This window comes from Chiroxiphia lanceolata, chromosome 2 (genome assembly GCF_009829145.1).
Source record: "Chiroxiphia lanceolata isolate bChiLan1 chromosome 2, bChiLan1.pri, whole genome shotgun sequence".
NCBI lineage: Eukaryota > Metazoa > Chordata > Aves > Passeriformes > Pipridae > Chiroxiphia > Chiroxiphia lanceolata.
In genome coordinates, this window is record NC_045638.1 from 5,035,076 (window position 1) to 5,164,110 (window position 129,035).

The 129,035-nt window shown below is 44.5% G+C and overlaps 3 protein-coding genes and 1 long non-coding RNA gene across 18 annotated transcripts in view; 2 read left to right on the top strand and 2 right to left on the bottom strand.

The window, feature by feature from the left end:
* RSPH1 (radial spoke head component 1) overlaps positions 1 to 6,301 on the bottom strand; it is a 7,062-nt gene extending 761 nt beyond the window's left edge. Inside the window, exons 1-8 of the mRNA XM_032678216.1 lie at positions 6,167 to 6,301; positions 5,800 to 5,913; positions 5,581 to 5,686; positions 4,311 to 4,401; positions 3,907 to 4,042; positions 3,532 to 3,603; positions 1,714 to 1,891; positions 1,174 to 1,314 (exon numbers count right to left, since the gene is read on the bottom strand). Coding sequence (XP_032534107.1) covers positions 1,174 to 1,314; positions 1,714 to 1,891; positions 3,532 to 3,603; positions 3,907 to 4,042; positions 4,311 to 4,401; positions 5,581 to 5,686; positions 5,800 to 5,913; positions 6,167 to 6,226 — 898 coding nt within the window. The 5' untranslated portion in view covers positions 6,227 to 6,301. The remainder of the gene's footprint in view (positions 1 to 1,173; positions 1,315 to 1,713; positions 1,892 to 3,531; positions 3,604 to 3,906; positions 4,043 to 4,310; positions 4,402 to 5,580; positions 5,687 to 5,799; positions 5,914 to 6,166) is intronic.
* A 9,760-nt stretch (positions 6,302 to 16,061) lies between these two features.
* On the top strand, positions 16,062 to 55,338 carry SLC37A1 (solute carrier family 37 member 1). Of its 11 annotated transcripts, none has more exons than XM_032678181.1 (22): positions 16,062 to 16,170; positions 16,802 to 16,895; positions 17,234 to 17,315; positions 19,793 to 20,064; positions 21,746 to 21,827; positions 22,659 to 22,785; positions 24,639 to 24,717; positions 25,548 to 25,683; positions 27,238 to 27,314; positions 29,156 to 29,322; positions 30,292 to 30,329; positions 36,338 to 36,421; positions 40,138 to 40,272; positions 41,878 to 41,968; positions 44,681 to 44,743; positions 46,326 to 46,411; positions 47,054 to 47,102; positions 47,908 to 47,981; positions 48,870 to 48,948; positions 49,732 to 49,829; positions 52,083 to 52,135; positions 52,781 to 55,338. In XM_032678181.1, exons 4-22 carry the CDS (start codon positions 20,009 to 20,011, stop codon positions 52,794 to 52,796), a joined length of 1,590 nt encoding a protein of 529 aa, XP_032534072.1. In that variant the 5' UTR covers positions 16,062 to 16,170; positions 16,802 to 16,895; positions 17,234 to 17,315; positions 19,793 to 20,008; the 3' UTR covers positions 52,797 to 55,338. The 11 variants fall into 11 exon arrangements, with proteins under 11 accessions (XP_032534072.1, XP_032534077.1, XP_032534067.1 ...); XM_032678186.1 differs by having other exon boundaries at positions 19,798 to 20,064; XM_032678176.1 differs by lacking the exon at positions 17,234 to 17,315.
* Positions 55,339 to 61,430: 6,092 nt separating this feature from the next.
* Positions 61,431 to 69,526, bottom strand: LOC116782111. The gene is made up of 3 exons (XR_004355124.1): positions 69,506 to 69,526; positions 68,461 to 68,640; positions 61,431 to 67,693 (listed from the first exon to the last, which is right to left on the bottom strand). It is a non-coding gene; the product is annotated as an uncharacterized LOC116782111 (long non-coding RNA).
* PDE9A (phosphodiesterase 9A) lies at positions 68,437 to 118,259 on the top strand. Of its 5 annotated transcripts, XM_032678188.1 has the most exons (18): positions 68,437 to 68,505; positions 81,383 to 81,453; positions 83,081 to 83,158; positions 84,010 to 84,053; positions 91,604 to 91,658; positions 92,497 to 92,567; positions 96,666 to 96,750; positions 101,045 to 101,126; positions 103,398 to 103,472; positions 106,457 to 106,543; positions 109,614 to 109,718; positions 110,751 to 110,833; positions 111,706 to 111,862; positions 113,018 to 113,131; positions 113,754 to 113,858; positions 115,414 to 115,542; positions 115,792 to 115,887; positions 117,327 to 118,259. In XM_032678188.1, exons 1-18 carry the CDS (start codon positions 68,437 to 68,439, stop codon positions 117,375 to 117,377), a joined length of 1,557 nt encoding a protein of 518 aa, XP_032534079.1. In that variant the 3' UTR covers positions 117,378 to 118,259. The 5 variants fall into 5 exon arrangements, with proteins under 5 accessions (XP_032534079.1, XP_032534081.1, XP_032534080.1 ...); XM_032678190.1 differs by lacking the exons at positions 68,437 to 68,505; positions 81,383 to 81,453; positions 83,081 to 83,158; positions 84,010 to 84,053 and adding exons at positions 89,495 to 89,759; positions 89,834 to 89,958; XM_032678189.1 differs by lacking the exons at positions 68,437 to 68,505; positions 81,383 to 81,453; positions 83,081 to 83,158; positions 84,010 to 84,053 and adding an exon at positions 89,495 to 89,958.
* The last annotated feature ends 10,776 nt before the right edge of the window (positions 118,260 to 129,035 follow it).

The following is a 129,035-nucleotide window of genomic DNA, read 5'->3' on the forward strand; positions in this document are numbered from 1 at the left end:
ACAGATACCTGGGTTCATTTGTTCTTAAAAAGAGTCCCTACAAAAACCAGTGGAGAAACCAGAACTGCTTTGTTGTGGTAGGCTAGAAAAAATTCATTAGAATCAAGCTCAGTGCAAATGGTTCTTTGAGCTCAACGGTCTTTGAGACAAACCAGGCTCAGTGCATCTTGCCAAATCCAAAGCACAGCTATGCAGGAAAACTGCTGAGATTTCTGCTGGATCTGATCCAATCCCAGGGATCCTGTAAGATGTCAGTCCCACACACCAGGTCAGCCAGCTGGTTGCTCTGCCCTGAAGCAGGAGAGCACCTTCAGAGATGAACACTGAATGCAAATAAACTATAAAAACTGCAAGAGCTGACCTAAATGTTCTGTGTACACCCCCAGGCATTCTCAAATGGTTCAACAGACTTTCTGACCCCCATGGACAGTGCTTTGCTTTGGTTTATTGTAAAAGGGACTGATTACAAATGGATAAAATTATCTGATGTTTTCAGACATCATAACATTTACATGCAAGCTTGTAAACTTTAACACTTAATAAAATAAAATCAACACAATTGGGTGGAGGCCTACAAGCTAAATATGATTAAACACAGAAGCATCTTTTTGCTGCTTCTTAGTAACTGTGTATTTAAAACAGGCTTCTGAACGGCCTGGAAGAAAACCTGACCTTCTGAATTTTTAGGAGAAACAAATCAACCAGAGAGACTGACCAAACCCTAATATATACCAATACCTAAAATTTGTTTCTTCAGAGTTATTTTGACTGCTTTTTAGCTTCGCTTGAGAGAATAATAATACAGAGTTTCAGTCATGAGAGAAAAGTGGAGTCCTCAAAACTTCCCAAACTTCACAGTCTGATATCATCTCTCTCGTTTTTGCATAAAACCCCCCCAGTTTGGAAATGTAATCTCCTACAAATTCAGCTCTGCAAGTGATGTCAACTGTACATGCATAGATAATGCTGCACAGAAGTGTCACTTTTAATTTGTGCTGTGGCAGTAAATGATCCTGACTACTCATAGTTTACCTCTCTATAGAACTGTCCCTCTTATCAAAGGCAGAGATTCCCGTGGTCTCTCAGCAGCAGCAGGAGTTCACCTGATTGACCTGCATCATTTCAAACCCTGACTGCTAATTAAACAACGAGCACACGTGCCCCAGTCCTCACCTTGATCCTCCCGAACTTCGTTTGCTTCCTCCTCTCTTCTTCCCTCACCTTCCTCTCCTGCATCCCCTGCTGGGCTCAAACCTTCACTGGGTTCATGAGCAGAGGGCTCAACAGCCCCACCCTCAGCAGACTCCTCAGTGACTGAAACATGAGAAATTAGAAATACCAAAGAAAACTAATGGTACACATTTGCACTCAGCCTTTGCTTTCACGCAGCAGCTACAAACTCCAACTGAAGGCTGCAGTTGTTACTCACATCAGAAATCCCACACAATCTTCTCTAAGGGTTTGTGATCAAGCTGGTATGGTATAGACTAAAATGACTCACAGTTGTATCTCATTATGCTACGTCAGATGAAACAGATCTATACATATTGTGCAGTTTAGGAACAGACTTGGCAGTTCCAAACATCCAATACATGGAAAATCATAGGAAAGACAAACCAAAACAAAGCAAAACACAAAAACCTTAACACCACCACTTGATATTAAACCCGAAAAACCAGAGCACAGAGTTTCCAGACATCCAGCAGAACAAACCTGCAACTGGTGGCATTTCCTCCTCTCCAGTTTCTGCTGCCTCGAGGGAGGCTTCTCTGGGAGACGAGGGCTTTTCATCCTTGGGAGTCCAGGGTGTTAATCTGGTAATTTCTATTGCTTTCCATGTTGGTTCAACAGGTAACGGGACTTCCTCCTCTTCTTCTTCTTCTCCTTTTTCCTAGAAGAGAATTCAAGAAATCCAGTATCTCATCCTATGGATATTAGGGGAGTAACTAAGGTGATGGTTTTGTGTATTAAAACCTCTGTAATTGGGTTGAAAATGGCAACACCTTTTAAAGTAATTTTTACAGGTGGAGGAACTTCAGCAGCCACAAATCTTGGACAAGAACCACACTTAGAACCTTGATGAAGTCAGTTGACCATTACTAATGACTGACACTTCACAGTTTGCTTTCTTTAAGGCAAAATTTTGTCTCTCCCTTAAACAGAATGGGTGGGAGGGGCCTGTTAACTATGGCTCCTCCTCAGTGCCTGCAAAGGAGACCTGGTGCTCTGCCTGGTAGATGCTGCCCTGTCTCACACAGGAACAGAAACAAAAAACAGCTGTTTCTGCCTCAATCTTTGTCTAGGGAAGCCCTCTGAAAGAATCTAGGAAGCAATAAAGTACTGCACAAAAGCTTATGGGTTTGAAATTCGAAGATAATTTTTTTTAATTCAAAAAATCATGTTTGATTTTATCCAAATATGAAAAGTCTTATAATGGAATCATTATCTGTATTCCCACCTAATTTCTTTGAATTTTTTTTTAAATCCACTTTGGTTTGCAACTACTTCAACTAAAGCAAAGGGGCAAAATTTAATCTTACTTTAGTGGCAGCACTGTCCCTTGCTTTACACATCTAATCCAACAATTCCCAACTGAACTGAGAATACCACATACACATCCTTTTGGGTACTCCTGTGAATCTGATACTTAATTTGGGGATCTCTTGCTTTTAGCCAAAGAAGGCAAAACAGTCTCCAAGCTTCGCAAATCTCTATCACTATTGACAGGAGTTTGATAATTATTATTTTATCCTTAAGAAATAATTGCTGAATCGGAGAATTTTCAAAGAGTGTGTAAGGGAAACTAATGTGTCAGCCAACAGAGGGAGCAAACTCTAAACTAAAATGGGGCATATTATCTTGAAAACAAAACAGTAATATTAAGACATATTTCTTATTTCTATAGCTATTTTGAACCATATTAATCAGAAATGTTTCAAAACATTCATGCATGAAGGAGAAGGAAAAACAGGCCCTTATCCCAGCTGCTCCCTACAATTATTAGAAGCTGTGGATATTATGCTCCTGACAGGACCAGGACAACAATACTTCAAAAACATGAATCTGCTGGAAATTACCATTTGTATGCATAGCACCAAGCAGCTCAGAAATACAAGGAGAAATATTTTCCCCTGTTTTCTGGTTTTCAGAACAAAGTGTAATGTACACAGGCTAAATGTACAGACAGACACATCTACATTATTCTGTGGTTTGAGCCTTCAAATGTTTTGGGAAGGTCCTGATTCTCCTAAACTTTAAGAATAAATGATTCATGTCTGCAAGCACTGCAAAATCACACCTTGTACTTGTCAAAGCTTTCACAGTAGAGAAGGCAAAGGAAAAAGCAAAATGAAAAACCTCAGTTCTTAAGAATGCACAAGTTTCCACCGTTCTTTGGCTGGTAAGACCTACTTCAACATCAGTGTCTACAGGGCATTTTATAGATTACTCAAGAACAGATTTGATTTACTGAGTTCCCTAATATTCAGAGAATATCAGAGAAACATTAATTTGAAGCATTGTCTCTTTTACCTGCTCCAATTGTATGTATTCACCGTGCTGTTCACATCCAAAATCAAAGATGTATTTACCACGACCTAAAGGCTGCATAAAGATACAAAAACATCAGCAGAACTAAACAGTTCATTCTAGGCACAGAAATGTATAATAACCTTTACTACAAAATCCACACAACAGTCAACAGCATTATAGCTTGGGAGCAAAGTTGCAGAGAAACTTGGCATTGTGTCCTACAGATTAATTCAGTTTTATGTGTTACACGTATGGCACAGGAAATAACACAGAAGATCAGGAGCCTGGCTTCTTATTTTTAAGTGGAAACAGATCATACTAAGGCAATTCTATGTGAACTGTTCACATGAATAGGTAGTTTTGCTGCACACTTACCTTTCCGTTGAAAAACCTGCCTATAAACCTATGGTTTAGGTGGATAATTTCAGCTGGTCCTTCCTGGATTCCATTTACCCAACGACCAACATACTTAGATCCTGAGTCTTTATAGACATATATACCTTGCCCATGCCTACAGAGAAAAACATAATTTTGCTTTATATCACTGCATACTAAGAATTAAGGATTGCTATTGTTTTTAAGGTATGAAGTTGTTATTTTTAAGGTATTAGAACTGTATTAATTAAGCAGCTGAAATTACTCAAGATGGACTAAATTGCAAGGTCGCCCCTGGACTTGATTTGCTGCAGTCAGACGTGGTTTGAAAATAATCTTTGCTTTTTAATGCCATTGGGTGACTTGAAAAGCACAGAGAATGAAATTCTAAGAATGAAACAAACCTCTTGTGGTTAAACCACTCTCCAGTGTAGGTGTCTCCATTTGCATACATATATTCTCCATGGCCCTGTCTCTGGTCGTCCACCCAGTCTCCTTTGGTGACAAGAGGACACAAACAGTGTGAGATGTGGTTTATTTCCTGCTGTGATATAGTGGTCAGTTGGTAAAGTCATCATACAATTACTAGAGAAGGAAAAGAAAGCTATGACACCACTGTGGTTCCTTACTATTCCTTACGCCCCCCCTTACTCTAAACCCTTCCTCTTTTCTCATCAGTCTGTCACATATATTCATGCTGCTGCCTGACCTCCATTCCCCTTTGTCCATCATGGTCTGTCTCCATTATCACTCTCTATTATCATTATGAACACAGGAGGCCATGTAACAACCTGCCCCTACATTTAACTGGGTAATGCAGTGCAATTGCAGTAGACAATGTGACATTTCCACACAAATTTAAAGGGTAATTACTTTAATTTGACTCATTTGCTGAAGTTGTCCTGTCAGACAGGGGGCACATACACTCAAAAGGATGCTAGACTGTGTGTCTTAATTATTCTTCTATTCAAATTTAATATTATTAAATAAAAAAAAGTAAAAATCAGAGCTGCATACGCTCATGCAAGGCAAGATTGGGCTGCTCTTTTTGCTCTCAGCTTCTAGCTCTCATAAGAGGAATATTTTTTTTTGTCTAGCTTAGAAAAAAAGGGGGGAAATACTGTCTCTTGAACCTTAACTGATATTCAGAGTTTCTCAGGTACACTCCTGCAAGCAAGAAAACAGTCTGACTTTAAACTACTTCAAACTTCAGAGACATCCCAATCCCTGAGTAAAGGCTCTAATAAACAGAATATTTTTTAAGGATGGATCTAATAGAGTCCTAAAATACTTTATACTGAACACATCTGTGGTTCAAATTATCACCCAGGAATAAGGAACTATGCTCTCTGCTATGAGGACTGCACTTACTTGCAAAAGACACTTAATATTTCTCAGGACTTGGAACACCCCACTTCACAGGAGGATGTGAAAAGAATAAACCACTAATAAATGTCATACTTATCACAATAATATATCCTAAATCCCCATAAATAAACCCCAAACTTCTCAGAGCCATTACTAAAGAAGGAATGAAAGGAACACATCTTGTAGCAAATACACCATCTTAAAGCAAGACATTCTCCAATTCACTATCTCTACGCATTTAGGCGAGGAGGGGTGAATGTGTCCTTGTGGTAACAGAAATCCTTGCAACTGTGCTCAGTGTTTTACCTGAATATTTTGATCCATCTGGATAAAAAAAGATACCCTTGCCATGCTTTTTGTTTTGAAGGTAGTTTCCAGTGTAGAGAGCACCGCTCTTAAACCTGTAGGTCCCCTGGAACACAATTGGCACAGACAAAACACTTGTCAGCGCTCACTCTTGTTTCAGTCCCGTGCCCAAACTCACACCACGGGGGAACGCAGCCACAACCAGTGCCGGTGTCTTACTCGGCCGCTCCTCAAACCACGCTCGTATTCCCCCTCGTACGTGTCTCCGTTGGGCAGCCGAGCTTTCCCATAGCCGTGCCGCTCCCCTTCGGCGTTGCGATCGCCGTCGTACTCCTGCTCAGACGCGGGAAGAGAATGGGTGAGAGGGCTGGACCGGACTGAGTCCGACAGAGGGAAACAGGCGTGTGAGGAAAGCTGCCCCAGCCCGGCTCAGGATGCGGTGCCGCGGCAGCGCTGCGGGCGCGGCCCGCCCGGCCCCTTTGCCGCCGCTGTTCCCTTTCCCGCAGCCCCGGCCCGCGGCGCTGGAGCCGCTCCCGCCCGCTTTCCCCCCGGCCCCGGCCCCGGCCCCGGCCCCGTCCCGGCGGACCCCCACGCCGGCCTCGCCCTCCCCGGCCTCGTCCTGCTCCTCGGAGCCCAGGTCCGACATGGCCGCGAGTCGCCGTCGCTGTGACAACCGGAGCCACCCGCGGGGCCGAGCGCGGCCGGGCCGCCCCTCACGGCCGGGCCGCGCCTGGAGACCCCGGAGCCCGGCCGGGGGACTGGGTCTAGTCTAGGGAAAAAAAGATACCACTGAGAGGGGATCTCATCCATACATTTAAATACCCCTAAGGGGATGGCGCCAGGCTCTTCTCGGTGGTGCCCAGCGACAGCACGAGGAGCAATGGCCATAAACTAAAACACAAGAAGCCCCTCCTCAACACGAGGGAGAACGTTAGGAATGGTCTTATTATGCAGGAAATTCTCTGTATTCTGACTTTTTTCGAAGCCCCTTCACTCAGTCGGCCTCGGCAGTGACCTACATAACTCCCGTGGACAAGTTCAGCCACCTCAGACAGTGAAGAGCCTCCCATACTAATATAATCACAGATAAATCAGTGCAGGCAGGGAAGAGAAGGGCTCTCCTTCCTCAAAAGACCAAGAAGAATGAAAGGAAGAAGCTCATGAGGAAAAGAAGAGAGTACAGTACATCACAGCCTCCCCCCCCCCCCCCCCCCCCCCCCCCCAGTCCATATTAATCGGCAATAATACCCCGAATGGAAAAGATTTTATTTGTATTTTATGTCACATTTTTTATGTTTTATTTGTGAGCTGCGGTATTCAAAAGTAATCACTCTTTAAAGAGATTTGATTTGCCTCAATGCAAGGTAGTGCTTTCTGACTCTTGGCAGAGGAAAACGCCCTGAAACTCTGCCTTTGCGAAGGGAGCTGATGAGTACTGCATTCCAGCTCCTGCCTGCCTCCTGCAGATGTTGAGGACAGGTTGTCTTGCTGAATGCAAGTTGTGTTTCACTCCTCTGCAAAGCAGCAGCTTCACAGAGCTTGCTAGAGCATGGCAGGACTCGGGGCGGGCCAGTGATACAGGAGTCAGGCAAATCACCTCACTGTCCCTTTGCACAGTAATTTAATGGCTGAGGTTTCCCAGGAGGAGCCAGGCGAGGATTTGTGTGGTGAAAAGCAGCAAGGCATCCAGGCACTGGGCAGAGGAGGTGACATTTCTGAGGCAGGCAGCAAAAGGAGTGGCAAGTGGTAGGAAAACAGGTGGAGGTCACCTTACACCCTGGGTCAAAGTTTTACCACACAAACCAGAAGAAAAACAGGGTCATCTCTATACAAAGATACACCATGTTCAGGTAAGTTTCTTTGTTTTCATAGGTAGAAATCAAAATAGTCAGTATTTAGATAATAAATAAATAATAATAAAGTGTCACTTCTATGGCACATGTGTCTTTTTGTTTTCAGTTGGGCAAAGATGAAAAAGGAGGAGACTATTGCTAAATACCTCCGTGTTCGTAGGAACCACGTGGGCTTCCATGTCACTAACTTGAGAACACTTTCCATTTGAAACAGTTAAGAACACTGAAATTAAACTTTGTCAGCTGGCAGGGCATTAAGAAGCCATACATTTATTAACTCAAAACTGTATGGTCGTTTCTCCTTCCTGCACATTCCCAGCACTTGACTAGGGAAGCATAATTTACATAATGCTGCACTGTTAATAAGCAACTGCAGAATGTGCAAATTAATGCCCTGACTGCTCTTAATGCAGTTCTGACTGCAGAACTGACATGAGTGCACACTATCTGAAGCATTATCTGTGCAGTTTCTTCTTTCTTACTCTTGATCATGCCTTTGTTTCTTCTTGCACCTAAGGTTGGCTACATTCTTTTCTCTACTATGAGGAGATGTCTCTAATTATAAAACTGGTCACTTGGTCTGTGAGTGGCATATTCATTCTAAGCAGACACTGAGGCTCAGGGTTATAAGGGAAAATATGTTTGGAATGCATGTGGAGGTGCTCCCTGTTAAACTCAATGATAAAAATAACCAGACATGTCTTTTGGCCTCTAAGGTGACGTAGCCCAGGGGACAGCTGTGACACAAACAGGAGGCAGGGACAAGCCACCAGAGTCACTCCCCTGGACAATCACTAATAATGATCATTAACTGCTCTTGCTTATTGTTTCAGAACTCCAAAGGAGGAAAAGGGCCTGAAGGAGCAATAGCTCAATTTTCTTGGGAAACAGCCAAGAACTATTTCTTTATAAAAGTAAAGCTGCTCAGCCCCCAGAAGTGGCACACAGCACAAATGTCTGTATGTCAGGATCACGTAATCTTATTTAAATGAGGGAGGCATCACTTTAAAGTTTTCTAGAAACTGTCTTGTGAGGACAACTACAGCTTATAAGGATACATATAATTAATGTCAAGAAGGATTGATTTTGTAGTTTCTGGTCTTCCAGTTGCATTTGGGTGTGTTGGAGTGTCACATTAAAGTTAAGCTTCAAGTATGTGACTACTGAAAGGAGGGCTGCTTTCTTACTGCTTTTTTACTTCCTTACTTTCCTGTTTTTTCCTTTTCTGCCAAAGGACCAGCATAATACTATGAACGTTTTTAAGGTCCTGCTGATCTTGTATATAAATTTCATTTATCCAAAGTCCTGAGAGTGTAAGTGTTTGTACTGGAAAGACAGTGACGTAGGGAAGTTGGGCACAAGACCCCATAAGGTGCCTCCTGCGGGAAACGACAGCCCTGGATGTCTTTTTATCCTGCCTTGCAGGTCCTCACTCTCAACAGAACCAAAGAGCTCTGTAGGGAGGAGTGGCCAAAAAGCATTTTTAAGGCCAGTTATGCTCCTGGCTCTTCTCGGACTTTACCCTGTGTCAGGAGGGGGGAGATTTTCAGCAGTGCAGAGGTTTTGCAGGGAAGGTGCTGCTGTGCCAGGCCTGGGCTCGGGGCTCCTTCCAGCACTGGCCAAGCTCTGAAAACACACATTGCACAGTGAACATTGGAAACGACAGGACTACTTGTTCACCCCTACATTGCAATCAGTGTCTCTCTTCCAAGGGGTGATAAAAATACAGCAGGGTGCACACATGACCTCTAATGTGGTGAAGGCAGTGTGCTGCTTAATTCACACTTAGTGCATTTTGGAATTCCTGCCTCCAGGAGCTGGCTGCTCTCTGCCCCTTTCCTACCACACATCCTTCTTCCAGGGGCAATGCCTCTGGGAACCAGCTTTTCTCCACCCAGCCTGCAATGTGGCTCTAGGGAGCCACCTTTTCAAATTCTGCCATCAAAATTAATAGGAAGAGTGGAGATAATTTGTCTGATTCACAGGTTGGTTTCCTCACTTCACATATTATTTGATTGCTACTGACAGAGCTGGTTGCTCTGTGAGGGCCAGTCCTTGGCACTCAAGTCAGCTGGAGTTTAGCTCTGGGCTAAATTAGAGATGCAAATGAGCTTTCATTGCTTGTGGTAGGGCAGACCTGGGCAGGATTACGTCTTTTGACAGGACTTTAAAGAACAGAAATCTGTAGGTAAATATTTTGCTATCTCTTTCTCCTTATAACAGCTAAAACCACAGTCGAGTAATGCGTGGTCAGTATCAGATACTTGCAAAGTGTAAACAGGAGCTGTCAGGAAAATCTTAATGAAGTCAGCTTTCTTCCTCCTGAAACTTAAATATAAAACAGGTTGTTTTCATCAGCCTTTTGGAGGAAAACTGTGGGATAAGAGAATTAAAATAATATCCAAAGGGCAGTCCTTGTTTGGGAACCCATATTCCAGGTCTTTTTAATATTCTGCGATAAATACTATCAGACACACTTAAAATATTTTCTTAGAATAAGGGAGAAAACAGTGGACAAAGTGGAATTTACTGTCACTAACTTCCATATATTGGGTTTTTTCCCTCCAATTCAGATTTAAGCAAGATTCTTAAATGTCAAAATCCTTTGCAAAATGGGAACTTCTCTCCACATGGCTCTTTTTAAGCTCTTTACAGGCAAAATGAAATATGCTTATTCTGTATAAAGACAGCCTCTTTTTGTGCTAATAACCAGCCGGAAAAACAAGTAAATGACCTTTCAAGCGACTCAGTTTGCAAGTGCCTCCTCCAAGTACAGTTAACATTGGGATATCCTGAAGGCAGGATCGTTCAAAAAGCAAAGGTTGTGTGAAAGCCATTCTTGACATAGGGATAAAACTTTTTGGTATCTTGGTGAAATAAGACCTTTCAGTTTCCTCCTGCAGAATATCCAAGGGAAAGTGTCCTCCTGTATTTGTATCCTGCCTCCCAATTCTCTGACCTCACTGCTCAGTTTGAAGGACAGACTGCATTCCATTCTTCAGACATCTGGAAAAACTGTCAAGTTTCTCCTTTTACCTGAGGGGTTTCCCCTTCCACTAAAGTGCAATAGGGACATATACAGGTCACTCTGATTCCATTTAGGAAATTGTTGCTAATGTCTTTTATCAAGATTTCTATGACAATCAGAATCAATACTGCTACCGAAAAAGCAGTTGGCATTCATGAGATAAAATAATATCTTATGGCCAGTATAAGAATAAAGTAGCATTAATATTAAATTTTTCTCTACTTTTCTCTGGAAGTTGTTTCATTAAATAACCAACCACCCAAATCTAAGCTTCTTTATTCAGGCATAGCTTGTAAGGACATAAAGTTTAAGCAGCCCAATCCTCCACTTGAAGTCCTAATCTGGTAATTCAGAATGAATTCAATAGAGAATAATGAAATGACTGAGATAGATGGGACTACTTTGGTGCCTCCTCATTCCTGTCAGCTCAAATACCTTTGTACTTCATCTCCTTATTCCTGACTTGCAAGGCAATTGCTGTAGTGTAAGCTCTCTGTTCTTGTCTGCTTTCTATTTTACCATAGTATTTGTAACTGTTCTGGTATTTGATTTCTATTAAAATATGCTTCAGTCCTCCCTTCTCATATAACTACCCTCCAGTGATCAAGTCTGCAAGTAAGGAGAAAGGAAATCTGGCAGTGGCCTACCTGCCTATTTCACCCTGTTTACTCCTCAGCAATGGTTTCTGCAGACATATCTTGCACTTCCACTCCATTCTCCAAGAAAATTAAGACTAGAAATTAAGGGCAAAGTAACAAGAAACTATCCCGTTTCCTGCTGGAAGCAGAATTAGATTCTTCAAGATAAGTTCCTCAAAATAGAATTGTATTTTGTGATGAAAGATGCTCTACGTATCGTTTCACAGATTCCAGTGATGGCTTGGTTGTTATTTTGGTTTTGTTTCTGTTTTTGCTGTTTGTTTGCTTGCTTGTTTTTTAAATTCTGCATTCTCAGAACATTCTTTTCATTTTTCTTTGAGTCTCTATTTTATTTTGGGTCTCTAGCCAAGGAACCTCCATCCTCACTACAGGGGCCACTGATTCCAGAAGCCAAAGGTCACGTGAAGCAGCTCTGTCCAGGGCTCCCTCCAGCAAATCCTACCCCAACAGACACCACTGCTGCTATAACCACTTCTTTTACAGATCTCTCCTTAGACAGCATGAGGTGATTTAACAGTCAGACTCTCCAGCCCTCTGGAAAGCCTTGGGGAGAGTCAGAGCAGCACACTGCCAGCACCACTGACCTCATTTTTCTGAATGGAACCGGAGACAGAAAGGCAGCTCACAAGGTTCAAATAAATGCCATCATTCCTAAATGTCTCCTGCAGTCAGAGCAATATCTATCTTTATGTAGGCAGCCTGGAGGCAGTTTTACTGCCCCTCCCTCTCCATGTTCCACATGCTTTATGTTTCTTTTCTTCATAAGTAGCCCTTAGTACTCAGGTACAGTCTTGCTCTGTCTGTGGAAAAGCCTGTGCTGGCCCAGTGCTCTTGTTCACTGGTCTCTTTTCCTAAAGCTTCTGCCTGGTGATTCTCACTGGATTTCTGTCAAGCTGCATGCAAAGAAAGAACCAGTCTGGAAACTCTGGAGACATATTAGTGTGGCACTGTGCCAGCACTAAAATTTATCATAATGGGCAGGACACAGTGTGCTAAATCAGCTAGAGAGCTTCCAACACAGCTGGATTACCTCCAACCCCTCCTAAGTGTGGCCACAGCAGGGCTATAACCATCTACATACAGGCATAGCCATTTTTTGGCTCTTTTGGATATTTTTATTTTTTTCTGTCTGCCAAAGCTCGATGGCAGGTTATATTTGGATTGCACCCAGTGTTGATGTGAATTGCTTATACAATATCCCAGCTGCTCTGTTGGGAAAACAAAGCATGTAAAACTAATAAAGGCAAATAAAAGCAGTGATTACATCAGTCCTAGGAATCCTGCTACTTGTGGGGAATAAAGTCTAAGTAAATATCAATTTTTATATAGTAAGATACTATTTAACAACCCATTATCATGTAAATAAGGTATGAGTTTCTCTGATCCCCTAAGACAAAGATACTGCTCTGTGGCCAAACAGATTAGCCTTTTCCATCTGTGCAATTATGAATCATAAAAGATACTTGTGCAATTTACTGGAAAGGAAATAAATATATGAATCAGCTAAAGGATGCAATAGTCTGCATCCAGATCTCTGCTCAGCCAGCATCACCTATTCAGCAAGGAAAGACTATGGTGACACCCACTGTGCCACCACTGCAAAGTGCTCTGCTACATCAGCTCTTGAGGAGTTAAAGCACCACTCGTGGAAGTAAAATTTAACTGTCAACCAGGAAATGAGATTATCTCCTCTGAGAGAAGCACCATCAGAAGCATCCATCAGCACCTGCCAACTCACACATCTTTATTTCTGTTTGGTTTTGCAGACAAGAGCTTGTACTTTTCTATTTCCTCTCATATGAACGTTGCCAGAGGCTTAAAAAGTCAAACTGCTGCCACACTTTCTACCTAATTTACTGGACTGTATCCTTCATTTGTGTTTCCTTCTGGAAAGTAACTGGTAAAGTGTCCTTTCTGGGTTTTATGCTGTGAGGCTCTAGATTACACACGTTATTTTAAAACTTGTGTTTCTGTTTTTTTATCCATGTACTTTTGGCTGTAGATCTCCTTTTATCTCTGCCTGACCTCTGGCCCTCCTCTGATGCTCTACACCAGCAGGCTGTTGTGCAACCAGCAGCACCAGCTCCTGCTGCTCCCTCTCTCTGTATTCCTACTTATTTGATGCTTCTGGCAGTTGTAGCTGCTGGTGACCCACACTGGCACAGCAGAGAGCGCAGCTGTGCCAAGTGTGGCAGCCAGCAGGTTTCAGTGATGCTAAAGGAATGGGTTGCAGGGAACCTTTATTTGAAAAGGAGATGCAGTTTCCACTTTTAAGTATGAAAAATATCAGGGTTTCTGTGGCTGTTTGGCTCATGCTTTTTGCAAGCTGCTTGTAACTGAGAATAGGAAGATATTCAAACGAGGTTAAATTCTTTCAGGAATTTAAAAAGGGCCAAGGCGACAGCAATTTAAAAAACATGAGGATTCCACATGATGATGAATAGTTGCTGTGATAATCTGAGATGGCTAACCCATGTATACAAATGCACTCTGATGGGTCTGACCTTTTCTGCTGTAAAGAGACAACTTTTCATTTTTTTTGGTGTGTATGTGTGTGTTAATCAGAATAAACCACGTCTGTGCCTTACGGTGCAAAAGTGCAGCCACATGACTCATGCAAATCACAGTTCTTGGAGGAGCATCCCCTGACTAGTTTTGTCTCTGCTAATTGGTTGTTACAGCAAAAATGACAAGTATCATTTGTCATTACACAGACACTCTGGCTGTAACTACCCCATCTATATTGGATTTTAGCATGTGCTTTTCCACCCCAGAGAACAGTTGCCCTGTCAGTAAGGCAAGGACATTTCCACGATAGGCCTGCTCAGAAAAAATAAAGCAGCTTGAAGTATTTCCTTCTCCACTTCATGCACCATCATAGAGGGGACAGTAGATGTGGAGAGCTAAAGGAGCCCCGGGACATGCCTGTTTATCTCCATCTTCAGGTGTTCAGAGTCTGCTAAACTTAGCCCTATGTCCATTTTTGACAATAGGCTGAGCTGGTGAGGGTTTGGGGCGGATGATTTTTCTTTTGGATTGGCATGGGACTGTATTGTTAAAAAAGCAACCATGCACTGTCCTTTCCCTGAGACACTGAATGAAACTGTGGTTTGTTTTATACTGCAGGATGTTTGGTAAAAGCTGTGCTAATTTGAGACCTTTTGATAGTGAGTAGAGGCTTTTGCTTTTATCTGAGAAACAAAATCATCTCCTCAGAGGACTGATGATAATCAATAGCACTGCATTAGCTTTCCAAATAGGTAATTTGTAGCACTTGGGGAGATGATGTGAAGGCTTTTTTTTTTTTTTTAACCTCTGATTCTCTGCTTACAAATCGCAGCAAGAAGGATGGAATCAACATCTGCCACCAGCAAGCTTTAAAGCAGTGGGTTGTGCAGCATCAACCTGCATCTGCAGTGGGTGCAACTCTGGGACTCTGGTTCTGCAAATGTTAAAATAAGGGTGAAGGCCTCATTTGCTGACTCAGGGGGAAATGAAGGAAAGATGCCACTGTGATTGTGGAGCAAAGCTGAGCATGTGTCTGAGTGTTTGTCATGTGGGGCCTAGGTAACATCACACTGGGAGTCAAAGAGTTTCTTTTATTGGTATTTCCAGCACAGGCAGTGCAAGAGGAGAGGGAAAATTCAGAACAAAATTGAACACTTCAGTGAGTGCCATAGGCAGGGGGTACTTTACAGGGGACAAACAGTTATACAGATAAATTTAAACCTGCGTGAAGTAACTGTTAGCAGCTATTCAATCTTGGGTGAAAGAAACAGCATAGGGTTTTCTGCACTGGGGAGGTTGTCATGATGAAGAAATGCACGAGCAGCTGGAAGCGTGCATTTATATAAATAACTGAGCTTTGAAATACATACGGTTGCTGAAATGCACTGCAGGATCAGGAAACCAGATAACAACTAAAATAAATATATTATTTCTTTTTTAAAGAAGCACCACTGAATTTTTCCTTCGGATTTCTGGTGACCTGGTGTGTGATTTGTTAACATTTGCCGTTTGGCACCAGAAATACCTTTGTGTTATGTCTGGCAGGCAACCGACAGTGCTGCAGTGAGACACCTGTGCACACCTACCCAGGCCGGGGGGCTGCCTGCCTGGGATCCTACTGGCGACGCCGGGCAGCACAGGGGGATCAGGACACCACTCTGGAGCACATGGAGTGGGAGAGGCTGGCAGGGTGACAGGTGGGTCAGTGGGAATGGTGGTCACAAGGGAGCAGCTTTTCCTGCCCAGCAAGTTGGGGGTGAGCTGGAGCCTTGTGGGAGGCAAGGGGCAGCGGTTCCCAGAATGGGTCAGGTTGGAAGGGACCATAGTGGGTCATCTGGTCCAGCCTCCCTGCTCAAGCCGGGTCACCCCAGAGCACATGGCACAGGATTGTGTCCAGATGGTTCTGGAATATCTCCAGTGAGGGAGACTCCACACCCTTTCTGGGCAACCTGTTCCAGTGCTTGGTCACTGCACAAGAAAGTTCTTCCTCACATTCAGGTGGAACTTCCTGAGCATCAGTTTGTGCCCATTGTCTCTTGTCCTGTTGTTTGGCATCACCACGAGGAGCCTGGTCTATCCTCTTAGCACCCTCCCTTTAGGTATTTATACACATTGAGGAGGTCCCCTCTCAGCCGTCTCTGCTAGAGGCTGAGCAGGCCCAGCTCCCTCAACCTTTATTTGTAAGAGAGATGCTCCAGTCCCTTCATCATCCTCACACCTTCCTCTGAACCCACTCCGGGAGCTCCATGTCTGAGGAGCCCAGAACTGTTCACAGCACCCCCGATGCGCCTCACTACCGCTGAGTAGAGGGTCAGGACGACCCGCGGGACCTGCTATTCCTCATGCAAAGGGTTCCCCCCGCAGGCTCCTCCTTCTCCTCCTCCTCCTCGGTGCGGCGGGGAGGAGGGGCCGAGCCCGCCCGGTCCCGCCGCGCAGCTCCGGCGGCGGGCGGCGATCCGCAGCCGCGCCCGGCCCGGCACAGCCCGGCTCGGCGGGACACGGGGACTCAGGAAGCTGCCGGTGCCGGGATCGGCATTGCCGGGTAGGCTCGGCGGGCGGGGGCCGGCCGTGCACCTGCCGTGCCCGCGGCGGGGGCGGAGCGGGGGCGGCTCCGGGGCCGCGGGGCCGCTCGGGAGCGGCGGGACCGGCCGGGGGTGCGCGGGGAGCGCTCGGGCACCGGGCGGGGGGTGCCCGGCCCCGGCTCTCCGCCCCTGTGCGCTGCCGAGAGCTGCCCGTGGGTTGGGCTCGGCTCCCACTCTTGGTCTTGGCGCTGCCCTTGGCCCCCGGGGCGGCTCCTGGGGTGGTCGGTCCTGCGGGTCCCGGGGCCCCGACCCACGATGTGCTCACCGGGGCTGTGCCCCGCTGTGGCTGAGCCAGGATGAACCGGGGTTTTTTGTGTGTTAAATAGAAGGAGCGTGGCCATTTAATGCCCCAGGGTGGTGGGTTTGGCAGGCTCTGGCTCAGGTGCGGGCGTTAAGCGCGACGTGCATTTGACCTGCGTGTGTGCGAGGGCGTTTTGAGCCCTTGAGGACACCCCCAGGAGGGTTTGGTTACCCGCTGTTTGCAGACACTGAATTAATCTCTGCCCTCTGGGGAGCTGTGCGTGGCCAGGCACGACCTTCCTTCCCTCTGCCTGTCCAGCACAGCTGATCCCGGGTTTGCCGTGTTTGCAGAGGGAAAGGCCGGTCACCGATGACTGTTTTCCCGAAACAGGGAGGAATGTTTCAGCCAGTGGGAAGCCTGAAGGAGCAATACCAATTTTGGAAGGTAAATATGGTTTCAAACTAAGTGCCAGAATATCGCTTTATAGGTTGCAGTACAGCAAGGAGGAAGTGAAGTGTTTGTTTGGCTGAAATAGTTGCAGAAAATGAAAGAACGTAAAGCCGGTTTCAGTGATTAAATTCGAGATTGTCCTTGAACTCCATTAGTAAACCGGAAATACAAAGGACGTATTGGCAAACTAACAGTTATGTGTTGTACCCTATTAATGTAATTTCTGAAGTATAGCTTGGCTTTTAAAATGTAGTTTAATCTACGGCAGGATGTGATCTTTATAACCTGTTTTCACAAGTTTTATTGCCACAAATTCCTTTGCTTTTGTGGAGGACGTTCTATTTGTTTATTAAAAAGCACATGAACATCAGAGGAACTTACGGGTATGTGGAGACAGAGATAAGTTGTTGACAAGTAATTGAGAACTCAGCTGTTTCTGTTTGCAGTACATAAAATATAATCAACCCCTGTCAAATAGAGTTCGAGTGCAGTCCTCTCTGTGCTGCTTATAGTCCAGTCATTGCTGGGCAGTGACTGGGATCTGGGTGATGGGATTTACTGTTGGGAGGTGGTGCGAGTACCATCTGTGCAGCAGGTGCATAGATGTGCAACCTTGTGTGACCACTTAGTAATGAAACCTTTTGTAAGATCTGTGAAGTCTTTTCCTGCTTAGGCTAAAGCTGCTAAATAGTAGCTTGTTAAATAATTGCTTTGCTATGATGATAATTGCCTTGTCCCATTATATTTTAAAAGAACCATTTAAGGAGATGTTTGACCTCGGGTTTTTGTTCTCAGCTGGCTTCTCAGTTTTTTTCCTAGTAGTTATTTCTGTCACCTTGCTTAGTGTGGTCAGTTAAATAATAATTTTGGTGTCTGGGGATAACTGTGAGAGAGAAATGGGGTTTGGGATCACCCTGAAATAGGTTTGTTGCTGCTGGAAGAAAAATTGCCTCCAGCTGGGGGCTGCTTGTGCCGACCTATTTTTCTTCTTACCTTTCTTCTGCTACTGGAGCTATCAACCAAACACATATTACTGACAAGTTGTTGTTTTGAAATTGAGTTCCTCTGACCTAACTAGCCAGCTGTGGTTGGAAGGGGCAGTCCCACCTTCAGTCCCTGCCTTTATGCTCCCGCTGCGTTGGATTAATCCTAAGTAGCAGTTTTATGACTATAGAATGAATTAATATTCTCTGTTGGATCAGCTGCATTTCAGGGCAGGTTTTCTGATGAATCAGCCACCTGAACCGTGGCTGTACAACTGCAAGGTCTGACACAGAGGGAAGCAGGGACCTGCATTTGGGAGTGGAAGAGGGGAGGAGGATGTAGGGTTGCACTTTCCTTAACCTCTGCAACCTCAAAGAGGAGGTGGGAAACCCATGTTGGGTTGGAATGATTACGGGGTTTAATTAATTGCACAACTGATTCAGAGCTGGGGAGGTGTGTGGGGGGGTGAAACATGCCAAACGAGATTAGCAAGTCAGCTCACTTCGAGGGAGGGAGGTGTCAATCTGAACCAGGATACTGGAAAAAATAAAGCTATGGCAAAAATGTGTTAGCATAAAGGAGCAGACCCCTAATTTTCTGTTGGGATACTCTGTTTGGAAAGAGGTGGGTTTTCCTCCATTCCTGGGGAGAAAGTCAATGTGGGTAGTGAAGCTTTCAAGTTGCTGGCTTGGACACAGCAGATCCTGGTTGGTGTTGGCATTCATCTGGTTGAAGGATTAGTTTTGATTTCTGTAATAAGATGGGGCAATGAAGATGATCTCATGTTAAGACCAACCCTTGGTCTTGGGCAGGTCTGTTTACTTGCTTGGCAGGTGTGTTTTCTTTTGTTTACCAGGAGAGCTGATCCTGTGTCCTACCAACTTCCCATCAGTGGCTTTTGCTGTCATTAAACCCACTAGCAGGGCTACCAGGAGGGTGGTAGGGGTTATGCTGCAGGCCCTGGTGTGTTAGCTTGACATCCTGCTGGGGTGGCTCTGCTGTGAGCACACAGGGAGGGTTTTCATGCGTGAGTTGCAGTCACACCTTTTGCCTACAGTGCCTTTTGTCATTGCCCTCAACAGTTGGCTGACGTGCTGCCAACTAACAGTGCAGCTGCTCTCTGGTGCAGTACCTGCAGTAAAGATATTGTGCATTTTTTTTTTTTTCTGTTGAGGGACTTCAGCCCACGTTTGAACAAACGGGAGGAACTCTGAAACTTTAAACCAAACTGAATTGATGCTGCCACAGTCTCTCTCTCCCCTGCCTGTTATGGACACGTGAGATCCTGCCTTCTCCCCTTGTGCTGATGCAGGGAGCTCAGGTGGTGAAAAAACTTGTTTATTTTCTTTTCCAAGTTTTCTGACGCTGCGGTGCTTTGTGCAGCACTGCCACTGGGACAGGGAAATGGGGTGGAAGAGGGAGTGCTGGTCTAGTCTTGCTGGCAGCATTGTTCAGCAGCACCCACTCTCAAGCTGGAGGAGTCTCTATTCCGAGCTGGAAACACTACAGCCATTTTTGAACTAATTGCAAGCTCATGAATGTTTCTGATGTGCTTAAACAGATCTTTGTGGGCTGGGGAATTGTCTGCTTGTAGCCACTCTGGGACAAAAGCGGAGTGTTTTGATGTCAGCTGGCTTTGGATCAAGTTCTGTGTGCATCTTCCCTTTGTGTCTCCGCTGCTTTGTACTATGCCCAGTTCTCAAAATGCATTATAAATTATGAAATTCAGAAAAGGCTGCATTTTTATATCAGCTTAAAAATTCTCCATTACATTTTTGATGGCTGGAAGGTTAGTTATGGTAATTACTTGCCTCTGAAGTAGATAATTGCTGATTCAAATGTTATGGTTAGAAAATATTACAGATCCTCCATCAGACTGTTTACTTATCAGCTTCTCTTATCTGAAGGTCAGCAATTAACAAAGGCAGAGTGAAGGATTTGCCACGTCGAGACTGAAGGTGTAAGAATAAAAACCTACAGGGAGATCAGCTCAGCAGCAGATATTCCACATTTTTTACCTGCCATCCCACGGCTTCGAGGGGATCTTTGTTACACATTCAGAAGGACAGAAAACACAAGTACATAATTGTGTCACCTAAAATTTGGTACCAGCCGTAGTGTAGATGGCTCAGCTTCCTCCTGGGATTCGTTTCATCACTTCATTTTCACGAGATCAGTGGTAAGTCCTGAAGTATGGTGGTGATCTTTGTGGACAGTGTGAATTTGTATCTGGGAAGATCACACTGTTCTATTTTTGCTTTTTCATTGCTTAATATATATAGGAAGAAAATATTGCCAGTTGTATAATAAATAATGATGACATTTAAAAAGTAAGGTGCTTTGTTGGGAAACCCAAACAAACCCTTACTAACCTTTTGTCCTTTTCTTTGCAAGGTATTTAAATAATAAATTTCAGATTTTTATTTTTAAGCTCTTAGGTAGGAAGAGTGGCTCAAGGTAAGCTCTCTTTTCTTAACCATAAGTGTATTTTCTCCTCAATAATTTGATGTTTAATACAGACTTGTACAATTACAGTTTTAGTTCTTGCTACTGTAATATTAAAAACAAAAGCAAACCCAAAAATAAACCAAACAAAACCCCCCAAACCAAACAAAACCCCCCAAACCAAACAAAACCCCCCAAACCAAACAAAACCCCCCAAACCAAACAAAACCCCCCAAACCAAACAAAACCCCCCAAACCAAACAAAACCCCCAAACAAACAACAACAAAAAAACACAAAAAAAAACAAAACCAACACAAAACCCCCCAACAAAACCGAACCAAAATCAAATCCTCTTTGCTCAAGAAAACTAATTCTGGAAGTTTTGTGCATCAGTTCATGTGCCTTCTGAGATAGAAGACTGAGTCAGTTGTGTGTGGAAAAAAAAATAACAAATGAAAGACCAAGCACTTTCCATCTGAGCAATTTTATCATGTGTTTTCTCTAATATAGCAGCAGGAACAAAGCAATTTCAGGTTTATTCCTTGTGAGGAATAAATGTGTGTTTTCAGTGAAAACTGTGTTTTCAGTTGTGAGAGTGAGTAATTCAGCTTGTGGGATAACTCTTCTAGTGTCTCTGTGAATATACCAGAACTATAAAACAAGGCCTTGATTATATAAAAGTTTGTAAGGCAAAAAATTATTGGAAAACGTTAATTAAAAAATCAGAGACCATAGTAGTCTGTGTGATATCAGATATTTGTATTTATATATGTACTTTTATTTACTGATGTTGATTTTAAGATAAAGGCCAGAAGGAACCAGTAAATACAGTTGGACTCTGCGTATTGTTAAAAGCACAATTCCACAAAGTACTCTCCTTAAACAACTGAAACTGCAGGTAGAGCAGAGAATAGATCAGCTTATTGACTTTGTTTAATGCTTGCAGTGACAGGGATTTTGGGATGTCCTTTTAATTCAGCTGAACTGCAGAGAAAGACCCGAAGATGCCAGTGAGGCACAAAGGAGAATTCCTTCCCAATCCCAAACCTGCTTAATTATGTTCATGTACTCCAATACACTCTGTCTGTCCATCTCTGGAAACAGCTTGTTTCTATTGTTACAGAGGAGGGCAAAAGTAAAGCAGAATCCTAAAAGCGGTAAGAAAACAAGGAAGTAATAACCCACAATATCCAAACTGCCAACTCAGAGAGCCATCACTTATGTCCTAATCATACCAGAAAACCCGGTGAGACAGTGAGGTGTGAAATCTGATTATCAGTATGTTTAATGTTGAACTGACATTTAATAGCCCCCAAAGGAAGGTTGCAAACAAGGCAGATGTTTTTGTGTAACTTGCTGCTGAAAGGAGATCTAAATAAAATAGTTTTCAAATACTTTTTATTTTATATTGTAGGTATAGAGCCTTCATTTTCTCTCTCACATTCCTGCTGTATGCCAGCTTCCACTTATCAAGGAAACCTATTAGTATAGTTAAGGTAAGCAGGGTTCTGTCCTTGTTTAAACATCCTTCTGCTCCTCAAACACAGAAGTCATTGTCTTTTTAGTATTTCCAATTGTGAAAGGCAGTGTTAAACTTTAACTTGAAGTGGCTTCAATATGAAAAACTGATAAAGCCAGTGCACAGTGACATTTGCTTGATAAACTGCAGTGAGACCACGCCTAGAATATTGCATGTATGTCTGGTTTTTGGGGTTAGAACTTGACACAGCTATGCCTACACTTAATTCATGTGACTTAATCTAATTATAGGTATTTGAGAGATTTGCAGTTATTTTTGAGAAAAGTTGCTCATAACTGATGAGTTGAGCATGATAATATTGCCTTGGCATTTACAAGGTGTTCCAAGTACTGTTGAACATCATAGTTGTCTGTACACTTGGGACTCTGTTTCTGGTGAAGCTGGTGGCAAAATATTCTATAATTCAAAGTTTGTTAGTTTATTCTTCGGCCTGTAAAACTTGCCAAACTCAAATCAAATCCCCTAGTGCTGTCTTGTGTATAAGTGATGAGTAACAATGGGCAAAGTACCTGATGTTACTGCAGAATTTCAAAGCTGTTCACTATCAGAAACACCAGTTCACTACAGAATGTTTGTTCTAACCATGTGATTAACTATTTCATTTCGTGGTGGCTTCACTCACCAAAATGCCAAGCAATTAATAATGGCTAACAGTGTTCCTGATTTTGTAGGGTTTGACGCAGGTTCACGTCGGTCCGGGTTTGTTGAGTTTGTTGTCATATGGGAATTAACAGTCCCCAGCTCACAAGTGAGTTTTTTCCATTTTCAAATGTCCTTTCTGTTTCAGGGAGAGCTGCATAAGCACTGTGCTGCTTCACATGAAGTTGAACTCGACTCCTACAAAGAATATGCTGCCCAGATTCAGCCTCTCAAAAAGCCATTTAACGCCTCTCAGTGTGGTTGGGAGCCGTTTGGTAAGGGTTGGGATTTTTTTTTTTTGGTTTTCTGGTTTTCCCAATAATGAGCTCATATTCATAATTAGGTTATGTGCTTCTTGCTATTTCTTCACATATGGAGGTATTGAGGAGATGTGCGTGGAAGGGGTGTTTTGTTTTCCACGTTCTAATTGATTTCTCCAAAGAAAGTTAAGTTGTGACCTACCTTATGATGTCTCTCCTGCTCAAAGTCACTTAAACAGGTGACATTATTTTACTTGTTACAGCTACGAGATGGGGTCAGTAGAGCAGTTTTCAGTCAGAAAATGAGATTTGTCTTTAGCATGTCTATTGAGGAAAAAAGGGTGAAGAATGAAATAAATCATTATTATTTTCTACTCATTTAATTCAAGGTCCAGCAACCCTTTAAATTAATTTACTTGGTGTTTATCGAAATCAGAACTTTTCAGAGTCCTTATCTGCTGGAAGAAATATCTTTCTCTCCATTTTAATGAAGAAAAAGAGGAGACTTTATATCAGAATAGACTTGACAACTTCCTGAATAGTTTATGGACATGGCCTTTCACTTAAATAGAAAACTAATATTTGCCTACTGAACAATTACATTTTAATTTAATTGTATTTGAATTTCAGGGAAACTTTGAACCATTCCTTGATGCTTTTATTACTACCAGGAACATCAGTGAAGTAGAATAGTCCATTCTGTCAGTGTGCCAGTGCACTCCAGTCTATGTAGCCATCCATTCTAATTAGTCCTTAATTAGCAATTAAAAAAAAAAAAAAAAGGTGCTACTCTGTTCAAAGATAATTAAAGATCTGAGCTCTGGGTTTTCTGTGGACAAAATCCAGTGTATTAACTGCCTGTTGCAAGGTCTGCTGAAATTATTTAGTCCCACTGGATGGGATTTAGTTAAACTTGGCTGGTGTTTGTTGTCCCTGGACTGAGGGGAGGCTGAGTTTGCGTGTCTGAAACACTGGTTGGCTTTGCTAGTGGAGACTTCTGAGCTCCAGTGTCCTCCTTTTCCATGAACACATGGGTTACTGCCAAGCTGCCCCTTTGGGATGGCACTCTAGACTTGGGTTTTTGGCTGTTTTTTTCAGGCAGTACAGCTGGGAAAGCTGGGAGTGACACTGAAAGAAGGAATGCTTCAGTATCTGTGACTTCATGCTCGAAGTCAATGGCAATTGTGGCTCCTTGCAAATAAATACACAAACTGTCTTTCTTGGTATGAGCTCAGGTCTCCTGAGAGTAGACTTGGCATTTCCATCTGGGTGGAGGCCCTTCTGCTCCCTCCATCCTGTCTGCAAGTCCCATTTTGGTGTGATTATGCTTGTTTGCTGTACAGAGCAGAACCCTGTTTGTTGGGTTTTTTTAAGCAAAACTGTGCCCTGTGAATAGTTGGAAAATGAAATGCAAAAGGCTTTAACAATTAAAAAAAAAAATATTAAACTGGTTCTTTAAAAGCCTCTGTGATGATGGAATTTTTTTAGCCATTTTGACTGTTAGGATCTCACACATTTGCAACTCATCTTCCCACTTTTAATCAAGTCACAGTTGGGATTTTCTCTTGTCTAAGGACATACAAGGGCACCTTATTAATAGCTGGTATTTCTTCTCTTCCAAAATGCTGTTTTGAATAAGGTAGAGTTAAGCATGGTCCTACCAATATTTTTGTTATATATTACAGCCATTTATTTTTATGTTTTCATTAAATAAAACGTTTTGCAAAATGTGTGCTTAAGCGTAAAAGCGCCTATTGAAAATTAAATGCCAGTGCATGTTCACTAACATTTTTCTTCTTATATGTAAAAATGGTTGGAAATTAATTAGTACATTTAAACTGATAATTTGTTTTGAAAATTATTCTTAGATAAGAACAACTACAAACAGTTACTGGGAGCGCTGGATTACTCGTTTTTGTGTGCGTATGCAGTTGGAATGTATTTAAGGTAAATACACTCTCTTGGAAACCTGCTTTATTGCTGACTGTTAATTTATGAGGCTGCACAACTTCTGAGATATTGTGATTCCTTATGGGAAAAGTTTCTGGTGAAGAGAGTGAGAAACTGATTGCTGAGGGGGGAACAAAACCCACATCATCCTGAGTCCCAGTGGTATCATGTCTGTTGATCTATAGAAAGCTGCTTCTTACCTGCATCCATCATGACTGCCTTGTGCAGGAATGCTTTCCAACTTGGCCTGTCTTTGCTTCATGTGGAACACAAAGGAATATACACTGGAATATATGTCCTCAATCAGTCTCCAACTTGTAAACTAAACTGGTTGTCCTGGCTTTCTCTAGAGTGAGAGGATGGAAGCAGACACCTCCTAAAAATAATACCAAAACCATCCTACAGTGTGCAATATTAACTGCTGTTTGGAGATGTTTCTTTTTATTAAAACCAGAACCTTCGTGATTAGAATTATTAGCAAGGGAGACAAGTCTCACTTTAAAAGGCTGGAGACATGTCCTGCCTTACCTGTCTTTTGGAAAATGACTCTGTAAGTAAAATGTGCTCTAGATGAGTATCTGCCTGAAAGATGGTTGTACAGGTGTCAGAACTTAGCAATTAATGAACATGAAATGTTTGTTGGGGTTTTTTTCCCTGTCAAGCGCTAAAAATTGCTCCTTTGCTGCTGTGAAGGCAAACAGCAGTTACCAGTAAAGTTCTCCTCAGTCAGAATTAAACAACGTAAAATATTCTTTGTTTGTGAAGGCTGGGGGTATGATCTCACTTTTAATTATGGCCTTTCTCTTTATTTCCTTCCCCATTCCAAGTGGACTGATAGGAGAGCGGCTGCCGATCCGGTACTATCTGACGGGTGGGATGCTCGCCAGTGGGCTCTTCACTGCCATGTTTGGATTGGGTTATTTCTATAACGTACATAATCTGTGGTTTTACATCATGGCCCAGGTAGGCACGATGTTATTTAGGCACTGCAGAGTTTCTGTGGTGCTGTTCAGTGGTGTGTTGGGTGTTTCTGAGCTACACGCAGTGATTAGTGGTTGGATGGGAGGGTGTAGATGTTGGAACACACTGTCAGTGATGACAGGCAGAACTGACAGAGTGGATAGCCCCAGGTTTTATTTTTGAAAAATGTTTTTCTAGTGAAAGAAACCTTTGAAAACAAATTAGTGTGTTTCACCCTGTGTCAAATCAGTGATCAAATCTTTGCAAGCTTAAATGTGGGCGAGTTTTAAAACAAGCCTATTTACTTTTGTCAGTCTGCCAAGACCTGAGTGACTCATCCTGGCCTTCTCTGCGGGAAAATTACATTTATACTGCTAATGATGAACAGTCTCCCACACTGGTGTGGCTTATGTAACGAGATTCATTGTGTGAGATTTTTTCAGAGCACTAATCAGGTGTCACAAGAATATTTGCTGTTGACCTGAAATGGACTTTAGGTCAGGAGCAGGACATGGTCAGCACTTGAGCCATTTTGGGCAGGTCTGCACCTTGGCACTGCTACTTCCTTGTTGCAGTAGGATTCTCTCCTCTGGCACCTTTGTATGGCATTGAGCAGCATGGCATGCACAGGTACTAACTTGGGCACAGCAAACTTGTGTAACCATGTCACCAATTAATCTGTTTAACCCTGTCCCTGCCCCAACCCTCTTGGATCAGGTGGTTTCCAGGGCATGAGCTGGCTCCTTTAGGGTTAAGCTGACTGTCTCTAGCAGTGCTGCCCTGTGGGATGTGGTCAGTGAGTCCTGGAATACCAAGGGTCGTCTGGCACCACCAGCCTACTTGTTTTTTGTGGGGTAGAGTGAGGTGATTTTGTTGCATGTTCAAATGCCCACTGTACAGTTACTGAGAATAAGGTGTAATTCTAGAGAGAGTAATTCTAGAGTAGGATTAGAGATAGTTAAAATTATAATCTGTGCAATGTGGAGGCTGAACTAGTTCCTACTTCAGCCTGAAATAGTAAGCTAAATTCCTCCTCTCAGTTTATTTACAGGTGTCTATTAAGCATTTTTAAGTGAATGTTCAAAGTTAGCCACTCTCTCCTAAAGCTTTCTTTTTTTTCCACTTTGATTGCAAACACACTTTGCCATATGCTCAGATTGAGATAAGCATTAGAGGTGGACTCAGTCAGTGATCCTTGTGGGTCCCTTCCGACTCAGAATATTCTGTGAAATTTTCTGTGTTGCTGTTTGAGTGTGGAGAATTCACTTCTCAGTGCAATGTGACTTTTGGTGAGCATTGTGATTGAATGACAACAGTCTGTGATTTAAATCATAAAATAATTGTGGGGATGTAAGTACAGGGAAGAATCTCTGCGAAACGTCGTAACTTGGTTACTCTTGGGGAAAAAATATCACTTTCAAACCTCCCTGCTTAATTTCTAAATTCAGAGCATTTGTGAGGGCTTCCTTTTCCCAGTGCAGCACTCGGCAGGGGTTGTGTAGGAACCTGACTTATTATAAGGTGTGTTTATTTATTATAATTTTTATATACTTTCAGATAGCAAATGGGTTGGTGCAAACTACTGGCTGGCCGAGTGTCGTTACATGTATTGGCAACTGGTTTGGAAAAGGAAGGTAAATCATATGTTATCCAGACTTTTGGAAGTACAGATCAATACATTCTGGGCTGTAATACAGCCCATTTCAATATCTTTTTCTGTTTCTGCGTTTTTTGGGGACGAAAAAGCAGTTAAGTAGAACTTTGAGAGGAGCTTCCTTTGTTACACTGATTAGTTTGTATATGGGTTTGAAATGTTCTCCCTCATGTCAAACCAGTGTTCTCTGGTAGCTCTTTAGTCTGACACTTAGTTTTTCAGCTGAAATATTTCAGAACTGAATTAGAATAATCCTTGCAAATATTAACAGTCTAAAACTACTTTTAGTACAGGCTGTTGTTATGCCGTTTTAATGTGGACTTTCCCATGTTTTCATTTGTGTTTCCAAACAGTTGTCAGGGTGTAACTGTAAAAAGTATCTGTCTAATATCCTTTTTTCTAACTCACATAAAATTAAAAATTCAATTTAAAAAGGAAAATACGTATGACAGCTGATTTACTTTTCTTTTTGTCACTTTTCTTTAAATCATCTATTTGGGTTTTTTATCTTAATCCTGCACAGAGGTCACTTGTAATGTTTATTTTGTCATACCACCATACAGTAGTTTTCCATAAATTTTACAAGAACTGCATGGTAAATCCACTGGCTCTGATAATGGTTGGTGGATGTAGCACATAATAATGCTACTGTAGTACCATCCTTTGTAGATAAATACCATAAAAGAGCATTATGGTCTATCAGTTCCAGAGAAGGATATACAACAGTTAAATATATGCTTTCTATATAAAATCACAGCATAGTTGTGAAAATGTAGGTTCAGGCTGGTTTTCTGTGGTCCCTGCAGCCTTTTAGGTGAATGTTACAAAATGGAGAGAATAGCTGTCATACAGTACTGAACAAAATTGATGAGTCTGCAAAATAAATACATTTATTCAGGTTTTCTTTGCACAAAAGCAAGAGCCTTTTCTTTTAGGAGGCCACAGAGTGGACTGGTGGGTAGGGCTCTTGTTTGAATGTCAGTGTTCTGGTTCTTGTTCTCCTTTTTCCACAAATTTCATGAAAATGTGGGCTGACCTGTTGGATCTTTAGCCCAAGGAAAAGACTGGGCTTTGTTCAAGTTAGGTTGCTCCACGTAAACTGCTGAGGATAAGGCAGTTTTCCCATGTGGAGGAACAAGGAGGGGAAAAAAAAAAACACCCTGCTGTCACCCTCTCATGACTTCAGTAGGATTTTTGTGGTTTACATTAGCTGAGCTGGAGCTAATCTGGGATTTCCAGGCAGACAGCAGCCTGATGTGTGTGTTAGCCAAGCTTGCACAGGTGTCATCTTCTGCTAGTGCCCAACAAGTCCAGAATGTGACCAGAAAATACTGAATTTGCTCCACATATCCTGTACAGGTTGTTTTCTTCTGCATGATAAGTCTGCTGTGTCCTGAAAGCATCAGATTATCAGGGCAACGTGTTTGCAGGAGGATTTTCATTCCCAAAAGCATCAGACTTCGTGTCCACATGCTACACAACATCTGTATACTTGTTTTAATCAAAAAAACTCTATCTAGAAACATGCAAGCCCTGATGGTGTCTTTAAATGCCATTAAACGCAGGATGAATTCTGTGATGCACAGAGAAGTATTTTACAACACTTTTATTAATATTTAGGTGCCTTGAAATTGCCAGATGGAGACTGTAGCGTAAAGAAACGATCAGTTAAAGAACCATAAGATTGCAAATATTGAAATATTTCAGTAACAGCACAGATGAACAGCTATTTTTGATACACTTCTCTCAATCCAGTAATTCTTGTAATAAGAAAAGTTTGTGGGTTGTTGTTTGGTTTTGGTTGTTTTTTTTTTAATGCAGGAGAGGTTTGATCATGGGAATCTGGAATTCACACACTTCAGTGGGAAATATCTTGGGATCCTTAATTGCTGCTTACTGGGTGTCCACGTGCTGGGGTCTCTCCTTCGTGGTGCCCGGAGTCATCGTTGCTGTGATGGGGATTGTTTGCTTCCTGTTTCTCATTGAACGTGAGTGCTTTGGAGGGACAGAACCATGGGGGGGCTCTCGTTATGGGTGAGGAACACCAGCTGCTTAAGAGTAATTTAGGTTGGAAAAGACCACTGAGATCAAGTCCAGCTTTTGATCAATCACCGCCTTGTCAGCCGGACCAGAGCACTGAGTGGCATGTCCAGTTGTTCCTTGAATACCTCCAGGGATGAGGACTCCACCACCTCCATGGGCAGCCCCTTCTGATGCCTGACAACCCATTCCATAAAGAAATTCTCCCTGATGTCCAGCCTGACCCTCTCATGGCACAGCTTGAGGCCGTTTAGGCCATTTCTTCTCATCCTGTCCCTTGTTCCCCAGGAGCAGAGCCTGACCCCCTCCCTGGTTTCACCCTCCTGTCAGGAGGTTGCAGAGAGCAAGAGGGTCCCCCCTGAGCCTCCTTTTCTCCAGGCTGAGCTCCCCCACCTCCCTCATCTGCTCCTCATGGCTTATTCTCCAGACCCTTCCCCAGCTCTGTTGCCCAGGATGACTCCAGCACACTTCAGAATTGAGTCCACCACCCTGTTATTAGTTCCCAGTCTTGATAAATTGTTCAAGTGTATCTTAGCAGAACGTCCTACCTGGCTGCAGTGTATGTTCTGTGCTACCATTCAACCCCTGCCATCCATCTTCTGTGGTGTGAAATACAGAAGTCAGCTGGTAGAGCAGGTTGTGACACTTTGAATTAGAATTTAAAGAGGAATGCCCCATCTTGGCCCTATGAAGACTCAGAGATATGAATGTTTATTTTACTATAACTCTCCTATCTCAGCAAGTAGAGAGAGTTCTGCAGAGATAACTAGAATTCTGTAAAGAGGGGGACTGCCAAAATAGCCCTTGTTATTTGTACTGTTGGTTTATTGTCAGTAAATTACACTGTTTGGAAGCGTTTTAAGAGATCTTTGTTAGGCTTCTTTTCACTGTTAACTATATGTGGTGTTGTATTTCAGATCCTAAGGATGTAAGTTGCTCCTGCACACCATCCAGTGTAAGTGAATGCTTTTTCTCTTTTGATTTTTGCCTCCTAATACACGTTTATTAGGATAGTTCTGGAAATCAGTCCATGTGGCCCTGTTGTGCCAGGCTGTTATAACTGATCCTGTTCTTGAGGGAATGATTTGTCTGTGCTTCACTGATAAACTAGGACCTTATTTTCTCTCAAAGCAAATGAATCAAGAGGTGAATTAATTTGTTTTAAATAAAGTTTTGGGATAGATGATCTTACAACAGTAAAACAGGAAAAACTGTTAATCTCTTTTTTTTTTTTCTTGAGTTTTCTTATTTTCCTCCAGTCTTCCTGGGCATCTTCATGGCATTTTGTTCCATCTCCTGCTGTTGCCTCCCTTGCTTAGGTATGGCATAGTGAGATTGCTACCAACTGTATCCTGGGAAGGGTCTCACTGGGACCCCTGTATGAGGCTTTGCAGAAAGAGCAAACAGCCCTTCTGCTGACACAGGGTCAAGGAAGCATGTGTCTGTGGGCTTGGGATGGGTGGTGGGATGTTCCCTTGGATAGAGGAAGGGACAGTTAGGAGCACATGGGTAGGGAAAAGCAAGGGATGGATATAAAGCTGAATTGAAGAGATTGGAGCAGTCAGTCAATTTGTGACAATGAGTTTAGCCGTGATATAATGTAGCATTTATTTGTCTAAAACTCAAATCAGTGAAGAAATGTGAAAGAAAAGCAGAGAGAAAAAATCTGTGCTAAGTTGTATGAATCATATGACAAATGGATGCTTTAGTTTTTGTGGCATCCCAGAATAATTTAGATTGAATCAGGACCTCTGAACATTGTAGAAGCCTACAAGAAGGATGGAAGAGAGACTATTTACAAGAGCGTGTAGTAACAGAACAAGGAGGAATGGTTTTAAACTGGAAGAGAGTAGATTTAGATTAGATATTGGGAAGAAATTCTTCCCTATGAGGGTGGTGAGGCTCTGGCACAGGGTGCCCAGAGAAGCTGTGGCTGCCCCATCCTTGGAAGTGTTCAAGACCAAGTTGGATGGGGCTCTGAGCGACCTGGTCTAGTGGAAGGTGTCCCTGCCCATGGCAGGGGGTTGGAACTGGATGATCTTTGTTCCCTTCCAACCCAGGCCATTCAGTGATTCTGTGGTTCTATCCTCTGCTCACAGCAGGTCTAAATTTGACATAGGATCAAATTGCTTAGGACTGGCCTGCGAAAATTTTAAATCCTCAAGGATGATGATGCTGTTTATATGTAGATGTTTGGGAGTTTTTAGAATGCATTGATCTCATGCTTCACTGGCTCAAGGGGACCTTGCTATTTATTGTATGAGAGCTTATACTTCAGGGGCTTAAATTTTGTCAAGGATGGGAACTTCACTAGGTTGTAAATACACTGTCACACGCAAGTTGTGTAACACATGTTGCTGTATCACAGGGGAAGATGTGACTCTCCTGACACAGTGGTTTGAAAGTCCACATCAGAGATTGACCTCTTAAGAAGTTGTTGAAACAGGATTGAAATGTGTGTGTGCAAATGTCTTAAGCTTTTTTTGGGTTGCTGAAGGTTGTATGTGTATTTTTGTGTGCCATTGTGGCAGCAAAACTCGTAAGTATTTAAATTGTTTCTAAAAGGAAAACTTTCTCTTCCAAGTGCCTTCTATAAGGTGGTTCAAACACTAAAAGTAGGTTGGAAGTGGTTAAGCTCTGTTACCAAGATATTTGCTCAGTGCTTTTGAAACAAAAGTTCACAGGATGTTTTATGTGCTCAAAATTAAGTATTCTAGGAAGTCGTGTCAATGGCAAAAAGATGTGCCTTGGAAATATTTAATTAAAATGAGAAGATGATTGTTTCCTTTCTTGCCTCACGTAGCTGTGACCCAAGAAGAGGGAGGCAGTCGAAATAGAATGAGAGAAGAATAAAAAACAAGGAAAGGGAACAGAAAAGAGAGCATTAGGAAGACCAGCTGTGCATAACTTCTCATAACAGAATATCATTCATAGCCAAGTTTTGTTTAGGAGTGTATTTAGAGGTTCATCTTGTTTCGTGTTCCCTAAGGCTCTGGTATGTGTTTGTCTCTACTGTAACCACAACCTAGAGCAGCTCTTGCCCCAGCCTTCTTTGCCTTTGGCTTCCAGGAACCTGTGGGCAATCTGGTCTGCCATGTTTTCAGCTGTTTCCTTGGAAGAACAGTAGGGGTGATTGGCAGGGAAGGTCATAGGGTTTCCTAGGTTTGAGGGCAAATCAGGGCTATTGGGGGAAATGTCGGAGGGGAGGTCCCAAGGGAATCCCAGATGGAAATTATCTGTACATGTGAACTATACCTTTTATTTGCAAGTCTCACAAGTAGGTTGTACAGGGATGATTGCTGGTTTTTTACCACCCCCCTCCAATATTTCCAGATAGATTTTTTTTTTTTTAATTTTTTTTACATTTTAAATGCTCTTAATGCTCTTGAATAGTAACTGAAGGTAATATTTTTGGTCTGTTATCTCTTCTTTACCGGATAATGGTTTTTTTCCTCCTCATATGAAGTACTCCTGATAAATCTTCTGAATACTTTCAGTGGTCTGGGGAACTCCTGTTCTTAGTTTGTTACTGTGAGATAAGGTGGGATCACAGTGCGTTCTCTATTTTTCATTTAATTCTCTTTCATTTCTCAGAGGTAACTTTTGTCAAGTATGAGAGTATTTTAAGTGACTCTCATTGCCTCCTGTTAGGAGGGTCTCTTTTTTTTCCTTAGCTTTTATGTAGTTCAGGAGCACTTAGAGGCTCATGTTTACAGAATTCGCTGTTAAGCCTCATGGAAGCAAATGTTTGTCATTTGTTTCAAATACACTTTCACTGGAAAGCACAACTAAAGAGCTCTGCACAATATATTGCTCATGTGTCTCAAGGAGCTGGTATGGAAAATTTTGACATTGAATATCTGTTTGCCGTGATATTTCTAACAAAAAAATTAGCATTTTAGGAGCTTTTCCCCCCTTCTATTCACCACGTTTTCCCTCAGTCCCAGAAAAGGACTGGCATTTGGCCTCATCTTCTTTAGGGCACCTGCAGGATCCCTGCTCCAGGAACAGTCTTATTGCGTGGGATGCATTTGACCTCCAGTTTTCCTGGAAACCTTGCCCTCCAGAGCTAAAGGCATCGCTTCTTCCTTCCCTGTTCCCATTTCACATCTGGAAATCTTGTGGGAGGTTTATAAAAATACTTCCCCACCCGCCTTGGACCCTTTTCAGATTAAGGTTCACCACTGTCTTGGGAAACTGTATCCTGTTTGAACTGCTCAAATACTTCTCTTTGGACCTGTGTGGTCTGCAAGGATTCCACATCCTTAGTGAATGGATTTAAGCTCACGGCTTCTGTTCACTGCAGGAGGGTGGTTTTAGAAATTAGGGAAATTAATAAGGTCAGAGTAGAAGTTCACGATCTCCTCCAAATGCAGGTGTGCTAATGACAGTGTCTGACTGTAAAGAAAACTGATTGCTAACTGAAGGAAGGTTCATGTAGTAAAAGACTGTGTTAATCCTGGGAACAGACTATTTCAGCTGTGTTGTACAAGGGTTGGAATTTGTCAGGCATAAAATGCTTGCTGACCTTTTTTTGCTTGGTCATTTCAGTGTCAACCTGAACAACGGTTGTGTTTTTGCAAATGGTTAGAAATCTTTTTTGAGACACTAAAGAAACATTCACACTTGTTGTTCTCATCAGGCTGTAGTAGGTAATTTTGGACAGATGCCTTGGTTAGGTGCAGGCAGCTCTGCTGGCTGGTGCTAAAAACCAAACCTCACTGTGGAAGAATGAGGCCAGTTAAATTTAAGCACCACTAAAATAAATGCTCAGCTTGAGGGGAGGACTTTAGTGTAGATTTATATTAAGATCCAGAGGTCAGGTTCCTCTCTGTGTGATATCACTATCCTGGATGAATTTGGTCTGCTGTTTATTTGCAGCATGATCATGAGCCCAGTATTTCTACCGAGTTTGTAGTGGTGAGTAATCTAATTTCATTGAGTTGTCCAAAATCACAGAAGGCAAGGCAGGCACAGAGCCCTGAATGTGTGGTTCTTATTCTTTATCCACTGGTTTCCTGGGCTGTACTTCATTTGCTTGTATTCATCTTGGCTCTGATTTATCAATCTGAAATTTGTTTCCAAGTAAACACTTGAGTGCAATGAAGGGCTTTTAAATCCCCACATTGGAGGCTTAATCTTTGACTTTCTGAACAGCTGTAGCTGTGACAAATGAAAGTGAGAAGCCAGTGTGATTTATTCAGCATTGGTGCACTTCCATCATGAAAGTTAAAGAGGAGGTTTAACAGCATTTGGGTAATGTGGTGATTTAGAACTGGTTTTATTGCTTCTCATTTTCTCCCTGGAGCTTTTTTTTCCCCTCATAGTTACATCCTCTTCATTCAGACCTGTCTTAATGCTCTAGGAACTTCCTTTATCTTGACTTTGTGTTCCCAGGAAACTTAGCTCTCTTAAGCTCCTGTTGCAAAGTGCTTGTGCACTTAAGAATTACCATGCTGCAATTTTTACTTTCTGAAAAGGAGAAATAAGTCCAAGTATTAAATGTGCAGCCTCTCAGTCTAGTCCTTTTCCCCAGACGTTTTCTCCTTACCACAGTAAATCTTACTTTTTGACAGTCAAATGAAAAAGCCATTCATTCTCCCTGTGTTGAGCTGCTGATTAAAGATGTAGATGACTTGTCTCTAGATAATGGGTTTTCTTCCCTGTGGATCATTGTAGATCACATTTTTGACAAGAGCCAGATTTTTCTGTAAGATAAAATTTAAAAATCTGTCTTATCAGACCCTTAGGGGCTTGAGTGTTGTTGGTTTATTTTGAGGAATTTGTGACCAAGACTGCTGGTGCCTCAGCTCTGTATTGAGCAGCAGAAATACTTCGGTTTATCCTCAAAAATTTTTTGCCTTCTTAGAAGAATTTGAGTGATGAATGGCAGTTTGCCTAAGGAGTACTGCATTACATATCCTTGTATTTTTGTTGGGGAAGAATAACCCAGTGATTAAATTGGAATTAGAATGTTCAGGGAGGATCTGCATTCTTTTTTCATTCGTGGTGGTGAGCTCAAGGGGTTGGGGTGCGTTATTTGGGGCAGAGTTCGTGGCAGGTTTTATTGTTTTATTTTGGTTTTTTTGGTTGGGTTTTTTTACTGTGGCATCAAGTGTGTGATTAGACACTTAAAAAATCATCTCACACCTGAGGAGTGCACAATGCTTCTTTTGGACTTAGCAATAGGTTGTCCATACCTGGCTGCAAATCTGCTTTAAAGCTGTATGTTTAATTGAGCAGACAAACCTTAATGTCCCTGGTAAACCTTCTTAGACCAAAGATCACAGAATTGTTTTCCATGGAGTGCAGTTTTGTTGTGAACTGTTACACTAATTCACTTGTTGATAAATAAGTGTATAAAGCAGGTCCCTCTAGTACCTAAAATGTAGCTTTATTGTCTTGATTTTTCTGCTGGATGTGCTGGAGCTGCTCAGGCTCTTCATTAACACTCCTGTCCACAAGTCCATTTCTGGGTTAAAAGAATATAGTGCCGCAGAATATAATTTATAGGGATAAACTTTAATCTTAAAGGGATAGGAAAGTGAAGAGCCAAGGTTTTCCTGAAACAAATCTACTCCTGTGGTTGCTGCTGGGATCATCTGCTTATGAGAAAAAAACTGTTTGTAATGTAAGTTCAGTAGAGGAAAAAAGCAGCCAAAGATGTTAAGAATGGCATGACTGTGCTCTGAAGTCAGTGTACTGCTTCTATCTAAAACCAGCATGAAATTAGCCTCCAGATAAATTTGTGATTGCATTTTATGTACGTTGCCATAGGTTGTGTACGTTGCTTAAGAACTTTGAGAACTCAAAATGCACAGTCATTGAATTAAAGATGTTCCCTTTGGGGTTATGTTTATGTTACGATGCACAAAAACTTGTTGCAGAGAAATGGTTGACACTAATGTCGTCTTTCAAAAAACAAGCAACAGAAGTATGGAGTTGTTTTGGTTTGTTTTTCAGAGTTTTAAAACCTTCCTGAATGGTACATCTCGGTGCAGAATCCAGATACCAACCTTAAATGCTAAGGAAAATGGCAAACCTCAGGTAAAATATAACATACTGTTGTAAAATAGCATAGAAGGCTTCCTAAGGCTCATGTGGAACATTTACAGTAGATTTACTGTTGGTGAAGATTGCTCCTCCTTTTATGATGCTGAAATCTCCTTCCATCTTCATACACAAATGTAATTTCAGACGAGGGAACTAAGCATTACCTGACATAAATACTGCTCATTTCCTGACATAAATGCTACTGACAGAGCTGAATGAGATGGCATGCTCACTCAGTTGGTCTTTTCTTGTAATCTTGACACAATTCCAGCAAGGCACTGAAAAATACTTCAGATATAGCCCACTTGAAATATTTAAACTGTGTGTATCCTGTTTGTCCCATCCTTGCAGTCTCACTTCTTTCCCTTTTGAATGCAACAGCTTTATGTACTTCCAAGATTATACATGGAGATGGATATTTCTGAAAATGAACAATTATTCAGAAAAATTTTGCTCAAAACTTGCAACCTTAAGTGCTGGTAATTCTCAGCAGACACTGAATTTTGGACTTGTCGGTTGATGAGCAAAAAGATACTTTATCTTGTGGTGGACATTAACTGAAAATTTCCATTTGAAATTTTGTATTCAGTACACTTGGTGTATTGTATCCTGAGAGGAAAACTTTTTTTTTTTTCCCCCCAACTTCTTTCAGACTTTTCCAGGAAAATAGAAGCTTCCTGTTCCATTCATCCTTTGCCCATAGAATAATAATGAGTATTCACAGGGTACAATAATCAGTGCTGGTAAAAAGGTTTTGAAATTTTTGCTGAGGCAATACTTCACTCATCATTTTGATCAGTCCAGCTTCAACTCCCTCTGTACTGAGTTTTTCATTTTCATTTTGAGCTGCTTAAGAACAGTCTCCAGCCCAGAAACCATTTGTCAGGATTATTTCCCAACCAGCTGGAAGATAAGGGGAGATATAAGAATATCAGCAGGTGACTATAGTTTAGTTCTGTCATCATGACTTAGAATCATGGTTGAGAATGGTTTGGGTTGGAAGGGACCTTAAAGATGATCTCATTCCAAACCCCTGCCATGGGCAGGGACACCTTCCACTAACCCAGGTTGCTCAGAGCCCCATCCAGCCTTGCCTTGGACACTTCCAGGGATGGGGCAGCCACAGCTTCTCTGAGCAACCTCTTCTAGTGCCTCACCACTCTCACAGGGGAGAATTTCTTCTGCAAATTCCCACTTACTGGCAGCCTTGGCAATGTTCTCCCCCCATCCTCTCTCCACCCTGCCAGCTGGGTTATGCGCTTGTAATGCGGAGTCTTAACGAGGTTTAAAAAGAAATGAATAAAAGAATTAAAAATCCTTGTTCGTCACTCTTTGGGACTTCCTGATTTTCTGCCAGTGACAGAAGAACATCTTTTTCCTGTCAAAAGCAGAGCTGAACATCTTTCCTTTTCACAGTGGTTGTGTTGCAGTTGTGTGGAGCTGATTCTCACAGTCAGCTTTTGAGCCTGTACAAACAGCAGATGTTTTGCATTTATGAGTTGGTCTCCAAGCACACTAGAATGGCAGCTTTTACTGGGTTTTTATTGACCTCTGCAATTACTGTAAAAAGAAAGCAAATACTCAGGATCTGCAGTGATTGAAAGCAGAATGTGTTTTTGGCTGCGTGACCTGAATACCTCTGTGCATTCATTGCTGCTTATGTTAGGTTGGCCTCTTAAAAATTACACAAAATTGAGGGATAATGAATCCTTCCCCAGAGATCAAAAGTGTGCCATATGCCTAATCATGCTCTATGACAAGCTGGCAAGGCTGTACAATGTTAACTCTGCCAAGCACAAACTGCTGGTTTTATTTATCATTTAGTTATTTGCAGCATAAAAATCCTATATGGTCGACAGAAGTTTCCAGCATGAGTTAAATAAGTTTTTTTGGACTTTAGTCACTTCTGCTTCAATATTTAACCCACTCTTTCAAAATAGATTTAGAACTACTTGTCTGAGAAATGAGCAGCATTGCCTCAGACAATGCTGGCTAAGTTTGCTGTGCAGATTGTGCAAGGGATAATCACTTAGACACTTACCTGGAAGTGTCTTCCAGTGAATCCAGGGGGAGCTTCACTGCCCAAGCTCTTCTGTTTGTCCTCTCTCTCTCTCTCTCTCTCTCTCTCAGTCTTACATTTTTTAAGTGTTAATAGCTGATGGTTTGAATTGCTAAATCCAAAATTCAGTTGCTAAATGACTACGTTAAAATAGTTCAAGTTTTGAGGTTGCTCCAGTAATTCAGAAGTTAAATACTGATGATGATGATGGAGTGACTCATGTGCCATGAACAGTTTACAGTGCCATGTCAAAGCTCCCTAGATGTTTTTGCTGTCTTCCACTTAATACTTCATCAGGGTACAGGGTCTCCTGTATATCCTGTATCCCTATCTACAAATCATGTAGAGAATTTTGGATGCTGCATGGTGGCTTCTAAAATTATGCTAAGTGTCTGGGCTGAGGTGTGCAGATGGTTCCTTAGTACCTTCTCCTAAATGATATTCTTTAAAAATGGAACTTATTTAGAAACACAGAGTGTAAAATAGCAGAATTGAATTTTTCCAACACTTTTTTTTCTCCTTTCTTTCTCCCTCAACTTGCCAAATGTTAACCAGAAAGTTTTAACCTTTGTAATAAATACTGGAAATCAAATGGCCTATTATTTTATCCTTCCTAACCAGCAGTCAGAGATACATTTGAGGCTTAATTCTTTGCTGAGGCTTTATTCAAATGCTGAAGAATTAGGAGGAAGAAGACAGTATGTAGAATACATAGCTAGGAAAAGTGCACAGCCAGGTAAAGCTTCTCAGTGAGCAGGTGAAAGTGAGGATAGCTACATCCCATCCTTTTTCTGAGTTGGAAAAGAGGTACTGAGGGCTATTTATACCTGAAATTTCTTTTTCCTGTAAGATGTAAATTTTCAGTTCTATTCTGAGTTTGTTTCAGTGAGGTGGATGGATAAAAATAACATATACCCTCATGGCTACAGTGGGATGGCTTCTTCTTGTTGAGTGGTAACTTGCTCCACAAGTATTCTTAGCAGCCAGTGGAATTCTTGAGGTAAAATTCTTTCTAGTGCTAAAAAAGGACTCAGAATTCACAACTTAGGTAATGCTGGTACATTCCAGGCTTTTATAATTTGGGAATTGCAATGCTCAAATGAAACAGAGGTGAAAAAATAAGCGATTTCTTAACATAAAACACTCAGTTTCCATAATTCAATTTGAAAGATGGCTTGTATTTAAATAGATGAATAAGATGGTGTTGCAGAGTCTGAAAAATGGGCTTAATATTTGCACAGAAAGAAGATAATACATGCTTTATACGGAAATGTGTTGTAGTATTCAGTAGATTGTCAGCTTTTATTAGACCACATTTATGTGGTGGGGTAAGGGACGCCTGGAAACTGTTTTATTCCACCAAATGTACTCTAATATGTGAAATTGTTCCACAATAGAAGAGAAACATGACTCCATAATAGAGTGTATGCACTCAAACATAAACAACTAGAATTATTTCACCTGATATTCTGTATATACTCTCTTTGTATCTACTCTGCATATTGAAATCAAGGTATTTTTAAAAGCTGTAACTTTCCGTGATAAAATATATACTTGTTTTTTAAAATTATTTTGGAATTACTTGATTTCTTTGTACACATATTCTGATTCTTTGTTCTTTTCTCTCTCACGTGGTTGCTGGGGGAAACAGCAGGATCCAGAGATGCAGCACTTACTTACTGACAGTGAAAACTGCAGCGTGTCCCTGAACTCCAGCACTGTGGTCAGCGGGGAAGGAAGACATGGGACATCAGCAATCAGCTTCCTTGGGGCCTTGAGAATACCTGTGAGTACTTGGCTGTTCCTCTGAGAATTAAGTTTTGCCTCAGAATTCATGTTTCTGTGAAGATCTGGATGAAGTGGTAGAGGACATATTAACTTTGCATCACGGTCTTGGAATGCTGAGGGCTTTGGGCTTGTCTAGTTTGGAGGAAAGGAGGCTGAGAGGCAAACTCATTGCTCCCTACAGCTTCCTGAGGAGGGAGGTGGAGAGGGAGGTGCTGATCTCTCTCTGTTAGTGTTTGGCATTTGGACAATGCCTTTATTAATGTGCTTTAACTTCTGTCAGCCCTGAAGTGGTCAGGCAGTTGGACTTGATGGCTGCTGTAGGTCAACTGAAATAGTCTGTTCCATTCTAAAGTCTCTTCTAAAAGTTTACTGGGCTGTCTTAATGACATGTGGGCGCTAAGGATGGAATAACAGACTGAATCTATAAGCACTTCTTGTCAGAACTTCCTTCCATGGCTTCCCTTTTTACATTCTTCAGCATTGTTTTTAAAAGCTTCAGTTTTATAATCTCTTGTGCGAGAAGTTTCAAACAGCCCAAACATTTGGGCTGCTGGTAAAGGAAAAGAAGTTTTCTTTAGGTCAGAACTTGTCATACTTGATTGTCCTCTCAGACAGAAGCCTAAAAGCTTCAGTGGGATGCAGAAAAATTAATAATTGGAAATTAATTTGGACCACATATAAAAAGTAGAGGAGGAAATACCCAGTACTCAACCACTATATTCCTAGATCTTCTCATCCTTTCCAGTCTGGTCCTCAACTGTTTTTTCCTGTGGTAAAGTGGAAGTAATGGGTAGAAAGATTGCTGCTGCTGCTGCCACCTGGAATCTCAGAGCCTCTGTGGTATTTTTACTGCCTGCTGTTGGGAAGAGTCACAGCTCCATGTGGAGCAGAGCCAGCTCTGTGTGTGTGCTGTTCCTGAAATTAACTGCAGCCCTCCATACCAGGGGTTTAAGAAATGTTTTCAAACAGGAAGTTATCAGATGGTGAGGGGAATGAAGATAGGTTAATTTGGCAGTTTAGTTGCAGCTCTGTGCAGTAAGTACACTTTTATGTTTTCAGCAGGAAAGAGGATGGAGCGAGTCAGTGTCTAAAATATGTCATTGCCCTGTGTGCTCTTGCCACATACTGATTTGAACTGTGTCACACTGGCTTACTGGCTTTTTACAAAGAGCTGAACAATAGGGAAGAAACCTTGTGCCCATCTGAAGGAAGGATCTGAAAAGCACAAAAAGATGCCAGTTGCTCTGGAATACACTCCAAACCCGCTATAATGCTATATAACAACTCTTTACACAAGGAAAATAAGTGATGCAAGTGTCTCAAACAGTATCAAATCCTTCGCCTTCATTTTAGTGTTCTCTCCTCAGGTTATTCTGTACCATTTTAGTGTTTTCAGTCAATTCAGTACAATTAAAAAAAGAGAAAAAAATACAAGTGAAGTACCACAGTCTGCTTTTTGTGCTCTCAGGGGAAGAATGCTTCTTGGGAATTCTCGAGAGAAAAAGAAAAGCCTAAATGCTTCTTAGAAACCATTTTCATAATGGCCTTTGAAAGTAAATAGCTCTGTCAAGATACTAACTTCCTATTTTCTTTATTCTTTCAGGGAGTTGTAGAGTTCTCCCTTTGTCTTCTGTTTGCAAAGCTAGTGAGCTACACTTTCCTCTTCTGGCTTCCCCTCTATATCACAAGTGTAGGTAAGTGTCACAATAAAGGGATACAGAATTATGACTACAAAGTGTCTGGGAATACAAGCTCGAAATAAATAAGAAAATAAACATTACTGCTTCTGAAAGAGGCTTTCTCTGCTGCAGTAGCAGGAGTGTTGTAAGTCACCAACTAACGTATTTCTCAGGTTTATGAATTCAGTATTTCAAGAGGGCATTTTCAAAAGAAACAAACAAAAGAATCTGGCTTATCATCAACAATTCCGGGCATAAATGCTGCATCTTTGGCTTTTGCAAACAAATCAAAAAGGCTTATTTTCTAAAAATGCTTTTCATTATTGGAGTGTCTTATTCAAATCTGTACAAAACAATCTAAATTAACTTATTTATCTGTTCAGTACTGCTGTTTTGGTTTTTTGTACTTTAGAGTGCAGAGAAAGGAGTTCTCCCTAACCAGAGAAATTCGTGTTCTTGTGAGTCATGATGGGAGCTTTAAACCCCCATAAAAGAAAAGATGTGCTGGGCAAGTATGGCAGGAACAACCAGCAAAGAGAGACAGGTTGAACATCCTGTGAAAGCACAAAGTACTGCAAATCCTGCAGCTGAAACCTCTTATGTGTGGACCAAAGCCAGTGATTCTGCAGGACTGGGTACCTTGAGAGCAGTGGGCTTTTAGGAGAAAGGTTAATGATGTTTACCTTGGTACTGTTTGTGTTGTGGCAGATGTTGGTGAGGTTATGGTGGTGCCCCTGACCCTTCTGCCTTAGCACATACTGCTCTGTCAGATGTATTGCAGAGGCTTCAAAAAAAAGGTGGATTTTAGAAATTCAGCTCCTTTTGAAACTTCACACTTAGTAGGACTGGATTGCACAACTTCCTGATGTGCTTTTGGGAATCTGACCCTGTTAGCAAATCAGTAAGTACATTAGGTTAAATATGAGTGTGTGCTCAGTGGTTGTCAGTGCCCCTGGCAAACTGTGGAGTTGAGGAAGTCCCTGTGTCTTTGCAGTCCCCTGGAACTGCACAGTGCAAGTTGTGCCAAGCTATAATTTAATGATGGATATTACAGGTCATAGGATGGATGCCTCCAGGATGAGGCTCTGTGAGTGATCCAAATCTACAGTTATCATGCTTTTAGAGCAAAGAGCCTCATTTGTGTTTGTTACTGTTTATGTGGTTATTCACAAGCAGGAAACTTGTTAGGCCAGGCTTCAGCATGGATACAGTCCAAGCACTGTTGAGGGCCACCAACACAACTGAGCTCTTGGGTGACATCAAGATCAGAGGCAGCCTGGGCTGCAGTGATGATTCATTGGTGGAGTTCACAGTCCTGAGGGATCTGGGTCAGGCAAAGGGTAAAGTCAGGGCTATGAGTTTTAGGAAAGCAAACTCCAGCTGCTCAAGGAGTTGATCCCAGGAAACTGCCCTCAGGGACGAGCAGAACAGAGCTGGCAGATCTTTGAGGATGCTTTCCATAGAGCAGAAGAGCTCCTGATCCTCAGGTGTAAGAAATCAGGAAGGGAAGGCAAGAGACCATTGTGGCTGAGCTGAGACCTGTTGGTCAAACTACAGGGCAAGGAGGAAATGCCCATGTGGCAGTGGAAGGCAGGACAGGTATCCTGAGCAGAGCATAGGGGCACTGCCCGTTGTGTAGGGATCAGGTCAGGGAGGCCGAGGTGCAGCTGGAGCTGAACTTGGCAAGGCACTCAAAGAGTAGCAAGAAGGGTTTCTGCAGGTATGTGACCCAAAAAAGAAAGGTCAGAGTAAGTGTACATCCCCCTCCACCCCCTACTCATGAGCAAGACTGACAAACTGGTGACAGTGGATGAGGAGAAGGCTCAGAGAGGTGCTGGTGGATGAGAGGCTGGACATGAGCCAGCCATGTGCACTGGCAGCCCAGAGCCACCTGTATCCTGGGCTGCATCAAAACCAGTGTGGGCAGCTGGGTGAGGGAGAGGATTCTGCCCCTCTGCTCTCATGAGGCCCCACCTGCAGAGCTGCCTCCAGCTCTGGGGTCCCCAGCACAGGAAGGACATGGAGCTGTTGGAGCTGGTCCAGAGGAGGCACCAAGATGATCAGAGGGATGGAGCAGCTCTGCTGTGAAGACAGGCTGAGAGAGTTGGGGTTGTTCAGCCTGGAGAAGAGAATGCTGTGGGGAGACCTTATTGCTGCCTTTCAGTACTTAAAGAAGCACTGAATAAGTATTTCTTATAAGAAAGATGGACCAGAATTTTAGCAGGGCCTATTGCAATAGGACAAAGGGTAATGATTTTAAACTAAAAGAAGGTAGATTTGGAGTAAATATAAAGAAGAAATTTTTTACAATGAGAGTAGTAAAGCACTGGAACAGGTTGTCCAGAAAGGTGGTGGATGCCCCATTCCTGGAAACATTCAAGGTCAGGTCAGGAACAACCTGATCTAGCTGAAGATGTCCTTGCTCATTACAGGGGTTTGGACTGGATGACCCTTTAAAGGTCTCTTCTAACCCAGATCATTCTATAATTCCATGATTATAAAAGTGATAAAATGTCTCTTGCAGTGAGTGTAATTGCATTGAAAAAACTGTGTTACTGCATTCCACTTAGATATATTTCTCTTGCACAATGTCACCTTGTGGCAGCTTATTCCTGTGAATAAACAACATTGCTGTAAGGTGCCTTTGCCCTGACATGACAAGACTGTGGTGAGATTTCTGTCTTTTGTAGTCTAGAAATGACACAAATGTTTTGCTTCCCTCACTAGAGCATCTTGATGCCAAAAGAGCTGGGGACCTTTCTACACTGTTTGATGTGGGTGGAATCTTTGGTAAGTTTTAATACTCATATTTCACCCTTATTGACACCAATTCAGGAAAAACTCTGGTACACACAGATTACATATATTATTATATAGTCTTTGTGCTTTGTGTCCACTGAAAAAGAGTGGCAGTAAAGGTGCTGAGCTGAGGGCTGTATTGGGTAGCAAAATATCTTCAGAGCCAATTATATCATCCAGTACAAATTGTAATAGTCAAATATTATGGAATAATAGCTCCATCAACTCTGGCTCATGAGTCTGGGTCGTACCACCTATCAAAATATCTTCCTTTTGCCACTCTAACAAAACAAATTGTACATTGTGTATTTTCTGTGGGCACAGAGATGATTTGCCACAGGTGTTTTGGTTTTTTTAATTATGACTGCATGTGATAAAATTGGGAGATTGTCATAATAATAAGGATGGGGCTATTCCTTTCTAATTTGTGAGGTGACCACAAATTAAATTAAATTAATTAAATTTCAATGCCAGTGTAGACTGTATAGCTCACAATAAAACAAATATCATCATCCTGAAGCCTGGTTGACTTAGCACACACATCCATCCCTTCTCCACCTCCCCCACTTCCCTTATGGAAATAAGCCTTGTATCAATCCATTGGAAAATAGTGCTCATGACAGAGAAGTTTCCCTGGATCAAGAGCTGAGTAGACCTTGGTAGTTCAAGATATTGGTGTCCAGGCGTGTTGCAGTTTCTGTTCCAGTCTTGTGCTGGGTGTGACTTCTGCCATTTTTCACTGCTTCTTTCATCCCAGAGAGCAAATAGCCAGAGTCAGTAGTACCTTAGAGTTGTAGGTGATGTCTTTCAGCAGCATCTGATTCTGCTGTGAACACAAGCTTAACAACCTGCCAGTGCAACTTGGACCTCTGGCATTTATAGTTAAATTCAAGTAGGATGTGAGCACTTTGTAGATGGGCAGCTGGGAAGGGAGAGGCAGGCCCAGGGTGATTTTTAGGAATCTGGAGAATCCAGAGAACTACCTTTCCTTCTCCCTGTACCAAGTTCCCTTTATATAATTTTGGCAGCTCCTTCCCTCAGGCCTTGCAACCCCCTCCAGCCACACGCTCCCATTGGTACAATGTGTACAGTTGTTGGCAAACACAAGAAGTAGGGAAAATTAAAGAGCTTGGGTTGACTACCTGGAGAGAAAACCACATATTTCATTTGCCCCAAGATACAGAATAGCTCATTTCCTGTGGTCAAAGTGTGACAAAGACATCAAACTTGAGAACTTGAAGGAGCTAAGAGACCAGTGAGTAGCTGGGCACAGCTGGATTCCAGAACACCAGCACTGGGACCATGACCTGCCAAAAAGGCTTTTTGCCTTGGATGTTTGGTTGGAATAAACAATTGAGAAGAACAATAGTCTGCTTCTGTTATCTTCAAGTCATAACTGGTTGGGTTACTGAGGATTTTGCTGTGTGAATTATGTTGTCAGGCTCACATGCTGTGCTGCTGTGTATAACTGTAGAGTAAAAGCCATTGGGTTGTGTTACACTGAGTATAACTGATGTCTTTTGTGTAAAACGTGCGCTGAGTGTTTTCTTCACACGCCTGTGTGTTCTTCCAGGTGGAATTTTGGCAGGTCTCATTTCAGACAGGCTGGAGAAGAGGGCATCAACCTGTGGGATGATGTTATTGCTCGCAGCACCCACGGTAAGACATTGCCCCTCTCAGCTGTGGCTGAGACTGTGACAGCATTCCTTGGACAGTCCTGCAGGCAGCATCTTCTAACTTGGATATAAAGAATTCAGACCAGATTAAAAAATGGCATGGAAAGTTGAGCCAAGTGTAGACGTTAGGACTGCCTTTACTAAACAAGCAAATAAGTTTAGTGTATTGTTTGTCATAGATTATATGGAATCTTTCACTGTGTTGTGAAAGTAGATGTGTAGTTCTTAGCCAGAATTTTAACTGCTCAGAGGCTAAAATTTCTGTACTGTAGCTGTTGGAAAACTGGCAGTCATACACAGGAGATGCATTTTTCTTTTATTCTTTTGTGAGTACTGTTCTGTGCTGTGTTGAAGGTGCAATTGGAGAGTTTAAAACTGAGTGGTCTCTTAACACAACCCTTCCTTCTGACAGGACATACTGGGGAATAGGATCATACCCCATTTCTCCCTCCTGTATCCAATCAAACAATCATTTTGCTGTGGTCTAAAAGGATTTAGTCAAACCTGAAACTAGCTTTCATGTAATACCAGCTGAGATATTTTGTAGTTAACATGGGGAAAAATAGGGAACCTGGGATTAGTCTGTGTGTTGATATTCAGAATGCTTGTTTTTCTGGCTTCACAGTTGTACATGTTCTCTACAGTCAGTAAAATGGGACTTGAGGCTACTGTGGGTGAGTATTTTTAAATTATTCTGCCTAGCTTTCTGTGAACTTTTAATTTATGTTCCTTTGATGCTCTTTCTTTTTTTTTTTTTATCTTTTCCCCTAGAGGAGGAAGTTTGGAAGCAAGTTCCTTAAACTTGATCTTGCAGGCTTTTTACAGGGTAAAGGGAGGAGATAGGAAGTGAGTAAAGATTGGCAAGAGAACAGTGATTTAGTTCATATAATTAGTCTTCTTTCTGGAGCTTGTTGTGTCAGTGCAGGCTTTTTATTATATTCCCTGTGCCAAATGTCAGGGACTACTGTTTAAAGACTACTTGTAGTACTTTCGACAGCAATATTTACTTGGATAGGCTGAATTCACTTGTGGTTTTCCATCTCTTACCTCAAAGCAGAAATTAAAACACAAGTGCAGACAGTAGTGTCTCCCCTGCCTAAAGGCCTCAGTCAGTTTTAGGATCCTGTGCTGCTGTACAAGCAGAAAGGGGGCTTATGGGTGTATCCTGTGAGTAACCCTGCTCTTGCAGTCAGTTTGGTTAAATTGTCCCCTTTCTCTGACCTACCAGGATCAATAAAGGCCCTAGGAAGTGCTTTTTGTCTCAACCCTGTCTTCTGTTATGTTTGAGAATTCATACCATGAAATAAAGCATTTTGAAGAGAGGGAGGAATATATGTTGGTTTTCTTCCTTTCCCAATTCTGTAATGGGGTCAGGGGAGCCAAAGATGGATTAAACCATTTGGGAACCATAAACTGTGATGTCTCCTGTTAACAGTCTTTCAGGCAACTCAGATTTTCCACTTTTTTAACTTTCTACAGTGATGCTGCTTATCAGTGGTGCCCTGGTGAATGGTCCTTATGCCCTGATCACCACTGCTGTCTCTGCTGACTTGGTGAGTTTGGCTTCCACTCCATTTCCCTGTAGCAGTTTGGCCTCCAGAGAGAGCCCTTTGACTTCTGCAGGGTCAACAGGGAAGGTGCTGCATTGTCCCAGAGCAAAGGAGCTGGATAGGCAGTGCTGAACTCCCTCTGAGATTGTTTTAGTTTGTGTATTAATGTGAAGGAGTGCCATGCTTGTGAGAGGCCTCTAAATTATTCTTGACCACTAACAAGGCAGCAAACCTGGTAGATGACAGCCCAACACGAACATGAAGGTTGCATGCAAAGCCAGGCCTCTGTACAGGTGCCTTCTCCCTTTTTATATTTCATATCTTTAAATGAGGGGAGGAGCTGTACCTGTGTGAGAGATGAGCTGGTGACATAATTCACATCTGGGAAGAAAGCTATACCTGCCACAGACCTTTACAAAAGTATAAATATATAAAAATAAAAAGTCAGGATTCACATGGTGCCCTCAACCCTGCAGTTACTCAGGCTGCCAGCACTTCAGGTGGATCAGGTCACAGATGCCATGTGAAAACATCAACCCTGCTGCTGTTCATCAGGAAGGCTTTGGAAGGTGTTGGTTCCTTAAGGCACCAAGCAAGAAGCAGAAGTCCTCTAACAAATGTGCTAAATACAGGAAAAGGAGCAGGACAGAAATCTCTGGAGCCCTGTCATTGGGCTTGGAGGTCTTGGCAATACCAGGGTGGCCACAGTACATTGCCCATTTTGTCCTTGTTGAAGGAGCCGCTGGCTGGAAGGTCGGGCCTGACTCTGCTGGATATTTAAGCCATCTTCTCAACATGTGTCCAATGTGGAGGGGTTTGAACTGGATGATGTTGCAAGGACTTCCTTCAGAGTTCATCTTAGGAGGGTCTAAGCCATCTTTGTCACTTCAGGGTACCCACAAAAGCCTGAAAGGGAACGCAAGAGCCTTGTCCACAGTGACGGCGATCATCGATGGAACTGGATCTGTAGGTAAGCCAGAGCCAAAGATCACCTGCCTTGGCTGGGGTAGGTTAAAACTAAGCATCTTTGACAAACTGGGCTCTCACTTCAGCTCACATTTTGCCAGGACTCAGAACAGCTTTGAAAATGGGGAATGGCACAGGCTTGGCCTGAAACCTCTAGTGGTCCCACACCTGAGGGTGGGAGGAAGAGGGTGTTGGACTGATACTGGGCACAGACAGCAACAATAGATGCCACTGGGTTGTTTCTAGGATCAGGGATATTTTATTCATGCCCTCTGCACTGGTATGTGGAAGGGAAAATTGAGTAACATTCAGCTTAATACTAGATGATCATGTTGTTGAGCCAAAGGCAGACATTTGTCACACATTTAGCCTTCCAGCTTCCCTGGGTTAGGTTTCCCTTTGGCTTGCATCTGTACCAGTAGTGTTTTGCACTTTCTGGGACCTTTTAATACATAAGGTAATACTGAGTTAACTAGAATCATAGAACATGCTGAGTTAGAAGGGAGCCATCAAGGATCATGGAGTCCAACTCCTGGCACCCCAAAAATCCCACCATGTGCCTGAAAGCATTGTCCAAACACTTCTTGAACTCTTGTCAGGCTTGGTGCTATGACCACTTCCCTGGGGAGCCTGTTCCAGTGCCCAGTCACCCTCTGGGGGGAAAAAACATTTCCTGATATCTAACCTAAACTAGGTGGAAAAATTGATACTCTAACTCAGAGTAACTGTATTTCAGTATAGTACATCTTACATTGCACAGCTTGACAACACCAATACTATATTTTAGGTGCAGCTTTGGGGCCTCTCTTGGCTGGTCTTATTTCCCCATCTGGTTGGAACAACGTGTTTTACATGCTCATGGTGGCAGATGCGTGTGCCTTGCTAGTAAGTCTACAAATATTATTTAGTGGCTGTGTATTCCCTCTGTGCAAAACTATCCCAAAATGCAAGTTTTCCCTCTGCAATTTCAATACTCCATCTTCTGTGAAACGTCCATTGTGTAGGAAACTTTCAATTAAAGAGCAAATCTGCTCGTTTCGAAATTCTCATCTAATTTTAATCAAAAGCGCAGATTTAGGTCTGATGCAGCTCCTGAGCAACAGGAATTAACAGCTGTTAATTGCTGGCTGAGCAGCTTCCAGCAGGCTTAGTTGTAAATAAACTTTCATATCCAGACCTAGAAGTTGTCTCATATTCCCCTCACGGCAGAAGGACTTCTGTTTTCTTGAAAGGAGGTTGAGCAAAGCAGTAACAAATGTTCTCCTGCGTTGCTGTATCCCCAAAATCAGCGCGATAATGAAGCTGTTGAAAGTTAATACATCACGTTTTCCAGATGGGCCCTAAGACTGCTGTATTAGGTTAGATGAAAAACTGGCATCCTAACTTTTGGCAGTAACCAGGAGCAGATGTTTAGGGGAAAGGAGTGGAGCGCACACGTGGTGGTGGCTTGGTTCAAAGCACATCCATTTTCCTTCTTTTTCCTCCTGAGATCCTGTGTGCTTGAGAGAAAGATCTGAAGAGAGGTTTGGGTTGGGTTTTTCTCGTTTCTGACTCGCTCTGCTCTGCTTTTAAAGACCGAGGCAAGCACAAAAAGAGGCAGGGCAAGTCTTGCTGTACCTTTGAAGTCAGTCTTGCTGCACCCACCTGTAGGTCACGTTTTTGTGTGTTCCAGAGATTCCCCTGGCAGGTGTCTGTACCTGCTTTGTTCTCCCCCAGACCAGAATCATGCTATGAACTACCTCAGAGCTGTCCTGAAGTGTCACCTGCTTCTCCTCTCCTTTGAAATCCTGGGTGGAAGTGCTCTTGAAAGGGCAGGGTGACTGTGAAACACGCTCAGGAACTGATGCTGAGAGTGTCAGACTGCTCCTTCCTGACATGAGAAAGTCCTGCTTTGAGTTACAGTTGAGGCTTGCTTTTTTTTTTTTCTAAATTCAAATTAACCCCAAAAATTTTAAAGTAATTTTTTCACATTTAGGATGTGAAATCTCTGAAAATTCAGTAAATAGATTAGGTAAGTTAATAGCTTATGTATTTTGCCACATTGGTAGTCAGCAGCCTGATAAATCCTGGTTTGTGCTGTTTTCAGTATTAGGTATTTCATGCTGCAGAGTGAGGTTTTGGAGCTTATTGTAGTTCTCCCAAATAGACCTAAAGCTCTGTTGGTTTTTTTTTCTTTTATAGTTATTGATTAAAACCAAGTGAAAATAAAAAAAACACCAACTTTCTTTGCAGAATCAATTAAAACACCACATTTCTTTGCAAAATCGATTAAAACACCTTTGCAAAGCTCTGTTCTTGAGAGGTTTGACCCGGCTGTTGTAATAAATCCTTTTTTGTGTAACTCTTGTTCTGATTTTCCTGTCCTTTGCAGTACAGCATGAAGATGCCTGTGTTCAAATGTTGTTTCTTCAAGGGAACCTAGAGGGGCTTTAGTCTCTTGCGTGGTGTTCAGTTCTGTCATTCTTGGCCACTTCTGTACCTCTAAAATGTTAGGTTTAACTTCTTCAAACACTAAGAATAGTGAAGAAACTTCTATTTTATAACAGTGAGAGTCTGAGGAACCCTGAAAGTTCTATTTCTGTCTTTCAAGTACGCGAGAATCACCAATTTTAGTCACTTTGCTGGTACTATCTTAGTAGTCCTTTTAAAGTGCACTTGAAATTCCTGATCCAGCACAGACACACCAACTTGGCTCATCTTGACTAATTGTGTGATTAAAGCCTTTCACACACAGAGTCGTTTTTCCAAATAACAGTTAAAATACTTTTATGCTCCAAAATTTCTATCTGCCATGTTTTCTTGAAGTCTTGGGTTCCCTCTACTGGTTTCTTTACATGTTTACTAGAAAACCATTCTGGTTTTTATGAAAAAACTGATCTCTTAGTTGCAGAAAGGAAATTACTTTCCTCTTGGCTATTCATTGTGAAAACTCCTCCTCCAAACATTGACTGAGCATGTGTAAATCTTTGAATTTTTTAAATTATTTTTTTTTTTAAACTGAGTTAAGCATTACAGGGTAATATTTCAAATGAGAAACTCTTCAAGTAACAATGAACATCTTATCCTCAAATAAGTTTCTTAGCTTATTTGTTTGTCTGTTTATAGATACTAACACAGATACTGTGATTGTTTTTGCAGCTCTTACTCCGTCTTATTCAGAAGGAGCTTCAGTGTGATGCAGATCACACCCTGTAAGTGCTATGTATTGCTGTTGCTTGTTAATAATGGTTTAAAACATGTTGCTGATCCTTTCATATATAATCAGTAAGGCTGGGAAAGACCTCCAAGACCATCAAGTCCAACCTTTGCCTTGCAATGCATAACCTAGACTGAAAATGTTACAGTTCATGTATGTCCATTTATGTCTGGGTTAATTTTACTTCAAAAGAATAATCCCAGTTTGATGTTTTCAAATCATGAACAGTTTTCTTCAGAACATCTTTTAAAAATATCTGAAAACACACCTCTGTCACAGTCTCTTGGTTATGGTGTATTTTTTCCTGGGTTTCATCCTGCAGGTGGGGAATAAACCCCTATTCCTTGGTCTGTGTTTAATAATCGTTTCAAATGCGCATTTTTCCAAAAGGTCCCCTTAAAGAAAAGGGTGACTCTGAATTTACAGTGGTTTGAAAGGAGGGGGAAAAAAAAATCCACTGAATCAGTGGGGTTACACTTGCAGATCCAAAATCTAAATTAAGCCCCTTGTTTGCAGTTTTGGAGAAGTAAAATGGAGAGAGAATAGAAAACACATGGCAGGGGATGTATCATGAACTCTGGCGTCGGTGGCTGTTATGCCTCACACCTCAGCCTTTCCTGCCTGGTTTGTTCTTTCCCAGGTTTAAAGAGCACTGAGCTACACGAGCAGAGCTGGAATAAGGACTGTACCAGTGGTCAGAGCTCTTCCCTGAAATCCAGACTTCGTGGGATGTATTATTCTGTGTTTAAGAGATTCTGTTTGGTGAAGAACTTTGCACCATTACTGGAAGCAGAGTGAGAAATGCAGCTGGTAACTCCCTGAAGCTCTTTATTTTTGCACATGAGTAAGTACCTCAGGATGGCAACTATTCATCAGACAAAGAGATGGGAACTTTGGGAAGGTTTTAGCAGCACGCCTCAACTGAGCCAAAGAGAAATACCAAGTGCCTTTTTTGTTTCTTTTGATAGGATGTTTTTAATTAAACTTATGAACTGTGTTTTTGCCAAAAATCAAGGCGAAACTAGAGCAGAAGGAAGCTGAAGTTGTACCAGCCCGACGTGGCTGTCCCAGTGTCAGTGAGCAAAGTGTGTGTTTCTTTTGTCATCTTGTGTACATTGAGGGCCTCTCTTTACAGAGGACAATATCAACTGGTTATTAAGATGTGCTGCTATTAGTATTTTGAAGCTGCTCAGACAGTAGCCACCCACTGTATTATTAGTTTTTAACTACAGTACTACTTCCCAAGGACAACATCCAGCCTTTTGGTAGGCAATGAAATGGAGTTTACTCTTGCCATGTACTGCAGTTAGCAGTTTTCACAGAATCTCTGGATGAGTGTTAGTCCTCAGTTAGGATTGTGCAAAAAACAAACAAACAAAAAAAAAGGAGTCCTAAGCAACAAAAAGCAGCTTATGAGTCAGAATTTCCAGTGGGGGCTCTAATGATTTTCAGGGCATTATAAACTGGCTGTGCAAACGTCACGTAATTGTCTGCCAGGCTGGGCTGAAATGAGAGGTGGTTTCTTGTGAACTGTGAGCTGTCCTTTTTCCTTACAGCACTTGTGGCTTGAGCAGATGAGCTGCCTCAGTGCCCTCTTGCCACAGGGATCTCTGTTGGGTACTCGTGATTTCCGTGCTGGGGTGCGCATGTGGAAGTTGCAGATCAGGGCCTTAATATCCAGAAATCTCTCTCAAGTGGCTCATTTCCATTGGCTCTGAATTTCAGATTTGGAGCCGAAATATCAGAAAAATTACCTGTGTGGGCAGTAGTTTGTGAGAGAACATTTGAGTAACTAGTGTTACCGAGCAAATAGATGGTTTAATGTCTTCAGAACATATAATTTCTTTGTACAGCTGCTTTGCAAACAGATGTTTCTGTGATTCTTTTCTTTTTTAAGATGTATAAAGTGAAAAGAAATCCTTTTTGTATGAGGTGTTTATACTTAAATCACAAAGGCTAGATAATTTAAACCATGTGTTGTCCTTAACTGTATTTATTAAAGCTCTAGGAATATGTCTTGTTCTGAACTATGTTCTTAAGTTCTGTGAAACAGTTCAGCAGTCTTTACACTTGATTAACAGAACACTCTAAAGTAGTCCTGCAGAAATGTCTCATCAGCTGCTGGTGGTGTCTTCCATGTACTGGCACAACACCTAATTTCCAGGGCTGTAATTTTGTAGTTGCTGAGTCTTTTGAGTCACTTCACTGGTTCGATTCAGCACCTGATTTATGCTTGACTTGAACACTGTAGGAAGGTGCTCGTTTTTAATTGTTTTGCTGAACAGAGATAGAAGGAAAACCTCAGTGCCACAGGGCCTTAAGGAAAGTATTGGGTCCTTGCAGAGGAACTGTAGGTAGGCCCTGTCCCTGCACTTTCCTAGATGAATGGTTGACTTCATACATTTTGGGTAAGCCTGTTCAGACCACTGGGGAAGGTCTCAGCATCTGAATGCATGAGTCTGGGCTGTGCTTGGGCTTTGAGCTGCAGTTAAATGTGAAGGAATTCTGCAGCAATGTTACTTGAAAGGACTTCTGTCCCAGTGGACTGAACCAGCAGAGCTTTATATTTTTATTGAAACAATTCAAACCCTGCTGTGCTCAGATTTTGAGAAGCTGTTCCCTGTGGACTGAGGTCTTAGTTTAAAAAGCTTTTGGTTGTATTTTGCAGTTACAGGCTGTAAAGATACTAAACTGTGTTTTGGGTTTTCCTTGTTGGGGCTGCTGCTGTTATTTATTTATTTATTTGAGTAGCTTTTGCACTTCAGTGACTGGGGTAGGGGTTAATGACAAAGCTGGAGGTGCTGGGCTGAGGCCTTCCTTGCATCGATTGTAGGCAGGAATTGGGACTCTCAGTCTGCCCATGTCTCCTTCCATGTCAATCTGCAGCATTTTGGTTCCTCTCAGCTACAAAATTACTGGACAAAAAGATCAAGATTTGCTTTTTGTTCTTGAAAACTCTAAAGGTCCCCCAGGTTGTGGATAAACAGTGTGTTCTGTTAGTGTTGGGTGTCAATATTCATTGATCTGGAAATGAGCAAGACCGACAAAGTTGTGTGTGTAGAAATGTGAGTGACCAGTAGGTACAACCAAATTTAAATATCACTGCAGGGTTTGTTTGTTGTTTTTTAATGCTGGTTATTGTGAATTTTATCCTTTACCAACCTGTGTTGAATAAAAACAGATTCTATTCTAAAATGAGAAGTGATGACTACTTTTATCTTTTACATCTCCATGAAGAAATGCTCCATTTATAGGCTGGAAGGACGGATATCCCTGCTGGGACAGCAGTTCTGTCCCTTGTGAGAGTAATGAAAATGGCTCATCAGGAGAACAAATTAGAACCTTTTGTTTTAAAATCAGTGCCCTTCTTAATTTCAACATGTAATTTATTTTCATTTTGTGGAACTGTGGCTTGTACAACATCAATATTTCCAATCAGCTGCATCAGATGGGTATATTCTGCTTGCTTTGGTGTAGCAGAGAAGGAGATAACTTGCCTGAGTCCACCTTGACACATAGTTTTAAGGTGACTTTTTTTGTTGTCTGCTTGGCTTGCTCTTCAGTATATATGGAATTGAAATTGAAAAGCTTCACCCTTTCTCTCTTGCTCTAATCACCTTGAGTATTTGTTGTTTTGATTCTGTTAGGATGTCTGATGGGGTTTGTGTGTCTCTGCCTGAGATAAAATGTCCAAACGACAGACGCGCTGGGGAAAAACTGATTGGAAAGGAAAACAGTTTCTGGTTACAGAATTTCTGATCTAAATTGCCTGAAGGGCCTTCCAGGAACAGGCAAATAATAGCTGGGGTGCCTTATAAAAGAAGGGAGACCAGAGTCCCATTTTTTTTCTGCCTGATTGGGAACAGGAGCCTCCAGCGGGTGCTTGGACCTTTGGGAACACTCCAGCTGTTGCCAAATACATGTCAGTGGAGGTTTGTCCCCACTGTGTGTAGGAAGGGTTTATATAGGGTGGGAAAAAGAAAAATAGGTAGCAGGGAAGGTGGTGCTGTGTTCACAGGTTGCTTTGAGACTCCTTTTGCCTGTAAGTTAAACTGCTAACCCACTGCATGCACTAAGATAGACCTACTCCTCGGTATTTTGTCAGTTAGGAAATTCCAGGAGGGATTCTATTATCCATTTCAGGAGGTTATTGTATTTGCTTCTGGCATAATATCCTTAGAATAACAGCTGGGATCCACCAGTATGTTTGTGCCAATGTTGTGCTGCCTCTGACTTTGGCTGACCTCCTCGCGTTTAGGCTTGGGAATCTGTTGGGTTGCTGCTGGTAGGTTTCTCCAGTGACAAATGTTTGTATGAGAAGTGCTGCCAAAAACTAGGCAGGTGTAAGATGGTGTAAATGAAATCAGAGGATGTCTAGAGCTGTTGGAGGCCTGCTGGTTTTCATACGGAATTAATTTGGGGAAGATTGTTTACAATTCCATCAAATGATGAGGCCCGGAGTCAGTAATGGTGGTGTTCTATGGTCTGAATGAAATTTTGTGGCCTGTATATTAAGTAAACAGTTAGATGAGATTATTTCATGATTTGTCCCAACCTCTGACAGGATATGCTGGTTGCTGACCTACATCACTTTCACCTTAGAGCAAGTCTGGTTTGATTTTGTTTTGCTCTCTGCTGAAGCAGCCACATGATGGTAGGGACACGTCCTGCCCTGCCTGGGGAGGGACTGCAGACCCCGGTGGGGGGGCTGTGTCTGTGTCCTCTGGGGCTCTGGGAACCTTGAACTACATTTGCTGACATGCTGAGTTAAAAATCTGACTGTCATCCCTACAGCTGGGCAGAGGGAAGGGGAAGATTGAGCTGCTGGCGTGCTTCAGTCTCGTGCCCAATGACCTTAAAGTTGTGTTTTGTGTCTCACTGCCTGAGTTTAATAAACTGGCTTGTTACAAAATGTTAGTTGTTTCCTTCTTTGTCTCCCTTCTTTTGGTTAGTTTCCAGTTTGGAATAAGAAGATAATTAGTTGCTGCCTGGGGTTTGTTTTTACTTTTTATCCTTTGTGTTTCCTCTGTATACCAGTTACCCTTTGGCTGCAGTGAAACATTCACAGCTGGTAAATTGCAAATACAAAAGCCAAACTTTCTATAGGCATGTTCCAAGAACCTGCTCATCTCCTGCAGTAGGAGATCAGCTACAAAAATGTGTCCAAAGTCTCTTTTGATGGTGTACTTAGGGTTTACCTCCCTCCTTCTCTTACAGCTGTCAAATATTTCCCCTCTTTTTCACAATATTCCCTTTGGTCCAGTTGTTTGTTTCAGCAGAGGGGGACACTAAACTGACTTCACGTGTACTGCCATGTAAGTATAAGCACTCCAGTGCTTATTTTCAGTTTATCTGCTACCTAAATCCTAAACAGGTGGTCTGAATTTCTTGGGTTGTTCAGAAACCAGCGGCAGCTTCTTGTGTTGAGGCCAGAACTCGAAGCAGCAGCCTGAGTTCACGTGCTGAAACAAAGTGATCAGCAATTTCTGAGTTCTCACCTCTTTTTGTGATACAGTATGGGCAGCCCATCATAACTAAATTACATACAGGCAAAACTTTTGGAAGGAGTGAGTTTCTTCTGAATTTTTCTACCAACACAGTGATGTTATTTCTGCTGCAAGGACGGAGTATTATATTCGAGTCTGAGTCACCCAATTCCACCACAGGCCACACGAGGCTTCAGTTTAATAAGTACAGCAGGTTCTGAATCTTATTCTTAAATTGCTCTGATCATCTGGTTGGAAACAGCTGAATGTTGTGTTGTTCTGTGGCACAGTCTGCAGGTTTAGTTTTATACCAGTAGGTAACAACGGGATTCAATTTAGCCGTCACTGTTAGAAGTCTTTATAAAGCTTCTTCTCCCTTTTCCTCTGGCTTCAGCTTTCGTGGTGCATGGCAGGAAGAAAGTGTGGTAACAAAGAACCTGAGAGGTCACAAAAAAATATCAAAAGCATATTCTCTCTTCCAGATCTTGCTCGCTTGCTTGGCACCAAGGGAAATCCACTGCCACAGCTGTTTCGTGTGTCTGTCTGCAAAAAAGGTGGCTGAAAGTAGAGGAAAATAGAACCTTCTGATTTCCTTGCTCTGATTTTTACAGTGGCAGTTCTCAAAATAGGGGGTCACCAGCCCAAAAAGGCAGAACTGAGTGGACTGACAAATCCAGGGTGCAGGCAGAGAAGCCCAAGAATGGTTGGTTCAGGACTAATAGCTGTATTAGATTAGACAAAATAAACTACCATGCAGTTCCCTGTCAGGCAAATGATGAGACTCTAAACTTATCCCAGACGTCAGCAAATAATCTTTTGAGGAGGATGAAATCCCTCTCCAGCAAAGCACCTAGAAATGGTGCTGGAAAGGATGAAATTACCTGAGCATCTGAGGCAGAACTAACACATGCAGTTCTCAGAACAATTTTCCCTGTCATTTGAAATGAGACCTCTCAGTAGAAATGTTTCAGATGATGTAAACCTTACAGTAACAGGGAAAACAAAGCTCCTGTGTTTGTCCTGCTTGAAATCATCTAATAAAATAATGCATCTGTCAGAGCAGCATTTAAATGTCATTCCTGTGTGTCATCAGAAAGGAAATGTTATTCTGAAATGCAGACTGGTTCCTATACACAATTTTTTTCAGACTTCCCAGACCCATAAAGGCAGTCAAAATGGATGATTAGCAGCTGCTGGTAGAGCTGGAAACATCAGGAGCTGCCTTCTATAAGTTGTTTTTGCCATCTCTGTTGTTCAAGCACAGTTGAAATTGCCCTCATAAATGGGTTCTGCTGGGGAAAACAACAACAAACAACACCTTGATAAACTGCATCGCTAGTCTGATTTTTTTTTTTGAGACAAAAAAAAAAAAATCTAGTGCTGGGTGACTTTCCAGCAAGTTTAGTATTCTGTGGCGTGAATCTCTTTTCAAGCAAGTTTGTCCAATTAATTACCTTGTGAATTACAATTTGATTCACCCAGAGTCAAATCCTGGATCATTTTGGAACAGGCAGCCTTTGCTGGGCTCTGCCTGGCACAGGTATCCAGGCTGCCTGCTCAGCTGATGCCCCCTGGAGGGATGTGCTGGGCTGGGATGCCAAGGGCAGGATGCTTTCACAAAGTGATCCTTGATGATGGCTTTTGTGTCTTGGGAGGACTCTACCGAGTTTAAACCTTTAGAATGAGAAGCAGAGCTGGTTGCTGAAGGCTCTCAAGGGATCCTGGCAAAAGAAACACAGGGCAGATGCACTTGGGGAGCAGCAGTGGCAGCACTGGGGAGAAACTGGACTCCAAAAGCACAGGGAGCAGTAGTGTAGTGTTGGGATGTGCTAATCTTGTAGGAGGTTTGGGTATCCTCATGGAGGACTCAGTGGAAGTTCCTAAAATTAGTATTCAGCAGTGCAGGAACAGCAGGTAATGGTGGTGTTTGTTGCAATATGATGCTGTAGCACACCAGCAGTATTTAATTCATGGAGCCACTACATGTCTCAGAGGGGTGTGTTTGTGTTTGGAGAGCGGGAAGGAAACATGTTCATAGTGTATGTCATGCCTTAAAGCTTTATAGAGCCTCTCACAGACATGGAATGTGCACAGAGACGTGGACACACAAACCAGGCACCTGCTGAAGAGCAGCTCCTCTTCTTCAAACACAGCTCCAGTCTCAGTGGCTCGCTCTGGGAACGTGGTGTGTTTGGGTGGGAGGAGGGGAGAGGGGTGTGCAGAAGGAAAGCAGGCCAAAAGCACCATTTTATTGAGTGAAACAAAGTGGTGTGTTGCCTTTGGCTCTCTCCCCCTGGCGCGAGGGTCAAGCTCCAAAGCAAGCAGGGCTCGGTGTGTCTGCAGGGATCCTGCTTTGTGGGTGAGTGATTCCAGCTCCGTGGCTCTGCTGCCGTGCCTTGGGCAGGAGGATGTACTGCTGGCTGGGGGGCTGGATGGCAAATTGCAGGGAGGTGTCACCCCGTTTGTGAAGTGGGGCTGGGGGAAGAACGTGGAGCCCCTTCAGCCATGGCAGGTGAAGGCACTGAGGCAGAGAGTGGGGAACAGAGCAGAGGTCAGAGGAGATGGTGGTGATGGAAGAACAGCAGGAGGGAAACAAAGAGTCACACAAAGGTGTGGGGTTGGAGAGACAAGCTGCACATAACACTGTGCCCTTTTTAGTGGAGGGCTCCTGGTTTTTTACTTTATTTCTCTGTGTTTGTTTCTGTATGTTCTTGATCACAGTTTCTCATCTGAAAATTTGTTTGCTGCCAACCAGAAGCTTTTAGGCAGGGACTGGGAGCCAACAGTTCGTTTTCTTCAAACACTTGGACAGAGGGAGAGATCCAAGGGAGGGAAAACCTTCACATCCAGTTGTGTGGAAGCAGCTGAAGGTGGGAGGATAGAATTACAAAAAAAAATCTGGGTGAATCCATTCAAAGAAGAAGGAAAAAGAATGAAGAAAGGAAGAAAGAAGGAAGGGAGGAAGAAGGACTAGGAAGGAGACATGGCTTCAGCTGTGTTGGAGTGTGACCAGAGAGGATCCAACCACCAACAAAGCCTCTGTGGGAGAAGCTTCTCACTAAAAGGTTTGCCTGGGGGCACCTCTAAGAAAAGGAGGGTGCAGGAGGGGAGGGGAGATAAGGGCTGAGACCCAGCACTGTGGTGAAAACTTGGGCCATGTTCAATCAAATGGAGGCTGGAGAAACCATAGTGAAAAGTATTTAAAAAGAAAAAAAGTTAAATTCAGGTTTTGTACAAGGCACTCCCTTCCCCCCATAAGCTATTTCCGTTTCATTTTCTATGTTACTTCAGTGCTGCCCTCTCTCCTGACCATACCATTAATTCATGATGTTCTCTGTTTCCTCAGGAAATTGGATTGTCTTATTGCACAAAAATCTCAGTTCAATTTTCCTCAGTCAGAGTTTCTGGCTTTCAGAGTTCCAGAGGAAAGCTTATGTACCTGACATGGATGAACAGTCAGGCTCAGGAAGTAGGAGACAAGTGAAGAGCCACAAGTCTGTTACCTCAAAGAAGGCACTAATGACTTCTCATCCAATCTGTTGAGTTTCTTTGGTTGTGACCTGTGATTTTTGGAGATGATGAGAATGCTCTGGAGAGCCCTGTGATGGGTGATTGTCTAGGTAGTGCTCCCAGGAAAAGAAATACTCAACATAGTTTTGGGAATGGCAAGAATAGTTAAAAATTTGGCCATTTCATGCTGCCTTCGGTGTTCTGGTGGAGCAGATCAGGCACTTCAAGTGCTACAGGAGGCTTTTGACATCTTTTTCACACAGAGTCTGTGGGGGTTTTGTGGCCTCCCCCCCCCAAAAGCGACTTCTATTGAGAAAATGTGCTGCTGCCTGTAAATGGAAACACCACTGTGCAAACAGAACAAATGCAAGAAAATACATACATTATGTAAAAATGTTATGTGTTTGAGATATTATCAAGCTATTTATGAAGACTGGTATTTTAAAAATAATGTTAACATAAAAGGTCCAGGTTTTAATGTACTGCAAAGAACCATTCAAAGTTCCTCTCTGCTGAACCCCCCCCAGGAATTCACATGGCTCTGCTCTGATGTTTATGGGTTGTGGGTGTGATGCAGCTGAGGTGCAGTTTCCCAGCCCCGAGTAGTGAAACGTTTTCACAGACGTTCCTGCTGATGTGATGGTGGTTCCTGTTGTGGGAGGGGGCGATCGTCAGCGTGCAGACAAGGAGGCACCCGGGGATGAGTCAGGGCTGCAGCAATGATTCCCTCCTGCTCTGCCCCTGTCAGGTCTTTGGCCAAGGCACAAGAGGGACACCCCTGTCCCCCAGGCCCCACATCCGTGGACTGTGAAACAGATTACATCAGGCTGGAACCGGTATTAGCAACCCTTAATCTTTGGGTTTAATCTTCAGTTTGCCAAGACTTCAGGGTGTCTGAGGTCTGCTTGTTAGAGAGATGGAATAGCTGATTTACAGTGAGTCACTGCACAGCCCTGAGCTGCTCAGATGGCAGTCTCCCAAAACAGGCATCTGAAGGAACTTCACTTTCCTGCACCACATAAAATGCCAGGCAGTTTTCTTCAAGTCGAGCCATGTATCCCTTCCCTCCCATTTGGGATCATGGGCTGCAGCCCCCGCTCAGGCTTTCCTGCCAAGAGCAAGAGCCAACCTTGCCCCGTAGAGGGAATTGATTTTTCCACTTCTTGGCTATCATCCCTCTGCATGATCTAGTGGGTGACTCCAGGCACACTTAATTTCATTTATTTTTTTTTCCCCCATCAGCTCTTGAAAATTCCAGTTGGGTCTCCTAATTTCTTCCATAACCTTATGAAAACACAGTTTTCCTAGCTGGGCTTTCCCAGAAGGTCCACTCCAGGGATGCAGGAGGCTCGTTAGCAGCTAGTTAGGGGGTGTATGTGTGTGTGTGTGTGTGTGTGTGTACACTTGGCTCTCTTCAAACTTTAAATGAAGGCTTAGGAACAGACGGCTGGATTGAGGAGATGGGAGTGGAGTGAGAAACAAAGGGAAGAGGTAGGAAATGGAAAGCAGAGAGGGAAGGGAGGCTGAAAATCAAGGAGAGAGGTGGCAGTGGAAGAGAGACCATCCAAAGCTCTCCGTAGACAGCTGGCAGCACACCACACCATGGCATGGGGCATGGAGATTCCCGAGGTCCTGTGTGCTCCTGGCGGGAAGAAGGGGTCACCTGGGAGGTGATGCAAAATGCTCTTAGTGAAATCAGGACACAGGCTGTGCCGAGGGCCTGGTGCTGCAGTGAAAGGAAGCACTTGTGGAGGCTGAGCTGCTTCTGCACCCAGCAGAGAAAGGCAGTGGGCTTGCACCGCTGGGAGACCCTCAGGAAATCAACTTGGGACCTGCCAGGTATTGTAAGTGCTTCAGAAAAAAGGTTTATTAATAAAGTTTCTAACACGCAGCAGGAGAAGGAGGGTTTTTTCCCTCAACAGAGAAAAGTCAAGAAACACCAGATCCTGTACTGGACACATGCTTTCCTAAAGTGAAATAAAGGGTTGCCCGTGGCTTGAGTCTCCTCTTCTTCTCCAAGCCAGCACTGCACACGTGGACAGGTTTTTGTGAGTCAACAGGGTTTGCTGCACTTTTCCAAGATCTGAACCTATTAACTGGTACGTCTGAGCGCTGAGACATGAGAGAACTACTGGTACCCGAATTTTAACAACAATTGTAAAGAGAATAAAGGCAGCATTGTCACCGAGGTGGCCAACGCTGCTGGATTAGAGAGCAGAGCTGGCTCCTGGGTGAGTAACACGACGTCTCCCGCCCACAGAGCTCCGGACCTGCACCCTGGTGCCCGGACCAGCCGCGTCAGAAGATGTCACAGCTCTCTTCTGACCCACGTTCCCGGGGGGTTGCCATGGAAACCAGGTGATTGCAGCTGTAGTGTGTGGACTGGGAATGGGGCTGGGGCGAGCAACAAATCCCAGAAATGGGGCTGGAGCCAAGAGTGATGTGGAGAGCCGAGGTGCTGCGTGGCGAAGGGCCAAACACGGGTTTCCAGGGGCAGATGATATAAAGGTCCACATGGACAAATCATACAAAGGTCTCGAGATTAATAATCACTCGTTCTCTAATTAACATTCAATATGATCATTTACAAGACTGGTCCTGTGGAAACCTGGCAGTGTACGAAAAAAATTGTGCAAAGAAGTGAGCTAAAATTTCCATATGCAGCAAGGAATATTCTTTCCGTCGGCTTATGGAAAGGAGTGAGAGCTGGGCTGGAAAGGTCAGCCATGCTCTGCATGGAGGAGCTCACACTGCCACAGCAAACCTTTAGCTGTTAACAGAGAAAACTCCAAGGGCAGTTAATTCCTGCATAAAGTCTGCAGGACTTCAGGTTTGTGGGGGAGAAACATCCAGGAGAAAAAATGGCAAAACACCAAAGACGGTAAAAGGAGGGAGATAAGACTGAGCAAAATAGGGAGAGGAAGAGGAGCTGTGGGAGTGAAGGGGAAACCTTCCCAGCTTCAGGGGCAATCCAGTGTTTCGGCAGGTTTGAGGGAAGTAAAGCAGTAGGACAAGGCCCTGTGGGAACGTAGAGATGGACAAACCTGCAGCTGAAGGAGGGGACGTGCAAGAGAAGGGATTAGTGGGCAGAGGAAGCACCTGGAAGGCTGATATGGAGTAGGTAAGGAAAAGAGTTAATTTTAAAAATTCTCTGTTTTTAATTCTAGGCAGCCTTTGTTGAAAATATATCACTGTCCTTAAAATACCTGACCTGAGTCACACTCCAGCTGCCCATCACCTCCTGGGACCAGGCTGCACCTTGCCAGTTACAGTGGCCCAGGAGGCATTTCCAAACACAACCTTAGACCCTAATCAGCCCCCTCCAAGGGCACTCAGGTACTTTCTGTGCTTTGCACAAACCCCAGGGTTTTCTCTCCCTGTCCTTCTGGGTGGGGTGAGCTGTTTGGTGCTGTGTTCAGCCCTGCAGCCTCCCAGAGCACAGGTTAGGGGCAGGAAGGGCACCTGGATGCCTCACTTCATCCCTGAGGGCAAGGAGAGTCAGAGCACAGCAGGGACTGAGAGAAGAGGGTTCAGCAATGACATGTGGAAATGCATTTCTCTGAGAAAAACTGAACAAGAGATCTTTCACTGAAAGGTTTAAATTATCTTGCTTTTTTTTCCCTATCTCAATCCCTTTGAAAATCACTACCCTGCACTTCCCAGGTTTGGATGTGCTCACAGCAGGCTGCAAGGGGAAACTAATTTCTTGAGTACTGCAGGAAAAACAGGTTTTAGAGAAGCTAAAGGAACCACCTTGTGAGCACAGCGGCTTCAGGACTGGAGAAGCAAGTCTGGGAAACCCCATCCCATGGCTGTAAATAGGTGAGTGGGATTGATAGGAATGCTTTGGGGAAAGATTTGGAGAGGCTGTTGCATAAGGATGTTGCTACCTTGAGACATGTCTGATGAGGGCAGATCCTTGGAGGGACTATGAAGGCTGGCAGTCTGTGGTGCTGCCCCACCTTGTCCTCCATGGCTCATTGCCTCTGTCTCTTCTGCATCGTTGCAGCTGCAGGCAGGGATGGGGGGGGACAGGAATGGTGCCATCCCATCCCAGACCCACATGGAGAGTGGCTTGGCCAGCCCTTTTCATCCCTAAAGCTTTTCCCTCTCCCTTTGAGCAGGGTTTGCAGCACGGGGAGATCTCAACCCACACAAAGCCATTGTGGGTGCTTTGTGCCTCGACAGCAGCGAGTCTGAGGGCAAACCATGTGTAGTCTGAATATCCTCTGGTTACACTGTGGAAGCCCTAATAAAGCTGCCTCTGAACCACAGACATGGAGTGGGCGCCAGGACCGGGAGACAGAGGTGCCTTTTTCAGTCCTTGGGAGTGACATCTGGCTGGGGCACTGCCAGGTGGCTGGGCCAAAGGCTCAAGCCCCACAGCTCTCCAAAAGGCACACCTACTTTCAGGGTTTGAGTGTACAGAGAGGTGTGTGTTGGCCTCAGTAAACAGCTTAGCAGGGAAGGCGAAGCAGAGCTGTGCAACCCTTGATGTGCCGCCTGTGGTCGGGGGGGAAACAGCCTGGTGCTGCCCTGGGCTGGGCAAAACACTCCTGTAAGGCAAATGCTGGATAATCGTTGTCTGGCACTGTGTTGCCTGGATTTGGCCCAGCTGATGAACAATTGAAGGATTTGATAAGATAGGACAGTGCTTCCCAGTCGTTTCTGCCCCATGTTGCACAGTGTATAAGGAAATAAGGAGATTTGGGAAGGTTAAACCAACTAAAGGCAGGCAGTTATCTCAGGGAACTGCACATCCTCTTTGATGAATACTGTCTTTCAGGCATGGACTTGAACTGTGCCTTCAATTACATCAGGTTTTTGTTGTAATTTCTGGGAGCTCAGCTTTGGCAGATTCCCTCCTACATGAAAAGTTCTTGAAAAGCGCAATAGTCAGCAATTTTACAGCAAAGCAATTTTTCCAACAAATATTAATGTAATTAAGGGGAGGGGTGTGTGTGCTGGGGCTTAAGGAACACTATTTTAAATACACAGGGAGAGTAGATAGGACAAGAAGGATGGAGAGGCAGGACCGGGATCATCACCTGGATTTCAGAGCCTGTCTTTTTTGCTGGCTGGAGAAGCCGGTTGCTTTTTAAAATAGAAATCAAAAGGTAGATGCTCAGCAGTATGGGACTGGTCATTAGATGTCTCAGTGATGTGTGGTCAAATCCTTCAGTGCACCAGTGACCTTGTCTGACCACTCCAGGAGTGGGTCATCGCAGGGGGAGATCTCAGCCCCCTCCTCTACAAGACCAGATGCCCCATGTGCATCTCCCAGTGTGAGTGCTCTGGATGCCTCTTTCTAAATGGCTGCATGTTTGTCCTCCTGGCCATCTCCCTCAGGTATCTGCTGCTTGGCAAGGTCAACCAAGGCACTCAGGTAAAACAGGATTAAGACAGAGCAGGGTATGAAGGGATGGGTCACCAAAGTCATGACTGAGGTACAGAAGCAGTGGGGTTGATGTGGAAGGGCTGTTGCAGTGGGAGAAGCTGTACTCATGTCAGAATAGCCAGGGGGATAGCCTATGGAATTATCCGAGGGATTAACCTCCAGGATTATCCAGTTTGCAGGATAGTTTGTGGGATAGGCTGCAAAATAGCCTAGAGGGTAACCTCCAGGACAGCTTATGGCGTGATTCTGTCATGTGCAGGGTCAGGAGTGGGACTTTGATGATCCTTGTATGTCCCTTCCAACTCAGAATGTTCTGTGATTCTATGGGATAGACTGTAACACCACCCAGGGGACAGCCCAGCAGGGGCAAAGGATCTCTCCTGGAAGACTTCCAGTGCCACCTCCAAGCTGGCAGAGGAAGGATGTGAAGCAGAGGCTTGCACTTCCCAAAGGTGTCACCTTGCCACTGGCTCTGAGGGCTTTAGGAGTTCTGCTGGCTTCAGTCTGAAAGGCCAGCCTGGCTCTGCCTCCAAAACGGGCTCTGGGAGCCCCTCAGACCCCAAGCCCTTAGGAATCCCTTTCACTCAGAGGCAGAGCCCTGCGTGTTCCGGGGCAGCCCAGGCTGCTCCTGGTGCCTGAGCCTGTGGGTCGGGAGTGTCTCACTCCGGCTACAACAAGGCTTAGGGGTGGGCAGGGTGGGCAGCACCGACCCCGCTGCCCCAAGCCCGGCTCTCCCAGCCTGCAGCACAGAGGGAGGTGGCCGGGAAATGTTCTTGCAGCCCCTCCATCAGAAAACACAGCGAGCTGGCGCTGTTTTCAGGCTTGCAGCCCATCGGGCACCTCTCGCCCTGCGAGGGCGGAGGAACCGCTGCCTCCAAACCTCTCTCCCGTCCGTGACCGAGCATCACCCGCCGCTGCCGCCGCTCCGGCTCCCCCGGGCTCTGCAGCACAGCACAGCAGATGGCATTCGGCATCCGCTCCGAGAACACACCGTCGGATGCTTTGCTCCCTCCTGCTTCTCGGCTGCGCCTTCTCCCAGGAGATGCCTTTGCCAGGATATTTCACATTCCCTTAAAATAACAAATTCCTTCTCTCCGGGGGTGGCTCGGATGGCGGTGGGCGAGAGCATGGGCTTTGCACTTTCTTCATGCTTCTGGAGCTTACAGGGGAAAAAAAGAAAAAGAAAAAAAAAAACTGCTGCTTTTTCTTTTTGTCCTTGTAATGATGTCAGGAGGGATGTGGGAATGGAGCTGCTGGGTTTGGGCTGAGATGGTCCGAGCCCCAGCTGCTGTGTGTGTCTGAAAGCACTTCCAGCACAGGGCACTTCCAGGTGGGACCCTATCACGCTGCTTGCAGGGTGCGAGCAGCTCACCAGGACAGGCACTAATTAATAATTATGGTCCTATTTCATTACAAAATCAAATTACGTCTCTCACCACCCTGATGCAGAAGGATTTTCCCCCTCCTCACACCCCCCCCCCCCGCTCCCCCCGAGGGTTAAGTGCCACATGGTCTTGTGCACAACAGGAGCTGGTCAGTCCCAGGGGCAGAGCCACAATGCCGATGCCCAGCAGCTCTCAGCCCTAGAACCAGGAGGGGTTGTTGCTATGGGAATGGAGCGGGGACTCGCAGAGAGCATCTGGAGCCTGTGTCTTTCCCTGTCCGAAGCAGCTGGATTTGGAGGGAAGCAAAACTAAAAGGAGGTGGCAGAGAGAGACAGAGGCACAGCAAAATGCATGCATGTTAGAGGAGGGACCTTCCCAGAATGAGAGTACAGTGGGATACAGAAGAGCGGGGACACCAAACTGCCAGACAGCGGTGGCTCGGCTTGGTGGGATAAACCTGATTTTCTGCTCCGTTTGACACTGGAAACAAGTCTGGTGAAAGCCCAACAGTAGCAAGATGGGATCTGCCTCCTCGACTTACCGGCCCAAGTGTATTTATTTGGATATTGATGGAAGAATTCAAAAGGTACTTTTGCTGTTTTTCACGAAGTAGCGTCTCCGGACGGCGGCTGCGGGGCTGTGTTCGCTGCACGACTCATTTCTGTGCCGCGACTCAGACGCGCGTTCGCATTGAGCGCCGGTGCGGGCTCCAAATCCCTTTCTAAGGGGAAAGGGGGGGGGGGATCTTGAGTGCCTTCTGCTTTGTACACGGATGTTTATTTAAAGGGGAAGGGGAGGCTGGCAGCAGGGGAGGGCTGGGCGCTGCCAGCACTAACTCGCTGCCAGCTCTCCCTGCCGGCGTTGGGGATCCCGGGGTTTCGCATCCCTGCTTCCTCTCCCGGAGCCGCGTCGCGACGTGTTTACAAAGTTTTGCCTGCGGCGAGGCTTTCCCCGCAGGCAGCGGGAGCCGGGAAAGCACCGATTCCTTTGGAGACTGCCTTCCCGGAGGGTTTTGGCGATGGGCATTTTCCCAGGGCCGCGCCGAAGGGCAGGCGGTGCCCGGCGGTGGTGCCGCCGCATCGCCGGGGGCTGCGGGGTCCCCGCCGCCTCTGCCGAGTTGTTCGTGAAATGCCGATAAAGCGTTAATTAAAACTTTCCCCTGCCATTCGCCTGCCTTGTTTGGTTAACCACGCTTCACAGCGCAGGGGGTACTGCGGGAGAAAATGTGTTCTGGCTAAAAAGGGAGAGCTCGCACGCTGCCGGGCTGCCGGCCCACTGCTTTTAAAGAGAAACAATCCGCCGCGTTTGTGCGAGTCTTTTTTTCCTTTTTTTTTTTTTTTTTTTTTTGTCAGCAATTCTTTGGCCACAAACCAAGTGCCTTTTCTGTAGCAGAGAGCTGCTGCGAGGCTCCCAGAGCAAGTAAACCTTGACTTGCAAAATGCAAATCTCTTCCTGCTCTAAATTTTCATTTCATCCATCCTCGCCCTTAGTTTCTCCTTTAAAAAGAAACAGCGAAGATGCTCTTTCTCTTCCCTCCCCTTTGCTGTGCGAGTGATCACAGAAGTGACTAAATAGCTGATACTCACAGTCCCATCCCACCACACACGTCTCCGTTGCCTACAGTCACTGCCCTGGAGACCCAACGCGACCGCCAAAGTCGTGTCCTCAGGAACAAGACCTTGGAGAATCCAAATCTGTGCCAGATTTCCCAGAGAACGCTGCTCCTCTTCGTCTGTTTTAGACGTGCCCCTCTTCCTCTGTCCTCTTGTGCCACCGCGGGCTCGTCGGTGCCGGCTCTGCTGAGCTGAGGGCACTGATTCTCTTTTGCCGGGGTTTAATGAATTGGTTTCCTGACAGCCCCCCGAAGCAAGGGTTGTATGGAGCTCCCCGGTACCTGTACAGTTCAGTACAAAAATGTTTCCACATTTTGAAAGAGTGGTGAGCGTTTCCATAGATTTCAGTAAAGCACATCGTCATCTATACTGGTTTAAAAAGAAAACAATGCAACATTTCTCAAAGCAGCCTCTGGAGAGTACTTTTGACACTAAAAACACAGAAGAGGCACAGTCACATGAGCAAGCAAATGCAAACTCAGGTGGTATTAAGGGGGTTTAAGCTCGATAAATGTTATCTGTTTCTTTTGTCAGATGTAAAATTCCATCTGTGCAGTGTTTGGAAGGATTCCTGAAGTAAAAGTGCTGTGTAAATGGGGTTCACCCAGCGGTAAGCAGGGCATATCTCAGATTCTCCTGCCTCCTCAGTAACAACATCATTAGAAAGAATCAGAAGGGAAAAAAAAAAAGGCAACAGCCCTTAATCTTCCAAGGAATGCAGCATTGGAGGCTTCTAAAGGGAACTCATTAAATCAATGCTAAGCTACTTGTCAACCAGTAACGGAGGTATGAGCTTCGTTATAACAGCACTTGTTGAGTTTAAAAAGGCTCAGCTCCAACTTGCAACTGGCCTGCTGGGCTCACAGTCGTGCAATAGAGGTGGGCATCCTACCACAGCACTCGTTGTGGTGGCAATTACTCACAGGCAGTGTTGTGTTTCCATGGCCTCATCCTTAATTTCTACCTGTGCTGCTGACTTCGGGAGGAGCTGTTTCACCTCGGCACGGGGGGTAAATGAAGGGACAAACCCGGCTCAGAGAGCCACATGCTGCCTCCCCCGGGGACCTGAGCATTGCAGAGGAGCCCTTTGAAAGCGCTCTGCAGCGGGAGTGTGGAATTAAGCTAAGTGGGTTTGTGTGTTGGCGGGTCCACAGGGGCACAGCAGGGAGGGCAGAGGGACGCAGGGATTACAAAAGAAGAGTTTACTGGCTTTGAAATCCTTCCCAGGAGTTAGGAGTGCCAAGAGGCACCATCAGCAGGGGTTGAAGGCAGGACCACACCAAGGCCAGCATGTCCCAGAGGAAGAGCTGAGGTCCATATCTGCAAGGCCAGTGCCATGAACACCCGGGAGTCCAGTAGCCTCCTGCGGGAGGACGGTGGGAGGCTGGGAGGAGAAGGAATTCCAGCTCACTGCTGCTGTGCATCACTCCTGCATCATGCTGGGGAATTCTAGCCCTTACCTCCACAATTCCCTCAGCTCCCACCCTCTCCCCTTGTCCCCATCCTTCCTGTGCCCGCAAGGGCTCCCGGTTGTTTGTCACAGTTTGGTAAACTGACCTTTCAGAGACATGACCAAAAATGGCCTTCACCAAAGCTGACCACAGGGGTGGGCTCTCCAGGGGGCAGAGCTGACTGAACATCTCTCTGTTCTGGGGCACCAAGGGCTCTGCACTGGGAGGCACCTGAGGTGACCCACCCCAGCCCAGCTGACACCACCCATGGTACCCCCACAGGCACCTGAGCTCGAGATCCCCAAAAGGGTGGCTTCGAGCTCTGTCCTGGTCAAAGAGCAGGACATGAGGGTCTCCTATGGGAGAAGTGGAGCCAAATGTAGTAGGAAGTGGAGGGGATGGCCATGCCAGGGATGTGGGAGAGGGAAGATCAATGTCTTTGTGGTGTTACAGCCGCACACCAAACCAGGGCTCTGCACAGTCAGGCTTCAAAGAGGTCACTCGTTCTCGGAGCTGATTGAAAAATGAAATTACAGCGTAATTCATTTCCCATCCAGCACCTACATAAGGGGATGCACACCTGGGGGAAACAAGTGCCGCTCAGGTTATTTATTTTTAAAGGATCCTCTCTCCCAGAGACAGGCAGCAGTTCATTACCCACCTGCCTGAACACAGACGTGCCCCCGGGGTTGAGCACATAGGGAAACACATCCATGTCCCAGCCCTGCCACAGCCTGGCCTGCTGCCAGGTGAAGGAGAAGACAGTAGGACAAGGGGAAGCCATGGCTGTATTTCATATAGGACGAGGTGATCTCAACACACCACCATGGGCTGGGATTTCTCGTGGTTCCTGCAGTGCCACTAGATGGGGTCAAGCATCCAAACCCCCAACCTCAGCCAAGAGGTGAGGTTTGCTCTGCCAAACTCAAGCTGGATCTGGAGTTTTATTTTCCTTCATAACGTTATTATTAACCCTTTGGCTGTGTTTTTTAAGAAAAATTTCTATTGATTCTGTTTTGAATTAAAAATCCACCATCAAGGAAATGTTCCCCAGCTCATGCCCAATCTTTTTTTCCATGAAGAAACTACTGGGAGCATTTTCTCTTGACCTTTGAGATTTAAATGGTAGCAGAGCTGAACCAGCCAGTGGCCTTATTCTCAGCTGGATGGCTTCCTGGCTCTCCTTTTCAAATGTCACAGGGTTGCAAGGAGTTCCTCTGAGAAAAATGCTTAATTCAAGAGGATTTCTGTTTCCAGTGACTTAATCAACATCATATTTGTATCAAGCATGGAAAATCAGAGGGGTACAGAGCCTGAACTAACCGGAAAAAAAGAAAAGGACCGCTGCCTTTGTCAAGGATTCCATGAAATCACTCAGTGTGGTATTTTCCGCTTCTTCAGAAAGCAAGTGAAGAATTCTGGAGTCATTTTTCTGGTTTACTGAGTCATTCCGGATGTTTAACAGAGAAATTACCTTCTTTTTCTTTCTCAAAGGAATTTATTGAGTTCAGGCTTTCTGGGTGTCTACAGAACTGAGCCATCCACGTCCACTGTTCCTCTTGGAACACAAGGAACAGAACAAGGCTCAGGCAGCATTTTGGTGCCGTGGCCGTCGCATCGAAACGTCAGCGCACAGGAATCGTTCCTGTCATGTGAGCTTTTCTTCTGAGTTAGAGCAGCAGCATCTGTGGTATAAAAGCCCAGGCTACAGCAAACCCAACAGATTTTTCCAAAGCTCACCATGCTATTTTTAACACGCCAAACTGGATTCAGATTGAAAACAAAACGCAGAAGAAAAATAATAATGTGACGGTCTCTTCAAGGCGATGAAATATTTTTGCATCCTGATGACTCTCTCAGCACATGGACACCACCCCTGGTCTTTTTGGATTGATGATTTGGGGGAACACCCTTTCATCTGCCAGCCATCCAAGGGGTGCACAGGGGGATGTTCATGGGCAGTCAGGACACGAACACGCCTCTGGGTTCTGCTCTGTCCAGCTGGTTTTCACAAGTTTGTCCCATGCAGTGGCAAGTTGGTCCCAAATCCTACTTTAGCACAGTGAGACATAAATATGTTTCTGTGTGATCAAGGCCACTTTCTGGCTGCTAGCAGGTCTCTGTGGGTGCAGGAGGGTACCAGGTAGCACAGATTGAGTCTGGCCACTGGTCTTGGCTAACCTTGGCTTTCTGATTTTAGCAGGCCCTGGTGAATTCAAGGGGCCTGCTGGATGTTCTTGTTGTAAAAGAGTAGGAAATGAACAGCAGGTTCCTGAAACTCTGACACATTACAGCACACAAACATTTTAAGGAGTAAAAATGGCTTTAAATTTTTTTAAAAAGTGAAAGATAATGTCAGACTTGGGGCCTGTCTCTCCCCTACTCCCCCTTCTCTTTCCTTCCCAGCGAGGGCTTCTCAAAGCATTTGGGGGAACAAAACATAATCCAAGTGCATCTCCATAATTCCAGGGTAGCTCCATAATTCTTCCATACCCATCACCCAGAAAGGCTTGCTTGCTGCTGTTTATCTCTCTGAAGTCACACTCAGTCTGACATAATTATTACAGTTTATGTTCACACTGGTCAAGACAAAGAGTAAGTTAAAGACTTTACTTGTAGGTGACTCTACCCACGAGTTTGGACAAACCAAGCATAGCAACTTATGCTCCTCATACACAGATCTTCTGGCTCAGTACAAATAAGACAAAACCATTCTGTTTCTCTCACCTTTCTCATGAACTTAATTCTATAGCTGAAAGTTGGCCTTTCACTGGTCTTTCTCCATACCTGCTTTTCCTTACTCCGTAAACTAACATTTCCCTTCTAACAGTCCTACATTATCAAGCAGGTTGGAATGTCAGACTTTAATTATGAGAGCAGTTTTGAAACAAACAACCTAGCCTCACTCACATTTAGTGAGAACATTTGGTGCTGAAGCGTCTTTATTATCCAGTTTACAAAACATTTCAAGGCTAATGCATTCATGTGCTTCAGGGTTAATTGCACTTAGTATTCCATTAGCAGCAAATGTATGCCCTTTTTATGTTGAGAAAAAAACCAGAGTATAGACATTTGTGTTATTTGTCAAAGTCTGAAATACTTTTATTAAATATTTTTGTTTCTGCTGTAGAAAGAAACTTTCAGCTCGGCCCCTCACAACCAGTATTGCTGGTTCCTGGTTGTATTCTGCCAATAGTTATTAGTACTGAATATTAGCAATATGTCCCTTAGTATAGTCAGTAGGTTGCACAAATCTCTGTTAAATGTAACCTTCATGAGCCATGAGCCCCAATAACCCTAAAAAGTAATGAGATCCTTCATTGCCTATAGTGAAACAGCCAACCTCTGCCATGCTGTCCCTTTCAATGGGCATCCAAAATTGTCCTGGGGTCACACATATATGAGTGTATCGTAGACAACTTTCCTTTCCTAGAAAGAGAAAAGCCTCTTTTCCCATCTCTCTCTTTTCAGGGATGTTACAGGGAAGGGAATTGTGACTTACCACATGCCACATGCCTCGGGATCCTGGTACATCAGCTCTGTCTGGCAGCTCCTGTTTCTTATTTTAGGGTGATGTATATAATTAGGAAACTAGTGGGATTCACCCCAGTTATCCATGAGCCACAGCCGTCTCAAAGTTAGTGCTGACTGCTCCAAACAAGTCACACAGGGTGCCCTGCAGTCACAGGGGAGGTGGGTGGTGTCACCAGGGGATGATACATCCTGTCTTAAAAGTGGGATTTGGAGACGTGTGGGCTAATTTATCGTTTGGAAGTCATCCTCTTTCTCTGCTGGCAAGAGAGGGAGTCTAGCAGAGAGACACACACACGAGATGCTGCACTTGTAGACGGGTAAAGGTACGTCACACGAATCCCCCCCGAACATTCCACTTGGGTGTCGTGCTGAAATGAACATTGTCGAGCCATGTCCCTGCCCAAAGGTAAGTGTGAATCAGCAGGATCACAGAGCTCCATCTGTTGAAAGCAGAACATCTACCACATTTCTCATCCTCTGGCAGAAGCGGCGTCAGAGGCGCCCGTGGGACTTCTCGTTTTTGCTCACACTCCCAGCTGAGGGCTCTCATGTTTTCTCCCCCACACATGTACATGCACACATGCACCCATTTCTCTGTTCTTCTCTTGCAGAAGCTACCACTGCATCAAACAGATGGTGATTCTGGCAGACTATTTTTAATACCGCCCAACATTCGAAGCTCGGATAAATGAGTGGTTTTCTGAGTGTCAGCTGTTAATTAGTGCAAGAAATAGAAGAGAGACTGATAATTTGGGTATAGTTGGGCTCATGTTATGTTTGTACCTGAATTCAAAGAATAAGAAACCTGGAAGACTTGTAGATATGGGATTTTAGGTAAGGGTTCTGTTGGATATTGGGGACTATAACTGATAAGTCATTTATCGATATTTTTTGAGGAAAACCTATTTGCTTACGTGTCTAGAAGTATGAATTCCTTCCAGTGATTCTTACAGAGTAGTATCTAAAACTTCTGGATCCTGCTTGGTTTTGATGTGGGCAACAAAGGCCACTGGAGAGACAGGGAAAAATCACAGTGAAAAATTTCACATCAGCTTTTTGCCTTCGCAGTTCATAAATCCTGCATGAAAGCTGCTCTTATGGAACCAGCAGCAATTTTCACAGTCCATGCAAGATACATAACTGAGTTTTACCAGAATCTTTTCTGACACGCTATCCCCCAATCTCATTAGTGAAAGATTATAATTTAGTTTGTTTCAACTCTGCAGTTTCAGCCCTGACTCTGAACATTGCTCACTGAGCTGAATGAAAGACATCACCAAGTGCTCAAGTCTTGAACACAGCAGGCTGAGACCAGAAAAAATAAGTAGAACTGGAAACTGAGGGCACTCTGGCTTCAAAAATATTTCTGCATTATTTATTTAGGAATTTTACTAGGGTAAAAAAAATCAAACAGGAGTTAAATTTTTGGAACAAAACAAAATTACTGACAAGAGATCAGAACATGATAACATTGTGGACAGGGTTTGCTGTTTACAGAGAGGATTAGCTGTTCTGAGGATCAAATATAGAACAGAAATTGGATTTGTAAGATGTGTTTTTACCCATCCCATCTGAAAGCAAAATACAACGTGATTAGTTGTAAACTGCAGGGTATGTGTACAATGGTCCCTTAGTAATATCTCCATCACAGTCCTTAATCTGAACTGCCTCTATGAGTGGGAAAGCCAGCCAGAGTACTAAGGCTCTTAATCCCTACTCTGACCGAGAGGGGTTTTCAAATCCTCCTAGAGCAGAGGTGGATACTATGGATTAAGAGACAATGGTTCCTTATTTCAGAAGAAAAATGTTTCAAAATATGCAGAACTGTCTCCAGGAAGGAAAGCAGTCCCACAGAAGTGAGCTCCAGGCCAGGGACCAGGCCTCCCCATCGAGCCACGCTGTCCTACTTTGCAGTCACTGCATGCTTCATCAAAATATTATTTCCACTCCAAAAAGCCTCAGTTATTATTCATTCTGCTTTTCCCCCATTTGTGTAATGTTACGTTCCGAGGCAGACAGGCAACATTCCCCACTTAAATCAAAGGGCTGATCCTTGGTCTTGATGGAGACTTACTGAAAAAAAACAAGTTAAACATTCAGCGAGGACTAGTTTTCCTATCATTTTTTTTCTACACATGGTAGAATCATAGCACGGTTTGGGCTGGAAGGGACCTTTAAAAGCCATCTAGTTCAACCCTCTCCAATGAGCAGGGACTTCTTCAGCTGCATCAGGTTCCCCAGAGTCCCACCTGACCTGGCCTTGAATGTTTTCAGGGATTGGGCATCCACCACCTCAGGAGTTCTGCTAACAGTAACAAGGACTGAACTATGGTATCGTGGCAACTCTCAAACAGGGGAAACAAACTGTTTGCAGATGCTGCATCACTTTTGAGGAATATTTTCTTTTCCTCCTGGCACAAATCCAAGGGAAATGCAATTAACAGGGTTTATATGTGGCTGATTTTCTTCGTGGCATTTAGTCATCAATGTGCAGGCTGAAGCAGAGGCCTCTGTTTCCCTTTCCCAGCCGGTGTATCACTGCTGTGACTCTGCTTAGAAGTGATTTTGACTCTGCCTTTGCTTTCAGAAATGACAGTGGCAACTGAGTGTCTTGTGTTGACTGGTCTTGCAGCAGACTCTCGTATCACCAGGCAATGTGGTCTGTGTCCACTTTTTTCCTAGGAGGTGAGTCAGGAGATTCATCCCTGGCTTTTTTGGACTGTGCTGACCTGCGCTTTTTTGATGTGTGTTATGAGGAAACCTGGAATTTCTTTATAGGAAACCCTATACATGCATGATCTTAGCTCACTGCCACAGCTGTAGAAACTACTGTGATCTCCTGCCTTTGGCCTCTGATATGCTCCATAGCAAGGTCTCAGTCCTGTCCTAAGCAGGGATACCTTCCAGCACCAGGCACTACTGCAGGGAATGAGGTGCTGTGAGACACCTTTCAGCGTGGCTTCTCACCCAGCATAGGAGCAGGGTCCTCAGCAAGACCATGACTATGGGTCAGAGACAGCTGACACAGATCTGAAGGCAGATGAAGTTCCTCAGTGCTGACTGTGGGTCTAGATCAGACCCACACAGAGAAACTTGTCATCACAGAGACCCAGGCTGAACAGGAATGGCTTTAGGACACCTGCCAGAGGAAGGACATCTTCACAGGACAGGGTGAGATGCTCTCCTCATCAGCTTGTGTCAGGACAGGGCTGTCTGTCCTCAAAGCTGCAGGTCAGCCATCTGCAGGTCACGGGACAAACCACGTGTCCCAGACGGCTGAAATGTGGCCAAGTGTCCCTGTGTTGCCTTTGTGCTGCTGATGTCCCTGCAATGATAATGGGCTCCAGGCAAATAGGATTCCTATACTGTGCTGGAGCCATCAATAGTACATGGTACTGCCCTCCCATCTCTCTAAAATACACCCCAATTGTATTCCATCAGCACAACTGGCATTGACTTTGTTGGGAACACGAACCTGCGGACAATAACAGGGACAATTGCACATTGCTGGGAAACATCTGAGACTGGCTGCTGTGTTTTAGAACAGAAGGGAGATGACCAGAAAAGCTCAACAGGCTGCAATAGAAGAAAATTTTAAATAGCATGAGCTTTTTGATTAAAAAAACAGCCAGCTGAGGACAACCATCCCGAGATGGGTATCAAAGTGCAGTGGGTGATTCACGAATCCATTTGTAGCAAACTTCAGTAAAAGTGCCAAGTATGGAAAGCTAAAAATCATGTATGGAGATAACTCATGATCTGGTATCACAGTCTTTGTTTTGCTTCCCACTCTTTCACTACTACATGGAGTAAAAGGAAAAATCAAAATTCATCCTCAGTGCGCTGAAAGCTCCTATTACTTTCTATGCATCAGGTCAGGCCAGCTTTCTTACCTTTAATGTTTCATCTTCTCTTGTCTGTCCTGGTCAATAATAATTGATTTCCAGGATAAGGAACCTCAATACCTGAAATAGCACTCCTGCCACATCACAAGCCTTTACCTTCTGTTCAGCTGCAATTACCATCATCTGCTCAGTTACTGCATGTACCAGTTGTTGTTCTCTCCAATATTCTGTCAGCCAGTTTTAGCAGCTATCAGGCTGGCAGGATGCTGTGTTCTGCTAGAGCTGGATTTCAGCCCCATCTGAGCTCGATTGGCAATGTTTTATTGCTTTGATTGCTGCTGTAGTTTAATAACCGAGGGTCAATCACTGGGTAACACAGACTTTTAAAACACACCCATTTCCCCAGCAGTAGATACTACCTACCTCAGCAATCAAGTGCCTTCATGTTTCATAGAGATTCTGCCTGGAGTAACCTCATCCGGGTCAGAAAACAGGGAAGGTGGGTGTGAGTGTATGGATGGGTCACAGAAGCCCCTGGAAGTGACCTCTGTCATCCTCTTCTCTACCACAAAACCCCTGGTGGTTCACTCAAGAGTAGGAGGGCTCCTCACACCAGTGAAAACTGAGGGCTGAAGCTTTGCTGAAGTGTCAGTGCATTTCCAGGACTAACCAGCCTGGTCAAATCCTGCCATGTTGTCCCAGCTCTCCTGGTACTTCAGGCTTGTGATGCCCCAAGCTCTGAGCAGGCATTAGCAGCCCCTCACTGGCAGAGCATCCTGTGGACTCTTCCATGACTTTCCCATTGCCAGTGGCAGAGGTCTGGTCCTCACCATGTGACTCCTCCAGGTGAGGGATCTCCCCTGGTGTCTGAAAGGTACCTCAGAGAAGGTACATTCCTACAATTCAGGAATTAAAGCACTCGAAGGCCAAGGCTGCTGGAGTGAGGTTGCAGGCTTAATTACCTCCTGGCACCTACACCTTTTGGGAGAGTCTTTAATTAGATGGTGACATGTTATTTTTCCAGGATCATCCTCGCCTCGCTGAATTTACAGGGCCTGCCTAATGCAGCGAGAGCAGCCACAGCCCCCCACTGCAGGCAACCCCCCTTGCTCTAGACCCTGCCTCCTCCCAGCAGTCAGACCAGGTGACACATCCCTCCTTTTCTGGGTCACCAGCCTCAAGGCTGATCTGTGGGCATGCACATCCCTCGTGTCTGTGTTGGTTGGCAATAGAAACCGTGAGAATATGGGATACTACGGGTGGTTCTGAGGGGTGGAACATCACATTTCCACCAAGGCACTTGAAAGGAGAGGAGATTTTTGACCTTGATCTCCCCGTGCCTCAGATCTCATCTGCAAAATACCACTTTTTTGCTCCTCCTGAGTTTTGCCACAGGTCCCTTTGAGCCACTGCATCCTGAACCCTGAACAGTTCCTGACCCCTGAACCGTGTCACTCTTTCTTCTTGTGGGATGTGAGAGGGAAGCTGCCCCTCCCCGCACCACTGCTGCCCCACTGCAAGCCCCTGCAGCCATCCCATTAGCTCCAGCAGCCCCCAGACAAACCACCCCCACTGCTCTCTGCTGTTCCTGGCTCTAGAAAGGTGGGCTGGACCCAGCTGCAATGAGGCACTTCATTTCCACAGCAAGTTCAAAGCCTCCACCATAGTCACACACACAGTGAGTTTTCTCTGAGAGAAGAGACCCAACACTGGTAGAAGCATTCGAACTCAATCCTGTTTTCTTATGTCTGCAGTTTCTTTTTATTCCACCCACACTTGCTTTTTCCACTGCTGGTACTTTCTGATGGCTACTTCTCCCCCAATATTTCCACTAAGAACAAGACTTTTGGTTTAGAGCACTGAAAGATTCGATAGTGCAGTGTGAACCCACAGGGGGCACATGAGTTTGGAGTGAAAGCAACCTCAGGGACCTCAGTCAGTGGAGCTCAGACATCCTATAACCATGTATTTATTGGAACAGGAGACTCTTCATGCAGAGTGCTGCTGTTGAGTTCTTGAGAGTTTTCTTTCAGAGGCAGCATGCTGTCTCTGAATCTAAAGAGAAATCAAATTAGGACTCCTGGGTTCCATTTCGGGCCTGCCACTTAGCCATGGTAAGGTACTGGGCAAGTCATTTATTGTAAATAAACTTCAGATTACAGAGCTGAAACATTGCACATGGGTGTAGTGAGGCCGATGAAAAGTACTACAGTGATATTATTAAGGTGCTTTCTACACCCCAGGTGCAGAAGAGTTTCTCAAACAGGAAGGACCATCACCCAGATGTCCTGATGGACACAGGAATCTTGGGAAAAAATGGTAGCATTGGAATGGGTCACTAAAGGCCGTGTCTCAGTGGGATCAGGGGGATGTTGTGCTCCTTAGATGCACTGCTCAAACAGTCTTCTCTGCATAGGGGCTGCCTGGTGTGTGTGGAAGGGTGGGGCTATGAAAAGGTGTTTGGGGAGGTGGGAAGGTAAGAGTGGCAAATTCCAGATCTGAACTCTGACCCAGCAGCAGGAACAACAAAACCCAACAGTCAGCAGGAAATTTGGCACAGGCTGGGGGGAAAAACCCTCTGCTCAGTTTACAGCTAGCATATGCTGGTATAGTCCAAAGCAGTGCCCTTTTCTAACATCCAATCTGGGCTGTTTTGTTCCTAAATCTGGGCTCTTACATCCTAAAATTTACAGTTATTATCACCCTGCAGCAGTACTGCACTATCAGAAACCTTTTGCTCTCAGTTCACTACTCATTATTCATTCAATAGTTCATTATTGCTCTACTTCTGAACAGCAATTAGGTCTCCAGGGCTTTGCTTGCTTTATCAAAATAGACACAGGTATTAAACAGGAGTAGAGAAATATTCCAGCTCACAGGCCAAATCAGATAATTGAAATTACAGAATGTGCCTTAAAATTAGCCAAGTTCACGCCTGGATAGAGCTCATATCTCACTGGGAACTAATCATCCTTTCTCTTCATCTTCCTTTTTCCCCCTGCTGCTGTCCCATTTGGAAGGTGATCTTTAGTAAATACTGCAACTCCAAAGATATCATGGACCTCTTCTGCATTGCAACAGGGTTACCAAGGTAGGTCTGACTTTTCATTTGTGACATTCATTTCACTTCTGTTTCTTTACTTCTGGGAACAATTTAAAAGATAGGCCCCAAAAGATTTATTTAGCTGCTATTCAGGCTGCTCTCTCCTTCCAATCTACTGCAAGAAGAAACTGGGACAATCCAGAGCTGGAAGAGTGTGGAAGCTCTGGCAGGGCATGGAGCCACTTCAGTGCTGGCTCTGCCTGAGGAACAGAACGGAACAGAGTAGAACAGAGGAGATCTAAATCTAAAATAATAAAACCAAGTGCAGAAGCCCAGCCCTGAGTACACACAGGCTGTGTACACCTCTGCCAGTTATAGCTCAGCATTACGTTTTTGCCCATATTGAGTGAAATACAGCCATATGTTTAGAACCCATTTTTGGGGGCAAAATTTGGGGCCAATGAGAATCATTGCCACTAGGTGACAAACTTTCTATTTAGGTGTAGTACTATCTAATCACAGGCATGGGGTAGTCAAAGGCAAAGTACCCCAGCAGAACTATTTTATTGAACGTAAATATCCCCATATCCATTGCCTAGGGCAAGTATTTCCTAATTTATGTTGTCCTGCAAAGTCCAGTAGTATCCAGCAAAGTATCCCTCCCTCCTGCTGTAATTTCCTGTAGGGTTCGTTTCTCTTACCTTCAGCCTAGAGAGCAGCATCCAGCTGAGACCTCTGTGTTGAGAGGGATCCAGGATCATGTGTGGTTGTGTGTCAGTGGTGGAGGGTGGCACACTCTAATATCCATTCCTTTCTGCACCACCTGTCCAGGGCAGTGGAGCAGGAGTAGGGAAGCCCCCTAGTCACCTCTAGAATCATGGGTTTATTGCATGACTCCATCTCTGAGGATTTAAAGACAAAATTGTCTGTATTGACTCAGAATTTGCATAAGTTGCTGGACAGAATTAATGCTGATTATTCTGACTGTTTCCTCCCATTTGACATTAAAGAGGTTAATAACTCTCATTTGCCTATCATGTCAAATATTTCCACTCCATCACCCAGGAATCTTTGTTTAGCAGTTTTAGTTATTCATGATCAGGGTGTTCACTGCATATTTGGCATTTTATTTTCACTAGAAGGTTTCCAAAGGACTGTGCATTTTCAGTCAGGCTCCTGGAGCCAAAGTAAACCTGCAAGGTTTACATCTGAGCCTATGAGATCACACTTAGCACAGTATTGAAAAAAAACCAACAAACAAGAGCCCATATTCAACAACACATTTGTTTTGTTTGTTTTGGTAAAAGAGTAACTAAATAATTTGAAGACATTCATAGCACCCATAGTCATTTGTACAATGTGAGTCAATACAGAGCTGCTGAGTCAATGTATCAGAAAACTCAGCTTTTTCACAGAAATGATTAGTCAGTGAGTCAACAGAATAAATGAGTTAACAGGGAGAGAAGTCTGCTCTGAGATCAAAGATGATCACGCTTCACATTTTACCAGAAACCCTTCTGTTAATTGAAGCAGTTGAAGCATCAAGCCTGCCCTGTCCTGTGCTTTGACCCTTTCTGCACTGAGGTAACACAGGTCCCAGATAATTCCAGGCCAGGGAGAGGATTTCATCAGGCATTTCTAGGTCAAATAATCCTCTTTGGAACACGCTTTTCAGGAACACGACCATCTCCCTTTTGACGGCGGACAACTGCATGGTGTCCATCGATCCGACCATGCCTGCAAACACAGAGAGGTAAATCCTGCTGCCACCTGCTCTGCAAAACCAGGGTCAAGCCCAAGGGAAGGGGGGTGGTCGCCTGCCTTTTTTGTGCAGTGGGAAGTGAGCAACTCCATGGAGGGAGGGGGATGACAGAAAGAAATGCGTGCTGGCCTATAACCCCAATGCCTGCTGGTTTTGAAGGGTTTTACTTGTTTTTAAAGCAGGAGTATTTGAGGACAAAATACCGCTTTCAAGTAATTAATGTTGAACATCTGTTACCATCCCTCCCTGTTTGCTGTCAAGGCTCTGAGCTCCTTTGTTCCCCCCACTCCTCATTGCTCTGCTAGGACACAACCAGGAGGTTACTTGAAAAGCCAAGTCCAAGTCTTTGATGAGCTTAGGTCTCTCCCATGCTGGTTTTGGCCCTTCCCGTCTCCAAGTCCCTTTCTCTTTTTTCTCTTTGTTTTCCTGTTGCTTGTCCAGCCTGGCACTTTCAGTTTCACACTGACTGCTGGCAGTTACTCCTTCATTACTTATTTCATCATTGTTTATCACTGCCATTACTCTCACTGATACCCTGTGGTGGAGCCCCAGCAGCTGGGAGGGAGCTGCATCGCAGGACAATGTGTGAAGACAGAGCAAAAAGATGATCCCCACCACTGGGGCTCCCTTCTGACCTACCAAATTTCCTCACCATCTCAGTCCACAAGCTGTCAAGGCTTGCCAAAGAGGAGGCATCTTTGCCATGTTCGTTGTATGGCCATACAGCACAATAAGGTTCCCTCTGTCTCTAGTAAATCAGAGGGTCATGTGTCCAGAAAAATGCCTGAAATACAAACTGCATTTTGAGTGTTGCTAACATCAACTCTCTCTGACTCTTCCAGGTCTCCATACAAAGTGATACCTGTTGGCACTGAGCAGCTCTCAGGTAAAACAACCCTTTTGCACTTAATTTACTGCCGCTGAATTTGTGAACATTTGTATTTGGAAATTATGTGGCTATGATGGAAGAAAGAAAGGTGATGTTGTTGTAGTTGTGCCTACAGCAGAATAAAGGTTGTTTGATCACAGTGTTCTGGAGGGAAGCTTTAAAAATGTCCCTAAATTTCAAAGAATTTGAGGGTGAGGTGAATGGCTGAGGTCCAGGGGACTTTCCCCATGCCTAATCCTGGTCTGACTCAGCACTCCTGATGCCTTTGGAAAAGTCTTGCACAGAGCAGTGGGGGTTTTTTTAGGCAACACAGGCAATATGTGAAAGCCTGTCCTGCAGTGTTTTGTGAAACTTATTCATCTCTCAGCAAAGCTCTGCTGGAAAGCTGAGCACAACATTTGAGCCCCATGTTATTTCCAAATGGGTGAGGAGAGAACATAATTTCTGCTGTGGGCATGGTAGCTCTAACTGTGATAAATATTTAAACACACCTGACAAGATTAAAGAAGGCCTGGGTGAAAGAACACATCTGGAACACATTCCTCAGCCACAGCACTGTTGTACTCCACAGGCAGGACTGAAATGGTGCTTTTACCATTCCTCTTTGCCTGCCAGTGTCATGCTCAGCCCTGTAGATCTCAGACGCTGGAGCAGAACATTTGCTTGGGGCAATTCCTGTCGAGCATCTGGCTCATGGTTTTGCTCATCTGTGCAGGTGCAGTATGTTCTACCACTCACATCAGTGCAGCCTGAGCAGGAGCCTGAGCCTGTGCACTGTGGAGCTACAGGGAATAGCTGCTGAGGCAGGGACTGCAGCAGGGTAGGAGATGTCAGCTGGGGACACGGTTTGGAGCACTAAAATGGGAAGATAGGAGAGACAAAGGGCAAGAGGTTAAGATTATCTTGGAAACACAGAGTGCACAGAAAGACCAAGAGTGAGACAGAAAGCCTGGGGCTGGAAAAAGCAGCTTGCAGGAATGGGTGAGTCTGTGGGACAGGAGTGATGCAGTTTTGCTGGTCTCACCTCATCATCCTCCTTACCCTTACTGCAAGTCCACCTCTTGTTCTTGCTTAGGCTCCTGTATTATGTAAGAAAATGTCTCACAGTGCTGTCTTCTTTAGATGGGGAGGCACAGGGAACCAAAGCCACTCCATGAGGCATCCACTGTGGCAGAAACATCTGTGGGGAAAAGGGCAGAGCAAGGCACTGTAGGAGGATGTGGGGGGAGACAGGGAGGCAACAGCAGGGAGCCTGTTTATGCAGAGAACAAGGTAAATTGGAGAGCAAAAAGAACAAAGGGGCTATGAAACAGGAAGAGTTAACCACAGTGAGATTGTAACAAGCCATGAGCAGGTCAGTGATTGCCGTTCTTGCCAGAAGGAGGTAGTCAAGCCAAGGACACACGTGCTGCCAAGGGAAAAAAAGGTGTCTCCTGAGCTATTTCCTTGTGACAAATTCTGTTGGAACAGCATCACTCTTCTGGTCCAGGAGTGCAGTGTTTGCATTATCAGATCAGGAAAGGTGGGGTGGAGCAGGTGTTCCCTGGGTGCCAGCTGGTGTGGGTAACCAGTAGCCATTTGCCCCAAGACAAAGACCAGCAAATGGGCCAGCGTGGCTCTACCAGGGAATGCCACTGTGTCATACCAGCTGGAAGCTGATTGAAGGGCTTCTAGAAAATCTACCTTTTTTTTTTTTTATTATTCCCCAAACACGAAGCGAACCGTATATTTTATAAGACCGTGTATAACTTTTTCACGCTCCCCCAAGGCCCTCATTCTTCATCCCCAGCTGACAGCACATGGCTCTGCTTTGTGCAGAACATAGCTCACTGTGTCAGCGAGATCTCTCTCCCTCCCTGCGTTTTATAAAACAAGGATTTCCAAAGATCTAAGTTGAAAACGGCAAGAAAAATTCTGGCCACAGGTGCCAAAGCATAAGACAGAGTCCTGCTGTGGAAAGGGGGTGAAAGTTGAACGGAGTGTGATGGAACTAATGTTCCTTGGTATCTGTTTCTCTTTCACATGGGTTGTCATTAATCTTAAGCATTCCTGACATTTTGCTGAGAGTAGGAAGAATAAAAAACCCAGCTCTGTTCTAGTCTTTACTTCTTAAACACCTCTGCCTGTGTGTTTTCTGCTTCCCAAAGCAACTCATCCAAATACATGCCAAAAAGGGGGTCACCCCAATTTTCACAGCGGTGGGAGGCAATGCACCTCTTTTCATCAGTCTCCAGGCAGCTGGAGCAGAATGACACACACTTCAACAGAACAAAGACGTAAAAGGTGGGACTGGAAAATATATCCTTCGGGAGGAAAATATAAGCAGTGGCTTTTATCCAGCAGAGGAGATATCCACCAGAGTCCTGCTAAGAAACTGTTCTTCATTTCCTGGCCACAGTCATGGGAGATTGTTGGAAATAAAAAATTATTATCCAGTGAGGGTTGGATGCAGTGGTGTATCAGGGGTCAGCTGTCTGCAAGGCAAAGGCAAAGGCTGAGCTGCTCTAGGCCTGTGGACTGTTGCATCACATGTTGTCCTCCTCTTGTCCCTCCTGGACCACCAAGCAGAGCATTAAACCCCCAGTGCCAAACCCTTCCTTCTCTCTGGGGTGTTAAAACTCCAAGCCTATTGAGCTGGTATCCTCTCCTTCTCGACAGCAGAAGGGCTCTGGTCTGTGTCCTCGTGGTGGAACTGGCTCAAAACTCACAAACAAATGTCTGTGTTGTCACTCTAATTAGCAGGGTTCAGGCACTCTGCAATATTGATGGAGATGACGATTAAATGAACAAATCCTACTAGCAGTACGCTCTTGAGAAATAAATTGGGCTCTGTCATGTTTCTGATAGTGCAGAGAAAGGAACTATTGTGGAAGATCAAGTGAGTCTGACCCACCGCAGGAAAACCTGCACAGGGACTTTCCTACTGCTCCAAAGTTAGGACAGCAAAGCACTCGGGTGGCTGAACAAGTCATTAAAGATCTCACCAGGATGTGACCTGAAAGAGCACAAGATGTGCTGAGTTATCCCAAGTTTCTCTCTGCACCTCTGTTGCCAGCTTGTTCTGGTGGATCCTTCAAAACAAACATCCCCCCATCCCCGGGGGGAAATGGGTGAGCAAACCCAAGAGAGCAGTGCCCTGATTGGGGTGGAGGCCAGCAGGTGGGAAGGGCTCCTCACCACCCCTCCGTGCTCAGCAGCCCAGTGACAGGATCCTGGCCATGTATTGGAGTCACTTCACCAGCCTGAGGTCACAGGCAGAGCTTCACCTCCCACTTCACTTACTACTCAGTATTTGCCTTTTCAGCTTATCTGCTCTCTAGGACCTGCACAGAGGGTCTCTCCACGGGAATATTGGCTTGCAGTGGGAGAAATAGCACAACCAAGACATGTGTAGCTGCCTGCTAGAGGGCCCAGGTCTGAACTGGTGCCAACCCTGCCTGCCCACCATTGACTGCACCAGAGATCTGCAGGGCTGCTTTTCCCCTCTGAATGATTAAATACATAAGATGTTGTGCAGATTGCTGCTGATGAAGAGGACGAAGCTTGTCACTGTGTCTAAATCTTCTTACTCTGAAACATCTCTGTTCTTCCTTTTGGAGGCTTATTCACACTTGCAGCTCAGGCAAGACCAAAGAGGACAGAGACTGTGGACCAAAATCCTCCTCCGGTCTGCTGCTCCTTGCATGCAATCCCCCACATGGATGCCTGCATTGGGACAGGGCCAGCTGCTTCAGGATTACTCACCTGATTGGGAAATTGTGTGCAGGAACCCAAATTAACCTGGGCTGCCAAGTGAATTTGGTGCCCATATGATGTGATTCACGGACGTGGGCTTGAAGCTCACCCCTTCCTGAGGCTTCTGTCCACCTGTGTTTCTTTTTTAGTTACCCTGACTGCCTAGATCAACAAATCACGTAAAAGTGAAATTCAGAACAGAAGCTCAAGCCAGAGGCAGAATCGTTTCTGAGAAATGTGGTCCAGAGAAGAGCAACAAGGCTGGTGAAGGGACTTGAGCACAAGTCCTGTGACGAGAGGCTGAGGGAACTGGGGTTGTTCAGCCTGGAGAAGAGGAAGCTCAGGGGGGACCTCATCACTCTCTACAACTGCCTGACAGGAGGTTGTAACCAGGTGGGGTTTGATCTCTTCTCCCAGGCAACTGTCAGTAAGACAAGAGGGCATGGCCTTAAGCTGTGCCAGGGAAGATTTAGGTTAGACATTAGGAAGAAATTCTTTACAGAGAGAGTAAGCAGGCATTGAATGGGCTGCCCAGGGAAGTGGTGGATTCTCTGTCCCTGGAGGTTTTTAAGATGAGACTGAATGTGGCACTTAGTGCCATGGTCTAGTAACCACAGTGGTAGTGGATCAAGGGTTGGACTTGATGGTCTCAGAGATCCCTTCCAACCCCCTGATTCTATGATTGTATGAATTCACCAACCTGATGCTGGCAGGGAGAGGGAGATGCCCATGCCCTCCCAGCCTTTCTTGGCCACGGCAGAAAAGATGGAGGGAAACCAAGCCACCTCCCAAACCCCATGCAGTCCCTGCCTGCAGCCTGTTGGGGCTGGCAGGATGGCAAGGGGAGACAGGGAGAGTGGGGATGGAGGTGGCTCCCTGGCCTTGATCCCAGCTGGTAAGAGAGTAGAGGAAGAGTTATTGCTGAGCAGGGCGGTGCCAAGCAGAGGGCACTTGGCAGTGGGTAATAAACCATCTGTGTCAGTGCAGGGTAACCTGAGCTGCCTCAGCGTGTCCCTGGTCCCCGCCCGGCAGGGAAGGTGTGCGCTCTCTGCCAGCCCTCCGATCCGGCCACGGTGGGAGTCACAGGAAAAAATGCTCCTGCCATATTGCCCCCACCTGCTTTCTTCCCAGACCTGCTGGAGACAAGGCAAAATGGCTCCTTCCTCTGTGATGTCCCAGCCAAGCTCCCTGCTGAGATTGGCAGAGGCCAACGGGCAAGGAGCCGAAGTCCCTGTGCCCGCAGCGAGCACGGGAATGAGCCATGGGAAGCCCGGGGAAGCCTGAGCTGGCCATCCCCTGCCCAGAATTACACCATTGCAGCATCTTCTGGAGGGGTGGGTTCTGATTTTCTTTTGTCAGGTGTAAAACACCCTGTGTGTCGTGCAGAAATCTGACTTGATGAGCACCTGCGTTTGCAAACGCTGCATGTTCACGGTGCTGCTGGGGGGGGGGAGGTGAGAAAGGAGTTGCTGTTGGGTTTTGGGGTGCTGCAGCAGGAAACCCTGGGCAAGGTACCCAAGCTACATGCAGTAGGATTTCATTTTCACAGAGGGAATCACAGCAAAAGAAATGAAGAAGCTGAGGGAAAAGGTATCTGTGTGCACCTGGGCTATCAGCCCTGCCCAGACGTATAAAAAAAAGAAGACAGAGGGTAATAAAGAGCGTAAAAGCACACCTAACCCTCCTGTTCTACAAATAGGGGACAAGTGAGACTACACGATCTTGGAACAATGTCTCATTTCCTTCAGAAACAGGGGTTACCAGAGGTCTCCCCCTCAGAAAGGAACAGGGCAGAGAAATGGATCTTTGTCTCTTTAAGATGAGACGAACTGCCACTCTTAGTCATATATCTTTACTGCACCCTAGGGTTATAAAAACATACTCTTCATTTTGAAAGTCTTTTATTACATCCATAAACATCAGATTGCAGCTGACTGTTCCCTGGATGAGAATTTCCTAGTACTCCAAGTGAGTTTTGACAGGGGAGGGAGTGAAAGTAAGATTGTTGGGTTTTTTTTTTTTTACTGGAACGGTGTTTATAGGGAACTTGTCAGTCTCTGGCACGCTACAGCCACTGTCAGAGGGCTGAGCAGCATGGAGTGAGAGGACACGGGTTTCTCTCTTTTTTCACTGTCTGACTCGGGTGCCATCCCAGGTGCAGCACACGGTAAGTTTTCCTCCTGCCTTAAATAGGACATGGCATTTGCTTTGTTTTAGCGCTTGGGTTTTGTGGGAAGACTGAAAAATGGGTCTCTGTGAAGAGAACTAATCTCTTCCTTTGCTCTGCTCGCCACTCCACTGGGAGCTGGATCATAGCAAAAGAAAAAAAAAAAAAAAGAAGAGGGAATTAGATCTGAGACTTGCAGAGCACAGATTGCTTGCTCCAGTTTAAGACACAGGGGTAACAGCCAAATTGTTTTGACCAGCAGTGTGAATGCTCTTGACAAGTGTTTCTGACATCTCTAATACCTGCAGAATTGCGAATCCTTTCAACAGGTACAAGAGCTATTATTTAGAAATACATTGTAAATGCTGGGGTGTATTTCTGTCTGATGTGTTTTGCCTGGGTGATTGCACTTGTGAGGCATCGTGTTCCCCCGGGGAAGGGCATGAAGTAGCTGCAGAAATGCCATCAGGGTATTTCTAAGTGGGGTATAAATGGGTGTTCTGTAATCTGCGAGCTGTATATGAGTACATTCAACATTTCCTCTCCTTGGGCACTAGAAAATATGAGTACAGCCCCTGTAGAGCAGGAATGACTGCAGCACAGTGCAGTTTGTGTTAGCTGGTGGGGGAAAGAGGAGCAATCCCAAACAGCAGCTCACAGTTCAGCAAAGGTGATTTATGCTTCCCCCTGTCTGTGAGAACACAGTGAGGACACACTGAAAGGTGGGAAAACTCACTATCTTACTTCTTCCTTCCTAAGTGTACTGGTCCCCGACCCCCCCCCCCCCCCCCCCCCCCCCCCCACCCTCGAAATCTAGAGTCCTGTTCTAAGGGCTTGTTTGATTTTCCCTGTGTTAGTGACCGCAGTCCTGCGATTGTCTTGGGAAGAGGTTGGGACTTCCCCTGAGCCAGCTGAAGAGCCTGAGGCTGGATTTGGCAGTGGGAGGTGGGGAGCTGCTGGCACGAGCGTTCCCGTGTGGCCACTGCTGCAGTAGCTCAGGAAGCAATGAGATCCTGACAGGATGGATCCCTGTGGCAGCTCTGTCCCAGTTATGTTCTCAAGGGAAAGGAGTTGAGAAGCTTGTACCCTGCTGTGTCCATCCTACAAACCAGGAAGGGTGGACCTCCTTCTTAAAGGACAGTCACTTTGTCATCTCACATTTGCCTGAAGTTAATGCATAGCAGCTTGATCCTTGTGAATTTGTGCCAAAATAATGTCCCAGTGTAAAACTAAAAGGCAATCTGGATATTTTTTTCTGTGTTCATGAACTCTAGTGTTGTTAATGGGCACTCTCTCACAGTGTGCTGATGGTGTAGGGGCAGTAATTGTGAGCCAGACCTTTCAAACATAGACAGCAATTTTTTGGGTGTCCCACCCAAGAAATGTGAAAGGTGTCTCCTGTCCAAAGAGGCTGCCTTAAAGAAGCCAACTCTCAGGGACCCAGCACCCTTGGCTGTAATCTGCAGGTGAGATAAGGAGTCATTCTATGATTCCCAAACCCTGTCACTGTTCAAAGACCAGAGCAATTTTTTGGCAAAATGCCTCACTACCAGAGCTGGAAGTCTGGGGACACTACATTGCAGGGGAGCTGAGGGCATCCTTTCTCCTCTGTTTTTCTGTTATGCCTCCCTCTGATTTTTTTCAGAGAAAGAAGAATTGTTCCAGAATTTATTGGGACAGATTGCAGAGCAGTTCTCAAGGTAAGAAGTTGAACATCATTATTAATTTAAAATGCTATTTCTTTATCAGCCTGAAGTGAAATTTTCACAGGAGGCAGAGGGGCATTTAAGACCTCTTTCAAATCCCACTCTGCCTGCCAAATTTAGGTCTGGGACACGTGTTATTTCCTGCTGACAGCAATACAGTAGCTTAAACCAAAAGCAATTTTGGTGATTATCTTTGATCTGAAAAGGAGATGAAGTAGGAAATATAAACACTCTTCTTGTGCTCCTTCCCTCTTAGGAAGCAAAAGAAATGCTTCTTCATTGAACAGTCGAATAATCTGATTTGTTTCATTTTCCCCTTTATCACCCAAAAATGTCTCTCCTCCGAGAGGATTTCTCAACATCTGTACAGCTGCTTTTTTCATTCCAGCTGGTTTCAATAAGACAGATCAATCCCACCACAGCTCAGCAAATCACCAGTGTAACTCAAAAGGAGGAGAGGAGGAGGGCTTCAGAGCGTGCAGACACCAAGACGCTGCTGTTAGACGAAGCATTATCAATTTAACTTTGCTTCCCTGGGGGGTTACAATGGCAACTCACTGCTGAGAGAGGGGGTGATGAAGTGTTGCAGAGCCACAGTACATTCCCAGGGCCATAAAAAGATCATTGGCTGTTAATTTTTCTGCAAATTAAACCCGGGTGTATTTTCTACCCAAATGTTAGCATTTCCATGGAAAATTCGCTGTTCCTTGTGGCAGCCGCGGTTGGGAAGACCCATCCTCTGAAAAAATATAGGCATTTCTAGCAGAAGTCCTTTCTAGGGTAGGTGCAGCACTAAATGTATAACATTAATACATGAGGGTTTTCTTTTCAGGGTTTTTAAAATCAATGAGCTGAAAACGGAAGTAGCTAATCACTTGGCAATGCTGGAGAAAAAGGTTGAATGTGAGTGTCCCTTTATTCCTATTGCAGTGGGAACCGGTGCCTCAGAATCCCCCCTGCTATAATCACAGCCCCCTCTGTTTTCCTAATCCCTCATTATTTGGCCCAACTGAGCCCAAAAGTCTGCAGGCCAGCGTGGGATGAGGTGTGGGGATGGTGGGAGCCGGTGGTGGCACGGTGAGGCCAGGGTGGGATGGCTGGTGTCCAGTGTCCAGATCACCTCCCAACCTCCCCTTTGAGGGGCTCCCGAGCCCTCTGCTGATATCTGGGCCCAGGGCCACGTGTTCCCATGTCCCTGTGGCAGAAGGTCTCCACTGCCCACCTCCCCGCCTTCCACAACCCAGCCCCCTGGTCTGTCCTCCCATGTCCCCCCTGACCCAGCCTCCTGTCACCTCCCTGCACCCAGCAGTGACCCTCCATCTCTCTACACACGCACTTCTTGGTCCCTAAAAGCACTCAATGGGGCAATTGGTCTGCAATTCCAGGGGGTAACACCACTGCCCTCCTTCCCTGGCAGTCGGATACTTGCACTGTAACACAACCTCGTTGTTACTGTGCGACAACCAAGTCAGATTCACCTGGTCAAAGAGCTCCTATTCTGGTTTTTCATTCCCTCCCCCCTCCCCCGTGCATCATCTGAGTTCTTTGCAGTATATTATGCTGAACATAGGTCCCAGAGAGGTGGGGAAGGGGTGTGAATAAGGTGCTGTCACCCAGCACCATTTCGATTCCAAAGGCCACATCCTTGCAGATGCACAGCATTGGAGTCAGGAGTGGGCAGAGCCTTTCCCAGCACTGCAGCTGCAGAAAGCACTTTCCCTAGAGCTGGCTGGGAAAAAAAAAAAAAGAAAAGAAAAGAAAAAGAAGAAAAAGTTTCTGGTTCATGGAAGAAGTTGTTTTCCTGAAACTTCCCCTGACCAGAAGGTACCTTGACCCTGCAGCTGCTCAGTGAGACTGATGCCTTTGTCAGCAGGGAGAGGAAAAAAATGTCCTTCTTCGAAGAGCAGCTGCAGAGGAACCTCTCCCTGTAGCCAGCCCAACCTCAGGCTCCTGGTGCTGTGGGATGTCCATGGAGGGGGTAGCCTGCAGTGTGCCTACACCCAGCAGAAAGCCTGATTAGGAATTCCTCCTGTCTCTTTGGCTGCCGTTTTTCCCAGGGCTCCACTGATTTATTTTTTTATCCAAAAGAGGGTGGTGGGGGAGGGAAATTAGCTCAGTCACTCTGCATTTTCAATGAAACTTCTGACCATCTCCAGTCCTCAGAGCTAAATGCCATGGACTAGAGAAAATGAGGCAAACGTTCCTGTGGGTATTTCTATCCCCTTGGCAGCGCAAAGAAGCAACTATCCCAGCCAGATAAGGGCTGCTTTTGACCCCTGGTGATCCCCTGGGATCCCTGGTACACACACTGCCCTTCAGCATTGGCAGCCCAAGGCAGTGGAGGGAGATAAGGAAGGAGTTCATGACGCTGCCAGCAGGGAATAGTTGTGCACGTGCACACTCCAGCAATTTACTGCTGGTTTAGGGAAGGCAGCCTACCTGGAGCTGCTGTGCCATGCAGGTGAACTGAATTCCCTGGTCCCCAAACGAGGGTTCTCTCTGCTGATGGAATTACCATCTGATGCACCAATCTGCTGCCAGTCCCCTGAGCACTCCCAGTCCCAGCTCCAGTAGCCTCAGCCTGTGGGAAGGAAGGAGCTCCCCAGGTTGTGAGTCTACAAGTGCACCCATCTGCTCGAAATTGGACTTCCAGAGTTTGCAACGGGGCTAAATCTGCAGCATTCTGAAAGAATCCCTGGCTGTCATGTCTAAAAAGCAAAACTGTGGGAGAAAGGGAGTGTCCAACCTCCCTGCTCGAGCTGGGCTCCCAGAGGTTGCTTTAAGAGCCATGTTTCATTGCTGGATTCAGCCCAAGGATTTATTTAGACAGCACAGGGTCTTTTCAGAAGGTATTTCTTGCTGCAGAATAATATGGCCCCTTAATCAGTGCACATGACAAGGCCATTTATCATTTGCAAGCCAAATGTGAAAAGAATAGTGCTTTTATTTTGCCTTTACTCCTGCCTCCTTCAGAGATCCCTTTTCCACCACTTTCACATGTGATCTCCAGGATTTCTTCCCCAGAGGGGATGTGTGTGCGGGGATAAGTGCTCATGACAGCGCTGCATCTGCACCTCACATGGAATGTTCTCAGCTTCCTTCCCATTCCTGCCTAGAGACCACGTCAGAGATGTGTTTTCAAGGAGCCAAATTCTTTAACTGATTTTTAAATCCCAGCTAAAGCTTGTCACTTCCCCTTGGAAAATGAGTCCACGCCGAGCAAGCACTGGGAATGCTTTGTCCCGTGGCTTCACTCACTCTGCTCCAGTGTTTGCACAGCAGCCCACACATGAATAAGGCTGGCAAAAGCCCTTTGCAATTTGTAAGCATCTCACATCTACCTTAAGAAAATAATTATGTAAATTCTCTGCTCCCCTGGAGAGGCTTGGGATGAAAACCAAGGAAATGCGACATGAAAAAAATGCTCAGGGCTGCCATTTTGCACCAGGACTCCTCCCTGCAGTTGCCTGCCCCAATTCCCCGTCACTCTGGTAGCTCTGCTTTGCTCCCACTGCTTCAAACAGGCACCAGACACCATTTAGACAGCTTGGCAAATGGGATACCCATGAATTTCTCCTGGATCAGTGAACCAAGGTGGCACACAGCAGCAAGGGGCCTGTGGCTCAGCTGGAGCTGATCTTCAGCAGCTGAACAAAGTACCCCAAAAAAGTGCAGCCAGGTATCCAGAATGAAAATCTTGAATAAGCAGGACAGCAACTTACCTGTGTCATCACATTGTGATCACCCAAAGAAATTGCTTGTAACAATGATAGACAAAAAAAATATAAATTTGTACATGGGATTTTTAAACAGAGTGTATTCCTGTAAACAAGCGTAAATCAAACCCCTTTCCCTTTCCTCTCCTAATATTTTGGGCTTGATTCGTACACATCTCTTTCCCCTTTCCCAGTTCCAACAGCAACCTTTGTTGTTACTGGCAAAACAAAAACAAAACTGAGGTCTCTGCTTATCTACAGAGTTGTGCCCTTCAAGGCAGGGTTTTATCACTTACATGCTGCTCTCCAGATAAGTGTGATTCAGACTGTGATTTTCCAAGAAGGTTACTGAATACTGATTGTCCGATTGCACATTCCCTGGAGTTCCCTGAACCACAGCTTGTCCATGCAAACAGTGAGTCCAGTAAACAAATGAGCTGTGAAATGAGTGCATATGAATGACATATACGTAATAAATGCTGCTGTGTTATGTCCTTGAGCACAATGATACTCCAGCTGAGGGGGAAAGAAAAGGGAGAACACTCATACTCACACTGAGTTGGGTTCTCATGGCTACAATAAAGTGTGTGCTGCATAAACAGGCAATCAAACTTTTTGCCTTGTGGCTCTCACAGTTACACGCAGAAGGGAAGTATAGGATTTTTGAGCCTCATGCAGAAACAACCTTTGATTACAAAATTGATCGGCAAAACAAAGTGATAGGTTTTCAATAACAAAAAAAAAAAAAGAGAAATCAATCATTAGAGCAAAACTTTTCAGCGTTTTTCTCTCCCTCCTGCATTCTCGCTCCGTTTTTTTCTGTATCCAGCAACGCAGCCCAGAGCTCCTCAATGCTCTGCATGAACTTTCAAATTAAAACCTTTTATCTTAATGGGAATTCTATTCCTACCGGGACGTGTTTGCCTGCGCTTATCACCCCATCGCGGGAGGGGTTTTTTGCTCAGGATTTCCTTTGATTTGTGTTCTACAGCAGAGAAGTGAAGGCACCAGAACAGCCGACCGCTGCTAACAATCCTGGAAAAGCTGAGACGTTGTAGCCATTCTGTGAATTAAAATACTGTGGCTATTAACTAAATTGGCAGCAAGGAATTCCTGTGGGTTTCCAAGACATATCGCTTTGGCAGCACCTGCATGTGTGGGAACCAAGGCAGTCTGTAAGGGCTTGCTGGCTCACTGGATAACCCCACTGTGTTTAAAGCTCTTTGAAAAGAGATCCCGCGACTTTTGCCATGGTAACACCCCTGTTGTTTTCCTTTGTTGACAGTGGAAGGCCTGAAAGTGGTGGAGATTGAGAAATGCAAACGCGACATTAAAAAGATGAGGGAGGAAATGGCAGCAAGAAGCAGCAGGTAAGTTCTGCTTTGGACCTGACCACAGAAATAAGGATCTGGTTTCAAACCCTAATGCAACATTTCCGCAGAATTGAGTTACCTTCTGGGCTTAGAAGTAAAAGAGCAAAGAAACTGATAACCACTAAAGACAGTGGCTTTAATTTAATATTTGAAGATCTATAGCCATCAGTTAAATTAGCTTGGGCCATGGGAATAGAGAGAAAGATCTTGCAACAGTTATTGCAAGAGTGGGAATTCTTCATCCGGATTTACTGGGAGAGAGGGAATGGGAAAAGAACTTCTGTGCAGTGCAGCGTTTGGTTGGGAACCAGCTAACACTCGAATCAGCTCCAATATGTTCTGGGAAAATACCAAATAAATATGTAGCAGCTCTTCTAATTATGACCTCATGCTATTATAAATCATCCATTTCAAATCCAACAAGAAATTGGGAATTTGCTCTCTAATTCAGGGGCTCACTGTGATTGTGAAGCTTGGTTTCACTGTAATTAAAACACCAGTAGAAAAAAATTGCATTTTGTACAGTACGTGTTCTCAGCTGGAAAGTGCCCCCCTGTGTCACTGAAATATCCCATTAGGACAAACAAATCGTCACTGTGAGATTAGGAATACGTCTGGGAACGTTGCTGAGGAGGGATACACCATGTTCCTCAAAATGTGGCTGAGGAGGACTTTTCTCAGCAAATGTAAATTTGCTGTCTTGACAGCCTCTCTCGTTTTCTTCATCTGGGGTCAAACTCTCTGACCTTTAATCAAAACTGTTTCCTACTGAGGGCAGTGGGACATTCGCTAAAAGATTCAGACTTTATAATCACTCGCTTTTATAAATGTTGTTATCCAGACATGTCAGGAGGCACAACAATAATACATTCCCATTAAATCAGAGGCCGAATTCAGCTGTCATATTAGCATAAATGCAGAGTAACATTATTAACCTCAGGTCTGCCCCAGATTTATACCAGTAGGGCGGATTGCAGCATGCCCTGTGTCTTGCACCATCTCTTGTTGAGGTGTGTGAGGAGATCTCATCAGAAAACTCAGAGCTCAGGTTGGCAGCAGACGCGAGACACGTGTGCTGATTTGTGCTGGCAGTGATGGGAATAATGCCTGTGTCCACTTGTCTTTCCTTCAGCTGTTGTAGGGAGCTGGGAGAGCTGCACTTAGGAGCACAGTGATGCACAGGTGGATAGAAATTAAGACCCAAACCGGAAGTAATGGCAACTTTGTGTTCGCTGAGTTGCCACCACACACTTCAAGAAGCACAAGACTGTCTCAGCAGCCATGACTCATTCTTTTGCAGGTCTTGTCACCTTGCAGTCTATGTTTTGTAGCATAAACAGTAATCTGTTACCAAGAAAAGGCAGAATGGGGAGTGACGTGTGCCCAGTGCAGCTGGCTCCAGCTGGGGTGTGGTCTTCACCAAGGGCTCAGAGTGAGATATGACAAAAGCCAGAGACCAGCGTGGGGCGTGAGGCTGGGAAGCTGTGGTAAAAATGGGTGTGGAGCTCATCAGCAGGTATTTCTGGGCACAGACACCCACACTGGCTTGCTCTGAGCTCACACTGCACAGCTGGTTTTGCCGAAGTAGGAGCCCAGCTCGCTCTGCTCTGAGTCACTTTGTGTCACGTAGTTATGGCAGCTGCCTGTCACAGCTCCTCTTGGTTATCTGGAGCTGGGTCTTCCTCCTCCCAGCTGCACAGAAGCTTCTCCTCCTTGCCCAGAATTCTGTCCATGATTACCTGTACCCTAAGGGTTTGGTTCTCCAAGCAGCAGCAGGATGGGAATGAGCTGTGGATCGCTATTCCCAAGCTACCTTAACTCCACAAGAGCCATGCCACTGGCCTAAAGTGATGCCAGCCTAGGGATGCTTCACATTAGAGAAAGCTGAGCAAGCTCTCTCCACTTGGCATGAGTGGGGGAACAGAGGCATCCCAGGACAAGTGGAAATGTAGTTGCTCCTATTTAGACTTTTCATCCCCTGTGCAATGTCATTTGCCAGATAACGCACTGCAGCTGCAATCAGGGATCACATCTGAATTTAATTAATGTTCATCAATATGTGTGAGTGCATCTATTCCTTCAGTGACATCAGAGTGGACACAGCTGTATTGCTGTATGTTTACCTATTCTTATATTTGCTGTTACCAAATGACAGAGTAAGGTTGAACCGAGTTTATAAAAGTCATCATGCACAGTGAGTTGTGCATCTCTCCTCTTCGGAAGAGCAGAGCAGCCCCGTTTTCGTCCCCTCAAATTGCTTTCTTTCTGCTTGTCTGCCTTTTGCACTCTCCACTGGCAGATGCTAATAGCATTATAGTGTCATTTAAAATCATGATCATTTGCAGATGCAGTTTTACATTTGTAAAGGTCTGATGCATCCTGGCTCTGGTGTGTTCCCCAGTGTGCTGGGATGAAGGCTCCAGTATCTCACTACAGCTGGGAATTAGAGATATTTGGCTGACCCTCAGCTAACCCTGGTAGTCAGCTCCAATTAGGGCAAGGAATGCCCCAATTTCACTATTTTTATCCAACTAATACCCCACACAGTGGAGTTTTGAGGAAACAGCTTTAGAAACGATTAAGAGAGCTTTTCACCAACTGAGAATCTCCTTAAACAGGGCAGGAAAAGGCAACTGGTTGAAGTCAGTTGACCACCATGAACTGTAAGATGACATAACTTTCACAGAATTCAGACACTGCCACCAGAAATTACAGCAGACATCAATGTTAAGAGGAGAAAAGACACGTGGACCAACTCCCAACAGAGGAGAGAAGCACTAAAAGAGGTGCAATACAGAATATATGAAATAGTCATAAAAGGGACAAATAAAGTCAGCGGAATGCTTTGCTTGGCTTCTTTTGGGGGGTTTATTTTTGCTTCCTTTGGCAGGAGGCTTGAAAAATGAGAAAGGATAATCCAAATGTTAGAACTATGGGGATAGATCTCTGGAACTGCCTGAGGCCAGGTTGGATGTGGCCCTGAGCAACCTGATCTAGCAAATGGCATACCTGCCCATGGCAGGGGATTTGGAAGTAGATGGTCTTTAAGATCCTTTCCAACCCAAACCATTCCATGATTCTATAAATGCAAAAGGCAAGCAGATCAGCCTCACAGGAGAGTTAATAAAGCCCATGTGAACAAATACCTGGGAAACACATGTTGTGTTAAAGTATTGTGTCTGTAAGGAGGGAAACTGTTCTCCTACTGCAGCGCAGCACCTCAATGTTCTTGAAGGCTCTAAGGCTGTTGGGCGTCTCCCACCACCAGTTACAGAATCACAGAATCATTTAGGTTGGAAAAGACTTCTGAGAACATCGAGTCCAATCTTTGACTTATCACACCTTGTCAACTAGACCAGAGCACTGAGTGCCATGTCCAATCATTCCTTGGACACCTCCAGGGATGGGGACTCCACCACCTCCCTGGGCAGCCCCTTCAAATGCTTGACAACCCTTTCGGTGAAAAAATTCTTCCTGATGCCCAACCTGGACCACCCCAGCTGCAGCTTGAGGCCATTTCCTCCTATCACTTGTTACCTGTGAGAAGAGCCCGACTCCCACCGGGCTACAACCTCCTTTCAGGGAGTTGTAGAGTGATGAGGTCTCCCCTGGTCCTCTGCTCAGCCTGGCTTTTCAATATGCAGAGGAAGAAGAATAGCTAACTGACAGTGAGTGCTGGTGTTAATTACCAGGCAAGTGTTAATTACCTGTAATTTCTGGCAGTGACTCCTTTCCTCCAGGACTGGGGAGCCAAGCAGACATGTCTGCCAAGTCTGTGCCTCACTGCTGTTGTGCCACATGAAGGGCAGCAGGCAAGATGGTCATTCCATCAAAATGGAAGGTGTTACCCAAGCTTTTACAAGTTCTGGAGCTGGGTTGCAATAAGGCTCAGTGGGTGCCTGCACTAGTAAATAAGCACAGGTGAGCCGGTGTCCATACCCAGCGTGGTCCCTGACAGGGCTCTGCCAGCCTTGGAGAAGGATGCCTGCCATGGACAGCACTGAAAGTTACTTGGTTTAAATAGAAGTGATTGAGTATCCATGGATACACAGACTCTCCTCCCTTGAATGCAAATAGGTGGAGAGGGGACAACAGAGTGTTGCACAAGGGGAGAAATCCTAAAGAAGATCACACTTTTAAAGCGTTTGAGCAGCACCACATTAGAAAGGGAGAGGTTGGGGAGTGGGGTAATTCTCCGAGATGCCTACTGAGAGACCAGAGTACTTCCAGCATTTTTCAAGGCACTGTATTTCTGTTCCCAAAATGCAAAGAGATGAATATTTCATTTCAGGACTAACTGTCCCTGCAAGTACAGCTTTTTGGATGAAAACAAGAGACCGGCTCCCCGGCGGGATGTACCATCCTACCCAAAGGTACCACTCACTGCTTCCTCTTCCCAAAATCCTACTACATGATTGCCATCCTGACAAGCTCTGCTTTTCAATGCATGACTCCCTAGCCATTATCTCCTAGTTGCTCTAAATCCAAAGCCTGATCCAAAACCCCTGCAAGCCAATGGAAAGAGCTGTCGTTGCCTGCAGTGACTTAAAGTTCAATCCTCAGTAGTCTTTAATACTTGAAGGCTCATTAGTGTTTGAAATGTTAATGAACATTTTGCATTCATCAACATTTAACGCTCCTTTGTCTGGTTTATATTTGTTTATTCTCCACGCTCATAGCAACAATCAAAAATACCCTACAATGTTGTACTCTAATTGAAAGTAGTGCTCCTTCCTGTTCTCTCCTAATGGATTATTTTTTAATTTAAAAAGTAATTTATGGAGATGCTTCACCCAGGGAAACAAAGAGAAAATGCGACACTGGATTCTATCCGGAATGATTCATTGTCCCTGTGAAAATGAGTTAGTGTATTTGCTAGAGAAACAGTAACACTGGAAGAAAAATGTCTCCGGGCAAGTACAAGTACAAATCCAGAGTGATGAAATGAGGCTGAAACCCATGACGAACACAGGATTTTGGCCCTAGCACGGCAGCCTTTGCCCCTCAGGAGTTATTAAAAGCTGCCAGGTTGTTCTGCTCAGTGCACAGTCACAGCTTGACAAACACCAGCTCAACGTGTGCAAATCATAGTTGAACCATGGGCTTGCCACATCAGAGCTGGCTCAGCCACTCTGAAATCCTTGTGTGAATGCAGGTGTGTGACATGGACATGATCCTTGCATATTTGCCTTCAGAGCCTTACAGAGCAAACGAGCTGTAAATTCTGCTGTTTATTCCTACTCTACCTGGCAAAAGTGACCTCCAGGTCTCTGGAGCAAAGACCTATATTTCTTTTAATTAACTTTTGCCTGAGAAGCTTGTGCTCCTGACACTAACACACGATTTCACAAAACATATCAGTTCTAAACCAGATTTTTTTTTCCCCTGGATAAGTATGTATATCAGATCAAACCTTGATGTACTGCTCTGATATTAGGATCTTGAACTAACAGTAGGTGCAACAAGTTGCCCTATTTGCTGCAGAGCAAACTGGTAGTTTGTATTTCTGTATTACCCCTAGACCAAAACTCACGGGAATTTTGGGTTTAGAAGTTTGGGTTCTGTTTGGAGAGATTTGCAAAATTTGTCATCAGTTGTCAGGTGCTGGATTTGTCCCCCAGGCTGGGGAGCAGTGAGTACACCTGAAGGAGATGTCACTATGACACTGTTACATCTTGTACACAGCAACAAATCTGTACTGCTAATTTGCAGTTTTCCTGCAGAACATCACACTGAATGTACATTATATAGGCAAATGCAAGACTTGCCTTCTCAAGAAGGAAAACTAATCTTCAGAGTTGTTCCTGCTAGGATTAAGCACCAAAAAATTTGTTGGCTCTGAAAATGTCGTTCACCCTCTCAGGACAGTAATCCCAAATTAGAGACAGCCATGGTAAATGGCACAATCAAAGCCACAAGGTTTTTGAGTCCCAGAACGACTCTGATGAATGGAGTCTTGGAAAGATGAATTGTAGAGCCCTGATCTCCCATGTCTTTTAACCCTCCATGTTCCTTGTTTTCATTTTGTATGCAACTGTAACTGGTGAATGAGCTTGATTTTGTTTTAAGCTTCTGAGCGTAATGATAAAAAATCACTCGAATCTTTTAGGCTGACAACCAATTTGAAACTGTGGGCGTTCTCGAAAAAACACTCAAAAGGAGAGCATAAATCATCTGAAAATAAATATATCATACCCACCAGCTAATTTAACACTGTAAGCAGAGACACTTCACACCATCCAGCCATAACTGGATGCAGGCAGCAGAACCAGACGTGCTCTGCAGGCAGCAGAACCAGTGCAGACAGGGATGGATCTGTGTCTTTTATATTACTATGCTGGATTTACTCACTTCCCTGTCCATAACACCTCTGCTCTTCTTCCGTTTTTTTCCCAAACCCTGCACCTCTCTGCTCTAGAAGGATCTCCATCCATCAGGCATGAACATCCTGGCGTGATCATGAGCAGCTGGTGGGAAGGGTGGGGAGGGTTGGGTGGGAAGAGGGAGAGATCAGCTGGGAGACATCCTTGGGAAATATGGGTTAAACCCCTGGTAAAAGGAACCCATGAGTCCCAGAGACATTCCAAGAGCAGGTCCCATGCCAGTGACACCCCTACTTATGCCAAATGCCTTTTTGTCTGCAGTACATGCTGTCCCAAGAGACCATCGAAGCACTTCGGAAACCAACCTTTGACGTCTGGCTGTGGGAGCCCAATGAGGTAGGGATGCCACGTTAGCGGGCTTAGCTAACTTTCTGAGAATCAACAAGGCCAGAAGAGAGACAGCCTGCAGTGCTCTCCTTCTTTTCTGCTGTCTACTCTCTATACTTCTTTTATTTTCATGTCACACAAACTATGTACAGTAGTTTTTCCTAACAGATGCCAGGCAGATTATACTGATTATCATATCCTGATTCCTCTTATTTTTAATTTAGTCCCTTCCTAGAGATGTCCCACAACTGGCGCACTATTATTACTGCCACATGAGTTCTCTCATGCCATTTTATCTGAACAAATCAATCCCTAGCGAAGTGTGCTTAAGCACATATCAATAACTCCACTCAAATCAATAAGGCAGCAGGCAGAGGTTCACGCATTGATTCACACCCCTTCAGCCAAGGGGTGTGAATCACAGTGAAGTGTGTTCTGAAGAGGTTGCAAAGCTGTCTGCACAGCCAATTAGTATTTTTCTTTTTGCTTCATTTTCTTCTTTTGTTACTGCTACTGGTATTATCATGGTTCATCACTTGTGTCCATCACATTCTGTGTAAACCTCTGTAGACACATGAAGGAGAAGGATACTAAGAAGGGACAGCTTATAATACAATGTAAAATCAGGTTCAGCAAATACAATCAAATCTCCCTCAGGAAAAACTCAGTACTGGGTTTTTCCCAAGGAAGGCTTGGTTTTCCCAGCAGCAATCCCAGTACCAGTCTCCTTAATCACCTTCTCAACTGGATGTTATGCATACAAGAGTCGCTCTGGCTCAGCACCTGTAGTCCAACATGACAAGGAAAAAACAACCCCATAGTGCATCCACAGGAATATCACATTCCCTTCAGGATATTTCCTCTGTCTGGTAAGAGAAGGACTCTGGTGGCTTGAGGTCCATCTCCCATTTGCAGTAGGCTTGGCAGAGCTTCCCTTGTGTGGTCAGAGGTGCTCTGCATCCCTGCTCCCTCTCCAGCCCTTTTCTCTGTACCAAGGCCATACGTCTGCCTTGCCCCCAGCTTTTAACTCCTGTCAGGTCTTTGCAGCAAGAAGGAATTACACTCTGACAGGTGGACCATAACACTGTTGGCTATTGTCCTGAGTGTTAAGAAAGAATAAGGAGAAACAAAAACCATTATCCACGGATTCTTGTGTGCTGAGGGATAATATTTTAGCACAGTAACTCATTCAGAGTACTGGGAAACACTATATGGAGCCATGAAGGAGGCTAACAAGAGGGCATGGGGATTAAGCATGCCCTGCAAGGAGGAGTGCTGCTCAAAAATAAGACTCCACACAAGCTCTGCTGAGCTGAGCACCATATGGGTTTATCTCACCCTTTTAGCTCTGGTTTGTGTTTACAGAGAATATTTCAATTCTGTCAATATTTCAATTGGTTGTTTAGCAATGAGCAGTTGCCCACGTGTGGGACAGGCAGGTCATAAACCATAATCATCTGTAAGCAAATGAATAATGTGCTCTGCAGCATCTCAGTAAACAGAGCTATGCAGCAAAACCCTGTGTTCTCTTTCTCAAATGCCCTCTCACTTTCAAGCCTTAAAAAAGTCCCTTATTCAAGCTTTTGCTGCCGATCAAGAAAGCCAAAAATGAAAACTGATATTCTCATGTGTTCAGGGGCAAGAGCTTTGGGAGAGTCACCTTGTCACTCACCCAAAGCTCTCTTGGCAACAGGATGTAGGCATTTCTGAGGATAACTCAGCCCTTCTGGATCAAGCTTATTGTCTTGGAAAGTCTTTTATGAAACTATTGCAAAACATATATTCTACCTAGGAAAATGACAAGGGGGTCTTCAGCAAAATGTGATCTGAGCAAAATTCAGTTCGTGACACTGTCCCTCAGGTCTTGCAAGAAAGTCTCTTCCTGTTTGGATGACTCAAAGACAGCCCACTTGTTACCCCACGAATTATGTTTATTCCCAGGATAAATATAAAGTTTTGTTAGATTAAATCATTTTTCTGGTGAGTTTTTCAGAGCCAAAATAACGGAAAACTAACTCAAAAAATATCTCCAAGGCTGTATATGTGACATTACATCCGTCATGTTGGAAACTCCTGGATGGCTTTACAGCCTAAGAACCACATTTTGTAATACAATGGCTACATTTCATCCCCTGCAGATTTAGCCTTTAGAAATGGAAATGCAGATGCACAAACTCCTGAATTCCTGGAAGCCTGTTGGTTTCTGACTGGTGGCTGCTGTTAAACGCCCAAACACTTGAGATTATCAGTATCTTTTTTTCCAATACATTCAAGCCCAGGTGGTTAAATGGGAATGGTGGTGCTAAATTGCCTGGGTCCCCTTTTCTCCTGCAGAGCAGATGTTGTCTCAAAAGAGCTGCCTGCCTGTGCATTTCAACTGTTGGGATTCCCTAGTTACAGACTAGGGGGAATGGTCACAAAACTACTGCAATTTTGTAGGGTTAAAACAGGAGATCTTTCATTAAATAAGAGATCTGAGCTAAGATAGTGGAATCAGGACAAGAAGTCATAAAGAAAGATGGTATTGTCACACGCCTAGAATAAATGTTTCTTTAAGGATTTCTTATTTTCTGCTGTCATTTTTCTATCCAGCTATGGCTCGATCCATTTCTGTACAGCCAAAGCCTTTGGAGTCAGTGGAAAAGCTCCCATTGATTTCACTGAGCGTTAGAACATATCCCAGTTGAGTTAGAAAAATGGCAATGCTTTTTCCTGAGCGGGAATTGCTAAATTACTGAAGAGTGCTGGTGTGATTCAAAGCCCTGCACAAAATCTGTGAAGTCAACAGCAATATGCCTGCTTCAAAAAGCTTTCAGACCCTCTCTGTCTCCCCTCTTGCACTGTCTTTCATCATGAAACCTTTGAACATCCTTCTTTCATCGTAACAAGAGGGTTCTTGCAATTATTCCATGCTGGCAAGGAGGAAATTCACTTTGCAGTGTATCATAAAGGGATATTTACCCAGGCCATAACCTGTCTGTTCCTGGTTGCAGATGCTGAGCTGTTTGGAACACATGTACCACGACCTCGGGCTGGTAAAAGACTTCAACATCAATCCTATCACGTTAAAGAGGTGGTTGGTAAGTATTTCAAATTATATATGCAATTTTTCACGTTCAAAAATCAATAAACGAGACATTTGGCCATGGAATTACCTTGATCACATGAGTAATCCCACTGACAGCAGTCAGTCTACACAAATTCTTAACATTTAAGTACTTCAGAAAATGTTGCATTCTTGTGGTCACAGATGACTTTTTTTTTAAATTGTTTTGCATTTGTTTGCTGAGTTTTCATTTACTGACAGCAACTAATTTCTGCTAAATGCTCTTGGTACCTCCTGTAAATGGAGGCAAGACAAGTCATCAGATATGGGCAAAAAAAGCCAATAATCATTAGATGTACTAAATCACAGGGAGCAAAAGAGCAGGCCAGGAAGGAAAGGAATTGCTGAGAAGCTAAATAACTTCCTTTGCTTCAGCTTTTAATGTTGAGAATGTTGCAGAGATGCAAGATGTGATAAAGATGAGATCATACCAAAAGTGAGATGCCTAAGGAAGAAACACTGGAATATTTAAAAATCAGTAAGTTTTCAGGTACAAGGAAGAGCATAAGGAAGCATTTGCTAAAAAGATGAAGAATATATTGTCTTTCTTAGAAAAAAAAATCACGTTCCTATAGAACTGTAGAACACGAAATATTTTATCCGTTAATCCATTGTTTAAAAAGGATCTAGGGATAGCCTGAAGAATTATAACTACTGAAATTTATTTCTTTGTCTGAAAAATTGATCGAGATAATAATTAAAAGCATCACGGTGGGAATTTCATTACACAGATGTTTCATACCAGTCCCGTAGTGAAGACCTACTGCACAGAATAGAGGGCACTGTTTTACATGATGGATGTAGACTCCCAGAAAGGCCTGAAGAAATTCCACAAATCCAGAGGGTGGCTAGAAAACACAAAGGAAACACTGGGTTCATCACATGTTAAAGCACAGCAAGAGCAGGAAGCACCAGTGGCTCTCCCTGCTTGGCGTCCTGCTGCAGGATGAAGCCAACCAGGCACAAGGCTGAGCAGGGTCTGGAATAAGGGATAAAATGTCACCATAGAAGGCATAAGGCTCACCTGACATTTATGCCTAGCACTGGTGAAGCCTTTTTAGAGAAATAGTGTGACTACTTCAGAGGAGACAGAAAAAAAATGATCAAGACGTAGGAAATCTCTCCCCAGAGAAGGACCAATGGAAAGCTCGGTGTTGTTAGTCTTAGAAAGCAGCTGAACAGAAGGGGTGGGATGAAACCAAATACAAACAAGGCTGGCACAGAGTAGATAAAACAGAAAATCTCCTCCTCCTGTTTCACAGCCTGAAAACATGGGAAACAAGGTGATATGTCAACACGCATCAACACGCCACCCACACGCATTACTGCAGGCAGCTCCCTTTAGCTTGTGTCTCCAAGTAATTTGTTACCACCAGCATTTAAGACAGCCTCTTTCTGAACAACAAGGGGGATTTATTGTGTATTTTCTACAAAGGTAGGACGGGATGAGGTTCCCTTTCTTAAACACTAGCTTTGCAGAAAGAAAGATGATTTAAAAAAGCCCCAAGGACTTTTCTTCCAACTATGATACTTCCCCAGGCACACTATGGGCATCGGTGCCTTGATTTGAGGCAACAGCATCAGTCTGAACTTAAATGGGTTGGAAAAAGCCACCTTGTGCCTATACTTGCTTTCTCGCTCTCACATCCATTGGCTACAGAAATGTGCCAGAAAGAGGAGGAAAGGATGACTAATACAGCCCAGTCACTCCATCCCTTCGGTGCTCTGAGTCAGGAGTCCCCTGGGATACCCTGGGCTCCAGTGCTGGATGTGTACATTACACCCATGCAGTGTTGTGCAGTGCCTAATCACAGCCAGGGTGTCCATATGGAGGCTGTGAGATACTGCCCACCACCTGTGAGCCTGGCTGCCAACCATCCTGTGCCATTAGTTATTCATTTTAAAATAAATTTCTAAAAACCTCGCTGCAGGATAATCTGAACAGCATTCGCAACGAAGCCCCCAAATATTAAATAAGCAGTGAAAACCCACAGTTCTCTTTATCTAATCCAGAGCTTTGAGGCTTCCTAGAAGGCAGATCCCAGGTTAAAGGGTTTGATGCTGGTGGTACATGAGGACTCTTGAAGTAAATTCAGTATTATCTGGAGAAGGGACAGGAATTCCATCCATGACATTAAGTCAGGCTCAGTACCTGAAGCATGTGCATGAGGGCTCTCTAGGGTCCAGGCTACAGAGGATTCAGTAGAAGGGTCCAGCAGACCTGCCAGTGCTTGTCTTTTTTGTGTGGAACAGGATACCAAAGGCTATCCAGAGCATTGGAATAGTGACTGTGCCATGTGTTAACCCAGCTGTGCCAGCCTCACTCAGTCAGCCTGGCTGACAGTAGCAAGGACACAGGGAAAGACAGGCTTTATCTTGCCTGTGGAATGAGGGCACAGAGCCAGGATCTGTAGAAAGTTAAACCACACAACAATCAGCCCTATGAGCCCATAAAAGCTAAATCTCTCCTGTGCTGCCTGGCTTAGGAAATCCACACAGGTGTAGGGGTGCTACAGAGAGTGCGTTCACATCTTCACTTTGCCAAGCAACGCGTCCCCAAAGTGCCACCTCTGAGCATTTGCAGATGAAGTAACAACCCCATTTCAGCCTTCAGGATTTCAGAGCTGCAATTTGCGCTCAGCAAAAGAGGGGAATGGGGATGTGCTCTGAGTTCTTCACACTCCCCAAAGTCACTGTTTAGCCATTGCACGGTTTGAAATACAAATTCAGCACGAGAGCACAGAGTCCTGTCTGAGAACTGAGATACCATTACAGCTGTGCTGGGATGTTTACCCATTGCTGGATGGTATGAGAGAGAATTTGCTGTGAGCTTTACCTGCTGAATAATTCTGGAAACACAGAAATCTCTCCCCCCCCCCCGCCCCGAGGAAGGCAGAGCGTGTCAGAGGGCCTTGTGCTGTCACTCTGTCCTAGCAGAAAAGACTACTGGGCTCCACAGGGCTCCTCTAGGGATATACAGTGATTCCAGGGTGGCTGGGAAACAACTCTCCTGCCCCTGACTGCTTCATTCCCTCTCTCTGCAGCTGTGTATTCATGACAATTACAGAAACAACCCCTTCCACAATTTCCGGCACTGCTTCTGCGTGACCCAGATGATGTACAGCATGATCTCGCTCTGCAGACTCCAGGTATGACCCCACCTCAACAGCATCACCCCATTTCCGTTGTAGGGCCCACTCAGCCATCCCATTCCAGACCCCAAGCACCTACACAGCTTTCTGAGACTGCTGGGAAGCTAAATTCACCTCCTGGATACCCCCAATCTGTACACTGAGGCTCTTTTGACTCTCTGATAGCATGAAACATCCAGGAATCAGATCCCAAAGCCTGATGAATTATGGCCTGTGGGTATGGTCTTCATCTGGGACACAGAATGTTCTCCACATGTGTGCTTGCACCTGGATGAGCTCCTGCAAATAATTCCTGGCGTGCACTGTATGCAGGATTCACATTCAGCCTGTACTTTGTCCCAAACTATAGGCATCAGTTAATTTCATTGTCTGGATAACCTACGTTCATATATTGATTTAATAAAATACAATAATAAAATTTAAAAATTTTAAAAATAAAACAATAAAATTTAATATAAGAAAAGCAGTACAAAACTGCTTTTATTCAGTTATATTCCCCCTTGTCTTCTCCATAGTTAAATACCTCAGTTATTGGGTTAAATCTATTTTGTTGCCAGTAGAAATATGAAGAAAATCTTGCTTTAGTGGAAGTTCATCCTATTCAGAAGCTGTGGGAACACAACATTTAATTTTTCTCCTGACTTTAATTAATGCAGAACACAATGGCAACTGAGCCACCCTCCAGCCCTCCCTTAACTAATCAGGGTGCTCAAATAACTTGTAAGAGACTGTTCTAATATCTCAGTGCTTTCATATGATCTCTGCAGTAATAGCAAGTTTCAAGAAAATTGCCTCCTCTGAGCTGCTGTTATTTAATGCAACAAAGGCAAATCTGAGTCATTTTTACTGGAAGGGAAGACAGAATTCTCTTTCTTGGCCGAAGTAAATTCATCTATGGAAAAATACTTCTCTTTGCTCAGATTTGCATTTCTCTAAAGAGTAAATAAAGGGGATTTTATACTTCTTTTCATTCATTATGATAGGGGAAGTATAAATCATAGTATTACATTAATGTTTTGTATTTCACAGGAGAAATTTTCCCAGATTGACATCTTGATTCTCATGACTGCAGCAGTATGCCATGACTTGGACCATCCAGGCTATAACAACACGTAAGTCTGTCTCTTGCTTTCTCTTCCCTGAAAATTTATTGGGAAGGTAATACCAGTTGGCATTTTTTGGCAGATCAGGCTTTCCTTCTCACAGCTTCAGCTGGACGTGACCTTTCCCCAAGGCCCTTCTGTTCACTCACACGTGGGCCAAGGCAGAGCTTCGTGCAGCAAGCTCAGGTCTGGGTTGGGGTTGCCAGGTGTCCTTGGCTCTGTAAGGAAAATGGTTTTTCAGATTTCTTCCAGCGCTTTCCCCCTTGTTTTCCTGAGAAAACAAATGAAAAAAAATACTTTACAGATGTTTAGAGAGATATAAATTATTATAATGGAATAATGATGCAAAAACACAAAGGGGAATTTAACTTACACATTATTTTATGATTATAAATCATGAAGTTATATTATTCTATTTATTGTCATGTGAGGAAATTATTGTTGTTGCCCCACACACACTTTTGTGTGTGTGTGTGTGAAAAAGAGAGGGAGAATCTAATTTATTTGTAACGATTCATTAAATAAAGGTAGAACTCAGTTCTGACTGGGATCAGTGGGAATCTCTCAGTTTGATATTAGTGAGGGTTGAATGGAGCCCAGATAGTCCCTTCTGGATTTTTTTCCATGTCATTTTAAACTACAGAGACTTGGTAAAATTTAAAGAAGAAAAAAAAAAACAACCCTGTGGGGGAGTTAGTGCCTGAGACGATATTAAAGTAATATCTGTTTTCTCTAAAAATCTGGTTTAGCACCAACAGTCAAAAAACCAAACTGCAGCTAGTTGGATAAGCATTGAAAAGGACGTAAATAAAAGAAAGCAGCGTGTTTTAGAGCAGCTGGTGTGTGTCTACAGGAGCCCTCACTGTTTCTCTCCACGTCAGCTACCAGATAAACGCGCGGACCGAGCTCGCCGTGCGTTACAACGACATCTCCCCGCTGGAGAACCACCACTGTGCCGTGGCCTTCCAGATCATTTCCCAGCCAGAATACAACATTTTCTCCAACGTCGACCAGGACCAATTCAAACAGATAAGACAGGTAGGAATTCTGCTCCCGTCTGCAAACTGTCCCTGAAGGGGCAAACACGCACGGACTCCCCCACGAGTGAACCGCTCGCCCTACGGGGTAGGACTGAAAAAAGCCCCTCACACTGGAAGGATCCAAGAGGGGTTCTTGGAAAATTTCTGCAGCAGCGCTCCCTGGGATGTCTTGCTGAGAAATAATGAGTACATCCTGACTATTAAAGCCTATGACATTTTGGGGGGAGATATTTATATTATTGAAGGAGCCAATTAGCTCTGGCTGGGGAATGATTAAGCTGTCGTGGTAGAAGTTTATGCTTCAAGGGGACATTTTATTAATGGCTTCAAAGTGGGCAAAGCAGAGCACTTGTAGTGTTGGAAGAGGCTCTGGTGGACTGGGAGTCATCACAGTTAGCTCTGAGACAGTGAACAATGCTACAATTCCCATTACAGCTTGAAGGGCCAAAATTCAGTCTTAATTTCCACATTACACCTTCCTTACACACCAAATGGAAAATCAGACTAACATAAGGGCTTGGATACTGGTCTGGTTGGAGTTACTGATTCTGCCAGGGCATGGGAAGCAGGCTTGGGCCCAGAACTGATCAATCTGTACGAAACTCCACTGCTTTAAATTAACCACATGTTTTCACATCATAAACTCTGCCTAGCAGTGGGATGCAGAGCTCCTAACACATTGACTGTATCTGAGTATTTCAAAGCCCATAATGCGAAGAGGACAAGCACAGACAACATCCAGATCTCATGATTTTTGTCTCTTATTCGGGCCACTAAGAGTCAGCAGCAAAACCCACAGTGCCTTCCAAGGAGCCAAAAGTGGATCTTGGCAACCAGAGTGTGGCTTTTAACGTCCTGTTGTACAGTTTGCTTTTCTACAATTAGTCAATCAGAAAGGAAAAACCTCAATGTGTCTCTGGAATATCACAGCAGTGTTACAGATCAATCCAACCATCATTTTCATACACCATGAACTCTTTATAACCCTCTTCTAAGTTTTCTTGACAGTTTCAAGTCAGAAATTTCCCCTTTCATTATGAACAATGTAATGTATCTGAGGCATTCTGTGTGTAAGAAAGACCCTGCTTAGCTCTGCAACAGCAGACTCTGTAAAGAATGTCAAGTTAATATGTGAACATGTTTTCTCTGCTAGGGGATAATTACATTAATCCTGGCTACAGACATGGCGAGACATGCAGAAATACTGGACTCTTTCAAGGAAAAAATGGAAAATTTTGATTACTCAAATGAAGAACACATGACCTGTGTAAGGAGGTTTTGTGGATTGTTATGTTTCTGTGCATAAGTGTGAAAGTTTTAGATTAATATTTGTTTGTTTAAAAACCAAGATTCAATATATAATATCAAAAAAAAGAATCCTTTCTACATTCTCTGCCCCACCAAAAATAATTACATTTTGGAAGTGCTCTACATAAAACAGATTATTCTGGCTTCAGAAATCCTGGAGTCCCATCAGGTCCATTACTGTGGGATAAAAAATATCCACAAGAGCAAAAATTCTAGAATCCTTTACTTCCCAATAACATTGTCTTTGACTTCTAGGGAAATCTCTCCTCAGCTGCCTCTGAGTGCTACACAAAAAGCCTAATGGTCATTTGTACCTGAATATCTTCAGGCAGCAAAGTGCTCGTCCCCCTGTGACACATCCCAGTGCTACAGGCAGGGAAACCAAGCCAGAGGGGGAAAAAGTGATTTACACAGAGTAGCTGAGAGAGGGGAAAAGAGCCCAGATCATTTAAGACCTCTGATTTAATCCTAAAACTGTCCTTTCTGGTTGAAAGCATTGCCTCTCACTGCCTTGTAAGCTGTGGATAGGGGGGAAAGGGCTGGCATCAAGACTGCAGTATTAAAGTGTTATCCTCTTCCAGCTGAAGATGGTGCTGATAAAATGCTGTGATATCTCCAACGAAGTCCGCCCGATGGAAGTAGCGGAGCCCTGGGTGGATTGTTTACTAGAGGAGTATTTTATGCAGGTAAGAAGGAGGGAGAGATGCAATTGCACTGTTTTCTGCTTTTCCTGAAGCCCAACCTCAGCTACAGGTGCTCCCTTGTCTGACAGCCCAGTCCAGCTCTAGCTCTGAACAGCCTGGACTAGTGGAAGGTGTCCCTGCCCATGGCAGGGGGTTGGAATGAGATGATCCTTAAGGTCCTTTACAACCCAAACCATTCTTTGGTTCCATGGAGGGGCTTCTATTATAGAAAGTCAGAGAAGGAAGGCAGAAAGAGAACCTGCTCAGAGGCCAAGTGGATGCAATTGATTGCAAATTTCAGAAGAAAGACAAAAGCAACCCAGAAATCCTAATGCCAGCAGGCTGAAGCTTGTCCTCTGTAAAGCAGCTGCCTCTCATGGTTTTTTGACAAATATATTATTTTTGAGCCAAAAGGACAAGAGCAGTGTCAAGACAAAGTTGTCAAGTAAATTATATCAAATATCACATAGAAACTAGTTTATTTTCACTGGATGTGAACATCCCCCTAAAGAGGAAGCAGAAGACTTGCTGGGGCGTGCAGAGTCAGACTTAAAGCTTCACAAACGTCGCTCCTCACTGGATTCCCAGCTGAACACAGTTTCTGGTGTCTTACAAAAGGATCCCTGGGCGAGCAGCCCTTGGCTGCCTCTGGCACATGGGCTCCTGAGCAGAGTGTCCAAGCTGCAGTGGGATCCCAGCCCACACACAGCTGCAGTGCTCTGGGGAGCAGATGCCACTGCTTTCCTGGGTGTTTTGCCTGTACTTTGGTCAGCTGTGTGACAAGGAGGGCTTCTCACAAGAGACAGACATTTCGGGTGATGTGTCAGAAACATTTCTAGCTCACTGCATGTCCAGTTTTTCACTCAAAATTACAGTATTTCTGTACCTTACTGTTTTGGCCACCCAGCAAAGGCACCATGTGCTGAATGATCCAATAACTGGGAGATAAAATCTGCTACAGTATGTCCTTTTTGCACACGCAGTCCATGACCTCCTTGCACATAAACCCACTTAGAAATAGTGAGTTATGTGGTTAAGTAGGTAGCTTGGCAAACCCTTTGCACTCAGTGGAACTACTCTGCATTGACCTGGCTAACCAGAACTACTTCTAATCATTAGTAAAGAAGGAGATGTAATTTCTGGTTGAATAGCTGAAAATAACCACTCTCTGGAGAATTATGAGGAAATTACAGACCTACTCCTTCTCTTTCAGAGCAGCAAGAGCCATTACCACCTCTCTGGATGCTCTGAAATATTATATCTCACAAATTCAGTGGGCTTGCAAAGGGAATTAGATGCCCTGTAAGCCTGGAGGTGAACACTTTCATGTTAGTGCTGAGCAGAAGTAACTGAGCAGAGTTGCCTTTATCCAGATGTTGCTCCCAACAAAGCAGATACGTTGGCCTGAGGGAAGCACGTTGCTATTCTGTGCTACCTTCAAACACCTCTGTGATCTGCATCTGAAGGCTGCTGCTCTTTAGCTTGTGATCAGCAGTACTTTGTCCTCCTCACAGGCTTCTAGCCAAGATTTATATTTTTAATTTTGGATTCGTTCCAGAGCGACCGAGAAAAATCCGAGGGGCTTCCAGTGGCGCCGTTCATGGACCGCGACAAAGTGACCAAGCCCACGGCACAGATCGGCTTCCTGAAGTTCGTCCTCATCCCCATGTTTGAAACAGTAACAAAGGTAAGACAGAAACAGTAACAAAGGTAAGACAGAAACAGTAACAAAGGTAAGACACCCAGGGCAGAAGCAGAAGGGGACAATGCAGAACTCCAGCGTTTGCTCCGTCAGGTGTTCACACAGCCAGGGAAATGGGGATGCACCGTTCACACCCTGCCTTCCTCCCTGTTTTTAGTGTGTACTGTGAAAGGATGTAGGAAGATCATGAATACGACAGGAAATGTTGATGTTCTTTCTCTTGTTTTCACCCAGCTATTCCCAGAAGTGGAGGAGGTGATGCTCCAACCCCTGTGGGAGTCCAGGGACCACTACGAGGGATTAAAACAGATAGATGATGCTATGAAAGAGGTAAACTCTAAATATCTCTTTGATATAGTAAATATTATGACTGAATATGCCAAACGTTGTAATTAAACAGCAGCTTAATTCCCAAACAGCAGGAATGCTTATGGTGTAATCATTATCATGAGAATCACATCCAGTACACCTGGCTGGGGAGAGGTGTGTGCTACAAACAGTAAGAACATGTCCTTGCAGAGTCCACCAGGTACCACACAAGTGTGGCTATGGGAAGGGAGCTGCTTGCAGGAGGCAAAACCCAGGGATAACTGCCTGGAAAAAAAGGGAAATGTTAGCAAACACCTCCTCCTGGAGGGATCTGCCTTCCACTGGGAAGGAGTTAGGCTGACCTAGACTGCAGCAAAATGTCCTGGGGTTGGGCAGTTCAAGGCATTGCACCACCAATGTGCGAGTTTATTTTCTGGCAAGGAACTTCCAGTCACGTGTCTGCCATCAAGGGTGTGCTTGAAATTTTATGAGGAATTACTCTGTCATGCACAGCACCCAGGAGGATTAAACACACAACCAGTGAGGCCATTTTATGGCTCAGTGGGTACCTCCATTTACAGAGCATTTCTCATTTTGACATGTAGGGCTCAGGGGAGGGCCACTTTTCCCTGCTGAGGTCTACGACAAAACCTGCCCAAGTGGAATCACAGAGTAGGGGTTTTATGACATGAAAACATTTATGTAGACAGGATGCTATCAACCACTCTGTCATTAAAATAAATTGGGAAGTGCCATGGAGCACAAGTTGTGCTGATATTTTTTATGTGGGAAATTAAGGTTCATTCACTTGATCATCCCTGAGTGGAATAGCAGCTTTCTGGTGTAGGTCTCACCCCCTCCCAAGTGCTTTGGAGGAAAAGCCCCTCAGGAGCACAGATACTAAGGCTGGTTAATCAAAGAGCACATGCTTTGAGTGCACTAAGTTTTAAAGGAGAGCAAAGTCTTTCAGGCGTTCTTCAGTTCAGAGAGGAGCATTTCTCAAATGAGGGAAAAAGAACTCAAATATGACTGTCAGATGGTCTGAGTCTTATTCGTCTTTCAATTTGAGCTGAGATTTTACTTCTGGTTTACAGAAGCCATCAAAACAGCATTTTTATACAAACTGGTGGAGTTTTAATTGCAGTGTATTGGCACAAAAGGTCTTAGGAAAATAGGAGCCGCTTGAATTCAGAAATACCCCAAAACAAGAGGATTTAATGAATATTCTGCGAGCCTAGTGCAGTAATGACGAGAAAGGCTGAGTTCTGTTTACTCAGGACATGCATCCAAGAGCTGTTTGGATGAAACAGTGCCTGTGATGTTCCAGGCTGCCGGCTATTGCTTCCCAAGAAATGTGGCACATGCCTTGTGGGGAGCTGGGCGTGTGACTCACGGCAGCAGCGGGAAAGCGGCACTGTGTGAGTCAGGGGCACTAATCCTGCTCTGCTCTTCGTTTTCAGCTGCAGAAACAGAAAAGCGAAAGTTTGACAGCCGGCAGCACCGAAAAGTGAGACGAGAAAAGCCCTTGAACAAAACACAAGCCCCGAGGCTGCTCCGGTTTTGAGAAATGCTGTATTTGCCAAACAGACGTGGTGGCCGCGTCAAAATCCAGCTGGGACCGTGCATGAGGAGAAGTGGCAGGGATGGATGTCCTGCCTGCCTGGGCACCTCATCTACAGCCCGCAGCCTCCTTGCACAGGCGCTGCCGCCGTCTCGTCGGGCGCCGAGGGTTCCCCACGCTCCAACATTCCCAGCAGGATTCCCCCTGCGGACAGTGCACAGGCTGCAGCACGGCTCAAACCTCCAGCAGAGCTGCCTTTTTGGTGACCAAACTGTCAGCCACAGTGTGTAGAGGCAAATCAGAGCTTAGCTAAGGAGCCTTTCCTGGAAAGTGTTCCACCGGCATCCAAAAACACCAGAAGAAGTTGTTTTAGCGAAGATACTCTCTCTATGTGTACAGCAGTATGCTAATTACAGCACAGCTTAACAGATGCTTATATACTGACAAGGGTCCTGGCATACATTTTTGTTTGCCCAGTAGGCCCTTATCACACATTTCTCTGCATTATTCCCTGAATTTTATAGTGTTCACAGTACATTCAGAAGCCCAGCATAGTGGATGCAATTTTCTTTTTTTTTTTTTCTACACTAGAAGAAATCAGAAGAAACCTTAGTGAGTTTGCAGGGTTGCTTTGTGGCCTGGTACAGCTGGACATCATGGGATCCTTCAGCATGAGCAGAGAAGGAGCACAAAGCTGAAACCAAGGTGCAAACACATTTTTATCCTTGTTGATACAAAAAAGCAACAAAAAAACCCCTTCAAAGATGTACAGATTTTTTTTTTTTTTTTACTTTTAAACTGATCTGCTAAATAATATATTCTTCTACAGAAATGGGTGTTGTACTTGTTTTCTTTTGCATATGCATGCACGTGAGAGCTGTTTGTGTTTCCTAAAGACAAATGCTTTCATGATGAATACGAGGTAATGGGCTGTACAGGAGAGGGGAGGGATGGTTCTCCTTCGGAGGAGAGGCTTTAGAATTCTTTTTGAAGTACATATGCATCATAAGTGCGACACCAAAAGAGCTCCAGTTCCACTGATGGCTTTGTAAATGCTGGGAGCCAAACTCTGCCCAGTGTTGCAGTTGTGTGAATGGACAGCCAGAAGCACTGTGACTGACACCTGTGCACCACAGGTTTCCCATGTTTGGTCTCTTTTGTTTTGCAAAAATCTGTATTATTTCAGCAGCTCTTCAGTCTCTCAGGGAGATACAAATAACTGGGAAACTTCCATCTCTCTATCCTGTTCCTACCTGTAAGTTTCCAGAGACCCAGGAGAGACTCTCAGATAGTTCTCTCTGCTGGTGCCTTCTCATTTAAACTGCTTTTTCTGTGTGGTTTTGGGCTTTCTGCTACGAACTGGGAAATGGTCTGGTCCCTGGGTTTGAACAGATCCCAAGGGAAATGGAAAGATCCAAGCACAGAATCAGCTCCAACTTACACAGATATCTTCATGAATGGATGAACTAAACCCTAGTTTTGATTAACCTCAAACTTGCGATGCTTGAAAGTTGAATCAGAATTATGTGGTTTGGGCCCTTTGTCTTTACTAAATCTTTTAATCCAAAGTACATTGTGACCCAGATTGTTCTGCTGTGGAATTTTTCACTTCTTTTTGACAAGTAAATTGAATTTACCATCTCCATTCAAGCAGATTTCTGTCACAAATCAGCTCCCGGAGCAGATGAGCTGTGCAGGAGCTACAAACAATTGCTTAGGCTGTGCCAAGTCCTGCACCGAGCCACTCACATTAGATGAGAAAACCTGCTGTAGGAACTTCACCAAAACTTTTTAAGAGTTAGATCCTTATAGGAAGTTTTGTTTCAGTTGGAAGGATTTTCTCTAACCACAAGCCCTAATCCAGCAAGTATTTATCCATGTACTTAACTCCCACCAGCCTAGTCATGGACCCTGGCATGCAGGAGGTACTTGCACAGTCCAGGCTCCTTAGCTTCCTCTAAATGGATCTCTGGGAATTTATGGCCCCTGGGGCCTGTTTTGGCTCCATCACTTTTAGAAGCAACCTGAAAACTGTTTACTTGAGAGAGATGATCAGAGGACGTTGATGAAATCCTGCTGACTTTCTTGGAGCTGCGTCAGAAGTGTGGGAGAAGGGAATGCAACCCATCCTCATGATGCTGCAATGTGCTGTGAGGCTTATTCAAAGAACAGGCAACACCCAGGCTGCTATTAGGCAGCTGCAAGAAAAACCCACATGCAATCACAACCAGCTAATGGTATAAATGGGAATACCACAGCATTTTTTAATCTCGTTTGCCTTTGTAATATTAGATTTCTAGGAGACAGTCCTCCCAACACATGTTTAACCAAGGGTAATGCAAGGCATTCTCTTATAATTCTAGGTTTTTATACTTTTCCCATAATATTTAATGTTGTGATTCATATGCAAATTAAAGGATTTGAGCATCTTGGCAATCAGCCCATTAAAATGTCACACGTTTTCAAGGTGACATTTTAAAATTAGACTTAACATGAAAATGAAGTTTTCTGAGGCAGGCAGACAGATGCCTCAAGTGTGATTTAATCCTTTTCTCTCCCTAATGCAATGAATAAGAGTGAATATTATATCCCAGTGTTGTTTCAGTTTACAGTAGGTGCCTTACAAGGAACCTTCTGTGACCTGTTGCATACAACCCTCAGCACTATGACAGTGGCACATGCACCCCAGCTTTACATTGTTACTCCTAGCCTTGTGATTCACACTATTTAGCTTGGAAAACAAGGGATTTTATCTTCTTTTTTTCCCCTTTTTTTTTTCCTCTTTTTTTTTTCTTTTAAACTGTGAGATCCCGCAGCCCTGTGACTCCCTTCATTTTTTAGTGTGGTTTTGATAATCAGATCAAACTGAAGGTATAGTGTAGCTGCATGTCTTGGGAAGGGAAACAGCTCTTTTAAAATCATGAATACCCCCCCCCCCAGCAGCCAACGTGCAATGAAAATTTAGTGTGTGATGCCACAGAAGGAACTGTACATGGAAATTGTTCCTCTCAGTGCTGCCTCTGAGCAGCAGCAAAACCAGCATCTGCTCCATATGGGAGCGAAGCAGAGAGCTGGTGAGGAGTATGAGCCCGTCAGGAGGAGCACTGCCAAGCACTGTTCAATTTTCCTGTTTGGACAGTGGCTTTTACAGCAAACTGCCCCTTCTCCCTGAAAACACCTGAAGGACAAGTCTTACCTTTCGTGCCTGGCCTGTGCTGTCAAGACCATACACACTGCTTTTTGTTCTCCTGTCACACTGTGAAGGTTTCTGTGAGAGGGCAGACACAGTGGGGCGAATCACCTACCCCACTAATGCAAAATCTCCCCAGATTTACCTGTTTCCCACACTATCATCTCCTGGATTTACCTGTGGCTGTAAAATACAGCAACATGCCTGTTAGGGACAAGCAGCACTCGAGCCTCAGCCTGCAGGAAGGATTTATGTGAAAGCACAGCCTCGTGTAGGACCATCCAGCTACTGCTCTGACTCCCAGTGCAAAAGAAGAAAAAATATATATCCAAGAGATTGTTCTGGAATCAGGCACATCCCAGCCCCGGGCTGTGGTACAAAGGACACCAGGCAGGTCCTGCCCTCCTGAGCCACCCTTCTGTGTGTGCAATCCTCTGCCACGCACACCCTTCTGAATGAGATTGTTCAGCACTAGCAAAGAGAAGCAAAGACTTTCTGAAGTGTGTTTAAAACAGCTTGGATGCCCATTTTCTAGGCAACATGGCAGAGCAGCAGGCAATCTTTCCTTTCTGTCAGCTCTCCAGGGCAGTGCCAAGGCAGAGGTGTCCTTTGTACTCTGAAAAACTGGAGTGTTGGAGTCCTGGTCTGTGTGTGGGTGCTGTGGTAGTGGAAGAACCCAGTAAGTCTTAATAATAAACCTAGATCTGCCACTGGCTTCAAATACCCTCGCAAGCCAACACATCTTCCCTCTCTTTTCAAACAGAGACCCACATCTGTAAAGCACCTGTGATTTTCAGATGCAAAAAACAACAGTTACCATTATCAGAAAATAGAAACTTCTGGCCAAAACCACTTATTAGTCATCTTCATAAATGAAGAAGCTGTAATCATCAAGTCAGACATCGTGTTGTAGTCAATCTGGCTCTTTGCTAGTGGGAAGTCAAACTCACACACTCAAAAAAAAGCTTTCTGACTCTTTTGGCTCGTAATCAGGAGTTACAGGTGTACTCAGGCACAAGCACACACACACAAAATTGCTATGTGTACACATTTTTGCAATACTCTTGGCTCCGTTGCAAGACAAACTTAGAACCAGGAGGGTTTGGAAAGTGTAAACCAGTCTCCTCACAGCCAACTTTTGCTATAAGATCTCTGAGGAAAAAAATCTCTGTTTTCCAAACTGTGTGGAAGCAGAGTTACTGCCTGGCTGAGAGACCCGGCAGATCCTCTGCCCTCAAGCTCCAAACTGACAGGGACTTGGAGCATCTCTGTGTCATTTTATACTAAGAGAGCTTGTTCTCAGCCCACTGATGGTGCTCTGGGCTCAGGACAGCTGGGACACACTCCAGGCTGAAAAATGCCACAAGAAAATCCACACAAAAATGTATAAATCCTCCTCAGATTTGTGTGCCTGAGCCATGCTTTCTAGCTTTTTTTTTAACAGCTCCTCTGGTTAACCCCTGGCAGCCAATTTGTCCCACGGTGCTCATGCTACCACTTCAGGGCTGACCAAAAGTTGCAGCATGTTTGTAAGGGCATTGACCAACTGCATCTTAAACAACAACATGCTCGGGGAATCGACCACCTCTCTAGGAAGGCAGAAAGATTTCCTTTTTGATAAGCAAATTTCTCCATTAAAAAAAAAAAAAAAAGAAAAAAAAATCAGTATAAACTTGAAAGCTTGAAATTTTATTTTCTCTACAGAAAAAGCCTCAGCTAAATGAAATGAGCATTCAGAGCAATGCTTGTGTATTTGAGCTATTATTTTCCTTTCAAAAAAAACCCCATTTTTAATTTCAGGTAGAATTATCCTTAAGAAAAACAAACCCGTAAAACCCCTATTAGAAGTGTTTTCTGCCACTTTTTCTTGTCTAGCTTTGAAACAACCTGCCCCATTTGGCTTCAGCCCACAGGTAACGCCTTGGCAGCTCATGGCCATGGCTGGGATCCCTCCTCAGCTGCCCTCGGACCCTGTGGAGGATGGTGGGCAGCAAACACATGGACGAGGGATGGGGAGTTCTGCAGGCAGTGGGTGAGAGACTTGTGCCTGAGAGGAGGCCAGTGCACCCCAGAAAGTGAGGCAGAGCCTGGGGCTGGCACTGGAGTGCCCAAACCATGCTCACACCAGGAGTTTGTTGCCTCCTTTCCCAGTGGTAGATGTCCCACCACCATGTCCCAGTGACAGCCAGGGCAGCTGGACTCACACAGTGCCTCCAGGCCTGGCCAGCAGGGTCTGGCTGCAGGGAGGTAATTTCTTATCTCAGGGAAGAGATGATGAAATATGTTCCTAAAGGTTATAGGATAACAAGCCTAAAACACCGTGTACTTCAGAAAGTTCACTGGGGAGGTGTGTGTGTCATAAATGACAATTTCGTTCCTTCAAGGCTGGAATTTTTTTTTTACCCTCACTCAAGACCTTGATCCTCCTGGTCATGCTGCCTGTTGTGTGTGTGTGTTGCCAAGGGCAGATCTCCAGGAGCAGTGACTTGTCCCAGCTCCTTTGCTCAAAGAGGACACACCACCCATTTTAGGGGTGATGAGGCAACGCTGCATCATCCTGAGCTGGTGGAGGCTGAACATGCCTTGCCAGAGAGCTTCAGCAGCGAGTTTTGTGTCCATCTGGAAGGCAGCCTGCATCCAGGGAGATCCTAGTTTGCAGTGGACAAAAAAGTACAGGAATTATTTACAGCCTTTCATTTTATCCTACCAGGTGTTTCATTTATTTGTCCTGTATGGTGGTTTATTCACTGACCTGTGCTTCAGGTTGCCATTTCCACCCATGCAGGAAGCCTCGGGTGCTGCCCTACTGCTGCACCTTCATAGAAGGCGTTCTTATGCCTACAACTTTATTTATTTATTTATTTAACAGTTTTGATTAAGGAGAGAATTGTAAACACCTAGTGGCACCCGAAGTTTTTGAGTTGCACTGGGTTAGATACATTCGTATGGCCTCACTTATGTGTTCTACAGATTCAAGGCTCAACAGCCATCTTTTGAACGAAAATGCATAAAATTAAATTGAAAAGTTTACAAGCTGTCTAATATTAAAAGCTCGTACCAATTAGTATGGTACAGCTCTTTCTTTCAAACATGAGCTACCCAGGCTGACTCAAGAGTGTTTACTTTTTTCAAAACTGAGATTAAGTCCATTATTTCCAGTGCAACAACCTTATAACACCTCTGAATTTATCTCTAGGACGAAGGTCTTTTCTCATCCCAGTTGTTAACAATTAACTAGGGAGACAATAATCATCTTGAAAGACACACTGTACATGGAGGGGGATTCGATGGCGTGACTTACAAGAGGAACTCAAAGTTTGCAGAGTGAGGATGGTGTTTGCAGACTGTAAAAGTGCATAACAACCCTTGGGACATTCTTTCAAACAAGAACTGAATCCTGGGCTGCGCTGCATGGAAGGATTTGCTCTCCATACAGTGGGGTCAAAATCAAAGCCTGTTTCCCAGATAAGGTTGTCTTGGGGTTTTTTTGAGCCCTGCCTTCTTCAGAGCTCAGCAAAAGTTAGTCTCACCACCATAGGTTATATCAGAATTTGCCCTCTGAATGTGCATTTACGTAGTCCAAGTCTTTCTGAAGCTGCAGGCTGGTGCCTCCAACTAGTTGCTTGGAAAATCAGCTTCTCTGTAAACACATCAAGTAATCCAGAGCAGACAAAAGTGCCTGGATTAGCCCTGGGTGTGTGTGGAAATGCTGCCCTTGCTCCATCGTCCCAACTGGCGCTGCACTTTTACTGCCAGGTGACTGGCAGCATAGCCATGGATTAGCTCCTGCAGCAGGGAGGCAGCTGTAGCAAAAGGAAGAGCAAGCCTGGCACCCCAAAAATTCTCATCCCATGGGTCCAGCTTCACCTCCAGTCTTCCTAGAGAGGAAGGGGTCCCAGGTTGGAGGCTGCACATCTGCTCTACCAGTGCTGCTAAGACCAGGCACAAAGTGACAGGACAAGGAGGAATGGCTTAAAACTGGAAGAGAATAGCTTTAGATTAGATATTATGAAGAAATTCTTTGCTGTGAGGGTGGTGAGGCACAGGAACAGGTTTTCCATAGAGGTTGTGGCTGTCCCATCCCTGGAAGTGTTCAAGGCCAGGTTGGATGGGGCTCTGAGCAACCTGGTCTACTGGAAGGTGTCCCTGCCCGTGGCAGAAGGGTCGGAATGGGATGATCTTTAATGTCACTTCCAACCCAAACCATTCAGTGGTTCTGTAACAGGCTCAGGAAGGGCAGTGGAGTCCCTGCTGAGGATCTCATGGAGTCCGTGCAAAGTGCACTTCCCAGGGCAGCAGAGGTAGGAGCTGGCACTGCAGAGCCAGAGGGAGACAGGACACCAACACCCCTACCTGTGCTCTGCATGTAAAGAATAAAACTAAGGACTCTGCTGGTCCTAACTGAGGAATAAAGTTCCAGGCACCACTACCAACTACCAAAATAAGAAGCACTGTTCACCTGGACATGAGTTAAATGTCTCCATGCTGTTGGTGTCTCTCAAGTTGCAGTACAGCATCATCAAAGTGGGCCTGGCAGTTACATTTGCACACAAATTTGCGTGCCGGGCTCATTAGACAAAATTCCAGTTACACATTCCCGGATGCAGGAGCAGCAGCTGCTCAGGCCTAGCAGGGTATGTACCATTCCACACTCTGTGATGGCTGCAGTGTTTGCATCAGGCATGATTATACCTTCTTCTGCCAAAATATGGGTTCATTAGCTTGCATCAGCTCCATCCATTTCCCACATTGCCCAAAGCTGAAACCTCTTATCTTCTCCGGTTTCTTCTTTTTTTTCAGAGTAGTATAAGCTACTCTACTCCATTAAGAGCCCCTTTTTAGCCCACCTAAATGTATTCTTATGTAGGGAAAAGCAGTATAATAACAGGGACACATATGGAGCCTGACATTTCTTTTCATGCTGATACTTACTGTTCAAAAAGTCCTAGAAGAATATCAATGGTGTCTATCTTTTCACAGGTGAAGGGGACTAATCATTTGAAAGGACTCTCCATCTTTGAACCAAAAAGGCAGTTTCATTATCCTTTTGCAAAACACACTGAAATCCCTCACATGACACTCACTTCAGTCTCCTCACTCCCAGCTGCACAACCATTGTGCTGAAGAATTGCCAAGGGAGGATCAAAGAAGAAAATTATGCAAAATTTTCAGATTTTCTTTTTATCCGCAAGGAGTTAGCAGGGTGGGGAGGATAATAGCACTATTCTCAGTGATTACATGGTGCTGGCAATAAACCTTGTAACTATCATATGTATGTAAAAGCTACTGATGACTTTTAATGCCTCTGCCAGGAATATGATTCCATAAGCAACGTGCATCAGCCTTCCAGCTCTGAGGGGTCCCACAGGCGTAGCCACCAGAAAGACAAGCAAGCCCCTAAAACCACAACAGTTGAAGATGGAGCCAACACTCACCCTCTCAACACTAAGACTGCCATGCTTCTTTTTTTTTTTTTTTGAGTATTCTCTCCCTCCATATCAAAAAGAGATTTACCAGCTGGTAATTTTGCAGTAATCACAATCCTAGCGAGGATGAGAATCATCCCAAATAGGTTTGGCTCAGTTGCAACCTTGCCCTCAAACCTCAGACTGTATCTTTCAAATCTAATCACTGCTCCTTCAGTCTAGCTCTAATCTCCTATAGTGGTTATCCACGTGGGTACATAAAACTGGGATATTTCACTGGAAGCCTCTCAGTTTAAAATTAACCCAGCTTTGTCCAGGGGCAGCCATGTGTCACCAGGAAACAGACATCTGTAAAAATTAAATGGAAATGTGTTAGAGCAATGTCATTAATGCTCTTTTTACTACTAATCCCACATATTACTTTCTGCTGGAAGAAGATTTCATACCATGGTAGCCCCAAATTGCTGGGCAGTCTGCAAATGTTAAGCGAAGCACAGTTTGTGCCTCAAGGAGTTGAGCACATAATCTGAAATGGGACATAAATGAATTCAGATGGTCACTGTGCACCCTAAAATGGGTCTGTAGATGATGGAAGAGCTCTGATGATGCTGGATGTTCTGCAGAGACAGCAAACCCCTCCTCTCACTCTCATTCCTCATGTAGGTCCTACTCATTAACCTCTGTGTGAACACAGAGCTGGTGCCGCCTTTGGTCACCAGGATGATCTGAGGGAGAAGCCAGGAAAATCACAGGGATGCAGAACTCAATCAGTAAAACACTAATTACATTTCTCCAAAATGAAGTTGCCAGTGCCAACCCATTTGGATTTTTTTTTTGTTTGTTTAGCTGATGTTTCTTGCTTGGCTTGTGGCAGTGATGGCCACAGCATGTGTATTCTGCTGCAGTTCAAGAAAGATTTGTTGACTGCACAAATCCTATCCATGGCAGTGTGTACAGGGGCTGATGCAGCTCCTTCACACCCAGACAGAAGCCTGATGAGTAACTCTACAGAGGTGATCTGTTTGCTTCTCAGAGGTGCATGGCCGAAAATTCAAATCCAGACAGATTTTCCCTTCCACGCCTCGATTTTACTGGGCCTCATGCTACACCTGCTTGTTCAGTTTATTTGATTAATTTCAATCAGGATAATTTAGATATGATTTCCTTCTGAATTATGTCATTTTATTGAACGTGGATGAGCTGAGTTGGGAACACCGTGCTCACCTTATCTAAGTGCAAAGAACCCATTAAAATCACAGGCACAAAGCAAAGCACACTGGGGCAAACCCAGGCTGCCTCTGCCCTCCCAGGAGAGGCTTTTCCTTTAAATGGAGCTGTTCCTGACTCACCACAGACACGTGAGCTGGAAATCAGTGTCTGCTGCCTGGGGAATAGGGCAGACATATCATTGCAGGGTCACACACACACTTTGCCACCTCTCAGGTGAGTAAGAGCTGAGTAAATAGTGGTGGTGCAGCTGCGTCTATTCCGAGAAGAGCTGGCTTTCCTCCTGTCAGGGATAAAAATGAATAGTCAGTGCTCACTAGGACTAAATTCCCTTTGGTTTGAGGCCTTGAAGGACCTCACTTAGCCAGAGCAGACTGGGCTGGGTCTATGGGTTACATTGTGTGTGGAGAGGAACTTGCTCTGTCCCAACAGGGAGCCCACCCAGAGTAAACTGGGTGTGGGCAGCGGCTGTGCAGGTTCTGATAGCCAGGTGCTGTGAACTGGGTGGACCAGCCCAGGTTGGCACTGCCAGTAAAGCCTGAGTGCAGGCTGCCTTTCCTGGCATCTACTTCTGCAAATTCTTCCACAGCTTAGAGGTGGCCAGGGTGGGATCAGCTCCCAGCCTCAGCAACACGATCTGCCCACCTGCCTCCTGCTCAGGAGCAGGAAAAGATCATAGAACAGTTTGAGTTGGAAGGGACCTTAAAAATCATTTAAAAAAAACCCTACCATGGGCAGGGACACCTTCCTCTAGACCAGGTTGCTCCAAGCCCTGTCCAACCTGGCCTTGAACACTTCCAGGGATGGGGCAGCCACAGCTTATCTGAGCAACTTGTGCCAGGGCCTCACCACCCTCACAGGGAAGAATTCCTTCCTAATACCTAATCCAACCCTACCCTCTTTCACTTCAAACCCACTACCCCTTGCCCTAGCACTACATGCCCTTGTAAAAAGTCTTGTAAAAATATGGCAGAAGTGAGCTGGAGACAGCCACACCTCCTTCTGTCTGTGCCCTCGTGGTGGCCAGGCACAGCCAGCTCCCCCAGCCTGTCAGCACAGCTCTGTGTGTTTGCCCCGCCAGGCTCACTCCCACAGACCTGCTGTTTCAGAGGGAAGCTGATCAGCAAGGGCAGTGGGTGGGCAGCCCTCTCACTGCCACCACATTCCCCAGTGAGGCAGCAAGGACTGAATGTCCGAGTGGTGAAATACCCTCTCATCCCTAACTTCTCCACTCTCAGGAATGAAGTGTCAGCCACACTTGCAATGCTACTCGCTGCTTACCAGGGAGTGAAATTCCCCAATGTTTTTTTTGTCTGTTACAACTTTGACATAATTTGTATGTAAAAAAAATGGGTTATTTTGTTGAAAAATATGCTGGTTTTGACTAGGCTGTAGAAATAGGCTTTGCACATGTTAATTGTCTTCAGGCCAGTAAGATGAGCTGGGTTGTTGATGAGAATTACGAAAAGGGCCAAGATCATAGAATGGGTTGGGTTGGAAGGGACCTTAAAGATCATGTCATTCCAACCCCTCTGCCATGGGAAGGGACACCTTCCACTAGACCAGGTTGCTCAGAGCCCCTTCCATCCTGGCCTTGAGCACTTCCAGGGATGGGGTATCCACAGCTTCTCTGGGCAATCTGTTCCTGTGCCTCACCACCCCCACAGTAAAGAATTTCTTCCAAATATCTAACCCTGCATACAGGACCTGGCTATGCCTGTGAGAGGAAGAGGTGGCATCTCTCACAAAGAGATGAAGGATGAGT

Excerpts from the sequence above, each read along its gene's own strand:
- SLC37A1 (XM_032678181.1), top strand. The coding sequence starts at position 20,009 with ATGGCTCAGCTTCCTCCTGGGATTCGTTTCATCACTTCATTTTCACGA. Across the intron at positions 22,786-24,638 it reads GTGTGGTTGGGAGCCGTTTG|ATAAGAACAACTACAAACAG; the intron begins GTAAGGGTTGGG and ends AATTATTCTTAG. Across the intron at positions 27,315-29,155 it reads AACTGGTTTGGAAAAGGAAG|GAGAGGTTTGATCATGGGAA; the intron begins GTAAATCATATG and ends TTTTTAATGCAG.
- PDE9A (XM_032678188.1), top strand. The coding sequence starts at position 68,437 with ATGGGATCTGCCTCCTCGACTTACCGGCCCAAGTGTATTTATTTGGAT. Across the intron at positions 110,834-111,705 it reads CATCCAGGCTATAACAACAC|CTACCAGATAAACGCGCGGA; the intron begins GTAAGTCTGTCT and ends TCTCCACGTCAG. Across the intron at positions 115,543-115,791 it reads TGTTTGAAACAGTAACAAAG|CTATTCCCAGAAGTGGAGGA; the intron begins GTAAGACAGAAA and ends GTTTTCACCCAG.